At 45.1% G+C, this 131,703-nt stretch overlaps 14 protein-coding genes and 2 long non-coding RNA genes across 26 annotated transcripts in view; 8 read left to right on the forward strand and 8 right to left on the reverse strand.

The window, feature by feature from the left end:
• tk1 (thymidine kinase 1, soluble) overlaps positions 1–1,717 on the reverse strand; it is a 6,286-nt gene extending 4,569 nt beyond the window's left edge. Inside the window, exons 1-4 of the mRNA XM_077023574.1 lie at positions 1,562–1,717; positions 1,359–1,390; positions 1,050–1,163; positions 878–971 (exon numbers count right to left, since the gene is read on the reverse strand). Coding sequence (XP_076879689.1) covers positions 878–971; positions 1,050–1,163; positions 1,359–1,390; positions 1,562–1,627 — 306 coding nt within the window. The 5' untranslated portion in view covers positions 1,628–1,717. The remainder of the gene's footprint in view (positions 1–877; positions 972–1,049; positions 1,164–1,358; positions 1,391–1,561) is intronic.
• A 1,028-nt stretch (positions 1,718–2,745) lies between these two features.
• On the forward strand, positions 2,746–10,922 carry LOC143528068 (eukaryotic translation initiation factor 4 gamma 1-like). 4 transcript variants are annotated; one of them, XM_077023569.1, is made up of 14 exons: positions 2,746–3,559; positions 5,535–5,645; positions 6,201–6,306; positions 6,402–6,441; positions 6,525–6,622; positions 6,717–7,202; positions 7,440–7,554; positions 7,708–7,816; positions 7,995–8,257; positions 9,429–9,550; positions 9,997–10,169; positions 10,479–10,571; positions 10,688–10,708; positions 10,807–10,922. In XM_077023569.1, exons 6-12 carry the CDS (start codon positions 6,813–6,815, stop codon positions 10,564–10,566), a joined length of 1,260 nt encoding a protein of 419 aa, XP_076879684.1. In that variant the 5' UTR covers positions 2,746–3,559; positions 5,535–5,645; positions 6,201–6,306; positions 6,402–6,441; positions 6,525–6,622; positions 6,717–6,812; the 3' UTR covers positions 10,567–10,571; positions 10,688–10,708; positions 10,807–10,922. The 4 variants fall into 4 exon arrangements, with proteins under 4 accessions (XP_076879684.1, XP_076879683.1, XP_076879686.1 ...); XM_077023568.1 differs by lacking the exon at positions 5,535–5,645; XM_077023571.1 differs by lacking the exon at positions 5,535–5,645 and having other exon boundaries at positions 6,525–6,589.
• Positions 10,923–14,689: 3,767 nt separating this feature from the next.
• Positions 14,690–18,645, forward strand: afmid (arylformamidase). Its single transcript, XM_077024154.1, has 11 exons — positions 14,690–14,818; positions 15,059–15,149; positions 15,829–15,933; positions 16,212–16,260; positions 16,597–16,682; positions 16,780–16,852; positions 16,954–17,051; positions 17,282–17,360; positions 17,512–17,647; positions 17,773–17,877; positions 17,968–18,645. Exons 1-11 carry the CDS (start codon positions 14,789–14,791, stop codon positions 17,995–17,997), a joined length of 882 nt encoding a protein of 293 aa, XP_076880269.1. The 5' UTR covers positions 14,690–14,788; the 3' UTR covers positions 17,998–18,645.
• A 281-nt stretch (positions 18,646–18,926) lies between these two features.
• cant1b (calcium activated nucleotidase 1b) lies at positions 18,927–26,399 on the forward strand. 2 transcript variants are annotated; one of them, XM_077023577.1, is made up of 4 exons: positions 18,927–19,274; positions 22,090–22,755; positions 23,064–23,267; positions 23,935–26,399. In XM_077023577.1, exons 2-4 carry the CDS (start codon positions 22,110–22,112, stop codon positions 24,303–24,305), a joined length of 1,221 nt encoding a protein of 406 aa, XP_076879692.1. In that variant the 5' UTR covers positions 18,927–19,274; positions 22,090–22,109; the 3' UTR covers positions 24,306–26,399. The 2 variants fall into 2 exon arrangements, with proteins under 2 accessions (XP_076879692.1, XP_076879691.1); XM_077023576.1 differs by lacking the exon at positions 18,927–19,274 and adding an exon at positions 19,972–20,243.
• On the reverse strand, positions 24,864–32,013 carry ogal (O-GlcNAcase like). The gene is made up of 16 exons (XM_077023575.1): positions 31,649–32,013; positions 31,363–31,414; positions 31,164–31,261; positions 30,689–30,819; positions 30,236–30,407; positions 29,885–29,983; positions 28,861–29,139; positions 28,164–28,262; positions 27,650–27,915; positions 27,231–27,405; positions 27,042–27,127; positions 26,861–26,953; positions 26,441–26,511; positions 26,099–26,219; positions 25,866–25,989; positions 24,864–25,571 (listed from the first exon to the last, which is right to left on the reverse strand). Exons 1-16 carry the CDS (start codon positions 31,701–31,703, stop codon positions 25,435–25,437), a joined length of 2,058 nt encoding a protein of 685 aa, XP_076879690.1. The 5' UTR covers positions 31,704–32,013; the 3' UTR covers positions 24,864–25,434.
• A 286-nt stretch (positions 32,014–32,299) lies between these two features.
• On the reverse strand, positions 32,300–43,301 carry LOC143528074 (uncharacterized). 3 transcript variants are annotated; one of them, XM_077023580.1, is made up of 13 exons: positions 43,161–43,301; positions 42,387–42,450; positions 39,562–39,675; positions 39,059–39,208; positions 38,823–38,909; positions 37,232–38,708; positions 36,986–37,036; positions 35,606–36,233; positions 35,233–35,409; positions 35,032–35,098; positions 34,820–34,941; positions 33,809–33,960; positions 32,300–32,777 (listed from the first exon to the last, which is right to left on the reverse strand). In XM_077023580.1, exons 4-13 carry the CDS (start codon positions 39,107–39,109, stop codon positions 32,677–32,679), a joined length of 2,913 nt encoding a protein of 970 aa, XP_076879695.1. In that variant the 5' UTR covers positions 39,110–39,208; positions 39,562–39,675; positions 42,387–42,450; positions 43,161–43,301; the 3' UTR covers positions 32,300–32,676. The 3 variants fall into 3 exon arrangements, with proteins under 3 accessions (XP_076879695.1, XP_076879694.1, XP_076879693.1); XM_077023579.1 differs by having other exon boundaries at positions 42,324–42,450; XM_077023578.1 differs by lacking the exons at positions 42,387–42,450; positions 43,161–43,301 and adding an exon at positions 41,227–41,380.
• Positions 43,302–43,324: 23 nt separating this feature from the next.
• ldb1b (LIM-domain binding 1b) lies at positions 43,325–64,551 on the forward strand. Of its 4 annotated transcripts, XM_077023581.1 has the most exons (12): positions 43,325–43,463; positions 47,210–47,369; positions 58,977–59,079; positions 59,885–59,929; positions 60,129–60,204; positions 60,573–60,675; positions 60,819–60,991; positions 61,571–61,693; positions 61,834–61,917; positions 62,561–62,684; positions 63,052–63,200; positions 63,289–64,551. In XM_077023581.1, the coding sequence occupies exons 2-12, from the start codon at positions 47,342–47,344 to the stop codon at positions 63,517–63,519; spliced, it is 1,239 nt and encodes a 412-aa protein (XP_076879696.1). In that variant the 5' UTR covers positions 43,325–43,463; positions 47,210–47,341; the 3' UTR covers positions 63,520–64,551. The 4 variants fall into 4 exon arrangements, with proteins under 4 accessions (XP_076879696.1, XP_076879697.1, XP_076879698.1 ...); XM_077023582.1 differs by lacking the exon at positions 43,325–43,463 and having other exon boundaries at positions 46,962–47,369; XM_077023583.1 differs by lacking the exons at positions 43,325–43,463; positions 47,210–47,369 and adding an exon at positions 52,995–53,174.
• A 1,243-nt stretch (positions 64,552–65,794) lies between these two features.
• LOC143528454 (uncharacterized) lies at positions 65,795–66,576 on the reverse strand. The gene is made up of 2 exons (XR_013134457.1): positions 66,074–66,576; positions 65,795–65,931 (listed from the first exon to the last, which is right to left on the reverse strand). It is a non-coding gene; the product is annotated as an uncharacterized LOC143528454 (long non-coding RNA).
• A 2,089-nt stretch (positions 66,577–68,665) lies between these two features.
• Positions 68,666–76,059, forward strand: orc2 (origin recognition complex, subunit 2). Its single transcript, XM_077023586.1, has 17 exons — positions 68,666–68,854; positions 69,030–69,133; positions 69,313–69,462; positions 69,630–69,716; positions 69,944–70,036; positions 70,167–70,198; positions 70,326–70,383; positions 70,484–70,674; positions 70,915–71,013; positions 71,102–71,211; positions 71,438–71,570; positions 72,091–72,187; positions 72,368–72,514; positions 74,621–74,792; positions 75,274–75,335; positions 75,529–75,647; positions 75,921–76,059. Exons 2-17 carry the CDS (start codon positions 69,037–69,039, stop codon positions 76,002–76,004), a joined length of 1,731 nt encoding a protein of 576 aa, XP_076879701.1. The 5' UTR covers positions 68,666–68,854; positions 69,030–69,036; the 3' UTR covers positions 76,005–76,059.
• cfap410 (cilia and flagella associated protein 410) lies at positions 74,987–79,234 on the reverse strand. 2 transcript variants are annotated; one of them, XR_013134353.1, is made up of 8 exons: positions 78,978–79,234; positions 78,557–78,575; positions 78,405–78,451; positions 78,040–78,269; positions 77,543–77,690; positions 77,346–77,433; positions 76,404–77,076; positions 74,987–76,276 (listed from the first exon to the last, which is right to left on the reverse strand). XR_013134353.1 is itself a non-coding variant. In XM_077023587.1 (7 exons), the coding sequence occupies exons 1-7, from the start codon at positions 79,052–79,054 to the stop codon at positions 76,939–76,941; spliced, it is 747 nt and encodes a 248-aa protein (XP_076879702.1). In that variant the 5' UTR covers positions 79,055–79,234; the 3' UTR covers positions 74,987–76,938. The 2 variants fall into 2 exon arrangements, 1 of the variants encoding a protein (XP_076879702.1); XM_077023587.1 differs by having other exon boundaries at positions 74,987–77,076.
• A 2,321-nt stretch (positions 79,235–81,555) lies between these two features.
• Positions 81,556–93,223, forward strand: pfklb (phosphofructokinase, liver b). The gene is made up of 22 exons (XM_077023585.1): positions 81,556–81,798; positions 82,512–82,585; positions 82,707–82,784; positions 83,341–83,530; positions 84,105–84,270; positions 84,400–84,444; positions 84,634–84,742; positions 84,889–84,984; positions 85,120–85,212; positions 85,369–85,494; positions 87,148–87,212; positions 87,290–87,353; positions 87,838–87,984; positions 88,072–88,142; positions 88,339–88,426; positions 88,507–88,659; positions 89,002–89,166; positions 89,359–89,420; positions 89,846–89,957; positions 90,177–90,276; positions 90,638–90,743; positions 92,373–93,223. The coding sequence occupies exons 1-22, from the start codon at positions 81,717–81,719 to the stop codon at positions 92,518–92,520; spliced, it is 2,340 nt and encodes a 779-aa protein (XP_076879700.1). The 5' UTR covers positions 81,556–81,716; the 3' UTR covers positions 92,521–93,223.
• Positions 93,224–94,753: 1,530 nt separating this feature from the next.
• On the forward strand, positions 94,754–96,708 carry rpl37a (ribosomal protein L37a). Its single transcript, XM_077023589.1, has 4 exons — positions 94,754–94,885; positions 95,576–95,704; positions 96,382–96,464; positions 96,563–96,708. The coding sequence occupies exons 1-4, from the start codon at positions 94,883–94,885 to the stop codon at positions 96,624–96,626; spliced, it is 279 nt and encodes a 92-aa protein (XP_076879704.1). The 5' UTR covers positions 94,754–94,882; the 3' UTR covers positions 96,627–96,708.
• Positions 96,709–98,419: 1,711 nt separating this feature from the next.
• eif4a3 (eukaryotic translation initiation factor 4A3) lies at positions 98,420–102,465 on the forward strand. The gene is made up of 12 exons (XM_077023590.1): positions 98,420–98,710; positions 99,100–99,172; positions 99,325–99,391; positions 99,506–99,568; positions 99,698–99,830; positions 99,920–100,000; positions 100,129–100,270; positions 100,402–100,540; positions 100,764–100,879; positions 101,383–101,490; positions 101,838–101,965; positions 102,106–102,465. The coding sequence occupies exons 1-12, from the start codon at positions 98,557–98,559 to the stop codon at positions 102,120–102,122; spliced, it is 1,221 nt and encodes a 406-aa protein (XP_076879705.1). The 5' UTR covers positions 98,420–98,556; the 3' UTR covers positions 102,123–102,465.
• A 3,507-nt stretch (positions 102,466–105,972) lies between these two features.
• Positions 105,973–113,145, reverse strand: LOC143528084 (uncharacterized). Its single transcript, XR_013134354.1, has 4 exons — positions 112,911–113,145; positions 112,569–112,747; positions 106,296–106,488; positions 105,973–106,159 (listed from the first exon to the last, which is right to left on the reverse strand). It is a non-coding gene; the product is annotated as an uncharacterized LOC143528084 (long non-coding RNA).
• A 672-nt stretch (positions 113,146–113,817) lies between these two features.
• On the reverse strand, positions 113,818–121,519 carry LOC143528082 (eukaryotic translation initiation factor 4 gamma 1-like). Its single transcript, XM_077023591.1, has 15 exons — positions 121,443–121,519; positions 120,117–120,290; positions 119,788–119,878; positions 119,374–119,484; positions 118,719–118,821; positions 118,584–118,623; positions 118,403–118,500; positions 117,718–118,308; positions 117,353–117,467; positions 117,091–117,199; positions 116,631–116,908; positions 115,499–115,624; positions 114,880–115,052; positions 113,955–114,045; positions 113,818–113,838 (listed from the first exon to the last, which is right to left on the reverse strand). The coding sequence occupies exons 8-12, from the start codon at positions 118,210–118,212 to the stop codon at positions 115,527–115,529; spliced, it is 1,095 nt and encodes a 364-aa protein (XP_076879706.1). The 5' UTR covers positions 118,213–118,308; positions 118,403–118,500; positions 118,584–118,623; positions 118,719–118,821; positions 119,374–119,484; positions 119,788–119,878; positions 120,117–120,290; positions 121,443–121,519; the 3' UTR covers positions 113,818–113,838; positions 113,955–114,045; positions 114,880–115,052; positions 115,499–115,526.
• Positions 121,520–122,918: 1,399 nt separating this feature from the next.
• Positions 122,919–131,703, reverse strand: part of strn (striatin, calmodulin binding protein) — a 25,650-nt gene continuing 16,865 nt past the window's right edge. Inside the window, exons 9-18 of the mRNA XM_077023592.1 lie at positions 131,415–131,558; positions 130,972–131,108; positions 130,317–130,492; positions 130,154–130,201; positions 128,691–128,812; positions 128,357–128,524; positions 127,838–127,984; positions 127,582–127,683; positions 127,087–127,173; positions 122,919–126,963 (exon numbers count right to left, since the gene is read on the reverse strand). Of these exons, the coding sequence (XP_076879707.1) occupies positions 126,794–126,963; positions 127,087–127,173; positions 127,582–127,683; positions 127,838–127,984; positions 128,357–128,524; positions 128,691–128,812; positions 130,154–130,201; positions 130,317–130,492; positions 130,972–131,108; positions 131,415–131,558 (1,301 nt within the window). The 3' untranslated portion in view covers positions 122,919–126,793. The remainder of the gene's footprint in view (positions 126,964–127,086; positions 127,174–127,581; positions 127,684–127,837; positions 127,985–128,356; positions 128,525–128,690; positions 128,813–130,153; positions 130,202–130,316; positions 130,493–130,971; positions 131,109–131,414; positions 131,559–131,703) is intronic.

Raw genomic sequence — 131,703 nt, forward strand, 5'->3', positions numbered from 1 at the left:
TCACTCAAAACAGAGGAAGGAGGGCTTATGACCCCTTCACTTACTGTAGTGAATGTAGTGTTTTGCTAAAAGTATGACTACATGTATGGCACCAGAGAAATCTTCATCCATGTGACATATCAAACCCCCCCCCCCCCCCCAAAATATTCAAGGACCTCCAAGGACGTCTGTCCTTTTATGCCAGTTTCAAAAACTTTCCAGAGCCTTGAACTTGTTTTTTCAGATTCACAAACTTTCAAGGATTTCAAGGACCCGTGGGAACCCTGTTTAACATTCATGTCAATGCAAACAGATCAACATTTGTATGCACCATAATGGCCATATTTTAGTAATTTGGTATGTAGATGTGATTCTACGCTATGTGCAGAAATGTGCATCTACCAGGAACCAGTTATCCTCCAGTGCCGCCATACTCTAGACCTGCAACCTATCTGGAGGGCCCAGAAGTACGAGTCATTCAGTGATCAGAGACATGGCCAAGGTAAGGGAGGCTGAAACCTGACCACCACTGAACGAGACACGTGTCGACACGCCAAGAAACATCTGGACACAGATTTTTCAGATGGCTGTTTCTGTGGCTGTATCAATAAATGGCACAGAGCTTCACTTCGACGCCAGCAAGGTGGAGGTGGTGTACCTCTATGAGCTAATATTACGGATGAGCTAGTTGGAACTTTTTTGGGTTTAAGATGTACTCAAAAATCTACCCAAATGTGCTTCCAGTTTTAGAAGACAACTTTTTCAAGTAGTACAGGACAAAGTCTGCATCTTTCAGAAGACCACGATATATATGAAGGACCACGCTCCATCTCATGCAACAAAGTGCTACAGTGCATGGCTAGCCTTAAAAGATGTTAGGAAAATAATCCATACTTACAAACTGTCCTTCATCGATGCCAATTACGGATGCATCGAGTGCCACAGGCCGCACATCAATCAGACAATTGGCGGGCACGGCGTCCATTGTATTTCTGAAGCATGAAAAGGCACGACTTGTACATGGCAGAAAAAAATTCGTCCCTTTGAACAGAACATCGGAACCGACTTACCTGTCGTGCGTGGACATCCCCTTATCAGAGTAACGAACGTCTTTGGCATATTTGATCACCAAACAGCAATACTGCGCGATCTGGAATCGGCGCACTCTTCGCATCAATTCAGTGCTGTCAGATGTTCGCAAAAGGATTAACGTTAGTCACTGTAGTCGGCAAACTCATTAGTCGTTATGAATAATCAGTATTCCGCATTTGCTCAGATACTGGCCAAATATCATTTGTAATATTTAATATATGTCTCGATAAGGAACTGTAATTTATAAATGGGCTGGCTAGCTAGCGTGAGTAATAACGAGTTCTTACCTTTTCCCTGAAAACATTGGTCCGAAAATGACCTGTAACAGCAAAACAAGAAATATCGTTTAATAAAGGAGGGGAAATAAAAAGCCATTTAGGCTCATTTGAACTAAAGCGGCTCACCTAACTGAGAGGCTAGTTATCTAGCCAGGACAGCGCAACAAATGGTCTTGTTAAACAGTAATAAAGGTAGCTAGCCAAAGCCATACCTGGATTTGACCTCTTGTCTTTCTTGGAGAATTGGGTAAAATCTTTGGGACGTTTAAACAGTCCATCTTTATATGACTCGTTAAGCTAAAGCCTACAAAGAAATTTAAACGCACCCGCCAAACTGAGATTCCCGGGCTCTAGATGACGTACACACATGCACATTACGCACATGCGCACTAAAATGTTCATGTATTAGGTTTAAAAAATGAAATGAAACGTGCCATATTTGTCAATTGTGATTTTTCACCGCAATCGAAATTTGTCCTCAGCATTTACCCATCTGCAGTGGCGGAGCTAGACCTTTTTTTCAAGGGGTGGCCAAAGGGTGACCAAGTCTTTATCAGAGGGTCCATATACAAATGATGAACGAAAGGAAACACATATTTTCTCTTAAAATTACCATTTCCAGTGGGGTGGCACTAGGGGTTGCAAGAGCTCTGTTGGGCTGGCAATTGCCACCCTTTGGTTCCTCCACTGCCCATCTGTGCAATTAGAACGAACACAAACACACACTAGTGATTACTAGGGGGCTGTGGATCACACATGCCCAGAGCGGTGGGCAGCCCTACCCCGACGTCCGGGGAGCAGTTGGGGTTAGGTGCCTTGCTCAAGGGCACCTCAGTCATGGCCTCAGGCCTGGGAATCGAACCCTCCGGTCACAAGACCAGTTCCCTACCACAGGACCATGACTGCCCGATGACTGTTTATCTTCGTTCAAATGAACGAATCAAGTGAATCGTATCACTTCCTCAGCTGATTCGTTCCTTTTTCAGTTCAGTAGTTGAGCTCAGCAGCGACCGTGCAGGCCGGCAGGGGAACTGCTGTGTGAATTAGTGATGTTGTCGGTCACGAACGAACCGGTTCAAAGAGCTGGCCCTTTTAAGTGAACGACGAGAGCTGGTTCCCCTCTAAGACTGAGACATTTTTTCCTAATGCTTGTCATTCAACAAATCAGAGAACAACAACAAGCAGAGGAAGCCGGAAGCAGAGGAGGGGAGAGGTGGATGAGCTGTGTACGGTGCTAGCACATGGCAAACGGGAGGGGGGGGATTACCGCGATTATGTAATTATCGCCGCGCTGACCCTCGCGCCGCGTCAAGTATAAACCAGACTTAAAACGTGTGCACATGTGTCAATATGGGGGGGGGTGCAAAAATATTCTTATCTACTAAAGGGGGGCACGGCAGAAAAAGTTTGGGAACCACTGCCTTAATCACTACTGTTGAATTCTGCTGTTTTGCACTTTCCAGAGTATTTATTACCTAGAAATGGATAATTATTTAATTTAGTAAGTTATTTTGTAACACCTACCTTTTGGCGCCATAATTCAGAGTTCACAACAGGGGCGGATCTATGGGCGGGCCAGGGTAGGCCAGGCCCACCCTGATTGGCAGCTGGGCCTGCCTAATCACAAGCTCAGAATACAGTTTTCCGTATGAAAATTAATGAAAATAAACTATAATTTATTTTTATGTATTTATTTAAACATTTGTTCAGCTTCACAACAGCTTAACATAATATAACATTTCTGGAAAAGCCATTACGTTGTTGCGTTTCACGTCAATACCTTGTTGCGTTCGAATTCCCTCTCAATCGAGGTCAACATGATGATGACCCTGTGTTGTGTATGAAAACTTGTATAGTGAAGTCGGTCAGGGAAATGGTCCAGATAGGCCTACAAAAGAGTCAAAGGAAGGTCCACCCTGAGAGGAGACGGCTAGTACGGCGGAGACGGCTACAGCTCATGCTAACCTGGCTAGCCTGCATTCGCGCCCTTTGGAGCCCTGTGCACCTGCGGACCCTTATGAGCCATAACATACAGGATGATCTTCTCGAGGCAGCAGAAAGACTTTTCTCCGCAACTAACAGGATCAAGACAAAGCTCAGGTCGTCAATGCTGACTGGACAATTGAACAACCTGACGCTACTGACGTTTGAACGAGAGCTCACAGACTCGCTGGATTAGGACGACGACTCCGCCTATAGGGAGGCTACAGGTAGGCCTATTTCAACCCAGTATCACGCTCTAGCGTGTAATACACACGTTGGTCCACCCGGCGAGCCGTGTCAGTTACACGTTTTTGTATGCCTGAAACGTGAAATGCACACGCTGACCTAAAACGACTGAAAATGGACAAATACCCGTATGATGACGACGGCAGACGCCGTGACGCTATCATTTTTGCTCAGGTAATACATGCTCAAGCTCAACGATTATAGGTTAGTATGTTTTGCTAATCTCTATTAAATCGTATTAATCATTTTTTTAATCATTGATTTCAGTTAATGTAACACAAATAGTGACGTAATTTAGCCGCCCACACTCTACAGCAGGGGTGCCCACAGTTTTCAGCTTGCGAGCTACTTATAAGATGACCAAGTCAGAAAGATCTACCGCGGCGAACGTAATTTGTTGAGCATTTATCTACAGACCATTTACCAATTAATTATAACCTTTGTATAAACTTTTATGGTAAAACTTAGTTTACATGCTACTGTGAAACAGAACCACCGCGTTCCGCCATGTTTGAAAACGCTGGGAGGCTGGTGGGGTGGGCGTGGCTTGGTCCCAGAGGCGGTCTCAGAGCTCTGTGTCAGTCCGGAATCAGTGACCAATGGAGATTGCAGAGGAACGCCTTCATCTAAGACCCTCCCACACGTGAAATGTGTTCCAAAAGTCAGAAGCAAAAAACGAACCAGAAGCAGAGAGATTCCAGAAGCAAAAGACCTTACTGGGAAAATCCAAAAAAACAAAAACAATGGAACCAAAAGCTTGTCAAAATGCAAACGAAAATAAGTTTCAAATAACCAATTATATAAAAAAATATACTTTTGATATATATTTTTCTGTTTTGCATTCATAACATATACTTTCTGCTCTTGGATTTACTTTTGCTTTTGTGGAACTATTGAAACAAAAATCACACCATAAAAATCACACCATATGTATGAACCCAGAAAACGTGACTTTGTTCATTGCGCTGAAGCGCGGCGCGAAGTTACAAAATTCGAGTGGTGCACGACCTCGCGAACCGACAGCGCGCGAGGCACTCGCGCACACGCGGAGCCACAGCGATTACGTCATTTTCGCCGCGCGGACCCTCGCGCCGCTCGCGAAGCGTCAACCAGGCAGGCTTGTTGTTGAGCGGGGGTGGGGGTTGAGCGGGGTGGCAAACGTAACACTCGTGACGGAGTGTTTTTTCAATAGCCCTGAAATAAATGCTCCGGTTTTGTTTTGGTCCGTATCCAGTTAATCAGGAATGAGATTGGGTCCGGACAGGACTGCGTTCGGGTCCGGATCCGGACCGCGGTCCGCCAGTTGAGTACCCCTGCTCTAAGCTATTCCACCCCAAACTACAAGTCAAGTATACTTCTGTATAAGGCAAGAATACTTAATTATACTTTTCTCAAGTATATATTGATCAAAGGTTTAAGTACAAGTAAAGGCCACATATACTTAAACTATTCTGTATACTTGTCAGTATAAGCCAAGTATACTTCACTATACTATTCTAAGACTAACTATGAATGTACTTAGTTTTAGACTTCTGTTTATACTTTTCAGTATAAGCCAAGTATATTTCACTATACTATTCTTAAGTATCTAAAATATAGTTTATAAAAGGTCAACTTCAAGTATACTTCCTCAGTTTTAGTAAAAAAATAAGTATACTCATAGTACACTTGAATAAACTTATTTTTGGTAAGGGCTGGTTTGTGTCCATTTAATTGTCCCTCTTTTTTTTAACTTTTTTTTTTTAAAGGACAAATACCTGTCTCCCTCTTTGTCTCGTCTCTCTTTGCTGATTCTGTAACCCCATTGTGCTTTATAACATTAGCTTCGTGCTGGATCTCGTCATTCACCTACTTCTCTCTCTCTCTCTCTCTCTCTCTCTCTCTCTCTCTCTCTCTCTCTCTCTCTCTCTCTCTCTCTCCTTCTTTGTCCCCCCCCCTCACCCGGGCTGAATTCAGAGGCCTCACTGGCAGCGAGAGAGAGGCGAGGGGGTGGGGGGAGAGGATCAGGCCGGGAGAACGGCCGTCTCTCTCTGCACGCCACCCCTCTCCCCTCTCAGGGCGACCCCGGTGAGTCTGGTAGGCAGGGCTGCCTGTGTTTGCTGCTTTGTCCTCATGCATCGCAACCTTGGTGCCTTTTGTGAAAAAAAGGAGGGGAAAAAAAATATTCTGGAGCATGCACTTGTCATTTGCTGCCATGGGTCTCAATGGCAGCCTTCTACTAATTCCCAGGTCCATGAGGCAATGCAGTTTTGTCAAATACAGCAATAGAGATGGACTTTAATGCAGAGCAGCATGTTGAGTCTGGTCTGTTCGCTTTGCCGTGGGTTTGTTCTGCTTTTGTTTGACCCAGTCAAGCTCCTAATCGTTTAACTTTGCTGCTTGCATGTGGATGAACCCACGGTGTAGGTGGGAGCGTACCTTTACGTTTGGTGGCAACATTTTGAGATTTAAAGACTTTTGAATAAACCCATACTGCAACTGGGCAACCCTGCATTGTGGACTTAAGTTAAATGTTAAATGGCCAGTGGAAATGAAGGAGAAAAAAAACACTTCCTTTCCCCCCTCTCCACATTGGGGCGGAGCCTAAGATGTTATCTGATTGTGCATTGTCTCCTCCTCCAGGTGTGCTGTATTACCCTACATCTGACATGTGGAGCTCTGCCCAGGAGCAGCAGGCCCCCCCCCCCCTCAGCACGCCCCGCCCCAGCACAAGAGAGAGCGCAAGCTGGTGAGGAGCTGAAAAAGTTGCATGTTTGAGAGTGCCTTATATTGGACCAAAATTGTATCAAGCATGATGACAATGTTCCAAAATCCTTCCCTCAGACTGGAGTTGCAGAGGCGGGAGGTCAAGTCCAAACGAATGGTGAGAGCATGCCTCCTACATCTACTGTAGTGATTCGACCAGGTCAATGTTTTGTTTCTTAATTTCATGTGGCTATGCCGTAGAGGGAACTTGCGCCGATGCCACTTCTGCCGAAGCCCCGGGGTCAGCTCCTGTTCCCGAGCCAGAGGTCTTTGTTAATCAGCCCAAAAACGCTAGAGAAGTACCTTCCCTTTGCAATTTTGTTTATCCCAATTGCCCATACCGACAAGGTGGCTGCCATGTTGAATGCGCTCCTCTCTCTCCTGCTATGGTAGAATAACTGGGTCCCGCGCAGGGGTGACCAGGGCCCCAAAACAACCGACCAGATCCATAAGGATGCTGAGTTGGAGGAGCACAGGGACCAGACCGAGATGCAGCAGCAGCTGCTATCGAAGAAGGACTCCAGTCAGGGGCGCGACGGCCAAGATGGGTCCCACCCGTCCGGGGGCCACACCACCCAGCCTCAGGACGAGGGCTCCAACACGGTGCCCATGCTGTCGAAGAAGGACTCCAGTCAGGGGCGCGATGGCCAAGATGGGTCCCACTCGTCCGGGGGCCACACCACCCAGCCTCAGGACGAGGGCTCCAACACGGTGCCCATGCTGTCGAAGAAGGACTCCAGTCAGGGGCGTGACGGCCTAGATGGGTCCCACCCGTCCGGGGGCCGCACCACCCAGCCTCAGGACGAGGGCTCCAACACGGTGCCCATCACAACCAAGACGCAACCCATCGACACCAGTCGCCGCAGCAAGATCAACAGGGTACGGCGGGCTAGAGAATTTGTCCGTTTCTGCTGACTGTGCTGGATTACAGATCCCCCATCCTAAAAACAAAGACGCCCTTCCCTTGGTGTTACTGAGTTGACAGCAGGGTGTTACCATATCACTTTATAGATGTGATTGGTGGATCCCCAAGGACCAACTTGAAATCAAAATTTTAAGGCGTATTTTGTTCAAATGTACATTCTCTTTGCATGATTTGCTGCTCTCATTCCACAGCCCTGGGCTATGGGCTACATCAAGCAGCTGCTCGTCACAGTAGGGAAGGGATCACAGGGCAGCTATGGCAAAAGCAGCAGTGGTGGGTCTGGAGCCAAGCCCAGCGGAGAACAGGGTAAGGGTACTACGCTAGCACCTGCTTGGCCTCCCACTGACCTCTAAGATGATTGCAGCATATTGATCATTGCCAAGCATTGCAGTTGTCAACTAGAAGGTTCTGTACTGGGTGATTTGCCTTGGTTCTCATTTGGTGCTCTCTTCTTTCAAGAATCTGGCCGACCCGCCACCAGCACACTCGACCACTTTCCGGCCCTTCAACAGTCAGGACCTTCGTCCACTTCTTCCTCTCTGGACGCTGACCACAGGGTGTCTCACAGGCAAGTATCAGACCATTTGTTCTCGTTGTAAACCCTCTTGCAGGAACTTCAACTGGCTTTGCGGTTCACAGATGACCTATTCATTGCCGAGTGTCTGAGCCACCGACCGACACTGAGGCACAGGGAGAGATGTTGGAGGACCAAATGGTGCTCAAGTATTTTATAAATTTTTTTACAGAAGCAGCCCCAGCAAGGAGCGTGCTGACCGCGAACGATCTGAGCGTTTCGATCGGCGAGACAGCCGCGAAGACAGAGAGAGGGTCCTGGACAGGAACCGCCCGGCAGTCACCAAGCGCAACTTCAGCAGAGAGAGTGATGATCCTGCCCGAGGAGGCGAAGGACGCGGTGCTGTGGACATTGTGCGTCGTGTCGCCAGCATGACAGAGGACCGGGGCAGCCGAGAGAGGGGCAGCCGTGACCGGGCCATGGGCAAGGAAATGGGTGAGAGGAGGAGCCAGGGGATGTGTGGTGGGAGGGGCCATCAGAGGCGATGGGGTGGTGGGAGGAGCCAGGGGATGTGTACTGAGAGGGGCCATCAGAGGCGATGGGGTGAGAGGAGGAGCTAGGGGATGTGTGGTGGGAGGGGCCATCAGAGGCGATGGGGTGGTGGGTGGAGCTAGGGGATGTGTGGTGGGAGGGGCCATCAAAGGCGATGGGGTGGTGGGAGGAGCCAGGGGATGTGTGGTGAGAGGGGCCATCAGAGGCGATGGGGTGAGAGGAGGAGCTAGGGGATGTGTGGTGGGAGGGGCCATCAGAGGCGATGGGGTGGTGGGTGGAGCTAGGGGATGTGTGGTGGGAGGGGCCATCAAAGGCGATGGGGTGGTGGGATGAGCCAGGGGATGTGTGGTGAGAGGGGCCATCAGAGGCAATGGGGTGAGAGGAGGAGCTAGGGGATGTGTGGTGGGAGGGGCCATCAGAGGCGATGGGGTGGTGGGAGGAGCCTGGGGATGTGTGGTGGGAGGGGCCATCAGAGGTGATGGGGTGGTGGGAGGAGCTTTCCCCTGTGTGTTTGAAGCACTGATGGTGACAGTTTTGTCTGCATCAGTAGCAATCTTTTACTTTCTATAAATAAAATGTAAAACTGTAAATGTGCCATATTTTGTCAATTGTGATTTTTTTTTTTTACACCACAATCGAAATTTGTCCTCCGCTTTTTACCCATCTGTGCAGTTAACACACACACACACACACCAGTGATTACTAGGGGGCTGTGGTGCACACGTGCCCAGAGCGGTGGGCAGCCCGGTGCCCAGGGAGCAGTTGGGGTTAGGTGCCTTGCTCAAGGGCACCTCAGGTCTGGGAATCGAATTCACGACCCTCCGGTCACAAGACCATTTCCCTACCACCAGGCCATGACTGCCCCCAAAGTACTTTATTCTTTTACTGACACTTCTGTGAGGTCTGAAACTTTCAACCTAAAAATGTATACTAGCACTAATTTGAGTATCGTGCGTTATGATCCAAGACATCAGGCAAGAAAGCACCGATTATGGAACAGTGGAGCAGTATATACAAGGTTGAGGTGAAGGTTGTGCAAACTACTCTCGGGGTCCATGACAGATATCCTGGTCTCAGTTGTTTCCATATGTTAATTTGTTGTTCTGTTCCACAGTGAAGCGTGAGACCGCTCCAATACCACCTCCTGCCCCAGCCAAACCAGCTCTGAGTGAAGAGGAGTTAGAAAAGAAGTCCGTAGCCATCATTGAGGAATACCTCCACATCAATGACCTGAAGGTAAATGTCAGCACAGTGTTGTCAGTTTGAACTGATGTGCATGGAGCAGTTTTGTCTCTGGAGTGTTTCAGTAAGTTCTCAATCCTGCAGGATTCCTCTTTCCCATGGGGGCCTCGCAACCTTATTTGTCAGCATAGATGATGTATGGAACAATCTGGTTAAAACTTCAGCAGAAACATTTGAGGAAAAAGTGGGATGAGCTCCAGTGGTGATTTGGCTCTCCAGTTATTCTGTGTAGACGTCCCAACATTCAATCTGAGATTTAAAATATATTGTGAAAGTGTAAATCAGACGCAGAGTTGAGGATTAAACTGAAATTATGTCCCATCGGGCTTATTTTATGCAATTGCATTTGGACAGAATAAATGGTTAGCCGAACTAGTACAACTCTCATGACCACCCCGTGCTGTTCGTGCGTGGCTGACATTTCCTTCCGTGTCCTGCAGGAGGCGGTGCAGTGCGTGCAGGAGCTGAACAGCCAGTCTCTGCTCTTCGTGTTTGTGCGAAACGTGGTGGAGTCCACGCTGGAGCGTAGCACCATCGCCAGGGGGCACATGGACCAGCTGCTGCACAGGCTCGTGAGCAAGAGCATCCTGCCCATAGAGCAATACCACAAAGGGTGAGCGTCGACGCCACACGCTAGGCCACTCCCCCACGAAGGGGAGGGGCTGTCTCCAATTCCGCAGAGCCGCCTGCGTTTATTCTGTTTTGCTTGTTAATTAAGGTTGCATTTGTAATTTAGCTGTAATTAATTAGATGGTTGTGACCAAGATCAAATTGTATTTATATAATGCTTTTTACAACAGTTGTTGTCACAAAGCAGCTTTACAAGTGTCCAAGTACAAGCCCCCAGTGAGCAAGCCAAGGGCGACCGTGGCAACGACCGTGGCAAGGAGAATTTGATGGTGACTAACTTTGTGCTCCACAGGGTTATAATCTCTTCTCCTCTGAGGGCTACACTGCAAAATATGTTCAAAAACTCGACCAAAAAGCTGGTGCCGCTGTCTGATGAATGATGAATGTGAGGAATACCAACTTGACTTGCTGTATATTAAATACTATATTTTTATTTCAACAAATGAATACAGTGCGTGTAATATAAAGTAGCTAATTAATGTTATTTGTATCTTTCAATAGCAAAGTGTGCTTCTGGAGATGGTAGGTGAAGCCTGTTGTACTTTTATGTTTTAAATACTTTGTCATGTGTGAAGTTTGGACCATACCAAACCAATTTATATCCATCGTACTCCCATCAGCCTCAGATGTTTCCACATATTACGCTGTGGCTGTAGTGCACAAAGACTCTGGTCTGACCTGGGAGACACTGAGAGGCAAAAAATCCTGCCACACTGGCCTGGGCCGCATCGCAGGCTGGAACGTTCCCATGGGTGTCATCCACAAGGAAACCAAAGAATGTGACTTCTGTGAGCATTTCTGTCATCTTCTGGTATTACAGTTGCTTGAACTTTCATTTTACGTCAGCTGCAGTGTTTTATGTTTACCTGCTAGTCAAGACCATGGTTAGCAATGCCTCATTTAAATAGACTTCAATCACATTTTTAGGGCAAAAAAACATTGTTGTAATAAATAACAAATCCTGAACAAAAATGACCTGCCATAATCAAGGTCTACCAGACCTCTGTCTACATAAGACACATGCAATGTGTCATACAATGCCCTTTATTTAATTTTTTTTATATTTATTTTTTTATTTCACAGCTAAATTATTTAGTGAGAGAAGTTTTCCTGGTGCAGAACCCACGTCCAGCCAGTGTGCACTGTGTTCAGGCAACAGCAAACATGTCGGCGGAGATGTGAACAAATGCAGAGCCAGCTCAGATGAGCTTTACTACAGCTATGCTGGGGCATTCCTATATGGTTTCCATGAAACCAGTAGCACTTTATGTGCCATTATGTGTAGAAACATTCTGGTCAGGTCCAATTATATGTCTTGTGTAGATTGTGAAATGGTATTATTGTACTTGTGACTGTTCTCTCACAGGTGTCTGTCTGAAGGCACTGGTGATGTGGCCTTTGTTAAACATACTACTGTACAGGAAAATACAGATGGTACGTCTTTAACTGTGTTAATAATAATAGATTATAACAATACCCCTTTGTACTGTAAACATTTTAGTTAACAACCAAGCATATTTTGGGCTCTAATGAGTCACATAACTTCACTGATCTATATTTTCTATATATTAAACATGCCCTTCCACACACTCTGCACTTCCTTTCTAGGGAAAGGGCCACAGTGGGCTTCATCTCTGAAATCAGCAGATTTTAAACTGATCTGTCCTGGTGGCTCTGCTGATATATCCAGCTACAGCACCTGTAACCTTGCAGTAGTGCCAGCCCACACCATCGTGACTCGACCAGAGAAGCGCAATGTAGTGGTGTCTGTGCTCAAGGAGCAGTAGGTAAATGCAGAGATTTCTGCAAAGGAGATGGAATTAGTCACCCAATGATAAGATGGTGGTAGTCAACATCACCTTTTTGTATCAGAATCTCTTTTTCACCAAGTATGTTGCACACAAGTATGACATGTAACAATTACAGACTATTTACAAGTACTTTACTAGGACAATTACACAGACTATTTACAAGTACTTTACTAGAGGAGAAGTAAATAAACAATAAATAGAATAAAATTAGAAAGTTAAAAAGTACTAAGGTAATAAGTGAAGAGCTGAAGTAGTTAACAGATCAACAAAACTATAGTACGCATAATATATACACAATCATTCATATGCGTACACACACACACACACACACACACACACACACACACACACACATATGCATACAGTCATGGCCAAAAGTTGAGAATGACACAAATATTATATTTTCACATGATCTGCTGCCCTCTGGTTTTTGTCAGATGTTTTCATCACATACAGAAATAATTGCAATCATATTATGAGTAACAAAAGCTTTTATTGACAGATTGAGTTAATGTAGCAAGTCAAGGCCTTGCTCAAAGAGTCTCTGCCTCACAGTGCGTGCAGATGCACTCACACCTGCCTGCTGCCATTCCTGAGCAAGCTCTGCACTGCTGGTAGCCCGATCCCACAGCTGAAACCCTTTTAAGAGACGGTCCTGGTGCTTGCTGGTCTTTCTTGGGCACCCTGGAGCTTTTTTGGTAACAATGGAACCTCTCTCCTTGAAGTTCTTGATGATGCGATAGATTGTTGACTGAGGTGCAATCTTTCTAGCTGCGATACTCTTCCCTGTTAGGCCATTTTTGTGCAGTGCAATGATGACTGCACGTGTTTCTTTAGAGATAACCATGGTTAACAGAAGAGAAACAATGATGCCAAGCAACAGCCTTCTTTTAAAGTGTCCAGTGGTGTCATTCTTTCGTAATCATGACAATCCAGCCCTGTCCTCATCAACACCCACACCTGTGTTAATGGAGCAATCACTGAAACGATGTTAGCTGGTCCTTTTAAGGCAGGGCTGCAATGAAGTTGAAATGTGTTTTGGGGGATAAAGTTCATTTTCTAGACAAATATTTACTTTGCAATTAATTGCTGTTAAGCTGATCACTCTTTATAACATTCTGGAGTACAAGCAAATTGCCATTATAAAAACTGAAGCAGTAGACATTGTAAAAATTAATATTTGTATAATTCTCAAAACTTTTGGCCATAATTGTACATCTCTGGAAGACAGACAGCTGTTTGCTGCAGAGCGCTACATTGATTAATGTCTGCATTCAACAGCGAATCACAATGGACATTCCCTGAAGGTCTGGGCCTGTATTCCAGCAGATAATGTCCGCAAATAATGAAATTACCGACATAACCAGCTCGTCGTGTTTACATCTTTTATGAAGATAATTACAACTGTATTGTGGTTATACTGTAATTAAAAGTCTCAAAAAAATCAATTAATGTCTTCTAATCTTCTAACACTCGATAACAAAGAGGGCATGCATTCAAAAAAATGAACTCATGCTGTTGTTGCATTTTTTTCAGTTTACTTTCATTGAAGTGAAAGCTACATGTACTGCACAGCCAGTACTTGCCAGAAATTCTTGCAGCTTCTTCAGTGTTGCTGTCGGCCTCTTGGCAGCCTCCCTGACCAGTTTTCTTCTTGTCTTATCATCAATTTTGGACGGACGTCCTGTTCTAAGTAAAGTCACTGTTGTACCATGTTTTCTCCACTTGATGATGACAGTCTTCACAGTGTTCCATGGTATATTTAATTAATTTGAAATTCTTTTTTTACTTCAACTCCCTGAAAGATTTGTTTGTTTTTCAATTGTATTGTACAGGTTATAGGTCACATTAAAGGTTGAAAAAGTTGTCAAAATATTTGTCTTGCTGTCATTTTTCTTTTACATCTCAAAAACCTGGCATTTGAACAGTGGTGTTTTGGACTTTTTAAATCCACTGTATGTACCAACAGCATATAGTGGGAAGGGCTGATACAGGAGAAATCCTAAAGATATCATAGTACACAGAAGAATCTGTGCTGTTCCAAGGCAGTTCCAAGGTCATGGTAGGATACACCTACGAAGATGGTGGAGAATGACCAAGCTAAGATCCTATACAGAGGTCACTAACAGGCAGACCGCGGTCCGGATCCGGACCCGAACGCAGTCCTGTTCGGACCCAATCTCATTCCTGATTAACTCTGCAAATTTCTATTTCCGTGGTCTGCAACCAACAGACCTTGAATAAATTGTTTAAAATATTTTTAAATTTTATTATATTAAATAAAAGTTAATTTTTAAACCGGAGCATTTATTTCAGGGCTATTGAAAAAAACACCCCCCCCCCCCCCCGGACCACAGGTCAGAGCTATTTGGCCTGCAGAAAAATATGAAGTTGATTAGCACTGTCCTATAAGATCCAGATACATTCTGACAAAATGGTACAAACAGCAGAAGTGAGGTGCTGGGAAAAGTCCTGAGACCCTCAAGCTCCCAGGCCTCTGGTAGTGGACCACCTAGAGGAGGGTGAGAACTTTTTATATTCAAAATCATTAAAGTGAATGTTCTGTCACAAAACTGCATTGGTGTGTGTCCCCGCTCATTCTAAAGTGTGTTGAGAGAAATCTGGAGCTTTCTTATGAGGTGTATGACATATTTCTGCATATCACTTCATCACATATTTTCTCACCAGAGGAAAAAAACTGTCTCTTTCAGTTTTATTGGCTGAGACCTGTTGACTTGTACCCTAGTCTATTCCAAAGGTCTGTCTTTCCTGTAGCGCATTCACAGCGACAATGTCTCACTGGGAAAAAAACAAGAAATATGTAAGTATTTGTTTCGTTGAACCGTTGATCAAGCCTGCTTACGCATTCGATTTAACTTAAAGCGTGTAAATTGAATGGATTGAATTGTAAATTGTATGGAAGTAGTTGATCTAAGCTCTTAGTTCTTATTTGGAAGACCACCGCCAGAGGGCACTCCATGCATCGTTGCCTACCACTACTTCGGTGTGTTGCTCTGGCTTGAATGGCTGACTGATAACAAACAGCGGCGGTGTTTGATAGGAGCTCGAGAAACAGTACTCGCCCAGCCAGTGGTCCCACAGAATGTCCGCCGATGACGTGATTAAAGCCCATGTGGCCGCGCTGAAATCAGGTTAGTTGTTAAGTTGTTTGTTTTAAAACCTAATAGTTCACTGCTTAGTCTCGATCTGTGCAAGTGTTCATGCATTGATTAAGACAGTTGTCACCAACCTTTTAAAGATCACCGTATGAAATCTGAACAAATCAAAGACCTATAGATGTCAGCCTACATATAAACAAACCTGCATAAGTCCCTAAAGCATACACATTACGTCTCTTGATACAGTTGCAAGTGACATGGTTATTCGGATCCCGTCTTTATTTTTATAGTCTGAATTAGGCGTCAGATGCGATCATCGCCGATTTTTTCCTTTCCTTCAGTAAAGCTTTTGTCTGTTTTACCTGTTTTATGAAACTGAGTGAATCCAGAAGACAATGCGCAATATGTTATTTTTTACCACCAGAAAATAGCAGACAATATTTATGATTGTGGCTATATTATTTATTTTCTATAATCAGCAACTCACGTAAAATGAAATATCTATATGCTTTGTTGTCTTCAAATGATTCTATTTATGCACAAAAGAGCAGCTAAATCCAGAGTAGCGCATAATTTACGCATGGACGTCACATGGAGGTGTTTGCATCATACCCCCGTGTGTGCAAATATATCATACTTAATTTAACTACTTTTTTTATAATTTCCCGAACCAAATTTGAAGCATGTCGTTGGTGTGTTATCATGTGTTTAGGCACGGAGAAGGCTCGCTCTCTTGCTCAGACCCTGGTGGATATCCCGTACGGTGAAGGAGATGAGGAGAAACTAGACGTTTACGTTCCCATCAGCTCCTCCCCAGGTGGGGCCCGTCCTGATTCCTAACTACCTGCTCCTTATGAAGTTCTCAAAGATTCAGCATCTCGGAGCGAGATTTTTTTTTATTATTCATTTATATGTGAGCCACTCTAACAGCTAAGACTATGTGACTATTATATTTTCCATGGATATTGGGTTACGTTGCCTTTTCGCACCTGTCTGTGTCCAAGGGGGGCTTGTTTTGTCCCTGAACTCCAGGGCAGGCTGAAGGAACCAATCCAAACCACCACCGGCCTCACTACAGCCTTTGCTCTGTTTCAGATGTACCTCTGGTTATTTACATTCATGGGGGTTACTGGCAGTTTCTGAGGTACGTGGTTGCTGATGTAGGTGGTTACATCACAACACACATGCTAATCACGTCTTTGCATACGCTAATGTTATTTTCAAGTCAAATAACCACCACGGTCTAAGAGCTGTGTAAGGAGCACTGACATACAAAGGAGATCAGCCTTGTCCACCTGGACTTTCCTGTATGGCTCGACAGCAAAGCACGATGCAGCAGGCGCATTTGGCTGCGTCTTATAATTATGGGATGAAATCCTCAGGACACATGACGCAGTGTATTTCACGTCGAGCCGAAAGCAACAGACGTTGTGTCGCACATGCTAACCTCGCATAACAAAAAAACACTCATGTACCGCAGCAAGGAGGAGTCTGGTTTCATGGCTGTCCCGTTGGCACCGAAGGGGGTTGTGGTGGTTGCCGTTGGATACAGCATAGCCCCCAAAGGTAAAGTAGAGTCATGCGTAATGGTTCGTTTTGAGAGAGCATGCGAGTACGAGTGCAAGAGGTCATCAGGTCATTAGGTCTTCTCGTTTCCTCCTAGGTAACATGGACCTGATGGTATCTCAGGTCCGCAGGAGCGTGGCAGCTACTGTTCAGCAGTACTCCCATATCAGGTCTGCATGTGGGTTTCTGGGCCTCCGCACGTCTCTCGGGCAGTCTCCTTCAGATGCTCCTTCCGTTCGCACTCGTAACGAATCTCTCCGTCCCTCCACAGTGGGCTCTACCTGTGTGGTCATTCTGCAGGCGCACACCTGGCAGCCATGGTACTCTCTACTGACTGGTCAGAGTACAGCGTTTCACCTCAAATTAAAGGTGTGTGTGTCTGTGTGTTCTTATTTGGTTTCTTATGTGTGCGCTTGTTTGTGTGTTAGTGTTGGTTTGAGTACTAAAGAATGCTATAAGGAATAGAAAGCATACCTCTATTTTTCAATAGCTATTTATACCTTATAATGTCATTCTTATTCCTTTCTACATCTTTGTTTGCTGTGTGTGTGTGTGTGTGTGTGTGTGTGTGTCTGTCTGTCTGTCTGTCTGTCCTATAGGAGCCTTTCTTGTTAGTGGCATTTATGACCTGCTGCCAATTCTGTCCACTTATGTCAATGATCCATTGAAGATGACAGAGTACGTGCATCAACACTCACTGACAGTGCACATGGCCCTAAATTCATGTAGCTGGTGTGATCAGTTAATGGTTAACTTTCATTCAGTGCATCACAACTGTGGTAATGTAATGTAATGTAAGCAAACGTCTCACCCCTTTTATTGTCTATAGGGAGGTGGCAGTTAGGAACAGCCCAAGTCAGCTTTTGCACCAGCTCAAGGCGTCCTCCTCTGCCTGTGACATCGTCATCGCCGTGGCTCAGAATGACTCCCCTGAGTTCCGGAAGCAGTCGGAATTCTACTTCAGAGTAAGGGCCCGAGTGGAGCTAGCGGACTGTATCCACGAGGATATGGCTGCTACGCCTGTTCGAATGAAACAGAGGAAACTGGTTTCTGTAGGTCAGCTCTTGTAACACATCTGTCCGTATCATAGTCGCTGGAGGCTGCCGGACTAAACGTCACATTTGAGGACGTGCCCAACACAGACCATTTCAACATCATTGAGCAGTTTGTGGATGAAAACTATCACCTCACACAGGTAATAAAGAAAAATAATAATAATAGGGTTGAGCTTCTTCAGTAAGTCCTGTATGGATCATAATTTATTTATTTCCTCATTCTTTCTAAGCTCCTGCTGAAGATGATGGGAAAGATCTGAGATGTCATCACTGGTTCTCTCAACCTGGATCATGGTCTTATTTTAATACAGTGCCCTTATCCCAGCAATGACCTCCTTATCTGTGCTAACCTGATCAATCAGAGACTTGAGCAATGAGCTAATACCCTTTTACAATGGTAAGGGGTTAAATGCTCTTATATTGTTACCCTAGTCTTAGTCTTAGTCTAGTCTTGTTACTTGGTTTTGTGTTCGAGACCTTCAGTAGCCCCTGACTACTCAGTCCAGTGCTACAGCTAAACTCTTTGGGGCGGTAGAGCTTAACAAACAGAGTGCAGCTCTACAGTCTGTACTGAGTAATTTATGTGGTTGATGTTACTGTAAATCTGCACACTTTGTCCATTTTCTCTCTTTTTAAAATATTACATTTCAGCTCTTGTATTTTTCTCCATTATTTCTGTGATTATTCTGTAATGATTATCTTGTGCAGAAGTCAAGCACAGAACTCGACGATGAATGTAGAAAAAACACTTTAAATCTGCATAACATGGTTGCAGTATTCAGGGAATGTCCCATGTTGATATTTAATTGTTAAACTCTTTCAGATTATTAGATGTTTTGGCACTGCTGAGGTCTAATTGCCCAAATTCATTTTACTACAAATGTATCAAATAAAGTGCTCAAAATGTAGCAAGTAAAAGGTGATTTGGACTTGATGTTTCTGAAGCGTGTTAATGTGCAGTCTACAGGTGTAACGTTTATACTGTAAGTATTACTGCAGTATTTAAACATTTGTTCATCCTTATGAATTGCGTTGTTTTCCGCTGTTTATACCACACCAGGGTACAACACAAGGCTTTTTTTGTCATCCTTGTGCGTTATCCTAATCAAAGGATACATTGTCTTCTAAAACAACCAAACCTCTATTCCAGCCCGTTTTAGAACTACAGTGAGACATCTATTCAGTCTGCTTGCTTAGAGGCGATGGGTCCAGCTGTCAAACAATTGTAAACCCATGCCGAGCCAATGAAAACGTAAGCTTCATCGAAACGAACTAAAGGTCGGTGAAGTAGATGGTTGTGTTCAGCTTTACCTATATGCCGTCCTGAAGCTGCCCCCCCCCCCCCCGGTAAGGAATCATATTACGGAGTGTGCGTCACGTCGTGGGAGGGTGTCTCGCGCTAGCCGGTGTGTTGGCAGATGTCCGACTGCTGAAGTTCTGGCTGCCTCGACGCTGTGTAAGCGATGGAGCGGAGGTAGAGTTCGGAATTGCTCCAAGCTGTACGCCGAAAGTCTGCATCAACGGGACGTAGTGTACTGTAAGTACTGTATTTTATCTTTCTATAAAGTCACCCGCTGCTGTCAGCGATAATTATTAGTAGAGTTGGCTACTCTATACGAAATATTTTGCTATCTACCGCAGTTACTGGACCCTACAGCTCACAACAGAACAGAATAAAATAGAATTGAGTAGAATAGACAGGTAAAATTAAACTTTGAGTCAAGCCATTCTATCTATCTTCTAGCCCAATTTTGTTATAGAAACCGTATTACCTAGGTCATGCTCCGACCATGTCAGCTGTGTTTAGATTGTGTAAACGAAATAAGTGGTCAAAAGTACACTCAACATCACCAAAGCTCGTTAACTGTGTCAATTCTTAACCCGTTAAATTTGAGCTATGCTCTCTGAGATGCACGCTCGTTGCCTTTGCTGCAGTCCTTCATCAACAGAGTGATAAGAGGGATACGCGTCCTTGCATGCATACGAGCTCTGTTTGGATAATCAGCAGAAGACCCCTATGGATCTTGAGTGTGTTACTGAGGTGATGATGGTCCAGTGGGTGGACTAGTGTTGCAATGACACTGTCACCTCTGTTGTCGTTCCTTGGGGACACTGCAGGCTGGTGGCAGAGGGAGTGTGCAGCCCTGGACAAGCAAGCGACAATAATTGTGCCTCCGGGCTTTTTCACTGCGTCCTCTCACTTGCCTGATGATTTTGACACTGCGCTCTCTTCGAGTGGGGGCTGGATAAAGAGATGGCTTGTAGGAGTTCTTCAGTTGTTAAGCTAATCAGTAACCTGCGCAGGTAAAAGTTCAATTCCCTTCCCTGTATAGAAAAAGGTCACCACAAAACTGAAAATCTGCCTCAGTCATGGTTGCTAAGCATACCCGTTTCCGACCAGACGAAGTGGAGAAAGGATTAGTCTGTTCCTACAGGCGAGCAGTGACTGCGTCCTGAATGGATAGAAGAAACAAAGAGGAGAGAGGGACGAGGGAAAGAAAACGGGGTAAATATATACACCTGAGGGTCTAGGCAAAGTACTAATCTATTACTCGTTTTTAAAAATGTATTTATTTGTTTAATGTTTATGAGAGAGTAATTTAAGTTACACCGATGGCATTGGTTTTCTCTGAGAGGCAAACTGGCTGATTTGTTTTTAGCTTTATTGATTAGTTATTGGTATTTTATGTCAACATGATAACAGTTGCATACCAATAGACCCCAGGGTGCTCACACACAAAAAGTTTGTCTTCTTGTCAGTAATCAGTGATACGGCTATCATCCTAGAGAGGAGATTGAAGGAACAGCTGAACTTCTTACGAATAAAACAGGACACAAAGTGCCGTAGAGACTTATTTTTTAACTTGGCTTTAAAGAGTAACGATTGTGTGGTAGAGTGAAATGAGCTCAGTATGAACTTGAATTAACATGAACATTTTGACGGCTGTGATTGCCTGCACCATTGATACGTTACTAAATTCCCCCCAGCCCCTTTGCATGGTCACATTGAATACAAGCAAGATGCTGGGTAATTGAGTAAACTGTGTGTGTTTGTGTCTAGGTACAAAGTCACTTGTCTTAGGCGAGTTATGCAACTGCAGCAGATTTGTGATTCGAGGTGTGACGAGGGGACTTGGAGGGATGCCAAAGGAATGTTCACTAACACACGTAACGCAGGGTAGACTCAAACCGAGTTGAGGGATGGGTCCGGGGCTGTAACGTGACAGACGCCCCACCAGGGGCAGCTCCTCCCGGAGCACCCAGTGTAGCCGTAGAGCCCCGGATCCACAATGACGGGCAGGCCCGGCTTACGGGTGCGGCTGCTGGTGGAGTCCCTTTGGGTTTCCTGGCATGACCGTTGGGACACTTGCTTTGCTCCTTGGCGCTGCTGGAGGGTGTGCACTGGCCTCGGGACCTGGACAAGGCACCCAGGGAAAGGCCTCAGGGAATAGGTCAGGTGGCTTCTCCTCCTCACCCATCTCCTCGTCTGAGGAGTAGTAGCTCCCCATGCCGGTGTACTCCAGGGTGCTGGTTGCCGGGCACTCCATGGTACCCTTCTCGGAGGAGGGGTCTCCACTTGAGTTGTCAAGCTCACAAGGTACCGGTAACACCCAGCCAGCCTTTCATCCTCTGCATGCATCTTCAGGTATTCCTGGATAATTTCCCCCTCGCTTTTCACAGCCACTTCAACAACCGCTAGGGGATGCACAGGAGGGAGTGTGCGGTGGCGCGTCCCCCTCTTCCCCCCGTGTTTACTTACTTCCTGGCATCTTCGTTGGCTCGTCTTCCTGTGATGAAGGGGACTTGGTGGGATGCCAAAGCCGAGCCGTCGCTTCAAACAGAGGCGTTTATTTAAAAAGCACGTTAGCTCTTCAACAATAACGAACATTCGCTAACACACGCAACACATGGTAGACTCAAGCACTGAGTGGACTCAGCAAATACGAGCACGGATTACAACATAGACACACTTTAAATAGCTAAACGTAACAAGACCCAAGTGCAACACATTATGATAATGAGACAGGTGCGACAAATAAACACACTCGCACATAACCACACCCAGCGGAAAGGAACATGAACAGACGCTGGCTACACATACACAAGCCAAACGTGAGGGTCTGGGACTGTAACGTGACACAAGGACACTTTGAACCAATTTGAAGTGCTTGGTCATTGATTTTTGCTGCAATCAACATTACATTCATTTAAGGCTTTGCTTTGCAGAATGTCCATGTCAGGAAACTGGATAGTGAAGGCAGAACACCAACAATCCTCCCTTAGGCAAATATAGCGTTGGCACGTGGATATAAAACTCACTCGCTCACTCTCTCACTTCCCTCGCCCCACAGCACCGTCCCCCGATGTCTCCATGACGTCCAGTCGGCCCTCCACTCGAGGTCTGCCCTCCTTGACCTCCATCAGCGGCCCTTCTTCAGACCCACGCTTCCATTTCAAATGGAGAGCGATCACGGCGCTAGCCCTCTTGGGCCTGGGCCTGCTGCTGTACATGCACCAGACTGCAGGCGGCGCTATAAGCGACAGGCAGCGGCGCAGAAGCGACGGCGCACCATTGTGGCACACAAGCCGCGATGCGCTGGAAATCGCGGAGGCGCAGGCATCGGCGGAACGGGCCGAGCCGTGTTACAACACCACCTACCCCCTCAGCCCTCCAGAGCGCACGCCCGACGGCGTCCGCTACCGCATCGCCGTGATCGCGGACCTGGACACAGGCTCGCGTGGGCAGAAGGACAACACGTGGTTCAGCTACCTGAGACGGGGCTACCTGGTGGTGTCACATGGCGGGGACCAGGTGGCCGTGGAGTGGGACCCTGACACGGCCGTGCTGGAGAGCCACCTGGCGGAGAAGGGGCGTGGCATGGAGCTCTCCGACCTGGTGGCATTCAACGGGCAGCTCTACAGCGTGGACGACCGCACGGGTGTGGTGTACCGCATCGAGGGCGACCGGGTGGTGCCATGGGTCATCCTGGCAGACGGCGACGGCACCATTTCCAAAGGTAAGGACACAGCAGCCCCTTCTTCTCACCTCCCCTGTCTTCCACCATCACTGGCTCTGCTCAGTTTTAACACTTGCCTGCATCTTATTTTGGTTTTCGGGCCCTTTACTTCCAACGGTGGTCACGTGCCATAAAGAGCAGATAGCTCTTTTGTCATTTCTTCCTGTTGAAGGGAAAAATTCAATCAACATTTCAGCGACAACTGAAAGTCTATTCATAGCGACAGGCGTACTGACATGCGGCAGTAAAGCGAGCATGTGGAAGTCGGTCTCGTTGTTGATGTGATGACCCCCGGCCCTGTGTGGCAGGCTTCAAGGCCGAGTGGCTGGCAGTGAAGGGGGAGCACCTGTACGTGGGCGGCCTCGGCAAGGAGTGGACCACCACCACGGGCGATTTCGTCAGCAACGACCCGCTGTGGGTGAAGGTCATCGGGTTTCGCGGAGACGTGCATCATGAGAACTGGGCATCACAGTACAGCGCTCTCCGGAGTGCAGCGGGCATCGTGCCACCAGGTAAACATGTTCAGAAAAGCGAAATGCGTTTCACATGCCCTCTGGGGAGAAAGAGCTAAACGTGGTTACCCTGCTCTTCAGCTAGCTATGACACCTTTCATGAACTGATGATGTAACTGTGTAGGAATGTGGATGCTACCGTGCTAATACATACACCACTGTGACCACGTATTAAGAGGACACAGATTAACATGGAGGGAATGTGACCAGAAAATAGTGAAAACGTACTTGACCTTTATGTGAGTGGGATTGCCTGAAAAGCACTTTCAATATTTTCTGGTTCAAATATGAGGGAGAGAGAAAGTACAGACACAAAAGCTAAAAAGAGAAAGTTTCCAGAGAAACAGGACATTTCGCACAGAGATCCTACATCAGCTGAGCAAGCAAAGTGAAGCAAGCAAAGTATATATGCATGCCAATTTTTACCAATTATAGTATTTTACAGGTGGTCTTATCCAGAGTTCCAGAGTTACTTACATATTGTCGGTTTATTTAACATATAACGTTTATTTAACATTTAAACCTTTATGCTAATGATGACATTTCTGGATGACAAATGATGCCATATTTTAATGACGCCATTATACCAGTAACATTAACCAAAAAAAATCAACATAGGTAGATATATTGAAAAACATATTTCTGCCTCCTTCCCCACCCTCACCAGGGTATCTGATCCATGAGTCGGCGGTGTGGAGCGAGCTGCGTGGCCGCTGGTTCTTCCTCCCGCGCCGGGCCAGCTCCGAGCGCTACGACGAGGCGGCGGATGAACGCCGCGCCACCAACCTGGTGCTCAGCTGCCCGGCTGACTTCAGTGGCGTGGAGGCGTGGCGCGCCGGCCCACCACACCCCGCACGTGGCTTCTCCGCCTTCCGCTTCATCCCGGACACCGGCGACAAGACGGTGCTGGCGCTGAAGTCCGAGGAGGACGCGGGCCACGTCGCCACCTACGTCACGGCCTTCACGTTGGATGGCCGCGTCCTCCTGCCTGAGACCAAGATCGGCGATGTCAAGTTTGAAGGTCTGGAGTTCATCTAAACACTCTGAGCCCGGTCTTCGCTCAGCATCACAGGGGAAAGCAGACCACTCAGAACTGAGTTTTTCTGGATATGTGACTGGACACAGTTGGGGCAATACCGTAGTCATGCAAAGAAATGTCACTAAGAGACGTCTCTCTTCGTGGCATTTCTATATGAGCATTAGGTGGTGACGGTGTACCCTTCTGCAAGCACAGAGCTGTCTAGGAGTCACCATAGCGACACATCACAGTGAGCACCCGACACCTATGTTGCCATGGTGAGCGAGATGGATGAGGTCACACAAAAGGGAAGCAGCTTCTGCATGTCAGGTTACGGTGCGCTGTGAACCGCCTGCACACCTGCTGTGTTCTCTTAATTTTACTCTTAAGTGTGTTACTATTAAGTGTGTTAAATGTGGACTGATGTCTTCAGCTCCATTGCATAGCGTCATGAAAAACGGTGTTACTCAGGGTTTGTTTGTTAAAATGCACTATACAGCCTCATCAAGCCGAAGAACGCGAAAGACAAGTTCACTTTTTCGCAGTTAACGTGCATCTATGCAAGACGGAGACAAAAATGTTTTAATTAGGCTTTATTTAAATAATTTTTCATTTTAATTTAAACAGTACAAGCTTTATAAAAATGCAATATCACTTCAACGAGTGTTTTATTCTTGTTATATTCTTCTGCTTTAGAGCCGCTGAGCTGCACGTTCAATCACTGCATGTGTCTCATTTGAAGATGCGATTGGAACACTACACTTGAGAAATTCTTTTCAGAAAGGTCTTTCAGTGTACTTTGCACATCACTGGCACTTTGCACAACATAGCACAGGAGTGTTTGCATATCGTGAGCTTACAAGTAGATTTGTCAACGATGGAAGCATGGCGTTGAATTATACAATTTAATACTGCCCTTTTCATTCAAAGACAGACATAATTATTATTATATTATTATAATTAAGGAACCACAGCAGGGAAAAAATCATACCCCCTGACACATAAATCTGTCAACGCTATTTGCATAAAACATTTATGCCCAAATTAGTTCAAATGTGTAATTCTGTTATTTACTGTTTTCTATGGCAAATCCTAGCAGGCTTAGATCAAGTGTGTAGGCTCAGATAGCGTAGCTGCTCTCTGTAGAAGTCACAGCTTTGTTCCCATGACGACCAGGCCCGCTTGCAGTCCGTCCACTTTGAGCACGTGGAGCATGCCCAGTGTCTTCAGGAAGTCCAGCATTCGCTTGTCGTCTGATCGGATCTCACAAAACACCCCACCGGAGCCTGAAGGAGCATGCACAAACGGACCCGTGTCAACAGCAGCAGAGGCCAAAGGTCACGGGCCCCCTGGGGTGTCCAGACAAGACCCAATTTTACAAGTCGAGCGGTTGTTGGTTAATAAGGAGTTGCTGTCCAGCAGACACTCTTTGCAACGCTCATTCTAAAGCAATGACATAGTCCAGCGTATCCCATGATGATGTCTGGGAATCAAGGCTACAGATATGCGCTAAGAGCCGCGGCACACCTGAAGAGGTGTACGTCCATACCACACTGGCTGCTGCGTGCGGTTAAACTCACCGAGGTCCCGCAGCGAAGAGAACACGTTGGCAATCAGGCGCTTGGCAGCGTTGGGGTCGGGGACTCTCGGGTGCGTTTGAACGGTCATGAGAGAGGGAAAATCTCTCAGCATCATCTCCGGATACTAGAGCAAGGACACACAGCCAGGCACAAAAAGGGACACACACCAGATTGAGCCTTTTATAGAGGAGGGGGCTTTTATAGGGGGCGGAGTCATCCTCTCTGCCACTCACCTGGGCTTTGTTCATAGCAGTCTTGGCGTCAGCAAGGGCGAACGCGTAGCCGCAGAGGCCCTGGTCATCCTCCAGCACCAGGTCGCAGTGTTTGGATGGAGCGAGCTGGCCCTCCACCAGCCTGAGAGCAACGACACAGGGCACTGATCACAGTACAGTTAACAACCTTGCGTCCTGACCAACACTTCCCGTGAGGACGGCACCTCCCTAGTGGATTCACAGATGCTGTGCGCAGATCAGTTTACAGCTTCATTTTCTTTCTCCTTTAACTCTGAGAAAGGTGTTTTATATTAAGCAAAGACGCTGCAGCAAAAATGTGCATTTGAACCATTCTGTTCTCACCTGTCTCCAATGAATGCAGTCTGCTGTAGTGCCTCACTCTGCATCTCCTTGGACAACCTCAGTATGTCAAGCTGCAGGAGACACACACGCACACACACACATGCAAAAACAGATTCAATTGAAATGTACTTGTGTAGAACTTTTAACAAGATTCATTTGCTGCACAAAGCAGCTTCATAAAAAGCAGGCAAAATATAGACAATCCAGGTCTAGACTCCTAATGAGCAAACCAAGGAGACGATGGAAAGGAAAAATGCCTTGAGAGCAACAGGAAGGAACCTTGAGTGGAATTGAAGTTCAAGATGGTTCCCCCACCCTCCTCTGGTCCACACCACATGACTATAAAAGACTCATTTCCAGTGGATACAATCTCTCCACAGGTGTTGCATACTCGTAAAGCAGGTGGATGGAGGCAGCTACCTTGTCTTTGGGAGTGCAGGGTCGAATGGTGTACACTCGAGAGGCAGGAGGGCTACGAAACAGGTCTCGGTTCCCATGGCATGGCAGCATTCTCTAGATGACAGAGCCAAACCGGAAAGGCGAGTTACCATTCACCAAATAAACTTTTTCTAAACATTTCCACCTCATTTTGTTGTAGTACCTGAAACTCTCCGGAAAGTCCTCCTCTGAAGCCCCAGGGCTCTGGGTCATCGGTTATAACCTGAGAGGGGGGAGGGTTACGACCCCCTGGACCAAGAAAGCAGAAAGCCAAGAATAACGTGTAGTTAAATTTGGCCTAATGAATGTTCCCAACATATATACATTTCAAATGGTGAGCTTTAGCACCTACCCAAGCTGTTTACAAACGCTCTGGCTAGGGATACACCACTCTTTATGTCACAGATGTAGTTGTAGAGGTCGTAGAGAATGGTTCGGTTGGGTGCGTTGGACAGCCGATTAAACATCCGGACGACAGCAGAACACATGTCATCAAAGTGCTGCGCTCTCTCCCGCCATTCTTTGGCCTGTGGAGGAGGTTCAGAATAGATCATCAATCACAGTGAAGACACTTTATCAGATAACCATTAAAAATCTTTATTTTGTTAAAAACAAACAAACAAAAAACCCAACAAAGCCAAGTCCTGCTGCTGTTGTGAATGAACCACAATGGCATACGCATGTTTATGACACTTTTATTATAGAGCAATGGTTTAGGGGAGGAGCAGTCAGGTTTCCATGGCCCCACCCCTCTGGACCCCGCCCACTGACCTTGCCACCATCGACAGCCGACGCGCCAAACGAGGCCGCGTCGCCGTTGGCGTGAAGCCAGTGGAGCTCGCGCAGCATGGCTAGGGCAGTCGGGCCGTGCTCGTAGGGCAGGTAGAAGAGCTCGGCCAGCAGCGTTAGGTCGTTCAGGGTGAGCGGCTCGGCCGTGTACAGGGGGTTCTCCCGCGGCCCCGGAACGTACTCGTCCGTCTGCATGGGCTCCTCCTCTGAGGGCTCTCTCTTCGGGCGTCCCGAGCCCGAGCGGGACACTGCCCATGCAGGGGTGGGGTCAGGGGAAGTGGTCATATATTGGCATAAGGGGAGTTTTTGACATGAGTTAAACATTAATTCCAACAGCTTTACTCCAGTATAAATGTAGGGGATTTTTTGGGAAGGAAAAAGGTACCAAAATGTTTTTGTCCAGACTAATACAGGATTTGGTGTTTTTAAAAACTGCAGATTTAATTTAACTTCCAAGTCATTTGTGATGTAGAGTAAGTGAACAAGGACATCTTACCATCTGGTTGATCAGCCACCCCAAACTCAACCAACCAATCTGTGAGAGCAAGCTGCAAAGCCTCCTGGGGATTGTAGTCTGAGCCCTGATCCTCTCCATCTGTAGATCAATCACATTATCATTAGGATATTAACTGAGTGAAAAGTCCTGCCCACTGAACATTTACTGTTTTTTCTATGCCTTGTTTCGAAATGTTTTGATCTACAATTTCTTAATTACCAGATCAGTCTGTTCACATGAGGCATACGCATTTTTTATGGCCCTCAATGAAAAACTAATCTGATTTCCACATCCCTTGAAATAGCCATTTATCACTGTCAACTCTGCACCCTTTGTCTGTAGTCATGGTTAAACACTATTCATAAAATGTATTTGCAGTGGATCAAAGGCTCTTTTAGTTGGATGAACGTCATTAATACCATGTGGTGCAATTCATTTTACATTTAAGCTAACACTGCCCCCACTGGTTGAATGGAGGAATTGGGATGTACAGCCCTGCATTTGAGAGGGCCGCCTGCATCACACACTCTACGAGAGCCACCGCGGTCCAATTAAGATCTGTTTGGACACCTCTCTAAGTCATTTCAAGTACACTGAAGCTACAATACTTAGACTCTGGTACCTGTTGACTTTTAGAACTATCAAGTATGTTACGCCAAACAGAATTAAGCTAAAGTTGTTAACAGTGCGAGTTTACCCATAGCAACATCTTTCTGGCTTGAGCTGGACTTGCACCACGTGGCTAGTGTATGAATAGCCACAAAGTTGGGCTCAAATTCACAGTTGGGGTTGGTGAGCACTCCACTAAGCTTGGGTATGAGCTCTGTGGGACGGTTCTTGAAGGGTCCCAAAAACAGTCTTTGGGGATCATAGTCATTGGCGTGAATGTTGTCCCAAATCACTGGTGGCCTTTGCAGAACACGAGTCACCTCCTCTATGGACTCCACAGAGATCTCTTTAGACACCACTTTGGGACCTAGAAGGAATGAAATACGGAGTGTTTAAGGAAAGATAATGCTTATACCAAGTTAAAATATTATTTTCTCTGGAGTATCTGTTGTAGTTCCTATAAGTAGTAATGTACACATTTTTTAGTATATTTTAAAATATATGTATAAAGCTAATGGCTCCCATGTGACTGTGGTTCCTAAATCCCACAATATGTTTTATTCCAAATAGTCAATAATCCAGCAATGTAGTTATTAATTCCCAATAAAATAAAGGATACAGGCTCCAGTATCAACTGAAGACAGCAGCAAGTTCCAGTATTTCTTTTTAGATTATTATCTATTTAGATTCTAGTTGAGGCATGCTGGACAGAATGTCTGAAGGGCTCCGGAACATTCAATTTTTATACACTTTTCCAAGGTCACTTACACACTCTTCCACTTTTTTGCATATTAACATTAGATTTCTACACCATTATGCCCAAATCATGCATATTTATTATGTTAGTTTTTATTCCATTATATACAAATGAGAAGGTTTTATTTATTTATTTATTTTAAAGATGACCTCTTTCTCCTACCCAGCCAGAACTTTACCAAATATGACCCCTTTCTGCTGTTATCTAGTGCGTGAACCCAAACATTGCAACTAAAACACAAAGCCCTCTGTGGCTTTGTTGGTACCCACCCTGGTATGACCCTGGATATACTGGGTTTTTTCCCACTCTTCACTTTTTTCCTTTACTGCTACTTTATTTCTCGAGATGATCTTACCGGTCCAGAGAACATCAATCCCAGGCAGCAGTGTCTCCCCAACAGTGTGTAAATATGAAGACTGGCTCACACTGGGATTACAGAATGCAGCACAGTAGTCTACAGGAGAAAAACACACAACACTTTTAATGCTGCTTGGTGCTCATCTGCTGACGGAAATAACCTTCCATTGTACTTGAACTCTACTGAACTATGAAATACAACGATCACAATAGTAGCTCGTCTGAAACTGATTACAAGCAGTTTGCTTTTAAGCATGGAGGTACAACCAAGCTATACCATGAAACTGTTGCCCACAGTCATGCACACTTTCAGGCCGAGCAGGCCGTAATGTCGGGTGTGTGCCGCTACCTGTCGGGCAGAAGAGGAAGGTGTGTGGGGCCTGCAGGTGCTGGAACACCTGGTTGGTGACAGACACCTGCGCATGAGCGAAGGAGCTGAAGGTCTCTTTATCAGCAGCACACATCTCCGTCTCGATGTCATCAAACAGCAGGGCAAAGGACCTGCAACCAAACTCACACACCTGCACCGGTGTGTGGAAGGAGACGCATGCACATTCACCTGAATCAGATCTGGTCCAGAGATAAATACGTGATAAGCAATCATATAACCGATGGATTTAGATAAATCTTTAATCATTGTTGCCAACACCCATATACCTTAGACAGTGGTCTAGTTCATGGCTGTATCCTAGTAACAGTTCACAAATACAATCGTTATGTTTTGTTATCCCCTTTATACTAATCATGATCTGCGGAGCCTTAGAAACAGCTAAGAGGCAGAGGGGAACTAAAGTAACAGTACCTGACTCAGCTTCTTCTTAAGAGCTGCCACCTCTTTGGGGTTTGAGAATGTTATGTCCAACCCAGGAGAGATGGCGTACACAAACTCGACATTGTGCTCTTTTGCCGCAGAGATGAGGGTAATCAGTAGGTCTTCAAAGGCACAAAAGAGTATGGTGAGATTCAGACTGTACTTCACATGCTGACGGTTCTGATCGTTCCTTTCTGGGCTGAGAACTGAGGGTTAAGCCTAAAACTCGGAGCTCGGAGGCTTCTGAAAGAGTTAATGTTTCTGTTCAGTGACACTGATGCAAAGTAACCCTTGTTCAGAGATCCATTACATCAAACCTTTAAGGTCACACAGAATATATATTATTGCATTCCATTAGCTAAATATATGTACCACACATCCTATTATAGAGGTATTTATTCAAACATTATTCAAATGAATATCCATTTCATACGCTGGTTTTAATTAGGAGGGTTTTGAATCTAACCTTCCTCCTCCCGCGTGTAGAGCTCTCTCCAGTACATCCTGTGTTTGTAGTCGTCTTTGGGGGCGTACAGGTACGTGTTCAACCCCCATTTCTGCTCCCTGGATCATTAATAAATACACACACGGAGCGTATGCGTTGAAATACAGACAGGTTTAGCGATGTGATGATCACAGTTGTTAAAGCAACACGAATGTACTACCTTTTAAACAGCAACTTCCTTTGCTCCATAGTCCACGGTCGTCCATAAAACCCTAAACGATAAAGGTCAGTGAACTACCGTTTGCCTAAAGATAAATTAGAAGAATTGAGCTCGAAATAATTTTATGCTAACCAACCCATTATTTGTTCCCCATTAAGAACCACTTATAATGGAATAATAACACTGAATATTGTCCTTCTTTGTTAAGAAAACCACGAGCATAACACATTAAGCTCTGTATATATTTCTTGAACATAATGCAGAATTTGTTCCAGATGTCACTCACCTTCTACAACGCCGCTCAGAAACATTTTTGAGCTATTTGTATTAGTCTTGGACATCGTGCCTGGTATGGGGCGTTTCTGGAGCAGAATAAACAGCACCTAGCCAGCAGACAAGGTCTCCAACCTGAAGTTGACTCCTCCAAGCACTTGCAACAGAATGGCAGCACCGCGCACCTGACTACACGCCGCACGTCTTTCTTTCGCTTCAAACGCAGCTGTCCGTTCGGTTCGACTCAAGATACATTAACAAAACGAAACGTCATGAAAATGATGTGCGTACGATGAGATATTCATTAGAGTTATCACGCATTCTGTCCTTGTCCTGCAGGTTTAATATCCCCATTTCCTTGTTGCACTTTGTTTACACCTACTGCGCAAGCGCTGGAGATGTCACACAAGACTCCGCCCCTCCATACACGGCGGCGCTTCTCCTTTAATCCCACCGCCGTGCACCTTTACGACCGATTAAAATTAATATTTTTTGGTCTTCCAACATGTCGCGGGATCCGACAAACGTTCACAATAATGAGATTTATTATTGCAGGATGACCTAACGTCACGATGAAAGTCTGAATTTCAGATTTAGTTTTCAGAATTCTCGATTCCGTCGGAAAACACAAATTGCATGCTCAAAAAAGATAACTCAAAAGCGGTCACCTTTAAACATTATTTAATCTGACATAGAAGATCCATAGCAGAATAGAAAAAAAGTAATGCATCCAAATGGTTACAAGCAAACATCTGTATACATTTCAAGCAAATACAGAAAAAATGAAATACAACAAATGAAAACTTTTTATTCTCCCTTAATGCTTTTCAGTTTTTAAATGCTATTAACATTTTTCTTCTTTCTTAAGTTTCACTTCAATAGAAGGTTAATTACCTTAAAAAAAGAGCTACATGAAGTTTTATTTAGTGCTAGAAAAGTGCAAGTTCTTTGGGAGTTCTGAGGTAATACTTGGTCTCCACCACACTCCACATTTAATCCTGTTTGCCTGTGGGCAGCCCTCCTCCTAAAGGCCTTTCTCTGCTACCTCTTCACCCCACGCTGAGCCTGCTTCAGCAGCGTGTCAAAGTCAAGATCGCCACACCTGCTTTTTAATGGAGCTGGGTCAACTTCCCGGTTGGAGTCTGGAGGACAGAAATAAAACAAGGCGATTCAGAAGCCCCCACACAGAAAACAGAGCAGAATAAAAACAAATAAATATCCAAACCATCCAAAACAGTTAAAGGAATATGCATTTGTTCTATGTTGAAATTATTTCCAATTTTGTTTTATATTACATTTATACTTCCATAATTACTTAACTTCCATACATAACTTCTGAATGTTTGACTCTTCTGTGACCGCCTGTGAGGCCGGCATCAAGGTCAGGAGGTGATAACTCCCGGGCCCCATCTATCCCCACCACCTCCCCATCTATCCCCACCACCTCCCCCCATCCATCCCCACCACCTCCCCCCATCCATCCCCACCACCTCCCCATCCATCCCCACCTCCCCCCATCCATCCCCACCACCTCCCCATCCATCCCCACCACCTCCCCATCCATCCCCACCACCTCCCCATCCATCCCCACCACCTCCCCCCATCCATCCCCACCACCTCCCCCCATCCATCCCCACCACCTCCCCCCATCCATCCCCACCACCTCCCCCCATCCATCCCCACCACCTCCCCCCATCCATCCCCACCACCTCCCCCCATCCATCCCCACCACCTCCCCATCCATCCCCACCACCTCCCCATCCATCCCCACCACCTCCCCATCCATCCCCACCACCTCCCCATCCATCCCCACCTCCCCCCATCCATCCCCACCTCCCCCCATCCATCCCCACCTCCCCCCATCCATCCCCACCTCCCCCCATCTATCCCCACCTCCTCCCCATCTATCCCCACCTCCCCCCATCTATCCCCACCACCTCCCCATCTATCCCCACCTCCCCCCATCCATCCCCACCTCCCCCCATCTATCCCCACCACCTCCCCATCTATCCCCACCTCCCCCCATCCATCCCCACCTCCCCCCATCTATCCCCACCACCTCCCCATCCATCCCCACCTCCCCAGTGTCCTCCCGTCTCTATTGTGGAAATGACCTGGGTGTTCGTGCCCTTCATCCTGATCCAATGTTTTTCTCATAGGAAGACACACAAACCTAAATCGGCGTAGCTCGACTGGCAGAACTGCCGCCTCCCACCAAAGCAGATATCAAAGGGGAGCTCGTCCGGTTGCCGGAGCCCGGCTCCGTTCTCGATGGCGGCAAAGGCGTCGCCTGTGTTGTAATAGGTGATGAACCCATAGTGGTCTCTGAAAGGGGCCGGACACCAACAGGCATGTGTGAAGAAACACAAAACAGGAAGATGTGGTCAGATATGAATATTTAAATATTTGCCAAAAAAATAACAGGCCACAGGGGGAGTTCATGAGCAAGGCCCTTAACCCCAGCTGCACCCTGGGTGACGGGTTTAGGGCTGCCCACCCGTCTGGATACATGCGTACCACAGTCCATGTGTGTGTGTTCTCACTGCACAGATGGGTAAATGCGGACTAATTCCGATTAGAGTGTAAATTACAAGTGGCAATTTTAAATGTCTAACAGATTCACCAAGTCATACCTATTTTTTAAAATAAACAATCAACAGAATTTCAACAAGAATAAATCATATGACTTCAAAATATTTCATGTGATTTTGGAAGAAGGACTCAGTGCCCACATTTGACCTATGGTTGGGGGAACTAGCAAACACACTGCACCCGGAAAGACAGAGATATTATAATGACGACAGGATAAATGTGTTTGAGAAGATTTGGGACCCTGTGTTAAAATTTCTCCTGCAAAAGACTGTTACCAACGGACATACCACTGCCTAATGTTTTGTGTAAACATCTTCTCTGATATGGATGGGTAATCTGTGAACCTTTATGTGATGTATTCATTTTTCCTGTTGCCGTGACTGTGTAATTGTTTTATGATGCTTAATCATAAATTGTTTTATAATTGTTTTAATGACGTTTTGTTGTAGGGGTTGGGTTGAAATTTTATATGATATGTTATATGTGAAAACGTGAATAAAAATGTGTACGGTGGATAATGTGATTGATTGATTGATTGATACTGTGAAGTGTCCAGGCCTTTTAACAGTGGACATGGACACGTGAACCTCACCCATGGTTCCTGAAGTGGACCGTGCAGTCCTCGATCTTCCCGAAAAGCGCAAAGCGATCTCGGAGCTCAGCCTGGGTCATAGTCCCGCGGATTCGTCCCACGTACACAACCCTGCGCTCCTCCTGTGGGCGAGCGGAGGAGAGAGAGCGGAAACTTCACACGTCGTCACAACCAGCGTACGGCTTCTTCTGAAAAGTTGGGCAGGTACTCACGATGGCCTTCTGCTTGCGCATCCTGCGTTCCTCCTCCCATCTGCTCTGAGGAACGTGTTCTCTATGCCTGCAAGTTCACCATAATACAGACCAGAGAAGCATGGTTAACGTGTATTAATACAGTATGTGTATTAATTACGTTCTCCACAAAAATAACAAATAACTTTTGGAAACAAATTACTCTCCAATGCAGACACTAACCTCCTTTGCCTGATCCACTTCTGGTTCCGGTCCGGCTGAGGTGAGCGGTGGGGGCTGACTGAGCCGGACGGTGAGCGGCGGCGGACGCGGAACGACCCTGAAGGGGACATGGAGCGGGACATGGAGGAGGAACTGGAGCAGGACGAGGAACTGGAGCTGCTCCTGGAGGGTCTCAGCCTGAATACAGAAAAGCGGACGCCTTGCTCAAAAAGGGAGGGACACCTCACGTCAACTCACGTCAACTCACGTCAACTCACGTCAACTATAGTTCCGGAGAGAATTCAAATCCTCCCCACAGCCGGACATGAACAATACTCCACTAGTAACTAGTAACCACTGTGTGACTGAGAAATGAGGGAAAGGTGCCTTTTACCTCTTCCTTGGTGGTGAACGTGATGAAGAGGAGGCTGAGGAAGAAGAGGAGGAGGGGGACCGGGAGGACGACACTGAACTCGAGTCAGAATGATGATACTTCCTCCGGTAAACCCTCCTCCTCGTCCTCCCCCTGGCAAGGGAGCTTGGAGAGCAGGAGGAATGGCGTGAAGGCTTCCCCGTCAGCACCTCCGCGTCTTCAGGTCTGCCTGCACCGCGGTCCTCCAGCCTGCAGGGGGAGCTCTCTGGAGACAGCAGCACTGAGCCAGAGAGATGCTCTGCCTCACGCAACATCCTGTGATCCTGGGACCTATGGCTCAAACGATTCCTTGGCTGGTTAGGAGGTTTCTCGTGCACGTAGATGCCAGGACATGTCCTCTTGTTACCGAGAGTCAACTCCCGGCTCCCACAGTAGTCATGGTCCAAAAATGCTAGAGACAGGCTTGCGGCAGGGATGGAGGAAGTTGGCTGGGGCTTGAAGTGAACCTTGCTAGGGGGCATCGGGCGGGGCTCAATGATCTGGATGGCTTTGCAGGGAGACGGTTTACAAGCTTTGTGTGGCTTTGCCCGCTGACCAGGCCCTAATGGATTCCAAATGTGATGAGGGGGAGTTGCAGGGGGAGTGAAGCCTGTGGGGAAGAAATTAGAAAATCACTCAAACCCTATGAACAAAAAGTAGATTCAAATCCTATACCATTGAGCTGGCTCTGTGGTCAAAGCTCCTGTTTACCTCCTTTCGGACCTGGGATCAAGTAGGGTGCCTGTTTCTTTTTTTTTCTTTACTGCTGCTCCAGTTAATTAATTCAAGTGGCAGAGCAGTGATTTACAAACATTGCCACCATTCAAGGCCAATCACATGCACAGATAACTTCGAGGTTGTTTCAGTCTACCTGTATGCAAACAGCTGAACTGCCATGAGAAGGCACCGACAAGGATGATAAGTTTAGGCAATTTTAGTTCTCATGCCAACTTCCTGTGTTAACTCTGCATGCTCTCCTTGGGATTGCAAATGTTAAACTGTACCAGGACTCCCATAGCAACTTCTTATCTTGCTTGCATGAAAACAGAAAGCAATTTGCAGCAGTTATGAGCTCTGGACTCTCGGGGCCATTAAGTGATTAAAGAGGCATTGTGGGTCACATTATGACAGTATAAGGGTGGATATTCACACAACCATCATAACAGTGAAATGAGGCTTTAATGACTGGTTTTATGACAACAGACGAACCACACCAGAGCCAGAGATAAGTCTGTAAGTCTGTTTTGACTAAACAAGGCATCTTGGACTAAATTAAGTCCTCATGGACACTAGGAGATATTCCACCCTGGGTCAAATTCAAATTATAACTTAATATTAAAGAATATTAAAGCAAATCTCTACCTTGTGTCTCAAACTGCTCTAAGAGACTGGTTACATCTGTAGCTTGTATTCCTGTGAGGTAGAAAAAAAAACACAGTGAGAACTCAATCAGATTCTGTTTTGTGGGCTGTTAAAAACAGCCTCAGATGCCACATTTGATATGTACAGTGCTTGGGCTCAGGGGAATTTTAGAAAGGCTCTTAATCAAGAAACAACCAAGTTCATCTGCCTTATTTCAGCCTCACATCTCTCATTCACTCTCATTACCCATTTCGTTTGAAGATTCCTTTCTCGGTTCTTCTTCACGCTGACGGTCCCCAGCAGCCGTGGGTATCTGCACCGGAGGAGGTCTTCTCTGAGACACCACCGCCGGCATGGCCCTCGCGGGTGGAGACGGAGCAGCGATGTTAGCTTTCCCGACAGCAGTGATGGTGGGGGAGCACTCTTCCGCTATAGCCTCAGCATCGAGGGGAGCTTCACGAGGAGCCTCCGACTGAGGCTCTTGGACGAGCTGGTCCGGACTGCCGAGGCGTTCTGGTCGAGGGCTCACACATCTGGACTGGGTTCTGTGGCACATACTCATGCCAGTATGCTGAGGCAAAACATGTTTTTCAGACAGAGGTGAGCTGTCGGAGCGCACGGGTGGTGTGGACAGAAGGGGCACTGTGACGGGGTTCGGGGGGTCAACAGCATGCATGAACGTCAGGCCCGAAGTCTTCTGCTTCGAGGGTAACTTCAGGCGGAGAGGAGTCGTTCTGTTGGGCCTCAACGAATAGCCTGGATCCGAGAGCTTGGCCTTGGCAGGAGAGGATTTTACGTGCACTACAGGTGGGTTGTAACCTGGTATAGAAGGAATAGGCGGGAGCTCTCCAGGGATCTCGGGCACGGAGGGCCACTTGGTTCTGTGGTCCCACTTCCTCTCTTCCTCTGGGAGCGCCTTCCGTTTGAGGAGACGGTACTCCTGCAGACTGATGGATCTGGGTTTTTTGTTGCCATGCTGTGAAGGCACCGTTTCAGATCTGTCGATTAAGCTCTCGCTCGAGCCTGTAGGTCCCGAACTTGACACGGTAACATCACCTTCGTGAAGTTCTGACAACACGCCGTCTGTCGGGGCACATTCACACGCCTCGTCATCAGGCTGGTACTCGTGAACCGATGATATATCAGGAGCAAACCACACCTTTTTCTTTACTCCTCCAGTATTGCTCTTCTTAGCTAAAATGCTTCGATGAAGTTTCTTAGCGTCATCGCAGTCACCTTTATTGTGTTCACCGCCCACAGAAAACCACATCTTCTGGGTCTTCTCCTGCGGTTTCTGCACCGAAGACTCCACATCCAGACCCATCTCAGGGGCTACGAGGGGGATGAGTCCAGGCACACCCAGAAGGCCCTCCACGACCTCATCATCACCCTCCACATCCACGAACACGTCCTCCTCCTGGAGCTCACGGCCACTCTTGTCCTTCATCTTCTTCTTCTCCTCCTCCTCCTCCAGGTCCACGCGGAGGCTGTACGGATGCATGTGGCGGACCAGGTCGGCCAGCGACACGGACACAATCTCGTCCTGCTGCTCGTCATCGCTACACAGCGCCGGGTCCGACTCGATACGGAAAGTTCTCACGAAGGGTCTCCTGATCTCACTCAGCTCCTCCTCCTCCTCGCCATCACTTCTCTGCACGGTGGTGGTCTGGGGCCGCCGACAGGGTCTCGGCCGCAGCTGCCTGTCTGAAAGCAGGGTCTCCGCCTACACAAGACCAAAACCACAGCCCTACATCAAGCGTCCACATGCAGCAGTGCATCCGGGCCTCCCCGTTTTATAATGCAATTAGACATAAGATTACAAGATGCATGTTCTTACCTTTGAGCTGAAGAGTGATGACCGCGGGGACCTGAATGCCCGAGGAGCCAGCGCTCGGTCCGAGGACGGGACAGACGACTTTTTCAACTGAGATGAAGACGAAAGATTATAACAAATTACACACACATACATGTCTCATCAGAGAATAATATAAATACTCCTAATATATTTGGATCATCCTAAATCATTGACTTGCTATACTTTCTTAGCTGAATATTGTTCTGTGAAAATTGTACCTTGGAGTCTTGACCTCTTTGACCCCTAAGGAGGTCAGAGTCAGGGAGCATGTCAAAAGGAGACAGCGTTTCTTCGATGACACTGTCCAAGATCTCAGAGAGAGCAGACAGCAGCGTAGCTTCGCTTTCTTCGTCTATATGACTCCTCGCCTGAAAAGCACAGCCAGTCACCAACACATCACCTACAGTCCAAGAACCGGGGATTACAAGTTTTGCTGTTTTACAAGCTCAAATATTTTGGTTTCTAAGTAAAGGCCAGCTATTCCGCATGACGCAAAAGTCACGGTGAGGGGAATCAATTCGGTCATGTTAGTATGATGATCAAAAATATAAGCTACAAAATTAAACCTTTTAAAAATTACACTTCATAATCGACATATAGTATTTAGTTTATATAAACTTTGAACGTATCCGTTTCGGCGGTTGCGTTCATGTCGGACTAGAAGCCCTTTTAAGAGCCACACAAACGAGTCACTACACAGGAGCCTTCACACTTTCCTCACCTCTTCAGCGCTAGAGGTGTCCTCGATGAGGGACAAAATGGACGGGTCCAGGTTGCCATGGAGGCTGTCTGAGGTACTGGCAGCATCGTGCCCAGGGTCATGGCTTTGTTCACCCTGCAAATGAAAGGGCAAGAAGATTAGCACAAAGCAAATGCCTTCTGTCAGACGGGTACAAATAGGAAAATTATAGCCAAGTTACTTCTCTTTTCAGACTGATGAGCAGTTTCAGCTGGGTCTATAGCCCAGTTACAACCTTGGACCTCTTCATCAGAACCGATCTAAAGATCCTATAAGCAAGCGTCACATTAACTAGTCTGTAATTCCGGGTGCTGTTGTGGTAAATCACATCAGTCCACAGCTTCACTGGTATTCATCACACCAGTACGTGGGAGTTCAGTAGTGAAAGGCAACACCAGGTATTTACAGAGTTCTACTGAACGGCTCTGCTGCGAGTCTGAAGCCATTCTGGACAGTTTGCCATAAAGTGCAGGGTGACATCCTGCATTCCTGCACACACCCTATGCAACAGCTTCAGCTGGCTTAACGGCCAGGCGGCTGGGACTGAAATACAGATGAACAGAAAATCCTTCCTGTGAGGCACTTCTACCATTTCAGGTATTAAGCTAGATACGAGGTTTATGGGGAAATACACTGCTGAGATGTACGCCCGGGTAACCCAACGGGACCAGGTTTGTTGATTACCAGACCACATATTTCTCCCGGAACATAAGACCACTTCAACAGGTTTTATTCTGCGTTATGGCCCACACAGCAGCTGAAGTTACCGTGAACGGCTCAGGAAGGGGACACGGCACCTGTTGTCTCAGTTACGAAAAGGAAAACGTCTCTTGAAACGTCCAGTGCTTTTCAGCCAGCTATGAAACAACTGAAGACTAAAAGACACATTATCAGTAGTTATGTCACAACTGCCCGAGTCACCTCGACCAACATTCACAAGGAAAGCAGGTTACTCAAAATAGATTTCGTGGGGTTTGCCCAAATATTATCTAGACCTACCCACATTTAACACACGCAAATGATGATTTTTCACGCAAATGATGATTCAAGTTTTATATAGAAATTGTACAGTTAATATTGTATTATTCGGCCGCTATAACTAGTCAAGTTCACTCGGGTTCGTTACGGAACCGACGAGGCGCGGTTCGACCAGATAGAGACTACAGACCCCACAAGGCCGTTCGGCGCCGGCGGCATTCAAGAAAACTGCGCGTTTGTAGCAACTTAAAACGCCAAATTAGCGAATGTGCGAAGTGTTAACGCGTACAAAAGCGTGCGTATACGTTCCCGCAAAGCTCGGAAGAGAAGTGGCCAGTTAGCGGATCCTTTCCGGTCAGACAGGACTACCCCTGCCATAAATGAGACGGCAAGCCCACAGCCATGTGAAGCAGCCGACGTTTACACGCGTCCTTCAGTACCTCCAACGATACGTCTGTAGGCCCACCGACCGTTTCGTATGTTAATTACATACCGAAATTGTCGGTATACGCGACGACCACCGACTTTACTACCGAACTAGGTGGCTCGCTATATGTCGCAACTTGAACGTCCACGTGTCCCATGCGGACGAGTGCTTTTAAATCTACATTGACACCTTTAACCATGGTGGTGTGCGGAGTATGTCGGTCGGACTCAAATATAACGAACCTGAGTGTCTTGAAACGTCGCCGATCTCGTGAATTCCGTGAAACCGGCGTTTAAATTGCTCAGCCTTTCGCCATGCGGCGCGGCCATCTTGAAACTACACGAGGCGCTCGGGGCGCCGTGAAGACACGTGTATTAGATTTCCCGGGAAACTATGAAACGGAGAGACTACTACTAATAATGATATGATAATCATAAACAGAACGCTACATATAGCACACAACGGTAAATTGTATATATATGGATTATATAAATCAGGAACATCCACATTAATACATGAATTATTTGCTGTGACAGATTTGGAATTAATTTTTGCCATTGTAGTGGCTTAAAGGTTTATGGTGACCTCTAGTGGCCAATACAACTTGAAGTCAAGAAAACGAAGGAGCTAACTAAAATAATGTCAGTCCATAATAACAGTAATATCAATATTTTGGTTCCAAGCTTTCGTTTTTGACAGATTACACCACACAGACCTCAATCTTTTGCAGGTATCAATTAGACATGACATAAATAATTTTTGTAAGAAGAAATTTATTGAAGTGGTATAACTAGCTCTTGATACTGCCTAATTAATCCTAGTAGTTCTATTTAATCAGTGGTCACTAAATTACCCTATATTTGCCCACACAGGTAAATATCCAATGGTTTCAGCTAATCCAGTTCATTCAGAAAATATCAAGACTCTCTTCCCTGCACTGCTTACATCTTTCTCTTTGTAATAAGTGTTTCTCGGGTCCTGCAGTTGTAACCCTTGTCCTCTGTCTAGAGATGTGTGCAGATGGAACGTGTGTGAGGCATTCAGGTTAATAAGGCAGAGCGGATCGCCTAGAGGAACACGGTGAGAGGGCTCTAATGGCCGCCCTGTGCAGTAGCCAGAAACACACTGTCAAGAATGATGGAGCGTGATGACAATTGTGCTGACGCTCACATTCCTCACTTCACTCTGTTGATGTAGGAAGATGATGTGTGCATATGCTATCAAATGTTCCCTTTACTTCCATGTGTTACTTATCTTGGTCTCTCTCCGTATCTGACACACACACACACACACACACACACACACACACACACCCTTGGCTTCACATCTTGAAACTCACACTATTTGAAACCAGGCCAGAGCATGTTCAGAGACAGGAGGGAGCCTTGTGAAAGTGGGTCACCTTCTCGCTCTATCCGGACTCCCTGCCATTCTGCTGCTGGTCTCTCCTGAGAGGTCTCCATTATCTACACACACACACACACACACACACACACACACACACACACACACACACACACATGTGTAGTAGTATACAGTATATCAGCTTAGTTTAAATATCAGATGCATTCAAGCTCCCTCTATCTCTCTTTCTCTCTCTCCCTCTCTCTCTCCCCCTCTCTCTCCCTCTCAGTACCCCTCTTGGCATTCTCTGCACCCTTTTCCCAGTCTATCACCAGAAGCCTCTTAGAATTTGGCAGGAAACTCAGAGAACCCCTCAAAAGGAACAGCGAGGGGAAAAAAAAAATCCACGTACATTCACACACTCAGTTACACACTCGCACGGAGGAACGATGGGACGGAGTCATAGAGCCATACATAACTCCATCCTTTCAACATTCTCCCCTTTCAGCAGACAAAAGTTAGCATTTTTATACAAATTATATAGCACAGCTTTCACGTCACAAGTGTTATAAGTGGTGTATGTGTGTGTGTGTGTGTGTGTGTGTGTGTGTTTTACATACAGATCCGGCACGTCTTTCTCCTTACACCTCTCACCAGGCACATGAGCATCATATAAACGGCAGAGGAACCTTGACCTTTAACCTGATACCCCTGCCATTTCCCACAGGGTGCCAAATGTCTCAGCATACACCATCTCTAGACCAGCCCTGGCATCAGTGCTGCGGCCTTTCTCATAAAGGCCTGTATCAGGTTATTAGATAGGACAGCTGACCTGGGAGCAGCCTGTAAGACGCTGACACGAACGTTGTGGAACCAGCAGATCACAGGGGGAAGGAGGGGCCGGGTTCCCTATACGTTTTCCCTTTGCTGAAGTTGTTTTTTTTTCCCCTCCTCTGTTTCCTGTTCTCGAGGAGGAGGAGGAGGAATGCCCTCCTGCATGGAGGCAGAAACATCTGTTAGTGAGGCGCGGAGGAGCGCACAACGCCGTCCGGCGAGAGCGAGAGAGACGCGGACAGACGACTCGCTTTGACAGGCAAACACGACACACACACCAGAGTCCAAAAGCCCCAGGGAGGTAAGGAACAAGCTACTTGCATGCACACACACTCACACACCCCGAGTCAGGCTGATGTAGGGAACTCTAGAGCGCGGTTTTCAGAGAAGAACACATCCACTGGCTCGTGCGTAGACACTAAAGCTTACACAGCGATAACCTCAAAGAGTTGTGCAATCCTCACACACACAGCAACAGTTTGTAAGCACCGTGTTGTACGCAGATGTAATATTAGTGTTATGACAGTCCAGCAGCCGTGTGTGTGTGTGTATGTTTGTGTTGGGGGGGTTGAAGCGAGTCCTCTGGCTGCAGGAGAACAGGATTCTGGGGAAGCACATAGTTTAGTCCTTATGTAACCTGGACCTCTGCTTAGTAGGTACAGAACTTCTGGAAAACTCTACATTTTGGTCACTACTGTGGCAAATATCACCCGCTGTGACTGTGTTCATGTCTCACAGGGATAATGTGTTCCAAGTTACTAGTGGTTTAGTCTGAGTGCTACTGAAAACAGACGCGGCTCAAAGCATCTCGTCAGCATAATCGCACAATACTTACAGACTCTTGAGTCCTTTTTACGTTTTGTCTTTAAAGTAACTCCAGTATGAGAGTTGAAGGGTGTGTGTGGGTGTGCTCCATAATATGTGTCTTTTTTTCTGTCTAGGTAAGCATTTGTAGGCAAGCTTGAAAGTGTGTGTGTGTGTGTGTGTGTGTGTGTGTGCGTGCGTGTGTGTGTGTGGGAGTATGGGTGTGTGTGTTTACACTACTGTGTGTGTGCATGTGTGCACACTTTTGCCCTGCGTGCGCTGATCACGGCTCTGCCACATTGCCATGGCGACGGTGCCCTGTATGGGTAAAGTGGGAAGGCTCGGCGGCTAATCCCCCGCCTCCTCTCGCCACGCTTCTTTCTCTCTCTCTCTCTCTCTCTCTTTCTTTTCCCTCTCATCCCTCCTTCCCTCTCCTCCACTCCGGTTTCCCGTCCCTCCTTCCCTGTCGCCGTCCTCTTCTAATTAGCTCTGCCGCTCGCTCACGTCTGTCTCACTCTGTCTCAGTCTCTGTCTTTTTCTGTCTTCCTCTCTCCCTCTCTCTCTCTCTCTCTCTCTCTCTCTCTATCCATCCCCCCCCCAGAGTACTAAGTAGTAACTTACTAATGAAGGAGGAGGTTGTGTATATGGGGGGTGAGTGGTGAATAGACAGAAATGCAAAAAAGGTGAAGGTAAATGACAGAGATAGAGTTCAGGGGTCAACAAGGAGGTTGCATGGGGAGGGTTTGATCTTGAAGGAGGGGGCCAGCGAAGTGGGGGGGGGGGGGTTAATGGAGAAGGGGAACAGAAACCTTAATGGATTCCAGTAGATGGTAGGCAAGTTCTGTAGGAGCGCTCCACATCACAGTATGGGAGAAAGGCAAACAAGACAGAGAACGGTGTGTGTGTGTGTGTGTGTGTGTCTGTGTGTGTGTCTGTCTTTGTTGTGTACCGGTGTATCTCTGTGTGTGTGTACGTATGTGTGTGTACCTGCGTGTGAGACAGATAGACAGGGCGAGAGAGCGACACACAGCACACAGAGAGACAGCAGGAAAGACAGAGACGGCCTTTATTCCGCTAATGTGGCACAATAGCCAAACGGAGAGAGAGGGCAAATGAGGCAGAGAGCGAAGTGCTCGCATATGATAAAGAGATCAAGAATGTGCCAGAGTGCTCAAGTGTGTGTGTGCGCGTGCGTGTGTGTATTTGTGTGTGTACGCACGAGGCGAGATGATCTGATTGTGCAGTGAATGTGAAGCACACTACAAGAGATAGACGCTCACAGACAGAGTGATCAGCTCATCCTCTGCTCCTTCTCTCCCTCTTTTGCTTCTGTCTCACTCTCTGTCTGTCTGCCTCTCTCTCTCTCTCTCTCTCTCTCTCTCCCTCCCTCCCTCCCTCTCCCTCTTTGCCTCAGGGAAATGTTTATGCCACTTCAGCCGCTGTCACGCAAGCACACACACTGCTGTAAACGCGCCTGCCATCTCTCGTCTGTCGGCAGTACTCGCAGCTCACACACACTCTCATCTCCCGCCATACTCGTAGGTCTTTGTTTCAGTAACAAACTAACCCATGTGCAGTGCTGTGTTATCCCATTAGATTCTTATACAGGCAACTTTCTAATATGGTTCAGATCTGGGTCGTGTTTGCACCGAAACCGTCCCCATCTGTACAAGTGCAACGTTTAGCTGATCCTTGATCCTAAGCCGATGCAGAGTCATGAACTTAACCGCAGGTCAGAGGTCGGCAGGTCAGCCAGCGGTTGAACAGACACACACACACACACACACAGACTCATGCACACACACTGTTCATTCCATGGTTCAATGCCAAAGAGGGGTCAAAGCCACGAAGGGACCAGAGAGAGATGAAAACGGCAATGCCGATGGACCCCTGTGGAGTGGCCGCCAGCCCCCCTGCTGTGGGGGTTTACGGGGGAGCGGGTCCGCTTCCAGGGGTTCCTTTAGAGGAAGTGGGCAGGTCCGGGCTAAGTCGGTACTGGGCGGGTGGCGACCTCCGTGTGCTTCTGTGCAGAAGGCTCAGGGAGGGGATGGTCTCTCTGCTCCGTGTGCTAGCAGCTTTGCTCCAGGTGACCACACGCCTCCACCACTCCACACTGCATCTCCTCCCAGCACACAGAGCTGTTGTGTAAGTCTGGTGGGCTGGACGAATGACAGGATGAGGGAGAGAGAGAGAGAGAGAAATGGAGCAAAAAAGAACGATCTAGAAACTAACAAATGGAGGAAGTGTAGGCAGCGAGCCAGTAGTGCCAAAGACAGAGAGAGAGAGAGAGAGAGAGAGATACACAGATAGAGAGACAGACACATAGACATCGAGAGAAACAAAGAGTGACACAGAGAGATACAGGGGAAGAGATAGACAGACAGAGAGAGAGAGAGAGAGGGATAGAATAAGCAGAAAGATGTCAGATGACCACATGTACCCTCCCACGCCCGTTTGCAGCAGGCAGTTGTCGGTGGTAACAAGCCACTCAGACAGCCCCCACCCTACCCCAAACCCACCCCTGCCCAGGCTGCCTCACGTCCAGACCTAGCTGCCCCCCCCCCCCCCCCAACAGCACAGCCCATGTGAGAAGAGCTGAGCAGAGTGGCGGGTGTGCGTGCAGCAGCTTAACAGTCTGTACATCTTTAAAAGGGAAAAAAAACAGAGAGAGAGAGAGAGAGAGAGAGCGAGCGTCACATCACATGGTTGTTATTCTCTGAAATCTGCTGCTCGGGTCACTTTGACAGCTCTCTGTTTCTCCCTCCCTCCTGCCTTCTCTCTCTCTCTCTCTCTCACACATACACACATAATCAGTCTTTCTCTCCGTCTGCCTCTCTCTCTCCTCCCACCTGCATTGCTATCAGCACGCTAATAAGTGTGAGGGTATAGTCAAGGCGGCAGGACTGCTATTCCCTACTCCTCTCTCTCTCTCTCTCTCTCTCCCTCTCTCTCCCTCTCTCTCTCTCTCTCTCTCCCCCTCTCTCTCTCTCTCTCTCCTCTCTCTCTCTCTCTCTCCCTCTCTCTCTCTCTCTCTCCCTCTCTCTGAGCTCTCATTCCTTTGTGCGCTCGTTCTTTTTTTAACCTTTCCCTCCCCTCCTCACGTTCTCACACGCTCTCCCTCTCCCTCTCTCTTTCTTCCTCTCTCTCTCCCCCCTCCCCCTCCCTCCCTCCCTCCCTCCCTCCCTCACTCTCTCCCTCTCTCCTCCGTGTGCATACGTGCGTATGTGGACCTTTGGAAAACAGACGCCCATGTGAGCGGCGAGGCGGGCCAGCGGCAGCCGAGCGGAGCGTCAGCGCGGAGGAGAGACCAGCGGTCCGACCCGGAGCCAGACCCTTCGCTCGGAGCAGCAGCACCGCGGACGGGGATGCAAGAAGATGTCCGTGGGAGGCTGTGCGTGTCCGGGTAAGCGCCCCCGCGCCGTCACCGCGACTACTGCCGGTTGCCGAGGGAGACGGAGCATGGCGTCAAGCGAGAGAGGGCAAGAGGAGGCGGCCCCGGGGCTTTGTTGCAATGGCGTGTGGGAAAAAACGCAGAAGGTATAAACACGCTGGTGGTGGGGGGGAGAGGGGGGGGGGGGGGTGCAAGGCCGCCCCCTGTTGTAGTCTCTGCGTGCCCCCTGTTGTAGTCTCTGCGTGCCCCCTGTTGTAGTCTCTGCCTGCCCCCTGTTGTAGTCTCTGCCTGCCCTGGTGTTTTGCGGAGACTGGCATCTTGGGGCAGAGTGTGGAGGGAGGACGGGAGAGTTTTGGGAGTGTGTGTTTTCTTTTCCGCTCGGTCCCCCAGTGCACAGCTGGTTTGCATCGGGGAACATGACGGCGGAGAGCTGCACGTCCTGCCCCGGGTCGTCCTGCCCCGGGTCGTCCTGCCCCGGGTCGTCCTGCCCCGGGTCGTCCTGCCCCGGGTCGTCCTGCCCGGGTCGTCCTGCCCCGGGTCGTCCTGCTGCTGCTCCTGTTGTTGTTGATCGTTTTGTGGCCTTAATTCCAAACAGGCCGAGCAGGGAAATGAGGATTTTGATCTGGGTTGCCAGTTTTATGGTGTAAAGCAGATGTGCAGATCCCCTTGGTAGAGAGGATTTTTAGGAGGGGGGAAACCATTATCTGAATGTCTGTGGAGTTTGCTAAAGTGGATTGGTGTGAGGCCAAAGGTCGTAATAGGTAAACTTGGCAACGCCTGTTGATAATTGCACACATGAACTCTTTTGCAACTTTGAACAAAAGTGTTTGTTATTGCACACTGTATATATGTGAACATATGAGCACTTAAGTATTTCTCTCTTCTATATGTGTGTGTGTGAGTGTGTGTGTGTGAGAGAGAGCGAGAGGGAAACAGTGTGTGTATGTAGCTGGGCATTTGATGTTGCCTGTCAGAGACAGGGCAGCGAGACCACGCGTGTCTCTATGTTTAGCCGTTCTGGGCTGTATTCTGTGTGCCTACACGCTGGCATCAGCGAGATTATTATGAGATTTCTGTCTACACCCCATCAACAAGTCTCCGTGTAGGCAGTATCACAGCAACGCTTCTACATCCCTACACACTCACTTCGACTTTTGGTTCCACGTTTGAAAGGGCAGTCCGGTTTTTTAATTATGTCTGCTGTCTATGAGAAAATATTGGTGAGGATGTAATAGAGTAATAGAGTGGTAACAGTAATAGATCTTGTTCTGTCTGGATCAACTCCAGTCTCTCATGATCTCTGTGGATCAGCTCCAGTCTCTCATGATCTCTGTGGATCAGCTCCAGTCTCTCCTGTTCTCTCTGGATCAGCTCCAGTCTCTCTTGTTCTCTGTGGATCAGCTCCAGTCTCTCTTGTTCTCTGTGGATCAGCTCCAGTCTTTCCTGTTCTCTCTGGATCAGCTCCAGTCTCTCTTGTTCTCTCTGGATCAGCTCCAGTCTCTCTTGTTCTCTGTGGATCAGCTCCAGTCTCTCCTGTTCTCTCTGGATCAGCTCCAGTCTCTCCTGTTCTCTGTGGATCAGCTCCAGTCTTTCCTGTTCTCTCTGGATCAGCTCCAGTCTCTCTTGTTCTCTCTGGATCAGCTCCAGTCTCTGTTGTTCTCTCTGGATCAGCTCCAGTCTCTCTTGTTCTCTCTGGATCAGCTCCAGTCTCTCCTGTTCTCTGTGGATCAGCTCCAGTCTCTCTTGTTCTCTCTGGATCAGCTCCAGTCTCTCTTGTTCTCGCTAGTCTCAGTCTTGCACCCTGTCAGACTTGCACCTCTATGGGTGCTTTCTCATCACATTCTCATTTGCTTGCTGTTGGGAGATTTCCTGTCTCCTGGGGTCTGGCATACTGGAGACAGAAGCTCCAGTCCTGGCTAAACTGAGGTGGGATGGTCCAGTGAAATATCAGTTTGTCCTTCCTTACTAATGAAAAGCTATGAGAGACCATACTGTGTTGCCCACACCCTCTGGGGACCTATTCCAAGGACTGGACACTCTGAAAAGACATAAAGTTGCAGGTGATCTTTAAAGGCAAGGATCCCACAGGGTTTGGAGCATGTTTTGGAACACATACTACATCTCCAGCAGGGGGCATCATTGAAAATATACTTCAAGTCTCTGTCTCTGTCCCTACCCATAATCCTCCCACCCTCCCCTCTCCCCACCTAACCCCACCACCCCACCCCCAACACCAGGTTGATGTAATTTCACAGTCTTGTGCAGTTGATATCTCCACTCCAATGCTCAGTCTCACTGGACTGAGTGACTGTCGCCCCAGCGACAGACCTCCAAACGCTTCAGCACACTCTCCTCTCATCCTTTACCAAGTGCAAGCAAGAGAGGAAGAGAGAGATAGACAGAGTGAGAGAGGTGAGGGGAATGGGAGGAGGGGGAGAGAGTCGTAGTGGAGAAACGAGAGGGAGAGAGAGTTTCAGTGTCATAAACAAAGGGGCTTTGTCGACTTGGAGGAGAGAGAAAGAGCGGCCGAGATTGGGATTAAGACTCTGGGCCAAAATCGGAGGGGAGCAGGTAGACCTTCATCAGAGCCATGACACCACACAAGCTCCATGCTTGGTTTCTTGGTGTGGTCGGGTTCACCCAGGCGGCACACGCAGGGGCCTGCACCTGACCCTCAGGCCCCCCAATGGAGAGCTGATAACATTTGGTCCTCGGGAGAGCTCACGTTCACCTCCACGGCCTCCCGCTCCTGTCCCAGTGCTCGTCTTTCATCCTTCTCCGTCTTTATTTGAACACAGAGCTCAAGCTCAAGTGTTGATTAAAAAAAGGCTCGCAAAGCCACAATTTAGTTCTCACCAGAGGGTTTCGCTTTCTCTTTGGTTTTGTTTCGTTTTATGACTGTGGCCCCAGCAGGTTTACAAGATGGCCTCCTCCTCACACCTCCTCACCTCCTCGTAAAGTGGAGGTCTCTGTTGGCGAGCTGCTTCTTCTCAAGTGAACCTGCTCACTCACTCTGTTGCAATATCATGTCAATAAAGTTTTATGAACCATCAAATAGGTTCATATGATTCATTTGTTCAGTGCTGGTGTACAACAGCAACAGCGAGTGTTTGGATCGTTTAGAACAAGATGTCACATTGACTGTCACTCAAAGAGCCATCTGGGCTTGCAAGTTGCAGTGAATATACATTTTCCTGAACTTACATAATAGTAAACCGGTAAATCAGTCTTAATTAGTGTGCTTTGAATAGGTGATGTTTTGCACCCTCATGGTACTGGAGTGTGTGTGTGTGCGTGTGTGTGCGTGTGTGTCCGCGTGTGCGCGCGCGTGTGTGTGTGTGTGTGTGTGTGTGTGTGTGTGTGTGTGTGAAGAGTATGGTGCAGCCAGGGGCCTGCGGTTCCAGGCCTGTTTTGTCATTTGTGATTTGAGGTGACTTGTTCGGCAAGCGTCTGTTGCTTTTGTTGCTCTGGGTGTAAGTTCAGGCTTTGTGCAGGGAAAAGAGAGTGAGAGAGTGACTCATAAGAGACACGGACAGACAGAGGGAGTGAGAGAGAGAGGGAGACACTTAGCATGCTCTGTGTACACCCATTTTGTTTACATTCTTCGATGATGTTGAGTGGGTTGAACCTCCCCTTCTTGTGTGGTCTGGGTTCCAAGTGTGTGTGTGTGTGTGTGTGTATGTGTGTGTGTGTGTGTGTGTGTGTGTGTGTGTGTGTGTGTGTGTGTGTGTGTGTGTGTGTGTGTGTGTTATGTGTGTGTGTGAGTTTGTATGTTCTTGTATATTCAGGACTGCGATATCTTGAAATATGGATTCGGATGTGTTTCCTGATTTAGAATATTAGTACTTTTATTTCAGTACTGCAAACGTAGGTTCTTTTGTCTACCCAGCAGTACAGTACTGTCACCTTCAGCGTCCACAGGTCACAAGCTCCTCCTTACCTTTCTTCTCCTTCCTCTGCCTCCCTCTCTTTGCTTACCCCCTCCCGTCCACACACACACAACTACACACACCCTCTGTGGCAGTGTGAGCAGAGGTTGGTGTGCGCTCATGCAGGGAGTCACATGGTCTGCTTGATTAGAGGAAAATCACCCATAGCACAGCAGTGCTAAAATGGCAACCGCAAGCACGCGGTGCCAAAACCCCCCCACCCCCCACCCCCCCTCACCATTGCACCCACGCGGGCTGAAGGGGAGACGCGTTTCAGAGATGGAGGGAGTGCAGAGGACCAAGGAGAGCAGCATGAAGGGGTTTGTGTCAGAGAAAGGGAGAAGGAGTGGAAGAGAGAGAAAGAGAAAGGGCAAGAGAGTGAGGGAGTGAGGGAGGGAGGGAGAGGGAGCGAGAGAGCGCTCACTTAGCTGGCGGGTGCCTGCGTGTTTGGCTGGCAGACTGATCTGTCATTGGCCAGGCTGTCTCTACACATCAGAGCTGTCTCCCAGCAGCTACAGATCTGGAACAAAATGGCTTCCTGTGCCGAGAACGCAGCAGCATCAGGGCAGTGTCACTTACCCATCAGCCCCCAGGCAGCAGAGGGAAAAGAGAGAAAAAACTGAAAAAAAAGACAGAGAAATGTATAAATGCCTTCTCAATCACAGAGATAGAAAAGCATTATTGCATGTATATTAAGATGTAGATTTTAAAATAGCTATATGTTTAAAATATACTTTAGCACTATAATCAGCACACTGTCTACAGTTTTTTTCATGAAAACATGTTTTATTTGATACTAATGCACTGACATGATATCCAAGATGAGTCTTATACTTTTTGACATTCTATACCCATAATATCTGGTCAATCTTTGACCACAAGATGGCGCCTGTTTGACAGCATTTTTTGTAACGCGTTTAGACAATATTCGAGTATCAGATCACAATGTCTGGTGTTTTCATTGACGATGGTATCTGAGAGTAGTTCAATCCTTCTGTAGCCTCGCGGGCTTGGCAGATCCTAATCCAGACGCTATGATCAGCACTTCAAACCCGCATTGATCTGAGACTAAGCGCTGCAGAAATACACCAGCCCCATGGGAGGCCTGTCAATCACTCAGATAACACACCCGCTCTTTGTGTCATTCACGAGCGGTGGGAGAGGCTTAGGGATGGGTTGTGACGTCACTGTCCGTATTTGCATAATCTGCTGGCAGCATTTATATTTTCCTATAAATGCTGAAACAAGTATGTACTGTTGCCACCTACCTCACACATCCAGGAGGACTAGGTTACTACAATAGGAACAGGAGTTCCAGCAGTCGTCTCATATTTATTCCGAGGAGCTGTTGCATCAGATGTAATGAAACTGATTCACTAAAACACTAAAAACTAAAACAGTGATTTTTTTTTTATTATTATTTTATTTATTTTGCTGGCCAGGTATGTTAATTTAGCATATCTCCAGGCTGGGACTAAGTACATGAGAGACAGCCAGAAGTGAGTGAGTGAGTGAGTGAGTGAGTGAGTGTGTGTGTGTGTGTGTGTGTGTGTGTGTGTGTGTGTGTGTGTGTGTGGGGTGAGGGGGGGTGACTAGAGGTGGAGGGCAATATGAACCGTTATCAGTCCTATGGCAGATGTGTGCCTCAAGACTTCCTGTTGACTAGTGAACAGAAGGTGGGTAAGAGAGTCCTCAACTCCCCCATCACTTAACTACACCCCTTCAGCCAACAGCCTGGACACCAGAGATATCCACCCGAGAGAGACAGAGAGAAAGAGGAAGACAGAAAGTGTAAGCATGTGATCCTGCCACCTCATGCACTTGTAGTGTAGGGATCTGGGATCTTCAGTGAGACTTTTCATCATGACTGACCAACTGGAACCAGCCGGTAAGAAGGAACCCTTTCATTCTGCTCTGTTCTCCTGTCTACTCCTGGGCTCCTGGATTCTGACCAGGGCTCCATGGCCGACGCACCGTGCGTGTTTCCGCTGGATCTGGTTCTGTCTTGTTCAGGCGCTCTCTTGCATGCATTTGATGGCTAGCTGGCTGCACCGACTTGGTCCAGATAACCAGGGTTACTTACTTCAAAGTACAGCCTCTGATGCCTGTCTCACTTACAGCAGCGTTTACAGCTAAACTACAGCAGCACCTACAGCTAAACCTTTGTCAGGTGGCCTTTAACCCCTTCTCACCTAATGTGTTTTCAGTGATGCCTTTTGGTAAGCTCGATTCGTTGCATTTCAGTTATCGGCTTTGTAACTGCATTGTATGATCAGTAAATGAACAGTAGCATCCATCAAGGCTAAAAAAGAGTCTATACTCTATAAGACCGTGTCAAGAGCATTGCGCGGAGTGTAAATATAATATAAACAAGGCCTTCTGCCGGTGCCACACCGTGACAGATGACAACCAAAGCAATAGTCGCCCCCCTCCCTCTATAAGGGGATTAACTTTCGAGATTCATTATACTGGACAATCACAGCGTTTTACCAACAAGGACACCACTTCAGTGTGGTGGGGGCATGGGCTCAGACATGCACAAGATGTCGCGTTGCGGATTTAACCCCAGGTACACGCAGAAGGCAAGCGTCTCTCAGGGGCACGGTGGTTGCAGGCTGTGTTGCTATGTGAAGAGCATATAGTAAACGTGCTGAACATGGCTCAAAAAGAATCACACACTCACAGACATTTCACACTTAGTCTATGCAGAAAACAACAGTAGGATGAAGAAATTGTTTGCATTCAACTGAACATGTCAAATCAAAGGGAATCAGTGGATTTAGGAAATCAGTTTTTCTAAAATGCTTTGACAGCATCATAGTATTCTATAATGATTTTTTCCAAAAAACAAAACAAGTAAACAACCAAAATGATTGTAACATCCTGCTTGTGCCAGAAGCCTCTATTCTCTACAAGCATTTAAAAGAAATTGTATTTAATATTAAATGCATCCTAACCTAATTTAAACAGTGGATATACAAACTGGAAATAAAAGCTGACTGTGATATGGCATAGTTTGTATCGGTTTCTGAAAGTTGTTTATAAGTTATTATACGTGGATATGTCGGTTAATATCCGCTCCCCTATTTTTTAATCAGAGTATTTCTATCTTTTAATATATGTTTATCACACCCACTTGTATATATTGTGGCATTAAGAGGTTTTCTGTACCTTCAAATAAATAACATATTTTTAATTAGACGTTAATATTCGAGTGAGGCTTAATTTTATGTCAGGACTCCATTGATGCAGATATCTAAGGTATTTTTACATGTAACAATGTACCACTGTACACACTGAACGTCGTGAAACCACGTTTATTGATTTTTCGCCGTGACATTAAGTGGCTCGCTATCGACTTTAGTCGGAATTGATCATTTAAAATTCCCAGCTGCATTGTTTTTTATCAGACACGTGGCTGTCAAAGAACGTAAAGCTATGAAGTGGGCTAATGCAGTTGAGATGTTTAAATGTGTAACTGAATTATTGATTTGTTTAGACAAGTTGATGACCATAATCTCTTTGGGATATGCATAGGGTTACATTTAGCAGGACCTGCAGCATCAGTAATTATTTTTGATTAAGCTGTGTATTTAGATAAAATGTATTTTAAATTGATGTGGATTCCTTGCAGAGCTTAAATATAGTTGCGAACCCTTTCATTTTAATTTAGCCTAAACTAATTCTGAAACAAGGCACATCTTATAAATAGGTTATTACAGGACCATTAGGCAGTGCTCATAAAGCAACTCAATTGACCCCTTTATTCTTACACGCTCAAGTGTTTGAATTTGCCTGCATGTGTCACTTTCACATGTCATCAAACGACAAGTAGAAATGTAAAAAATCTGCTCACAGCGGACAACCTTACACCGTGGTGGGGTGGGATGGGGGGTGAGAGAGGGCGGTGGGCTGTGGGCTGTGGTGTCCCGCTCTCCCGGGCTCCATTCTGGGAGGAAGAGGAGATGCGGAGGCAGCTAGTGGGGGAGCGGGGACGCAGGCACAAGGAGGAGGGCCTACCGCTATTGTTCATGCCCGCCCTCGAACAAAGACTTTAACGGGCTCCATTCGCAACACCACAGCAGGCTTCTTCTTTTTTTAATGGAAAAAGGCACCGCGTTGAAACCAAGAGACGGTCCCCTCTCTTTCTCTCTCTCTCGTTTCTCGGTGTATTTTCTCCTGTTCTTAGAGTAGGAGAGTTTATTTTGCGTCGGCCGTGCCGGTGGTGCCGTACGGGCGCTGTTGCCGCCAGCCAGCCACCGTACTCGGGCGAGCTACGTAACGGCGTGCTGCCCCGTCCGTGTTCGCTGGGATCTGTAAACATTTAATTCCCTGAAAACACTTCTTGCAGGTAAACTGTTGTTGTTGTTTTTTACAGTATCTGTTTCGTTTATGGTGAAATGTGTCTTTATAACCGCACCGGAAGCACACTTAGTCGTCGTATGATCCGTTAGTGTTTATGTGTTTATTGTGGCCGTTTTGCGCTGTTCGTCTACGGGCTAGCCTGTTAGCTTCGGTGGCTAGCTAGCTCAGAGAGCAGACGAGATAAAATGATTTTTTATTAAAGTGTCCCGCGTTCGGTGAATCCTAAATACTTTATTTAGGTGTGGGTGCTTTATTGCTCCGTTTAACCGTACCCTGTGTTACCTCTTTAGATGCGCTTTAGTTGAAGAAATCACGCCAGTAAGGCAGCACTAGCTATCGAGCTGACTTTACTGCCCTGTTCCCATGGCCAGCACAAACTGGTCTTGTGACCGCTGAAATCTCGCACCTTGCATGAAACTTTTCTTGTTTATTGTGAAAACTATCCATATAGTTACTATAGTTATTTCATGTAACCACCATCTGGTTTTCTACAATGTGTAAATTGCTTAAATTCGTTTGACCTATACTTGAGTATGTAACATTTATTTCCTTCTTTTGCAATTTCACCTATGAATGTTTTTTGGAGTCATTCTTCAATTAAGAAAACAATGTAATGCCGGCACACAGAAGTTTACGACTGTACTTCAGCATTAATTGTGCAAATTTGACATTTAGGTTCCAGATCACAACACTATCAATACGTTTATCTTGGGTGTTAATATGTTGTCTCTCTGCCCAGCTGGAGGTTTCCAGATCTGCAAAAACCCTGACTCAGTTATCACTTTTTATGAAGCATTAATTGTGTTACATCCATTATGGGATGGCATAGGCAGCTTCCCCTTGACATTAATGAACCATGTTATGGAAGAGAAATGTCCTATACTGCAGCTGGGGCAATCTGCAAGTCCTTTAGTGCATTTTTGCTTCCTCTCTGTCTTGTCAGCACAACTTAAAATGTGGCATATTTTGAAGTAAATTAGATTATCAGCACATTTTAGCCTTTAGTGGTTTGTGTGTGTGTATGTGTGTACATGTGTGCATGTAAGAGAGGAAGAGAGTACGTTATGTGTTCATCAGAGGGAGGGGGAAGTGTTGTTTTGAAGAAAGCAATTTAGTGCACAGGAAGTTAGTGTTTGTAGCTTGATTTGATTTAGACAGTCGGTCATTAACCACCAAATGAGCAATCTCTGTTAATGGTATGCTCTTAAGACCTAATGCTGTTCCTATTTATTAATTTATTTATTTATCACTCTTAATGGCCATACAGAAGTCACATCTAACTCTTCCTGGAAAAAAATTACACCTCTTAATGGATAATTAGATGGTCTGATTCAGGCCTTTGTTTAGATAGTCTCTCAAAGCTAACCACCACCAGTTTACAGTACATGTTTGTCCAAGCACCCAGTCCGAGTTGGCAGCAGACCACGAATTGTCAAAACTGCAGGTTCATGTATGCACAAGCCACATCGGGTTCAGCAAGCTTAGTATGAGCAGAGAGTCTGAACTGAGCGTCGCGCTCTGCTTGCAACCCCGGCCATAGTGACTGACTCTGGAACGCGTTATTGGTCACCATTGACCTGTGGGCGAGGATAACGTGTGACCACAGCGGGTAAATGCACTGCTGTGAGGCACCATGGGACATGACAAGCCTTGTAGCCAGTGTCATCCTCACTTAATTTTTAATGTCTTAAAGCCTAAATAAATGTTTCATGACTACAGTAAACTGATGCAGGAAGCGCTTCTGTGTGCATGTGCACATGCACGCGACTGATTGGATGTTCAGATAGATAGATGTATATGTTCACTCTCCTCATTGGACAGCATCGCGCTGGCACATGTGTATAAGAAGTAGGAATGATTTGGAGGTCAAATTAACGGAGGACAAGAAGACATGGACAAAAGCCCTGTTGTGACTGGGGGCGGGGACCGTTCTGATGGAGCACCCTGGACACACCGGGCCTTGATTAATTTGCTGGAGACCATATTAACCCCTTGTCCCCTGCTATTCTACTTAAGGCTGTCTAAGAGCATATGTGGAGTGGGGGCAAAAAGCTTTGGTGGTAGTTTATCACACCCCTACCATTGGGGGGGGGGGGGCAGTCAATTTAATCAAACGTGCATGAGTTTAGATGGTTCATTTGAACCATAACCGTAACCAGTATCGTATAGGGATGGACAGTTTGGGACACATATCGTTCAATCTGTATTAAGAGTAAATTTTTTGTTGTGCTTATGATTAACCATACAGTCTGGTTAACAGTGTATGGAGAAACATGGCCACAGTATTAGGCTAATACACTGCTCGCAAAAAGACCCTTAATGACTTCAGTAGTTGGGTTTCTTATTGCATCACAGTCTAAACATTTCTAGGTACTATTTGCAATACATGTCCAGCTTGTGTGCTGGGAAAATAGCCGCAGTGTGATTCTAATTCTAAAGGTGAATGTAATGTGAACTCTCATGTCTCACGGTATTTGCATGTAACGTGGAAACCAAACTGAAATTGTCAGACGTAAAGATGAAGCCGATGTATTTTGTTTTACGGGGGTTCTCAAACCTTGGAAAACCCCCGTGTGTTGCTTTACCATGGCCAAGTGACGTTGACATCTCACTGATTTATTCGACAGACGCGTCAGCCGGTCATTATTAGGCGGAGCTGTTCCCGTGACGGCAGGGGTCATGACCCCATTGTGGTTGACTGCGCCTTGCTGTAGATCCCTTTAATGGGTGGGATGGATGGGGTGAGGGGCGTGTCTGCACGCACAAGCCCCTCCCGCTCTCTTGTTTATAGTGGGCGGTGGATGTGTGTGCGTGCGTGTAAAAGCCCCAGACCTGACCTGTCGAGTGGGTTGAAACGAGAGCAGACTGTTGCCCCCTATAGCTCATACCTGTGTACTCGTCTGCCGATGCTGTCACAGCCCTCTGACCCCTGACCCCTGCTCTCATGGACACATATCCCCAAAGCCTTTTGATACCGGGTGTAAATCACTGGGTAAAATGGTAATGCAGTTATAACCCTTATGACTGCTATTCATTTTGATAGGAGACATGGACACTGAGTGCATTGTAACCCCAATATTAGACTTGTGAAATGTATTGTTCTGTACAAATTCCTGGTTCACTGCAGTTAATTGCTGCAAGTACAGTGCTGTTCAAACTGGCCACAGTGATCATTTTTGCGCTGACAGGCCAGCCCTTAACATCAGTATATGGAACATTCCAGATAAACGCCCCTCCACAAATCCCAGGGAGGCTGCACCAGAGTCCCAGGCATCTAACATCCAGCCTGCTGATGTTTGTTTGTTTTCCGTTCCGTCTGTTTCAGGCTGTTCCTCCAAGTCGTTCAAGCTGTACTCCCCGAAGGAGCCCCCCAACGGCAGTGCCTTCCCCCCCTTTCACCCCGGCACCATGCTGGACAGAGACCTGGGGTAAGTGGTGTCCCTCACCGCCCTGTACTGGGCCCTGTTGGGCGTGGCTGGTTTTGGCTTTGCTTTTGGTGTCCTTCTTGGGCGAGATGTTTTGGCCACTGGGTTCCTCCTCCTTGGGTGAGATGTTTTCTTCACTGGGTTCCTCCGCCGCAGTGAATGATCGGGATTCGTGTTTGACCCTGAACTCTGAATAATTCAGAATTTGTAATCGACATTTGTGTTGTTGCGTTGCGTTTCGCTACATTTAGGTTAGTGTTTGTGCACGCGCATATATATGTGTGTGTGTGTGTGTTGCTTTTGCTGAGTCAGCCAACAGTGGTTTGGCTGAAGTGAGATAGTGGCTTAAGGAAGAGCATGAAACCATGAGCCGTGTCAATGGTGGACTGAGCTGTCAGTCAACAGCCTCTGCTCCTATTGGACATGTGGGAGGGAGGGGTTGCTAAAAGTGTCGGTGGTGCCACATCTATCTGCCTTCACTGCTCTGTAGAGATAAGGGGGAGAAAATGTCTGGGGAGGAAACGATCCCCTTCCTGTCTGAAATTTCGCCCACAGGGGGATCAATGAGGAGACTTAATCCGCCATCGTCAGCCGCGCAGCAGCCGGCCGTGGCGTGCACACCGCGTTAATACGTGTGCATCGCTGATATACGGCCTCACGGCGTACATGTCGGTGGAGACACCGCAGCAATGGGAGAGCAGGCCATTTTTTAAGCCTACCGGCAGAGGCCGTTGAAGGCTTTGCTGTGGTTCGAGCTCTTGTGATCTTTGGTTCCCTGTTTGATATCGTCCTTTGTCTTGCTTTGCAGCCCAACGCCCATGTATCCGCCCACGTACCTAGAGCCTGGGATAGGGTGAGTGTGAGTGCAGGGACCCAACCCTTGTGTCTACGCCAAGCTTTCACAGAAATGACATTTATTTCCCAAAAACTTCAAAACCTTTCTCATTTCTGTTTAGGTAGACCTTAACTCCTGTGAAAAGATCTTGTGAGGGAAGTCTAACCTGTCTCCCATTTTTCTCCTTGTCCGTTCCCTGCTTCGTGTCGTCTGTCAGGAGGCACACGCCGTATGGGAACCAGACAGACTACAGGATATTTGAACTCAACAAACGGCTCCAGAACTGGACAGAGGTGAGGATCAACGCATGACACCTGAACATCACCTCTTCAATTTCGACAGAGTTTCAACCCTTTTTCAATGGGCCACATGTTACGTGAGGTTCATCGTAGCCATCCTCACTAGTTTAACTGGTTTTGGAATACTGGTTGTTTTTTGCCATACAAACGATCCAACTCCAAAGTCTGGTTTTGATCATGGAATGGTACATGCATGTTCTCTGTAGGTAGACCATTCCTGTCCCAAACACCACTGTCCCAGCTGAGCTGCGGGATACAGAATTTTGAAATTTTGATTTTCATTTTGTTGTTGTCCACCATTTTTTCTTATCTTTTTCTCTCTCTTTCTCCCTCTCTCTCCTTCCCTCGTCTCCTCCGTTCAGGAGTGTGATAACCTGTGGTGGGATGCATTCACCACAGAGTTTTTTGAAGACGATGCCATGCTGACAATCACCTTCTGTCTAGAGGACGGCCCCAAGCGTTATAGTAAGCAGCTCCGGCGAAATGAGATGATATGTCAAACAAGAGTATGTCAAAACAAGAATATGCTTTGCATATTCAGGATATTTATTGTGTGCTGTATTGGAACATTGTGATGTGCTAATGTAAGTTTTATTTGCCCTCCTCAGCGATTGGCCGGACCCTGATCCCACGGTACTTCCGGAGTATATTTGAAGGGGGCGCCACTGAGCTCTACTACGTGCTGAAGCACCCTAAGGAGTCCTTTCACAATAACTTTGTGTCTTTAGACTGTGATCAGTGTACAATGGTCACTCAGAACGGCAAGCCTATGTTCACACAGGTATGTCTTGCAACAGAAAGTGTGTGTTTCTTGCAACAGAAAGTGTGTAGGATAGGATCTAAGGGTTTTTTATATTTAGTAATATTGTGTTTGCAGTTCCAATTACAGTTTAACTATGCTGTTATAACACTAATACAGTTACTATTATGATAATAAATAAAATTTCATAATAAACAATTTTTGTAAAAAAAAAAAAAAATGTGTGTAGGTTATGTGTAGGTTAAATGTGTACCCTAGTGTACAGATTAGATATGTACCCTAATTGATGGGTTAGATATGTACCATAATGGACATGTTAGATGTGTACTATAATGGACGAGTTAGATGTGTCTTGTAATGGACATGTTAGATGTGTACTATAACTGACGGGTTATATGTGTACTATATATGATGAGTTAGATGTGTACTATAACTGACGGGTTAGATGTGTACTATATATGACGGGTTAGATGTGTACTATGACTGACTGGTTAGATGTGTACTATGACTGACGGGTTAGATGTGTACTATAACTGACGGGTTAGATGTGTACTATAACTGACTGGTTAGATGTGTACTATAACAGCCATGTTCTCACAGGTGTGCGTGGAGGGCCGCCTATACCTGGAGTTCATGTTTGATGACATGATGAGGATAAAGACGTGGCATTTCAGCATACGGCAGCACCGAGAACTCATTCCCCGCAGCATCCTGGCTATGCATGTATGTCTCCACCCCCGGCCCTGCCTCCACCCCCGGCCCCGCCTCCACACCACCCAACTCTAGCCTCACACGTCATTTCTAATGGGACAAACTTATCAAAGCAACATTTTAAGTCTCATTTCCCCTGTATGCTCTTCCAGGCCCAAGACCCACAGATGGTGGACCAGCTGTCTAAGAACATCACGAGATGTGGCCTCTCTAACTCCACTCTCAACTACCTCCGGGTGAGGGCTCCTCACAGCCTCTACATCAGCCAGTTTCAGAGTGATGCAGTCATTCTTAGAAACCATGTCAGAGTGCAAAATCACACATAACTTTCCTACACATGTTCTGAGGCTGTGCATGTTTGAGCTTGTTTTTTTATGCCTACAAAGTTTTTTTTAATGATTACTTTATAGTTGTCCAGATAAAATCATCCCAAGAGGATTTCAAATCTATGCTGGAAATTATAATGAAACAGTTGCACATTCACCACTGAACAAGATGTTTTGTAGGTTAAGATTTGTTAGATCTGAATTTTGTAGACACAATATAATTTTATTGTGTTGCTGAGATGAGTGAAAAGTGACATCGGTGTCATCTGAACAGAATCTGGAAAATATAGTTTGCTCACCTCAGCACAGCGGGCTACATGGCAAATGTGGGAGCATTGGATGAAATGCGTTGAGGAACTGGAAGTGCCTGGTTGATGTTTAATCATGTTATCTGAGGAGAGAAGAAACCTACACTGTACTGTTCTTTTATACTCTGCTATATCCATCGATGTTAGATAGCCTACTTGTGTTATAGTCCCTAAAGTGCTTTCTCTCTCTCCCTCCCCCCTCTCTCTTTCTCTCTATCTCTCTATCTCCCTCTCCCTCTCTCCAGCTGTGTGTGATTCTGGAGCCCATGCAGGAGCTCATGTCCAGGCACAAGACGTACAGCCTCAGCCCCAGAGACTGCCTCAAGACCTGCCTGTTCCAGAAGTGGCAGAGGATGGTAGCTCCCCCAGGTAGGCTCACCGCCGCTGCTGTCCGACTGGGCTGCTCCTGCTGTTTTAACACCTGCTCTCAGTAGAAACATCTCATTTAGTTCTGTCTAGGGAAATTGGCAAGCTGTTTGTTGTAAATTTTAGTTATCATCTCAACTAAACCCTTATGTAGAAGAGAGCAAGTGGAGTATTGATGATGGTTTTACATTTTTAGACACCGTTTAAAACGTTTTCTGTTGTTAAGTAATGACTTGCTGACTGAGTCTTGTGAAGGCAGCCCGGAAGCAGCTGCCTGGGTCTTCTGGGGGTGAGCAGCGAGGACCGGCCGGCTCGTGCTTCCTTTCCTCGTTGCTCATCCTCGAGCTCTGATTGGTCTGTCGTTGTCCAGCGGAACCCGCGCGGCAAGCCCCCAGCAAGCGGCGGAAGCGCAAGATTTCGGGCGGCAGCACCATGAGCGCGGGTGGAGGCAACACCACCACCACCAACAGCAAGAAGAAGAGTCCAGCTGGCAGCTTCCCCCTCTCCAGCCAAGTACCTGTGAGCATGCTTTACAGATGATCATGCACAAAAAAACGGTCATACGCTCCCCTCCAGTGTATTCTAATGGTTTCTCCCCCCAATGCAGGATGTGATGGTGGTGGGTGAGCCAACTCTGATGGGAGGGGAGTTTGGCGACGAAGACGAGCGCCTGATCACTCGGCTGGAGAACACGCAGTTTGATGCAGCCAATGGCATCGACGACGAGGACAGCTTCAACAACTCTCCCGCGCTGGGCGCCAACAGCCCCTGGAACAACAAGGCCCCCTCCAGCCAAGAAAGCAAGAGTGACAACCCCACCTCCCAAGCCTCCCAGTGAGACTCAGGCCGGGAGGGGAGGGGCCGGGGTGTGAAGGGGAGGGGCTTATGGAGGAAGTAGGCGTCAGGAGGTGGCCACCAGGTTGCAGACGGCTGACTCGCTCATTTACCTGCAGATCCATATACAAAACGACAGCCGTTGATTCTGATGCTCTCTTGGCGTGACAGAAGACTGAACCGGTACATTCGGAACAAGAGAAATGGAAGACTAGCGTCAGGGTGGGACAGCGCGCTAGCCGTGGACTGGATTCACCGGCTTTTTGTGGCACGAATGCCCCTCCGAAGAAATTTGTGGATAGTTTGTACGTTTAAGTTGGCCATTTCGTCCTCAGAGGAGAACGCGTATATAACGCCAGCAGAGTGCACACACTGACACACAAATTCATGCCACAATAACACACACACACACACACATCACAGACCTGGCAAAAGGTGAAGGCTAATGTCAGGTCTGTGCTACTTCTGCTGAGGCCCAGGCTGTCTTTGAAGAGCAGGCAAACTTCATTAACATTTGTTCATCGTTAGTGGCAGGTTTGGATTGATGTCCTGAAACATAAATCCCAGTGTACCACCACAAAGCTGTAGAACAGTCTGGAATTGTCATTTGAAATGATGAGATGGATGAGATGGAGACCGTTTAAACAAAGCAGTTCGGGGATAAAAATTATCTGCATTTTATACCAGCCTCTATTACCCTAGAATGTTTATTGTTTGATTTTTTTTTTTTTACCGACATTGAAAGCTACAGACCAAGGAGCTGAGGACTTTCAAGGTCCTTAAAATCTCAACCTTCAAATTATATTGGTTTGTATTATTTTTAAAATGAGAGTAATTTAGTGTGGGCTTTTACTTCAGTTTGTGTACTTGTGCTTGTATATTTAAGGTAGTAGCAAAGTTCTGTATAACTGTATGAAAATGTATTCTTCCTTAGCATTACCTAAAGCCATTCTGATCTAATGTGTTTAAAAAAAAAAGAAAAAATCCCATGATTCTGTCCCCCCCCCTCCTTCTAATTTTATGAACTTGTGTAAAATCAGTTGATTCCAGTTGCGGTATATCCTCGCTCTGCAGGAATGCAGTTACTAAAGGCCAAGCAAAGCAGTGAAGCCCATCATGCCAGTCATTGTTAAAGTGGAGATTTATAAGCCCATACAAGCAAATTAGATAGCATCACTCCTCCAAGTACATTAGCCAATGTGATTCATTGATCCACTGTCTCCGTGTTCGGGTCGTCCTGTCAGAACCCTGCACATACAGGTTATTTGTGAAGTGCATGTCAGCTGCCTAGAGCCTTGGTGCGTGTCCTTGTGTGAACCATAATTAATTTACTGTATGGAGACAAGAATTTAACTTCTTGCCTTTGAATCCTCTGATAATTTTGTAATCTTTTTTCAACTGATGCCCAATTCAATTAATCTACATTAAAATTGTGAGATTTCTCCAAGCCCCGCACTTGTTATTGAAACTTAATGGTGATCTGTCTCTCTTCTGATCCTGTAGACACCCCCTCTTTGATATATCTATTTTTTGTTTTTTTCTTAGTTTCTGCCCTTGACTAAATTAATGTATGTACCAATAAAATATGAATTTTCACTTTAAAATAGAATTATCAGCTTGCTTTTTTATGTTAGATAACCAAGTGAGTGAACAGCAAAGGTTGTTCACCAAAGTAATGTGTATGTCTTGGAGGTTTGTCTGAAAATGGTAGACGGAGCCTCCATTTATAGCCACTCAAGTCCAGTACCTGCTTTTCTGAACGTGAACTACAGCATGTCCGCGTGACCTTCTCACGGCACGCGCACACTGCTCTGCTGACCCCTACTGGAATAACAGATCGACTGCTTTATATCAGTTAGAAAACAGTTGGTGGGTAATTTATAAATAGCTTTTTTATCGCAATTGGCCTCTTTTCTCTGTATACACATATTAATTTATTACTGAATATGTGGTATTCCCAATGCTGTAATAAAGGGAAAAAAACACAAGTTAAAAGAAAAAGTTATTTTATCTGTTTTATCTGATGTCAGATTTTATTATACATAGTTTATTTAGTTTATTATACAAGACATTTCTTCCTTTCTGTATACTATATATATATATATATATATATATATATATAGGCTATATATCGTTCTAGCAGTGGTGTGCAGCTTGCTGACGACTGTGTGTGCTGGAAAGGTTCCAGACAGAGGCTGTTTCTCAATTCAGGGGCTGCAGCCTACGTAGACCGCGTAGACCGCAGCCCACGGTGGCCACACACTTCGAAGGCAGGGTAGGCTGCATCTCACGGCTGTTAAATGAGACAGTCTAGTCTTCGCAAGACGTATGTTTGCGTGACCACGCTCTGCCCCGTTTCATACGTTACATACGTGTTAGCGAGCTGTCCGACAAATATCACATCACCCACAAATGCCTAAAAGAAAATGCGTTGAACATGTATTCACGTTTGACGGGAAGTATAACTTCATAACAAAATTCAATGTATTTTTATAAACGTTACTTTTACGTTAATTTTACGTATAAACGTTTAGTAAATACTCAAAGCACATGTTTACCTGCAATATCATTAATAACTGGCATGTTATTTAGCATCTCATTGCAGTATAAATGTCCATATTTAAAAAATACCGACATTTAAAAACGAATTCTTCGGCCCGTACACTAGACTCCGCCTGTTTATTGTTCATAGAGCAATGAATCCTGGGATATGGTGGGACGCGAAGGATACTCAGATGCATCCTTCGTTTTCGGGGTTTTGAAGGCTACATTCGTCGGCCGCATAAGAAGGAGTCCACGAATTGGGACAGCCTCGTCGCGGCGCAGTGACGTAACCGGCCTACAAATGCGCACTTCGTGGGCTGCAGCCCCTGAATTGAGAAACAGCCAGAGTTTGAAAGCCCCATTTGCTCTCAGCTGGTATGTAACCGGACCCTGTTGGAACACAGATGAGTGCTTGCAGGTCCTGGGGAGTGCCTGGGGCTAGCAGCGTGGGCTCGAGCGGAGGGTCACGGGTTCAGCACTCGCTGGAGCGCTTACAGCTATCGTGCTGTAAACATGAAGCGTGGGCTTCAAAGGAGCTACAGTGGTGTTTTCTGTTTAATGAGCCTTTGCTTAATTATGAACAAACCATGGTGCTACCATTGTATTTATTATTGTCTTCACAACAGCTAAATATCCGCAACTAAATGGTATACCTGCTAGATAAAATATGCAATTGTTTAACACGTAAGGGCAGACGGCTGTACGTGAATATGTTTTACATCTACCCTTTCCTGCACAATAACTCAGAGCATTTTTATTTGTTTCTTGCCTTATTTATTTATTTTTTATTTTCATTCGTCTGATTCTTTTCGACAATTAAAAGAACTTCCATTATTGCTTATTCATTCGAGAAAATGTTTGCTGTCTGAATGTTGGCGGGTAACATCAGGTCGTGTGATGAGTCTTTCCAGAATCAGTATCTTTCATTGACACACAGTTACAGTCCTCAGCTCGTTCTGGTCTCTTGCATGTTACATTATTGTCTCCCAGGCCCCCACACCACGGTTAGACTCACTCCTGTGTCCATACTTTTTTGTCGCTGCTTTCCTTTCATGTGATTCATGCCTGATTTAAGCCTTACAGTCACATACTACATATACAGCCCCGTCGACAGGGGGGGACAACCGGGTCTGTTGTCCCGGGCCCTAGGGCCAGGGGGGCCCATCAAAGAGCCCAGCAATTTATTTTTTATTTAAAGTCTATAATTTTTAAATAATCTTGAAATCTTTCATTAATATAAAATTATGTACTCATAATAAGCTCAATGCCTCAAATATATATGTTTTTTACCTATCTGCATATTTTCCATTAAGTGCATACACCCCCGCCTCCCACTGGAAAATGGTTTGATCCAGCACCGACTGTAGCCGGCAGGTATCGGCCCAACAGCGGGAAATACAGTGGTGGATAGTTAAAGTAAATACAGAAATCTGGAGCGCAGAAAAGAAAGGAAAAACATTTACCTGACGAATTTTAAAGTTGCATTGTGTTCCAGGTTTGAAAAGTGCTGGAATTTAGGGTAAAGTACTTGAAAATGCTTGAAATTGTAACTACTTCGTTTCACAACAAATAGCTGTCTGACTGAACAGTTCTCGTGAAGACGTTAAGATTGGGCGTTTTGAAAATAAACAACCATTAAATAATGTGATAAAAAGCGAATTATTTCGAATCATTTCGAGTATATGTATAAATATTTAACTTAATTAAGTTTAACGTGCTGGAAAATATTGAAATGGACCTTTAGAGTGACGTACACGTGCTTTAATTCCACCTTATGAAGGTGTATGAACCCTGCAAACATGACTTTGTTCATTGCGCTGAAGCGCGGCGCGCGCGAAGTTACAAAATTCGAGAGGCCCTCGCGCACGGGCGGAGTCACTGCGATTACGTCATTTTCGCGCGAACCCTCGCGCGGGGGGGTCGCGCGATGGGGGGGGTACATGAATCTTTCTTGTCCCGGGCCCCAGCAAGACTGTCAACGGGCCTGTACATATATATATTTTTACTGTATTTTTTCTTTACAAAAACATCAAAGAGCCAGATTACACTCGTATATAAACGTTCATTTCTTTCAAGCAGTCAAACCAGCGCTATTTTCCGTCAAATGTATTATTTATTCTGAAAGACTGAATTCGATCTTTTCGATATAGTCAATGACATTTTGAGGCGACACCCCGTTTGACTGAAAATGTGCTGCCCATTATCTCCTGACATTTTGGAGGATCGGTATTGCCCTGGACCGAGTGACACCTGGCATCTGGACAGCGCCGATAAGCTTCAGCGCAGTGACTAAATTACAGTAACATTTAATCCGCTATCTAACAGACTAACTTCCCTGACACACGTTTGGACACATATTCAAAGCCATAGTGTGACTTATCATGCAGCGTGTCCTTATATAAAGGTATTTAAAGAGTATTGTTTTCATTCATCGTTTCACAGCAATGGCGCGTTCGAGAAAGTAACTACAATCTACAGTTACATTATACTTATACTTCGCCCAGTAATCATTAATTAACGTTAAACTGCTAGAAAGACTTAAGGGTGGGCTTGTGGGAAATTGAGTCTTCCTTGTTCGCGAACTACAGAAATGACACCACTTCCTGTCACGTGGTTCGTATTTTTCTAGTGGCGGGGAAGTGGAGTTATGCTTCAGTCGTAGAGATCTGTCACTATTACGCCAAAGCGTGGCATAATTTTGATATGAAGTTTATTTAATAAAAAACGCTGTATAGACTTTAGCGGATAAATTACCGCAAACCCGCTACCTTTGATTGAAGTTATCACTTTTCGTGGTAAGTTCGGCCTTTAAAGCCAAAGATATAGCGACCTAGCGGGCTCGCCGGTGGGAGTTTTTCATGTGCTTCCTTTGTATAAGGGCTGCTGTCGTTGTGTGGACGACGTACACAGAGTTTATATGGCGAGGTCGTTGCAGCATTAACTGTGAAACGTATACTTTAAAACTTTCAGGTCTAATATGAGTCCAAGGAAGCGCGCTGTTGATTCTGGAGGTTTGGAAGTTCGATTCGTGGGAGATTCCGATGTGCTGGAACACATTGTTGAGAAACATGAAGGTATTGAAATGATAGTAGATATTTTTCATTGCCATTTGAATTACTATAATGTTATATATATATATATATATATATATATATATATATAATAAACGATGTCTGTGAGATGTACAAAATAGAGATAAATGGCAAGTTTGACACTTCATGAATTTGAATCTTTTCCTATAATTGTGGTTTAGGCTCAAAATCTGGGCAGGGCTCTGTTCAGACACTAGTGAGTCTGAAGATTTCCCAGAATGCATCAGCACGTTGTGCCGATGTGCAAGAGGAGGACGATGTGGTGCTCAGTGAACAGCACTACATCGAGGTACTTGGTGCTAGTGCACATGGTGAGATGATGTTCGCCTTAAAGATGCATTTAAAAGAAATAAACTTTGCTGACATTATGCATGGTGTTTCAAGTGTGTTACAGCCTTTGATGGTCTCCCAGCTGTTTTTGTTTATTGTGGACTTTTATTCTGTGATTGGCTTGTTTGTTTTTGTTGTTTTTGTGTAGATGGAGAGGAGAACACTTCAGCTATCGCAGGGGCCTCAGTCTTCACCTTCCATACTGCGAAACGCTCCAATAAAATGGCTCAGATGGGTGAGTGGAGAGAAGTGTGTGTGAGGACATGTTGGTTTTCAGAATCGTCAGGAACTCCAAAGGATTTAATGTACTCCCATTCTCTCATATCTGTGGGTCATGCAGTGAAAGAAGGCTTATAAGATAAACCTTTATTGATCCCACGAATGGCAAGAGATTGTAATCCTTGCTTACTAATCACCATATAGCCCCCCAACACACACTCTCAACACTCTCTATCCCTGTAGCATCAGAGTGGGCCCGCACACCTGGGAAAAGTGTCAGCTTTAGCACTCCGGACGGCCCAGAGGAGCCACCCAGCCCTGCCCCTGCAGCAAAGAGTCAGTGCCTTCACTTCATATTTTCACTGTCCTCTCTTCTAGTCTAAATCGTAATAATGGGGACACTTTTGTTCTTTCCTGCACATATTATGCATTATAACTCTCTTTTTCTGCTCTTTACTCACTGTAGATTTGGCCAGTCAAAGCAAAACTCCACAGAAGGTAAAACCGAGAACTCTTTGACTTTCCCAATAGGGAGCAACACCACCCTCATCTGTGTTTATTTACTATCAGTGAACATCTTCATATTTGTAATTTCTTTGACGTTTGATTAATGTCATATTCCTAGGGGAAGAAAGTACAGTTTATTTCCACAACCCCCCATAGACTGAGAAAGAGAATTTCAGGTAAGTTAAATAATTTCAAATGCTTTTGGTGCAGATTGTATAAGCTCCTAACATTTTCTATAAATACGTTGTGTTTGTTCTCGTTGTCGTTTTTGTTCAGCTCCTAACCTGAGGTCAGACAGCGACAGTGATTTCTCCCCCTCAAACTCGGAGGAGGAAGAGGGTGATGAAGACGATGGTGTGGAAAAGAAGAAGAGTAGTGAAGCTCAGCAGAAGCCCCCCGGCATGACGGCGGCAACCACTGCTGCTGTCTGTAAGACCCCTTCCAAGAAGAGCAAGACAGCACCTGAGGTGTGATGGCTTCCCCAAAAGGACGAACGTACCTCTGAGTTAGCCTCTGTCTTTGGTGGTTCATGGAGCCAAAATAAAAATCACGGCATCGGGTTTCGATATAAAATAAGAATAAAAGCCAAAAGTAGCTCTTCGGAAACTGAACATGCATGTGGTCTTTATTTAATTTAGCTTGAGTCAGCAGGACCCTGTAAGATGTCTTTGGTGAGGTTGGTGGATGGTGATGTCTGTCTCTTCTAGCCTAACCTGGTGGAGGAGTATTTTGAAGCTCACAGCAGCTCTAAGGTCCACACATCGGACAGGACACTCCAAAAGCTACAGACCCCCAAACTGGATCAGGTTAGTGTTGGTCAACAGTCACAGTTCGTTGTCATTCAAGATGTATATATGTATAACTGATGGGCGGGGGGGTGTTTGCTCTTCTAAGGAGACCCTGTTCAGGTTGCTGGACGGAAAGCACTCTGGTTATGTGGACGAGATCAGTCTTCTCAATAAGAAACATGAGAAGAATTTCAGCAAATGGATGCTGCAGTTACAGTTAGGTTTTGTGCGTGCTTGTGTGTGTGTGGGCATGTGGTAGCTGAATCTGTTTTAAAGTAGTTCTTAAGATTGTGCATTTTGAGTACCATATGAATGTCTTATTTCATGGTTTAACTGATGTTCATGCCACTATAAATACATCATGATTGTTGAGTGAGATTTTTAATAGCAGCAGTTCAGATGCCACTCGCCCTCCATGACACCTTCTGCTTCACGTCCGTAGAATGGGCTTCAACATCCTCCTGTATGGCCTGGGCTCCAAGAAGCAGCTCCTGGAGACGTTTCGGACCACCATGCTGTCCGACTGCGTCCACCTGGTGGTCAATGGCTTCTTTCCCAGCATCACCCTGAAGTCGGTCAGTTCCAACCCTACTTAGATGCCGCTCTGCTTACAGAAACAAATCAGAAATTGGGAGTGCATCAGTTTTGTATTTCTTATGGTGTTTTTGGCTAATTTGTAAAATGATGGTGCTCTTTGAAATGTCCTCACAAAAGCTTTGGTCCCATTTTCCTACAACCCTTTCAATTGTGGCTCTTTGTCATTTAACATGAAGTACATCTTTATATTGTAGTAGTATAAAGTACATAGGGCTTTAGGTTAAAGGTTTAGGTTTGAAAGCTATGGGCAGTGTTGTCAGGATATTGTGCGGATATTTTTGAGTGAATCTTTGAAAGGCAACTCTCTCTGATCATTGTATAGCTTATATTGCTGGTATTAGTATGTATAAATTGTACTACTGTTATGAAGGTGTATGGCTTGGTCTATTTTGGTGCTATTTGTTTTTAATGTTATTTATGAGTATTTTATCCTGGATCAGATTAGTAAGTGTTCCCTGCTCACTGTTCAGGCGGCTGTGTGTCTTGCCTCTTGGACAGATCTTAAATGGCATCACTAGCGAAGTCCTGGAGCATGATGGGAGTTTTCGTACCCCTATGGACCAAATCGACTTCATTGTGAAAACCCTGAAGAATGGTACCGTTGATCTTCACCGCTGTGAAACACACCGTATACCTTTCAAAGGAAGACCATAATACTCCATCACTGACATTATCCATCACGTCTCCAGTGTGACAGTCCATGAGATGCGGTGTAATGTGAAGATGTTTGCCAAGACTTGATGCAGGATTGATGTTGGTAACTTCTCCTGTGCAGACCCAGACAACCACGTATACCTGATCGTCCACAACATTGATGGACCCATGTTGCGTGGTGATAAGACCCAGCAGGCCTTGGGGCAGCTGGCCTCAATTCCCAACATGCACCTGCTCGCCTCCATAGATCACATCAATGCCCCCCTCGGTTTGTTTTAATTTTTCTCACACTATTTATACAGTTTGAATGTATGTGTGTTTTCTACAGGGTCCCCACTGGTCATAGAAACTGGTCATTTCCAAGCGTGGGAGGGGCAGGGGATTTTTATTTTTATGGATTATGTCATGGAAGACCAGGGAAAAAATTTTGTAGCATCTATAAATTTTAGTTAAGATTTCCACATTTCCCTTGTTGTGTCAGTGGTTATGGCCATTTAACAAAGGCCCGTTTTTCTGTTCATGGCTGGTGTTGGAAATAATTTTAGTCGGAGTTGGGGAACGGGACATTTGACTTAAAGTGGGAACTGATTGTCACACAAAAAAGATTCCATTGAGTCACAATTTTACCATTCTTCACTGTCTTAAGTTTAATGTTTCGCTTTAAGCAGTTGCAATTAAGGTAGATCTCTTCCAGTCCGGCATGGTGGAGTATTTTGAAGCTCACGGCTGTTCATGTCAACTTGATCCTACTCCAACTCCACTTCTGAAGCAGTATCTCCCTGCTATCACTATCCCCATTTCTCATCTCATTAATCTCTCACTCACTTCTGGTTATATTCCCTGCTCTCTAAAAATAGCAGCTTATTACCCCTGTTCTTAAGAAGCCTGGCCTTGACTGTACAGACCTACAAAACTACAGACCTATCTCCAATCTGCCTTTTTTATCTAAAGTTCTTGAGAGGGCTGTTGCCATACAGCTACTGGCTTTTCTGTCCACCAATCATCTTTTTGAGACATTTCAGTCAGGTTTCCGCTTCCTTCAGAGCACTGAGACAGCTCTCCTCAGCGTACTTAATAATTTGTTCCTTTTCTCTGACTCTGGCCGTACATCTGTCCTTCTGCTCCTTGGTCTAACTGCCGCTTTCGACACTGTTAACCATAAAATACTCCTCTCACGTCTTTCCAGTATTGGTCTCTCTGGCACTGTGCTTTCCTGGTTTACATCTTATCTTACTGACAGGTCGGACAGTGTGTTAGTATTGGGAGGCACAAATTCACTTCTGCTCCAGTCACTCAGGGTGTGCTACAAGGTTCTGTTCTCGGTCCCCTGTTATTTATCTTATACATACTTCCTCTTGGCAATATTATCCGTTCCTTTAGTCTTAATTTTCACTTCTATGCTGATGACACTCAGATCTACCTCGATTTCAATTAGACAGATTCCTTCCCTCCTTCCATATTGCTGTCCTGCATCTGGGAGATAACACACTGGCTAAGCTGCAACTTCCTTAAACTCAGTCCGTCAAGAACAGAATTCATGGTTATCGGCACCAAGTCAGCCATCTCTGCCTTTTCTGAATGCAGTCTACTTGTTGACGACACCTCTGTTAGCCAGTCGCCGACTGTGCATAATCTAGGTGTTCTGTTTGACTCCTGTCTCATGTTTGTACCACACATCATGGTCATGGTCTCCATCTCTGGAACATTGCTCCTTATGTCAGCAAAACAAATTGAACATATCACTCCAATCCTCCATAAACTACACTGGCTCCCAGTCTCAGAACATATCCGCTACAAAATCCTCTTAATGACTTCTAAAGCCCTGTATGGCCTCGCACCTGTTTACCTCTCCAACCTGTTGCACCCTCACGTTCCATCGCGTCAGCTCAGGTCCTCTAACTCGGGTCTATTAACCATCCCAAGGTACAGACTCTCCACCATGGGTGGCAGATCTTTCAGTGTTGCTGCCTCCACTCTCTAGAACTCTTTACCTTCCTCTGTTTGCTTTTCTGCCTCTCTTTTTATTTTTAAAGCTCAGCTAAAGACCTTTCTATTTTCTCATTATTTCCACTCCCGCTGATACTCCCTAACTTTCCTAGAACTCTTTACCTTCCTCTGTTTGCTTTTCTGCCTCTCTTTTTATTTTTAAAGCTCAGCTAAAGACCTTTCTATTTTCTCATTATTTCCACTCCCGCTGATACTCCCTAACTTTACCCTCATGTAAAGCAACCTTGAGTTTGTGAAAGGTGCTATATAAAATAAATGTATTATTATTATTATTATTATTATTATTATTATTATTATTATTATTATTATTATTATTATTCTGGTGAAGTCCTGAGAGTTCTGTCATTTGCATGTTTGTGTTGATTAGTGTGGGACCATTCTAAGATGAGCACGTTTAACTGGCTGTGGTACGAGACAACCACGTTCATGCCGTACTCTGAGGAGACGTCGTATGAGAACTCTCTCCTGGTGCAGCAGACAGGGACATTGGCACTCAGTTCCCTCACACATGTCCTGCGGAGTCTCACGCCAAACGCCAGGTATAGGGACACATACACACATACATCCAACCATATGCCTTACAGACCACCCATGCACACACTGTTAAAGTACACTGTACACAGTGTACACTGGCCTTTAAAGTGTGGGGGGTAAATACAACGAAATAAAATGATACAACTGGCATAAAAACAAATATAAAGAGCATAAAAATAAAACTCACCATACACAGCGACAGATGTAATTGGGAAGAAAAACCCAATTTTTTATTTTTTTTTTCAAAATAAAACATCACTCCGACTCTGATCATTGATAAAAAAAATTTTTTAAATCTGTGTGGCCTGTTAGCAAATGACCCACGGACCGGTATCGGTCCGCAGCCCAGTGGTTGGTGACTGCTGCTAAAAGGAACACAGTGGGCTCGGTGTGTATGTGGCCTTTAGCTCTGGCCACAGGTGCTCTTAAACACTTCTGTTGCATGTCAGTGGGTTCTGAATGGTATCTTGTGTGGTCTTTCCACAGAGGAATCTTCCGACTGTTGGCCGAGTTTCAGCTGGAGAACAAAGACAACCCTTCATACATGGGTACAACAAAGCAAAAGAAGACTGAAGACTAAGAATTCGGTCTTCAATGTGTTCTCTTTGCTGACAATACGCTCCTGGCTGAACGTCTAAACAGACATCTTAAAGCAGTCCTTATCTCAAAGCGAGCCATGAAGGCTGATTTGATCTTGTATTTGGTCTTTTGTCTTACGTCTGTTTTGCGCTTTGTGTTCAGGTCTGTCTTTCCAAGACTTTTATCAGCGGTGTCGTGAAGGGTTCCTTGTGAACAGTGACATCACACTGAGGACTCAGCTCACGGAGTTCAGAGATCACAAGCTCATCCGCACCAAGAAGGTGAATTCCCCCTCAGCATCGGGGGGGTTGCTCAGAGTGTACTGAGAGGCTTCGGACACGGCACAGGAATCACGATTGGTCCGTTTGTGCTGTTGTGACCGTGATGGAGCTGACACCCTTATACGTCAGGCTTGTAACGGCGGCTGTTTTGGTTGCAATTATTTGGTTATAATTGTTTTTATTACACCACTATTGAATTAGAAGTAAACAGTAAAAGCCTTATATTTTTAATAATCATTAGTAGTATTGAAGTTTATTTATGAATCTTTGCAGGGACCCGATGGAGTGGAGTATCTCATCATCCCCGTGGATGCAGGAACTCTGACAGATTTCCTGGACAAAGAGGATGTCGAGTGAGCGAGGTTTCCTCGGACACGAGCACCAGCAGTGTTCGCTCTCTGGAGCGCCCCTCTCACATCACCATTCACCGCACGAAGCCACAGGACAGCCCGCGGTTAGCTGGACTGCTTGCTGCAGGCTCCTGTCTGGACGAGGTTCATCAGGACATGCTGCTAAACAGGGTAGAAGGATCCCGGATGCATCCGCCGAAGACGACAGGAAGTGCCTAGTGCAAACGTTTCTCTGTTCCAGTGCCGAAATCGGACAACTCTTCTGTTGCCTCAGCGATTCTGAAACATGGTTGTAATCTTTTGTAAACAAGAGTCTTTGTATTGCCGTGTATAGAAGTATAATAAATATGGTGCATTTCAATTTATTTATATATAAAAATAGACGAGTTAGTAAATGGACACTTACATTAAGAGGATGTTTTCATCAAAGCAAATGATAATTTAACAAACAAAAAATACAACATTTGAATACATGTAGATCACTTCAGCTGAGTTACTCAAGCAAGACTTGGCTGTTTATACAGCGCACCTATTTTCCATAATTGACTTGGCACAGAAACACAGCCAAAGCCATAATTTACGTTTAAACATTGGTCCTTTAGTCATGAATTACTTGTCATTAAGGACAGGAAAAGGCAGAGAAGGCAGCAGAGCGGTGAGGCTCGCCGCTGACCTTCCAAAGCAGATTGTTGCTTATTCTGTGAAGTTATTTCTACATCTGTAAAGTAACTGCACCTCCTCATTGATCCTCTGCACCTGTACACACATTCTTGACTCAGCAAGGCGGTTGGTACACTGGCAACAAGGTCTAAAGTTTTTAACAGCTCAAAAAAGGATTTTTGTATAGATCCCGTCTCCTCGGCCCTAGCCATTACGGCGTGTTGCTGATGGACGCTCGTGTGTACAGTGGTGGTTCTTTAATCTGGCGTTGCTGTGTACGATCAGTGCTGGGAAATGGCGACTTTCTCCCTCTGCCTACAGCGAGCTCGGAGCTTGGTCACGGTGGCGCTCTGAACGATTTCCAGTTCGTCCGTGTCGAGATCCTTCAGCAGCAGCAACACGGCTTCCAAAGCGTGGCTCTACACACACGACGGGGAGCAGGTCATCGGGTCACACACACCACTCTGACCATGACCATTCTACATGCATCTCTATGCTGTTCTAGAAAGAGTAAAAGCAGAAGCTACCACAGAGTGAAATGTCGTTAATGACTACACTGAGCAAGTGCTAAAGTAAATATTGGCTGTGAATCAGCACTAGTGCTGTAGTAGGAACAGATTAGCAACATGTGCTTTGCTTTAGAGAAGGTGACACAGTAGTAAAAGCTGAGAGTTCAGTGTGGCCTGACCTTTTTCCTATGGGTGGCTCCTGCTTCTCGTGGAGATGAGAATTTATCTCTAGGCAGCGGCTTCATCCCCAGCTGCGCACGGATTTTACTGAGGGACCGGAAAAAATAAATATATGCCTTTGAGATGCTCCGGTTTGCTTAGTAGACCACACTTGTGTGGGTTGATTCAACAGACAGAAAAATAGTTATCGACTCACTTGGTCTCCTCCATGCTGTAATTAAGGGGGTCGGTCTCAGAGTCTGCTTCTGTATGGCCATTGGTGGAGCAGGCTGAGCCAGGACCTGGTGGGGTGAGAATCTCCTCCCCTTTCTCCAAAGCGAGCGCTAGCTCTTCCTCTGTCACAACTACCCACACCAGAGAGGTACCACAGAGAGGTACCACAGCCATAATCTTATTTCTGAGCCAGCACAACGTTGCTGTGTGCTAGTTAAGCATATCGACACAATAATCTGTTTCTCGTTAACCTTCTTTGGAGTCAAGCAGCAGATAGCAGTGCTGTGGAGAATGTTTAACTTTGAGCTTAATCATTCGGTACATTTTGGCAGCAATGCAACTACTGTCACGCTAGGCTAATATTCAAACAGTGAATCTGATTAGCTTCCATGAACGAGGACAGTAGAGGCAAGACAAGAAGTGCCTGGGGGAGGATCTTGGGTGGTTTTAGTGGATTCTGTAATTCTCACTCTTACTCACCCTGGTTGTCCAGTTTGTGCAGGCCAGGCAGAGATCGGAGAACGGTGAGACGGTACTTTACTGGGTCTCTCTCACAGCAAGGATTCTCTGCCAGCCAGAGAACCTTGAGGCAGGCCAGGCTCTTAAGGTGGCTCAGCTCGGAGAGATTGTGGATATCATTCCGCCTTAAGTATAGCTCTGTCAGATTCTGACAGTTGGAGATGTGTTCCAGAGATGATATTTTATTGGCACTGATAAAGAAAATCAATTAAATTATTCATTTAAACAATAATACACTTTACATACTTGAATGTGGCTTAATAACAATTAATGACAATGCAGGCAATCATTCCCTACTGCATTAAAGACCATCACTGCCAACATACCTTAATGTTAACACCTCGATATTGGGCATTTCTGAGAAGATTGAGATCTGAGGATGTACATAACAACAAAAGGTCGCACCCTAAAACGTCCTGGTAAATAATAATGCAGAAGATTAATATTAACCGACAATGGGAAAATAAACAGTACTTACATCTGTGAGATTGCAGCCCCTGCAACACGTAAATAAGTTAATTTGAGTTGATTGGCAGGCTAAGCATTTGTTTAGTAAATGATGAAACATCATTTTTTACAATCTTTACGTGTGCAAACCTACACAGATACAGAAACAGATAGTAGACTACTTAGTATGTAAGCCAGCTAGCTAGTGCATGGTACCTGAGGACATCCACAATACTTTACTCGTATTATAAATTAGCTGGTGATGACGAGGATAGTGTCAGCTAAGCTAGAAACATTCACTAAGAAAGCTTGAAGTAAATACTGCCAAGGATCACTTGGTGCTAGGTAGCAAGCTAGCTAGCTAGCTTAGCCATCCTAGCTAATGTAGTTAGCTACCCAGCAAGGTAGTCAACGTCTGCTCCCTGGTCAACAAAGATGAGCGCAACACATACCAGCAATTCAACTTCTTCACACTTTCAAGGTCAGATGCTTTTGCCCGCGCAAGAACGAGTTTCCTGGTTAGTTTCATGTTATAGTTTGATGGTTAATATGTCTATGAAGTCCTGTCAGCCATCGCGTCACTTCACACTGCTGTCAAGGTACCGCTTCTGGTCATTTTTAGCCATCGCTGCAAGTGCGCATGCGTGTCTTGTCTCAGCGCCGTTGCTGACAACAGTGGCCAGCCTAGCACCTTAATAGTACAACCGCTAGATGGAGCCATGAGTACCTACTTTATGTAACTTGAAGGTCCGTCGTCTCCACGTTTTTTATGAATGGTTTCAGGAGCGACATCACCAGAAAGATGTACACGCATTATGAGTCACCTTTTTTCATATCGATCCACAGTGGAGATGAATGAATGAAAGTTAGATTTATAAAAGCGACTTTTAAGATACCCAAATGTCTCTGGCACAGGCACAAGCTTTTACAACATTTCACACAAAACAGCGTTCTCTCCACCAGAAACTTCAGCTGAATCAGGTGCAGGAAGGGGAGAGAAGACACACAGTCACACTGAGAGAAGTTTGTATTTACCTACCTATTTAGTTTATGTTTTTGTGGGAGGAAACACCAGAGGAGCCATGGAAACTCCACTCACATAAGGAATTAAACCCAAGAGCTGAGAGGCAAACATGCCAATTACCAAGCTATCATGTTGTTCATTAACAATACTGATATGTATCAAAGCATCATTACAGTTTTACTAAATGTACACGCAGGCATTTAGATCAATAAGGTCCTATTTCATATTTTCCTATTTTACTTGCAGTAATGAGCAATCTCACCCTACCAACAGGAGAAATTCTCCCAGAATAGTAAAGTGGGTGGATGATTTGTCAAAATCACCACCACTTCAGTGGTCAGATATCTTTACTTAGACTGATAAACCTAGCATTACAAAAAAATGTGCCTACACATCATGCCTACACAATTGCACGCTCTGTGGTCACATACAAAGTTTCAAGACATAACATCCAGAATCTTCTACGCAGTCAACAACACGACCACAGTGAATGAGGATTGTGTGATCAGACTGTTCACTGTCGAACTGACTGATGCTGGCCAGCCTAAATGAGGTTAATGTACATTCTGAGTACAAACACATTCATGAAAGGTGCCAGTTTAAGAGAATCATGTGTGGTTCTAAAAGCAAACAAACTCACACTAGTACACATCAAAGCACATAAACTCAAAGCTGAACAGCTAAATACCAATAAGTAATACTGTTTATTAATATGCAGACACTTGAACGCATTGAATATGCTATCCAGGGGAGAAAATACGCTATACAAGGTTTACTCAAACATTAAGAACTGCTTTAAAACCCCTAACTGCCACAGTTAGGCCAGTGAGGTCACTGATCCAGACTCCTGACCTCTCCATACACCCCCACTCAGGAGAAAATCTCAACCCAATTACACAGACGCTGAAGGAGCCTCCCTGTATCTCCAGGACCGTGTTGAATAGGTCTAATTGGAACATTTCTGAGGACCAAGACTTGGAGGAGTACATATCAACTGCTGCCTGCTGCATACAGAACTGTGTTGAAAAATGTCACTGTTAACAAACACATCTAGGTACACCCCAACCAGAAACCCTGGTCATAAGCAGGCCAGAACTCTCCTTAGGCTCCATAAATCCACCTTCAGGTCCAACAACAGAGCTTTATGCAGTGTTGCCAGAGACAACCTTAAGAGAGATGTAGATTAAGGACAACAACAGAGTGTGTAGCAGGGTATCCAACACATCATCAACTTTAAACCAGCAACCACATACCTGTCAAGAGAGATGCCTTGCTGGATGTAGAGCTGAGCTGACCTGTACACTCATGCTTACCATTATCAGGTGCTTGTACTACTCTTAGGTGCACGCACACAAAACCAGAAGGTTGAAGGGGGCTCAGAGGTAGCAAAGGAGTACTAATCACACCTGGTTTAAAGCTTGCTAGCTAGCAACCAAATAAGCTGTTCACTAATGTCCATGATCAATAAATTAGATTGACTGAGTTCAATTTGAGGAATTGCAGATTAAGAGCCTTGTTCAGGGGCCCAACAGAGGCAGTTTGGCTTGATCTGGCAACCTTTTGAGTATTAGTCAAGCAACACTGACGCACAGAGTTTGAAAGGGTCCAGTCACATTTGACTCAATGTTGAGTATAGTACGTATCAGTCCGCAAATGAAAGAGTTATAAAGCTTAATTATTAATTATCCAAATAAAACGTCACAGATGTTAATAAAGCTGATAAAGAATAAAAGAAATAAAGAAGTGAGCGAGCTTCATGTCGTGAGCTCAAGAGTGCGTCTTGATTGAAACAAACTTACCAAGATCCAAGAATTCGTATGATTGAAAAAAACCAACACATAGAAGTTTAGTAAACGGAGTGCTTCTAAACATCTAAATCTGTAATGGATTGGCAATATATTTTAACACGTTTATCAGTGTATTTGATAGATGTTTCGATCCAATAAGGCGGGGTTATGATGACCTACGAGGCGCGTTTTGAGAACATGCAGAGGAAACGAGGCGGAGCAGAGGAGGCGCGCCTCACACTCCAGCTCAGTCTTCTGGACCGCACACACACCACACACCAGCGAGTGTGCCAGACCCACGTCGCAGGGCATTTTCATTCCTCTACATCTTGGAAATCAGCAAGTAGCAGTGGGGCTGTAGAGATCCGTAAACTGCAGCCATGTTGGTGGATTTCGAAAAGCTGCGGCTGAAGGGCGCAGGGAGAGCTATGGCTGTTCTCACCAGCGGTGGAGATGCACAAGGTAACGTGATTCAGTTCACTGGACCTTTCGCTGGAAGAGCAATCAAGTACACGAAACGACACGCATTTTACACCAGCTAGCTGGCTAGCGGAGATAGCGGAACATTTCCAGTCCAGTTCTGCCCACTCTTTTGTCTCCAACCTGTTGTTCAGAGCAACTGGTTCTTGGTCTCGACTACAAATTTGGCGGATCGGCATCGCGAGCTCAATTTTAAGCGCTTTTAGATTCGATTCAGCGCAGTGTTTCTGAACACAAAGCGAAGTATTTGTCAGTTTAATCAACACCGATTAAATCAGATTTCGCGTAGCGATCGTATTCGCTGGACGTGGTTTAGTTTAAAGACTTTTGTCGGTCTGTTTCAAATAAGCTGACTGGAGCTGGTCCTTTGAAAACTTGGGAGACTTGCTGAGTGCGCGTGAAGTCGGTGTGAAGCGTAATGTCGGTCACGTAGGCGGCAGGTGTGTCTCGAAGGCCGTGTGTGAAAGTGTGAAAACGTCAAAAAGCGTGCACGCGTTAAAATGTCGGTGTGTGCACTTCTAGAAGCAGCTAGACGTCTGTTAAAACGTTAAAGTGGAAAAACATCGCGCGTGCCAAGGAAGTTCACACTTCCTCCTGAAAGACTCGCTATTCGTGATTTTGGAACAACGGCGTAATGGCAGCATGTTTGATGACATGCAATGTGTGTGTGCATGTGTGTGTTATACATTAAACAGGAATGAATGCTGCCGTACGTGCTGTAACACGCATGGGCATTTATGTTGGTGCCAAGGTCTACTTGATCTATGAGGTATGTTGATATTTTCAATATAAAGTACAAAATAGCATGATGGTTACAATTGCATGACTAATTTTAGTAACGACCGCAACACTAATTAGTAATGAATTAGCAACCTGTCTTTTTTTCCAAGGGCTACCAAGGACTTGTGGATGGAGGTGACAACATCAAACTTGCCAACTGGCAAAGTGTGACCAACATCATTCAGCTGGTATGGGGTCTGGATTTTTTCAGATAGTTGTAGTTTCAACAGGGACCTGCAAGTGAATGTGTAGTTCAAACCAGGGCCAGGGCCTGCTGTAGGGTTCAGGGGATGGAACTAAGAAGGCAGGATTGAGATTAAGGGAAATTGCAGAGTGGGGAAATGAAATCTGTGAGATTACCATTGTAATCCACAGCACAGTTCAGTTCCTTGGCCTAGGAAATGTAATCAGACACGGGAGAGTCTTGAAGGGTTAATCAGAATGGTGATATCACCTTGAAGGGTTAGGTGTGTTACTGTGGATTTGGACTGCTTGATTGACACTGGTCACCTTGACAGGGAAATAACCTGTGTTTGTGTTTGTGTGTGTGTGTGTGTGTGTGCGTGTGTGTGTGCGCGCATGTTGAATGATCTCAGATCACCTGCGATTCCTCACATTATACACAGTATAGATACTGCTCATGGTTTCAATTCTCTCCCTAAAGTAGTGATCTTTACGCACGGGCACTGTATTTGTACGTTTCTATGATCTCCTCCGAATGAACACCAGTTTTGTTTTTGTCAGGGTGGCACAGTGATTGGCAGCGCCCGCTGTAAGGCGTTCACCACGCGCGAGGGCCGCCTGGCAGCTGCCTTCCACCTGGTCCAGCGGGGCATCACCAACCTGTGTGTGTGCGGCGGGGACGGCAGCCTCACTGGTGCCAACATCTTCCGCAGCGAATGGAGCGACCTGTTGACCCAGCTGGTAGAGGAAGGTAAAAACCCCCAGACAATGGAGGTCTCGGCAGGATCCCTGTGAAGATGATGACAATGAAGACTACTTCAGAATATCTAAGGATATTAGCTATAGCTATATAAGGAATGTGAAATACCTAAACTGCTGTGTTTCAGACAGCGATTTCTGAAACTGCGTGGCAAAAAAGGTTGCAGTGGCTGAAATTACATCTGTACAAGATGGCCACTCATTAACAAGATGGCTGTCTGGCTATTGTGTAGATGTAGATTTCCGCTCCACTTGAGTGAATCAATAGCTGCCTTGTCTGTTTCACCTAAGGTGGACAGAGCTGAACACGGCCATTTGTGTCCCTACGGCTGAAAGAAGCTAGATTTCATACACCCAGCAATCACATGAAATATCATGTACACTGAAAAGCTGTATCTAATTTGTACAGAAAAAAATGATCACAGGCAGGGGGCCGTTTAGAAACCCAAAGTGTGATAACAGCGCACTAAATGAATAATCAGTTGTCTAAGAAAGGTTTAAAATGACCAGATGGGTTGTTTTGCTGTTTTGGAAGTACTGTAAGTTGCGTGTGTGTGTGTTTTAAGGAAAAATCACTGACTCTCTGGCTCAACAATACACTCATCTAAACATTGTGGGCCTTGTGGGTTCCATCGATAACGACTTCTGTGGAACAGACATGACCATTGGAGCCGACTCTGCCCTTCATCGCATCATGGAGGTCATCGATGCCATCAGCACCACTGCACAGAGGTGAGAGGTCATACAGCCACACACTAATGAGTGAAGCATGACCCCAGGGCAGATTGAGGTTGGTCATGGTCATTCCTCTCGTCAATTTCTTTTCAGTACCACATTACCGCTCTATTTACTGTCTTTCAGCCACCAAAGGACATTTGTGCTGGAAGTAATGGGCAGGCATTGTGGGTAAGCTTTCTGTTTATTAGCTGCTTTAGCTTTGTGGATGCTGAATTTTGTTTGTGTTTAAGATATTTTTATAATGTCAGGATATAAAAGAGATTAGGTCATATAAGGTATTGTGTATTTTGCTGTATACAGGTCAGTGTTGGTTGATGAATGTCTGGTGGTGCGTGCTGGTGTGCTCTAACTGGGCAGGTACCTGGCTGTGGTGTCTGCTCTGGCATCCGGTGCTGACTGGGTCTTTATCCCGGAGGCTCCTCCAGAGGAGGGGTGGGAGGATCACATGTGTGCCCGCCTTGGGGAGGTGAGTGTGGGGCACAGAGGGCTGTGTGCATGGATGTACACGTTGGGTGTACTTTGTGGTGCATTGGTCATTTTGCTTTATCACTCAGATGTGTGTGTGTGTGTGTGTGTGTGTGTGTGTGTGTGTGTGTGTGTGTGCTTCTGCAGAGTCGCAGCAAGGGCTCTCGCCTCAACATTGTGATCATTGCAGAAGGTGCCATCGATAAACACGGCCAGCTGATAACCTCCAACTACGTAAAGGATGTAAGAATACGTTGAAGTTTTTATTTTCTTACTGATCACACTGATCTTACTGATCACGCCATGCAGAAGGCCGTTATTTCCTTCGGAACAGCTTCGTCTGTGTTTTGATTGTCCTCTCTGCATATTTTATCTCAGTTGGTGGTACAGAGGCTGGGCTTTGACACTCGGGTCACCGTACTGGGGCACGTGCAAAGGGGAGGAACACCCTCTGCCTTCGACAGAGTGCTGGTAAGTTGTCTGGTCGTTGGGTGAAAGGTCAAAGGTCAGCCAAGGTTGGTAGTGCTGCATACCTGGAACAACCACAGAGACAGAAAGGTAAACATAAGCATTTCTGATGCTGTCGGGTTTAAGTAATCCTGTTATCTTGTGTGTTTTTGTCTATAGAGCAGTAAACTGGGGGTGGAGGCCGTTGTAGCCCTGTTGGAGGCCACACCCGAGACTCCAGCCTGTGTGATCGGGCTGTCTGGTAACCATGCCATGCGTCTCCCTCTTATGGAATGCGTCAATATGGTGAGTCACACATATAATCCCTTTATAACCTGTCCTATATTCATAATCCCAAATCTCTTCATAACCAGTCTGCATAATCCCATTTTATCCTACTACTGTGTATCCATAGGATTCCTTATTTTGTCCTTTAACTTACAAAAAATGTACTTAGCTCATTGATGCTTTACTACATATTTACTAATTACTAGGGGTGACCTGCAATAGTCGCTGATTCGACTATAGTCGACTATACCCCCTAGTCGACTATGAACGTCATAGTCGAATGTACCATTCTAACTGCATGGAGGTGCCCAAGGATGCAGCTAAGCATTAGTTGTTGCATGAAATGTCTTTGTTTTCGTTATATATAACCTTTTGTCAAATAAAATAATCCTAATTTCTGTTAATAAATATTTTAAAATGATGTTTGCGCATTAACAATAGGCATCTTCCTTACTACACATTAATAAATCACACCCTGCTGTTGCACAATCTAAACGAGCGGAGCTGAACACGCTACAGAATACGCGCAGCATCTGCCGAGATTATAATGGCTACTAAAAAACTTAAAGTATTTTGAAAAACAAAGATGAATCAAACAAAGTAAAGTGCAAGTTATGTCATCAACGGCTTTCATTTCACACGACAACAACCAACATTGCGTACCATTTAAAACACGTAAGGCGAAAAAAAACGTTTGTAGTTTCAGTCGTGTCGTCTCGTCGCGGTGCGTCTCGGTAAGTAGGCCTATAAACATTTTTTGTTGTTGTTTGCTTTTAAACCCCGTTACTTGAACCTTTCCTTGTATTTTTTTGCTGTTGTGTGGCAATTGTTTAATATTTTCAGGCAGGCATATTTTATTTAAAATATTTTTGACATTTTGCACAGTGCCTGTCTGACAGTTCGATATGCGCAATGCGCACTAACGGTTAATGTTCTCTAAGGTTTCATTAAAAAATAAATAAGTAAATAAATAAAAGCTGAATAAAGCCAACCTACCATGTTTAGCCTATTCATTTATCTGACTGTTTTAGGTTTTTATTTTGAAGAGGTAAAATGTCCTGAATGAGAACATGATCCCGTTTAAGGTGCTCTAAATAAAAAAAAATAATAAACCCGATTCGACTATTAGTCGACTAAAGGGAAAAGCTGACGAATCAGATTCGACTATGAAAATCCTTAGTTGAATACACCCCTACTAATTACATATTACAAATATAGGTATTGTTGATTTAAGGAAAATAACATCAATCTCTGTTCATAGTACATTTCTCTGCAGATCAATAATTACTTTTTGAAATAATTACATTATAATAAACATGCAAACATGTTTTTATCATGTTTTATGATAATGAATGTAAGAGTAATTTGCAGAGGCATACAAACATTTACAACCTAGAATAAAATAAAACATTTTCAAGATTTTATTAACTTGATAAGAAAAAGAATCACAAGAATCCAATAAATGCTATAAAAACAAACCAAATTGCTTGATTCAGGTTATCTGTGAATCACTTACAAGGATAAATCTTTCCAGAATCTTAGAGCTTAGAGCATTTACAAATGATCATGCTAAGAGCACAGGGACACTAGTGGGAGTACTGACCACTTCTGACACTGACTTTTTTGAGTTTGACTGTTGTGCATTTCAGTCATACTCTCTTCTCTGTTTAGACTAAAGAGGTGCAGAAAGCCATGAACGAGAGACGATTTGACGAAACTATTCAGCTGCGTGGAAAGTGAGTCTCGTGATATAGACACATCTGTCTGTTTGTGTGTCCTCGACGTGTCTCATCAAACATTTTCTTTGTTGCAGGAGCTTCGAGAACAACTGGAACACTTATAAGCTGTTAGCCCACCAAAAACCTGCCCAGTCAAAGGTATGAATAACGTGTTCATTTAGGGCAGATTTGCGCGTTTTCCTTTATTGTGCTGTGTAACACGCATTATGTTGTTCTTGTTGTCTGCTTGAGCTTGTTTGTTTGAGCTTCTTTTCGCCACTTCTTTTTGTATTGGAGTAAGTGCTTCAGTGCTGGTTTAAAACCTAGTTATCAACATTGTAATACAATCTTTTTTTTTTCTTTTAAAGATATCCAAAATTCAGTTTTAGTGTGTACATGATGGAAACATGTCAGAATTTAGTGGGCTGAAAGTTTTTTAAATTTTTTTATGACTGGTAAGAGCACAGATATTGCTGGAATATAAATCATTGGGGGCTTAAATGGGAGTAGAGACGGTGTGGGATTATGAAATCTCCTGCGCTTCTGCTGTTTGCAAAGAAGACCATCGTTTGCAGTAATCAAATGTGCTCCGTTTCTTTCATAGTGAAATGCCTGAGAAATTGTCTTCTCCGACTGTTTCCAGAGCAACCACTCCGTGGCGATCATGAACGTGGGCGCCCCGGCAGCGGGCATGAATGCGGCCGTGAGGTCGGCTGTCCGAGTGGGGCTGGCCCAGGGTCTCCGCGTCTACACCATCCACGATGGCTTCGAGGGCTTAGCCAAAGGCGCGGTGAGCTCCCAGCACCTGTTGGGCATGGCCTGGCTTTGCTGACACTGACGGTGGATTAGAGGGGGATGGTTTGGGTTTTGTCTGCAGGTGACGGAGATGCACTGGCATGATGTAGCTGGGTGGACTGGACAAGGAGGATCACTGCTCGGAACGAAACGGTGGGCTGACGTGTGTGTGTGTGTGTGTGTGTGTGTGTGTGTGTGTGTGTGTGTGTGTGTGTGTGTGTGTGTGTGTGTGTGTGTGTGTGTGTGTGTGTGTGTGTGTGTGTGTGTGTGTGTGTGTGTGTGTGTGTGTGTGTGATCTTATTTTTTCTGTTTAGAAGGAGAGTTAAGGTTATGTTGCTCTACATTGCAGAACCCTCCCCAACTCCTGTATGGAAAGTATTGTGGAGAATATTGCCAAGTTTGGAATCCAGTCTCTTCTGGTTGTCGGTGGATTTGAGGTAACACAAATAATTCAGCGACTCGCTGCGTAGGTGTGTTGTGTGGGTAAATCACATCTATTTATCTCACACTTCCACAGGCGTATGAGGGAATTCTACAGCTGGTGGAGGCTCGAGGACATTATGATGAACTCTGCATTGTCATGTGTGTGATTCCAGCCACCATAAGCAACAATGTTCCAGGCACAGATTTCAGTATTGGAGCAGATACAGCCGTCAACGCTGCCATGGAGGTCTGACTCCCCCTAGGACTACTGCACCACTGTTGTTTATTTGTATTGTGTTGTATTGTGCCAGTGGTCTCAACTGTGCAGTTAGAATTCATTGCAGGGAATCTACTGTATTTATGTGGTGTCACCCATATTTGCTTTGACATGAATTAATGTGCTCACTGAAGTGGTAAATTCAATATTGGTCTTGGCTCTGTTTAAGCACAATTACAGCAGGGGTTCTCTTGAATAATCCATTTATTTTGCCACAATGACTAAACATATGTGTTTCCACTGTTGTTTCTAATGGCTTGGTAAATAATTGAGAGACATAGGATAGAGTTAAGAGAGTGTGTGTTCTTATAGAGCTGTGACAAAATCAAGCAGTCTGCATCTGGTACCAAGAGGCGTGTCTTCATTGTCGAGACTATGGGTGGATATTGTGGCTATCTGGCAACCACCACGGGGATTGCAGTTGGAGCAGATGCTGCCTACATCTTTGAAGAGCCCTTCAGCATCCATGACCTGGAGGTAGATTCCACACCCCCAATTCCAATATAGCTTGTTTTGTGCCTCAAATATTCTAGTAGCTCTGCCGGTTAGAGTCGATTTCTCTAGTGCGGTTTAAAATTGAGGTGAATTTAGTCCACTCACATACCACATCAAGTATGGTTTTTATACCTAGCAAACTAAACTAATTGCAATGTTTTCTTTCGATGTCAGATGAACGTGGAGCATTTGGCAGAGAAGATGAAGAACGACATTCAGAGAGGCCTGGTTCTCAGGTGAACGCTCCCTTTGAAACTGCACACTGCATTTTAACGGTTCACATTAAAGCCTGTGCCACTTTTAAGATGATATGCCTTCAAAAGCCAGATACGATTAAATGAAGTGTTCCAGACGTAAATGGAACATGCTTACCAAAACCTAAGATGAAGTCTTGGATGAAAGATTAGTTTGAAATGGATAAATCAAAGTTTATCCATTTCAAACTTTGTAATCTGCTCTATTACAGCAGATTATAACATGAGAAAAATATCACATGTCCAAATGTCCATATTTATTTTAAAAGACTGATGTTTTCCCAAACTATTGCACATTTCAAACTGATTTTGGAGTGAATGTTACGGAACATCTTGTAACCGCCATAGCTGGTAGTATTATGAAGCATTAGTGGCTGGAGGTCAAAGGTCACCTGTCTTCTGTGCAGAAATGAGAAGTGCCACCAACACTACACAACCGACTTCATTTACAACCTGTACTCTGCTGAGGGCAAAGGTGTCTTCGACTGCAGGGTTAATGTACTGGGGCACCTGCAGCAGGTAAGGAAGGACTTGATGGTTTATGCAGCTTCTCTAAACACTGCCAGCACACTGGACTCTGGCCACATCTTTGCCTAATTACTCTTATTAGTGGCACATGAGGCATCTTAAAATAAAATAAAGTATTTCTGTCATGTCCTGAACTGATAGGTTAGTGTGTGTGTGTGTGTGTGTACTTGTAATGGATTAAATAATAATATATATATATATATTTTTAAGGGTGGAGTACCTACACCCTTTGACAGGAACTTTGGGACCAAAATGGGAGTGAAGGCGATCCAGTGGGTTGCTGAGAAAATGAAACAGACGTACAGACAAGGTAAGGGGGGGGGGGCGCTTTAAACACGACAGATCTGGGCGTTTTTTTCCCACAGAAATTATTACTACAGGCGTAAGGAGTCTGGTAAATCTGCTCTCTGAGAACAAGGGGCACAAATTAGTGAAAATCAACATATTTTTCAGTTACACAACAGCACAAATAGTCTGTGGCTAGCTCGAGACATGACCGCGAGGTTGCTGGAGGAGAGTCCTCTCAGTTACCTCATAGTTGGTTTAGCCATTTCCTTATGCTGTGAGAATTCTAGGAATAGTGGGTAGGAGCATTCCTCAGTCTGAGGAAAGTCTTGGCGTTGGTTGGGAAATTTGAGAAGATCACCATTTTTCGTGTTGTGCTGTCCCAGGTCGCGTGTTTGCCAACTCCCCAGACACAGCCTGCGTTATCGGCATGAACAGGAAAGTGATGTCGTTCAGCCCGGTGACTGAGCTCAAGGAACACACAGACTTTGAGTGAGTGACACTGTCCTACTAAAACAAAGTGTTCACATGGCATGACTCATTACATGGGAGGCAACAGTTTTAGGCAGGTGCGTAAAACTTACTTTGCTGCTTTAGTCTTAGTAAGTAGTAGTTAGTAATAGTTTATTTTTTGTCAATTAACATGTAAAGTGAATCAACCAAAGAGAAATCTAAATCTCTCAAATCAATATTTGGTGTGACCTACATTCGATTGGCAGGGAGATTGTTCCAAATATCTTGCAGAACTAACCACAGACCTGCGGAGGTGGGATTGTTCAATCCCTTTCCTTCTCTTAATGTAATCACAGCCAGATTCAAAGAGGTTGATCACAGCTCTGTGGGGGCCATATCAGCACTCCCAGGACTCCTTGTTCTTCTTTATACTTAAGATAGTCCTCAGTTACCTTGACTGCATGTTCGTTGTCCTGCTGCAGAATAAATTTGGAGCCAACCAGGTACCTCCATGACTATTATAGGATAGATAAGTATCTGCCTGTATTTCCCAGCAGTGACGATTGATTAATTAATCCTGACCAAATCCCCAACTCCATTTGCTAAAACATATCCCCAAACGTGCAAGCATCCTCCACCATGCTTCACTGTTGAACCACCCCAATGCTTCACTGTTGAACCTCGACCATGCTTCACGTTTGCCCGCAGACACTGATTCAAATACCGACTCCTCCCTGTAGAGTACCAGCTGCCATTTTATTCTGCACACCTTGTCCTTGTGCTTCATCCTTGATGCTGTTTTGAAGGCAGTGGGTGGTCACACTTTTATGCATAATCTCAAAAATATTAAGGGGGGCACTTATGGGATTGAATTCACACATTGGATACTGATAAATGAAAGAGACTGAAGTTGAAAATCTATAATTTGTGTACTTCATTGAGAACAAAATGATGCAAAGTCAAAATCATCAATCTAGTGAGGGCAGGATTCACACCAAAAAAAAAAAAAAAAACAAAAAGATCACAGGCTAATCCAATTAGCACAACCTCTGTAGTGTGCGTGGCCCCCTGGTCTGGGCGTGCTCCTGATGAGAGGGTGGATGGTGTTCTGGGGGAACTCCTCCCGAACCTGAAGCAGGGCATGCGTGAGCTCCAGTCTGTAGCAGACCTTGGCAATGTCGGGATGCACTGATGCATAACGTTCCATAGGTTATCCATTGGGTTCAGATATTGGGAATGTCAGGGCCAGTTAGTGGTGTCAAGGCCTTTGTCACCAATAAAGTGCCTATGCACTCTTGCCACATGACGCCAGGCATTGTCCTGCATCAGGAGGAACCCACATAGGACCCACAGTGTAAAGGAACTAAGGCTATCAGTTGGTTTGCGTGATCCTCCAAGATTATACCTCTCCAGATCACAGGGGATATTGGACTTTCATGCCCACCACCTTGGAGTCTGTTTCAGAAACATGCACACCACTGGAGGTCATGTTATAGGGCTGTAGCAATGCTCCTCCTGATCCTCCTCACACAAAGGAGATTTAACATCACTGAAGATTCATTAATGGTGGTCCCTTAATTTATTTTTTTTCTGAGGCAAAATTGCAGTATATAAGGTGTAGGGAGAAAGAGGAAGGAACTAATTCAAATGGGATGTGTGGTTGTGCAGACACCGGATGCAGAAGGAGCAGTGGTGGTTGAACCTGCGTGCCCTGCTGAAGATGCTGGCCAAGTACCACACCAACTTCGAGGAATACGTTACCGGGGAGATCGAGCACGTGACCCGCAGGTCCCTCAGCATAGAGACAGGATTCTGATGAGATGAACGTGCACTCTGTCCACAAGAGGTTACCAGTACCAACAACCATGTCATCCCAGTACTAACTACAGTTGATTCCAAACCCCCTCCCCAGTGCATGAATCCTGTATATTCTGTACTTACAAAAATTTACCTTACCTTTTGTAATAATTTTTACCTAATGAGATTGCTCCCTACTTGTCGGCCTAAACCTCTTTTCAGGTCAGGTTTTCAATAACAAGGGGTTTTGCCTGATTTGTTTACAGGCTTCATAATGGCATGAGAGTGATTGTGTGAATGATTAACGTTTTAGTCCATCTGTGCCTTTGTTAAACATTTAGCGTAAAATCTCATTGCAAACAGTATTTCCTGAACCCTCTTTATTGGAGTACATTCTAGTATTGCTTTCTGTTTATATGAAATTAATATGTGCTGTTGTACACATTTTAGTGTGACGCACCAAGTCTCATTTCTAATGGCACTGGTCAGTGTTCTGAAGAGCAGCATGAAGACCTGCTGTATCAGGCTGTATTTACATATAGTTCTGGCTCAGCTTACAACCCACCTCGTTTCTCTTCTGTAACACTCAACACTAAAGCTGGTGTACATTCCCATTACCCTTACCTTCTATGGCTGCTCTGTTAATCATTTTGGCAAATGTTCTGACAGTATTAAGAAAAAAATAACTTGTGTGGTTATGTAATAAATTAGTGTAAGATGCAGTCTGAATACTTTCTCTTGATACACTCAAATTCAGTAAATGATAAATGTATGCTGCCGTTACCTTATTTTTGCATGTTAGATATTTTTATCAAACTAAATCATCTGTACAGCTGTATATGTGTTTATCGGTGATATTACGCTAAATTGGCCAGTACTTTCCATCTTAAACTTAAGGCCTAAATTATTTAAGAATTTCGAAAGCATAATTTGCAGGATTAGCTGTGCATATGAAATATGAGCACATTGGAATATCACCTAATTAAAATGCACTATTAACAAGTGCTTTTAAAATTAATTGCACCGAAGGGCCACTTTATTAAGACACCTATCTAGTAGTGAGGTGGACCTCTGGCCTTCAGGACTATTCAGCTTGGCACAAATTCCACAAGGTGTGAATATTGTTCTGCAGGAATCTGGGGCCCATGCAGACAGGATAGCTTATCACAGTTGCTGCAAATTAGATTGAGGTACTGGCATGCTCTGAATAGCCATCATCGTTCCGGTGATGCTCTAGGATTAAGATCTGGACACTGACAAATCCAGGGAAGCATGGGAAACTCTCTGTCATGAAACGGTCCCGGACTATAGCCCTTGTGCTACAGTGCATTGGCCTGCTGAAAATGTCCTGCTACAGCGTAAACGGCTGCCACAAAGCGATGAACACTTGGCCAACATGCTTAGGTAAGCCCTATTGTACAATTCTCCACCCACAAATATCAGAGGACCTAGTGTGCCAAGAACACATTCCCCACACCTATTCTCCACCAGCCTGAACTGTTGACACCTGACAAAGACTCCCCGATTCATGATACTTGTACAAGATCTTGACCCTCTCAGCAGCAGAGTGCAAAAGAAATCAGGATTAATATGATCAGGCGATGGTTTTTCCACTGCACTTTTGCCCACTGGATTCTTACTTTTGTTTCCCTTAGATGGTAATGGTAATGCTGTTACAGCCCATCCGTGCTCAGGAACGACGAGTTGTGCGTTCAGACGCATCAGCTGAAGCACCAATGTTGCATTCGGCTGCAAGTTACTCATCTGACCCTTTCATCAACGAGTCCACAAGTCTGATCGTTTTGTCCACGGGATCCCATTTCACTGGATGTTTTTCCTCGTTCACATTCTCGGTATACTCTACACCGCTGTACGAGAAAATCGCGCATGGTTGACAGTTTCTGATATGGTAACACTGCCAAGTCTAGCATCAATTACTATTCAGCGATGGAAATCGGACAGATAGTTCGGACAGATAGAAAATTGATCACCTGTATTTTACCATAGACATAATATGTATTTTACGCTGCAATCCGGGAACATGTGTCTAATTGTGAAGCGCCAATCGTTAAAGCGCAAGTATCCAATAAAGTGGCCATTCAGTTTAAGCAGTGTACATGCATAATAAAAGTGCAACATTTAACGTTTATTAAATATGAGGTGGTCACATGTGAAATAATTATATAACAGTGATTATATAATAAATTAATAATGTATAAACAAGTATTTATGTGTATGTAATTAAGCTGTTAATGTTGAATTTTACCAGTTGCTAGTGGAGTTGGTCCTCCAATATCCCAGAGTGCCAGGCGTGCGTTAGTGGTAAATCGCGCGTGCGCACTTCATCATCCCTCTTTTGGCTTCGCAGCCCTTCTGCTAAAATGGTGAGTGATTTTACCCCCGACGAAATATCCACCCAAATCTGGTCAATCGTACTGAAAATACATAATGCGCATATATTATCCTCCCCTGCAAAGTCTGTAGAATGTTTTAATCCAGGTAGTGGCTAATAAAGATGATGATTACTTCGATTAATGTTGTTTCCAAATATGTTATGGCTTCTAGCTCGTCTCCTATGGAAGTTCACCCAAATGAGGTTGATGTCGTGACGTCCACAGGCAACAGCTGATCTCTAGCCCGTAATCTCTAGCACGTTGTCAAAATTACCTGCGTTTTAATAAATGTTTATATAGTACAGCGGGTCAAACATTTTGCTAGTTTCATAAGCAGCGCTAGCTAGCAGTTAACTGGTTATTCGCCATAGATAGGGACAGGTCGCTAGTAACAGACGGGTACGTGTGTCCTAACTCCTGTACGTGTGTCTCACTATTGACTAAACTAGGACGTGCTGTAATTCGAGTTTGACGTCTTAACATTTTACCCATTGCGGTCATCTTGGACATATTTGCAATAGGAGCTCTGGTAGAATTACGTAGTTGAGACAACACCTAGGACACTACACACTTCCCTACTCGTGAGGCTTGAGTCTTGGTTACAAATGGGTCTTTGTTTTCCAGTGAAGGTCCGTTTCACAACGTAAACGCTGGTGAATTGTTGACCCCTTCATTCTGCAGGCCAAGCGCACCAAGAAGGTGGGGATCGTGGGGAAGTACGGCACCCGATATGGCGCCTCCCTCAGGAAGATGGTGAAGAAAATAGAAATCACCCAGCACGCGAAGTACACCTGCTCCTTCTGTGGCAAGGTGAGTTTCATGTAGGGTGGATTACTGAGAAGCACAGTGGGGCTAAAATGGATGTAGTTGGTAGAGAGTGCAGCAGGGGGAAAAGGGGACAGGTTTACATCCTGCTGGACACACATACGCTTGCATTTCAGTGTTTGTGTCATTATTTTTAGCATATAATTATGCACTTTTGTGTTGTATATTGAATTGGTCAAGCCAGTGCATACAGTATAATTGGATTGTAATGCATGTTTGAGTTTGGTTAACTGAATTCACTTTAACTCTAATCTTATCCTTAACTGGGTATAGTTTGTGGTGGGAGACTTGAGTCCTATGTTCAGTACAGTTGTCCAGGCTTAACTGAATTGCTTGTGTTGCTGCTGTTGACGGGTAGTGAGGATTCATTCTTGGAATTGACCAATCATGTGGGTTTGCTAATTTCAATAACACACTCTCCGCCTGCACACAGATGGATTTCAGAATGCAGTATTGAACTAGACTGATGCACACTTGTTTTTCAGAATGCAGTATTGAACTAGACTGATGCAAACTTGTTTTTCAGTGCACCAAAAGGGGGTTTCATTGGTCCAGCATTTATTACTGACTGCAGTTTATAAACGACAGCCATTGAATTGTTGAGATGCGGTTGCTTTTGAGTGTCACGGTTACATCTGTAACAGTGTTGCTGATTCTTTCAGACTAAGATGAAAAGGAGGGCTGTTGGCATTTGGCACTGTGGGTCCTGCATGAAGACTGTAGCAGGGGGTGCTTGGACATACAAGTAAGTTTCGGCTGCACTTACAAAGGAAATGAGTCACGGGTCTGGTCCGTGTGTGTACCAACATTTGTACATAACTATATAATTTCTCTCGTTCACAGCACAACATCTGCTGTAACAGTCAAGTCTGCCATCAAAAGACTGAAGGAGATGAAAGACCAGTAGACTGGGACTTTGTTTTTGTACAGGTTAAAACTTTCCATGTCTCAGACTCTGTTTAAACAATAAACCTAAGTCTTGAGTGGGATTCTGCTGTTTTGGGTTTTTATTATTATTATTTATTTTTTGCTGGGATCAGACTTCTTATGACTGTAGTCTTGTCCATGTAGTGATAAAGCAAATTTGGAGCAGTTTAATTTGCACACTATTACACTACATTTTTAAATGCTAAAATACAGGACACAACGGGTTGTTTTGTACAGTTTGTGTGTGATGGTCCATACCTACAAGAAAGTGGCTGGGTAGTTTTGACATCGTTGCTGACGTGAAAACCAACAGGCTTTCTTGCCCACTTTAAAGCCTTTTTGTTTGAACACCTGTTCAATTAGAAGTAACAGTTTCAAGATGGCACAGTCTAAAACGTACAGAATGCTATAACTCAATTTGTGTTGCAAAAAAACATCCAAAAAATCAATTAACAATGGCCAATTTTCACTTTATTCTGCCAAGCACTGTGTGTGTATGCACACAGAGGGAATTTGTCTTGGTGAGTATACAGATGTATGACATGTAACACATTAAAACCAACTAATGGCACATACTAAATTTTAATATAAAAATTATAATACCATGCACAAGTATGGACAGACTTTTACATAATGGCCAAAATTAATGTGGAATAATGTTTTCTTAAAGGGAGCATACCATTTGCACTGGTAGCTACACCAGCCACCACAGGATTTGGGGCTTTTGTGTATTTTATACATGCAAACATAAAAATGGTATAATCTAAAAAGCATGTGATGTGTAAAAGGAAACCAAATATTCCTATTTAGCCATTTTTCTGTGACACAACACAATCGTTTTTTGCTGATCGCGCAAAAACTGATGTTTCCATCCATCTTAATAGGTTTGTGTACTCATTGTATTTGGTTTGTAAGACTAAAACCTGCCAACTCCCACACTGTCCTTAGACAAACCCAGACATGTGGGTTGGCTTTAGTGCTGCGCGACCGTCCACAGCGGGGAGGATGCAAGCCAGCTTATTGCATCTAGCCAGTAAAATACCTCCCAGAACCATGGGCCGAACCAAACATTTTAAATACCCGGGTCTTAGGTCTGATCCAAACGTCCAGAACCATAGTCACCTCTGAGGTTTTCTTGCCCAGTTTTGGAGGGGTTTTTGGCAATCCCCCGGGGCTTAAATCTCATAAGTCAACTAACTTTAAACTAAATCAGAGCTGCTGTTCAATCTTCAATTGGCGGAAAATAAAAGACAGTGATGACGCCGTCATCATCTATAAATCGTGACTGCAAACCGTCATTCTAATAGCTGTAGATGGCCATAGACATAATAATTATGTATATTGCGGCTTAAAAGAAACAATATTTTAACTTGATTACTGTTGTGTCATTTTGTCAGGTCAAAGTAAAGGGGTCTCAGTTACATAAATACATAACATAGCCTAACGCACAGACGTTTGAATAATAAAACCAACAGAAAATGTGTTACTAACTTCACAATACGTAAATTTTCACTCACCGTGGAGTTATTTTCGGATGATGTATTTTTTATTATTGTTAACATTACAAGATGTTTAAGGTATGTTAAAAGTTTTGTGTTTCTCTTTTGTATGTGTATACAAATATACAGGTCAATAGTATGTATATATAGTATGTATATTGTCTGACAAGTATTTTAAAAAACCTAATTATCTTTGTATTACCACCAGTATGCTTGTATATTGTAAACAGGACCGTGTGTTTGTGCACAGCAGCTGCCGCCAAACACGTCACACTCGACGCCGTCGCGCGCTTTGTGCGTCACCTCGGCGACACGCGGCGCTCATTTTCCCCTCACAGGCGGCTCGGTGTCGAGAACGGACGACGTTTCTGTCTTTAAACCTCTACACGGTTCGGTTAATCCTCGACAGCCATGACCGCGGCTCCCGTAACCACGAGAAAGCGACTCCTGAAGGAGGAGGACATGACCAAAATCGAGTTCGAGACTAGCGAGGAGGTGGATGTTACGCCGACCTTCGATACGATGGGCCTGCGGGAGGACCTGCTCCGCGGGATCTACGCGTACGGTACAGTCCGCCCAGTTCTGCGGTCCAGGCCCGTCGGTCCAGAAAGACGATTAAATCAAATTAACTACTACCAAAATACATTAATAATAAAAACATAGTAGTAATAGAACTGGTTATGCTATTAAATTGCACCAAGGAAGTATCTCTGCGGCCTAAAACGTTTATGTTGTATGCTAACGTGCTAGCTTAGCTAGTTAGCACACACCTAGCTAGCTAATGTAACTGCGCAGCCACAGTTATGAGATAGTTGTCGTGTTTGTGGTCGTCGCCATCACCTCTGCCATGTGTCCTTATAGTTGAGGTTTTACTGGATGTGCCATTAGGATCGCATACTTGGGGCTTCATCTGTGCTCTGATAATTTGAGTAATATCATCTGCTCTTCGTTTAGGTTTCGAGAAGCCATCAGCGATCCAACAAAGAGCCATCAAACAAATAATAAAGGGGAGAGATGTAATTGCTCAGTAAGTTTCTCAGCTACTTTTGACCTTTTGTCTTTCTGCCATGTCTTTCTTATAAGTGATCTTATTTTCAAAACGCTGCGATACGTGTTCATATTACCGCCGAGAGTGGCTTCCCTGTTTAAGCTGAAATATCTACCCGTTCCACTCTCCAGGTCGCAGTCCGGTACTGGTAAAACGGCGACGTTTTGCGTGTCGGTGCTGCAGTGTCTGGACATTCAGGTATTGAAAGGTTTTTTTCTGAGTTGCTAACTTTTAATGTAAATGTACTGTAAACAAGTGGCTCTTCAATGCTTTTCATTTGTTCACTTCATCCTCTTATCCGTGCCCCAATAGGTTCGTGAGACACAGGCACTAATTTTGGCTCCAACTAGAGAATTGGCTGGACAGATTCAAAAGGTTAATATTTAAAGTACATTTGTTTTAAATACATTGGGTGTATTTATTGATGTCAGTCAACCCACCTTCCACCAAACGACTTGCACAAGTGTCTCATTGTAGTGTCTCTTGTACTGATCTGCATTATAGGTTCTTCTCGCTCTGGGCGACTACATGAATGTCCAGTGCCATGCCTGTATTGGTGGTACAAATGTGGGTGAAGACATCCGGAAGCTGGACTACGGGCAGCACGTTGTAGCGGGAACACCTGGCAGAGTGTTTGGTGAGTTCGTTTTTGGGATCTTAATTTGGATGTGCTTCATGTCACCACTAAGGTGATGAGTATGAACTTCATTACCCTTCCTCTCTTAGATATGATCCGCAGGAGAAGTCTGAGGACCCGTGCTATTAAAATGCTGGTTCTCGATGAAGCTGATGAAATGCTCAACAAAGGTATGGACTCTAGCTTTAAAAAAAAAAAAAAAGAAAAGATGGGCTGTTGGGCTCATGACTGGAGAGTCTTATTGAATGAAACGAACTCTGGGTGCTGATTTGCATTTGTCTATTCCCTCTCTGTTTAGGTTTTAAAGAGCAGATCTATGATGTGTACCGGTACCTGCCTCCTGCCACTCAGGTGTGTCTGATCAGTGCTACCCTGCCACACGAGATCCTGGAAATGACAAACAAGTTCATGACAGACCCCATCCGCATTCTGGTCAAGCGGTAAGAATAAAATGTCTGCTTGCGCTGTACCTAATTCAAGAGCACTAATAGGTTTGTGTATGTGTGTCACATTTTTAAATTTAAATTCAGCTCGATGAGCATTAATGTTAAATTCTCTGCACTGTTTGCAGTGATGAGTTGACGCTGGAGGGTATTAAGCAGTTCTTTGTAGCTGTGGAGAGGGAAGAGTGGAAGTTTGACACACTGTGTGACCTGTATGATACTCTTACCATCACGCAAGCGGTCATCTTTTGCAACACCAAACGGAAGGTAAGTATCACACGCTCTCCCACTCGAACACTAAGGGACTCTGTACAAGCCAAACAAATGGGAAAGGGTGATTGGGTGTGGGGCAGAGATTGATCTGCTTTAAACTCCACCATTTCTGTTCTGTGCCTGGAGTCAGTACAAGACTCGAATGTTCTACCTCTCTTTGGTTACCCCTGATTTACTAAAAAAAAAATTTAACAATTAACTGTTTTAATTTTTTGAGGTGGACTGGCTGACTGAAAAGATGAGAGAGGCAAACTTCACGGTGTCCTCTATGCACGGAGACATGCCCCAGAAAGAGAGGGAATCCATTATGAAAGAGTTCCGATCTGGTGCCAGGTAACACAGAGTTGAGCTTCTATTGTCCTGTGGGCTTAAAATTTGGATAAAGTCAGATGTCTCCATTTACACATTGTGTAGATTTGGTTGAATGTTTTGATATGACTATCTTTAAAGGCTACATTTTTCTTAGGTTTTGAACTACATAGATTTCACTATGTAGCTTTATATTTTGTACATGGTGTCTTAAAAGTAAACAAACACCCATATAAGATGAAGTGAATGTTAAGAATGGCATTTTCTCCCATTCCTGATAAACTTTTACCAAATATCTGACTGAATGATAGCACAAGCAGCTACGGTTTTGTCTTCAAGACAAGCAACATTTCATATCATTATATATGGGAACATCCATATTCATTTCATGTAGATGTTTCCTTTTGCAACACCTTGTATTTAATAGTTCTAAAACGTGGCTTTTCACATCTCATACGTGTTGTTCTATCAACCCAAATGTTTGCATGCATGTACATTTTGATAAATGTGTGCTTGTGTCATCGTAGCCGAGTGCTGATCTCTACAGATGTGTGGGCCAGAGGACTAGATGTGCCTCAGGTTTCCCTCATCATCAACTACGACCTGCCCAACAACAGAGAGCTGTACATCCACAGGTGTGTGAACACATCAGCACCAAACCAACATTTCCAAGGGCAGAACCGTGATGTTCAATCAGTTATAAAGACTCGTTTGAGAGAACCTCAAAAAGTACAAAAAGATTTGATTACATTTTTCTGATATGGTCTGAACAAAATGAGGTACGTTTATGTACATGCTCAAAGCACATTGCTGCTTGACGCCCAGATAATGATGCACTTTAAGACTTGATGTTTACGACATCAACACACCAATAAATGAGTTTTGGAAGCACTGTGAAACGGGACTAGTGTTTTGCCTTTAAAGTTTACACAGTGACAGACCACGGATGGTGAGTGACGACGACTCTGTGCTCTCTCTGCAGAATTGGCCGGTCGGGGCGTTATGGCCGCAAGGGTGTGGCCATCAACTTTGTGAAAAATGATGACATCCGCATCCTTCGTGACATTGAGCAGTACTACTCTACACAGATCGATGAAATGCCCATGAACGGTACGATACTCTAAAGACGTCTCCAAAACGTCTGCCCTTTGCTATATCCATGCATGCTAGGAAATATTAGTGTTTCCATTGTAAAGGCACCTGTATTGTGATGTCTGTCAAACCTTTAACATTTTCCTTTTCTTTTTCAGTGGCTGACCTAATCTGACGGGGTACTAGGAGAGAAAATGAGGAGCGTTTTCGTTTCATCCGAACCCTTTTGTTTTTTGGGGGGGAGGGGGGGGGTGTTATTTACTCGTCTTTTTATGTAGATGGAGATAGCTTGTATGTTATGGTGCATAATTTGCATTTAATCTGAGCTTTCAGCTGTGATGTTTTGTAAATAAAAAGTTTGTTGGAATCTTTCACCTGTTTAATTTTTTGTTGAATCTTGATGAAAATGACCATCTCTTAGGAACATTGTTGAATACCTAAACTTGCTTTTGTTTTGAATGGATTTGAACTACTCCAATACTTTTTTTACAACAAATATTAAAAATATGTTAACATGATTATTGAATCGTTATTATTCTTCACATCCTTGCCCCCCAACATCTGTAAAAGAGGTGTCAGACACATCATTGGCAAAGAAGCAATTTTGTCGCTATATTTAGCAAGTATTCATACCTCTCTCGCTATTCTTGTTGGGGAATTGTGCCAATTACTGACCCCCCTCCTTCAACAGATCCCCCACCAGTTCAGGTGATCTAGAACCTCCACTGTACAACACCTTGCTACAAAAAAAGCCTAAATGTTTTATTCTTTGAGAGTCTTGCAAGGGAGGGTAGTTGGATGATTGTGATTGATGTCACCGTCTCACTCAAGAAACAACGCATCGATATACTGTTCTCAGTTAGATCAGGCATGAAAATCTGTCACCTTTCGGCGAAATTTGCCGTTTTAAGTTGAAATGGGTGACCTATGCAAATCGTTTAGATCCGAGGACTTTTTTTGTGGTGCGGGGGTTCGGGAGATTTACATCTATGTATATATATTAATTATCATATTTGCTTAATAGGCAAACAGCATTTCCGAAATTGGCTATTTCAATGGCACAGTTGGCCACCCAATATCAGAAACAGATAGATTTGTCCCACCCAAAAATTAAACCACAGAAAAAGCGGAAACTATTTAAAAACTTTTTTTTCTAAAAGCGCGGTTTGGCAGCGTTCGTAATTCACGCGCTGTGTTTGTTGTTATAGCAACTTGTCAGGTGCTCTCTGGGTCTTTCGCTTTCATCCTCTGAGGCAGAGAGAAGTTTTTTGGTTATATCTGAATATAATCCATACATCATGCATAATTTATTTAAAGTTTGTGGACAACAGTATCATGTTGTATTTTGTTTATTATTTGCAATTTACCGTAATTCCACAAATGTTCTATGTCACTATACATACAGTGATTAACTACCTTACCTACAGTGGAGTCAGTTTATATAAATATTTTAGAGGATAGGGTGGGCTTTGATTTGATAGCAAATGTGTCGTCCCACCCCATGTCAAACCCGCTCCTAACGCACTTGCGTAATAGTAATCGCCGTATCCCCATGCCATCACCTGTCATAATCCCCCCCCCTCCCCACCGGTCTTCTCACCTTTTTAACCCCTGACCCATTTTCATGCCTGTAGATTGACGAGCGTCTGAGCAAGCATCTAAACCAAACCAAATGACCCCTAAAGGTCAAAGGTCAGCTTTTTCTGTTAAACAGACTACCGGTAGATAAAATCTAACTAATGCAGGGTCCTTCAAGACATCCGTTATTGTCTCCGTGCCAAAAAAACCCCAGCCAACCTGCCTCAATGACTATCGCCCTGTAGCTCTGACACCTGTAGTGATGAAGGGCTTTGAGAAACTGATCAGAGACTTCATCACCTCTTCACTGCCAGACTCCATGGATCCTCTGCAGTTTGCATACCGTCATAACCACTCTGCAGAGGATGCCATCTCACACCTGCTGCACACATCACTCTCACACCTGGACACTGAAAGGGGGAATTATGTTAGAATGCTGTTTGTTGACTACAGCTCAACATTTAATACAATTATCCTCTCCAAACTCACAGTGAAGTTGGAGGATCTGGGACTTCACCCATCTCTGTGCCACTGGATCTCCAACTTCCTCACAGACAGACCACAAACAGTACGGGTGGGAAAACATGTCTCACCCTCACTCACCCTCAACACTGGAGCCCCCCAGGGCTGTGTTCTGAGCCCCCTGCTGTACTCATTGTACACACATGACTGTGTGGCCACTACCAGCTCCAACACCATCATCAAATTTGCTGACGACACCGTCGTGATGGGTTTGATCACCGGTGACGATGAGACGACCTACCTGGAGGAAGTTAAACTCCTGGAGGACTGGTGCCAGGCAAATAACCTCCTCCTCAACGTCAGCAAAACAAAGGAGCTGATAGTGGACTACAGGAAGAAGCAGGCGAGGAACTGCCATCCTGTGGCCATCAATGGGACCATGGTGGAAAGAGTGGTCAGTTTCAAGTACCTTGGAGTTCACATCTCGCAGGACTTGTCATGCCAACGTCACGGCAAAGAAAGCTCGTTGATGTCTCTTCCACCTGAGACGCTTAAGGGACTTCAGACTGCCCTCCAAGGTACTGAAAAACTTTTACACTAGACCATAGAAAGCATCCTGACTGGGAACATCACAGCCTGGCTTGGTAACAGCACCCAGCAGGACAGATGAACTCTACAGAGGGTGGTACGTTCAGCTGAACGCATCATCCCAGCAGAGCTGCCTGACCTGCAGAACATTTACACCAACCGATGCTGGACCAAGGCCAGGAAGATTGTGACACCACCCCACCCCACACCACCCCAACAATGGACTCTTCTCTCTGTTGCCGTCAGGAAGACGCTATTGCGCTCTGAGGACAAACACAGAGAGAATGAGGAGTCATCCATGCTCTGAACTAGACATTAATACACACTCTCACTAATGAACAATTGTTTAATTGCACATTATATTTTACACTGTATACTTTGTATATTTTGTACTATTTATATTCTATTTTGTTGATAATGCTACTACTGCCATCTACATGCCCTTTGATATGTCAGCATGGTAACACACATCTCTCTGCACCTACTGAATAGGAAACAGAGGATCTTTTTTCCAGCTTTGCTTTCACTCCATGTTCCTCAAACCTACAAGACTCAGTCCTCAGCTAGAATGCCAATAATGAGTTTCATTGGGCCAAGCCCTGTGGCTGCCAATGCCAGAGCTTGTCATTAACAGTAATTAATGTGTTGGACTATCAATGCAACCCTCTTCATACATTGACAGCAACAGCACAGAAGAAATGCTAGCACAGGTTTCCAGTATCTGTAGTGTTGGAAGACAAAAATTCATGATATGGTGTGGTATATGGGGTACAAAGATAGTGGGGCTATACTACATCAATGGAAACCTCAAGGCCACTGGATATGTGAAATTGATACATGATAATGTGTTTCCTTCTTTATGCACTGAAGCCGGCACATGGGGCAGTGAGAGAGAATCGCACGCATTCCCAGCCATGAGGAGGCAGGAACCTTTTGGAGGGAGGTGTTTGCTGTTCTCAGACAGGGAGCTCAAGTTCCTTACGGTGTTCTCGGGCTGGGGTTACGAGGAGGGTACGTAGGGCCGTGCCGCAGCCGAGAGTCGCCACACCAGTCCCTCGGCCTCCATCCTGGAGTTGTGCCACAGATCACTGTTGCACATCCGAACTTGTCCGTACCCAGGGTAGGAGCTCATCTCGGAGCCACCAGGCTCTGTCGTACTGTGAGATTAGGGCACCTTTGGTGGGAGGTACAGTACTGCCCCGCAACCTTGGTACGGTCCATTTTGTACATTTGTTGTGTCATAGTGCCACATTCCTTGCCTTGTGTTTCACCTGTCTTTTGTTTTCCCTTATTCATATGTGTATTTAAATAATATTATTAGTTGTAATAACTATGAATTTCAATAGTATTTCACTCAACAAATGAAAAATGCCATTATTTAATATTTTTTTCTGACATAAAAGCACAGATAGCTTCTAAACAATCTAAACATCAGTATGATGACTTTGCAAAAAAGAAAGAAACAACTAGCTTCCTTTGTCAATAACATCAAAATAAAATTGGAATATGTAGAAGAAAAAACAGAAATCAGTTCAAGCGAGGGGTGATTCCAGCCTTCATTGAAGGTACAATCCATCTCCAACTCTGTGCAAACCAAAAGCAAACAAAACTGACTGACCCTTTGTACTAGGAACATAAATGCTACAAACATCATTGAATTGTGAATATTGTGAATTTGTAAGCCTTTTTAACTGTACTTTTTTTTTTTTTTTTTTTTTACCTGGGACATCAGCAGAACAAACGTGAAGAGAGTCCATGGTTTCTATGTAGGTTGAGCCCAAAAAGACCTAATAGGACATTGTTGAGAAAACTTCTTGGAGACCCTTAGTGAAATCTTTGAAGAGTATGTTTGGACCATAATCTAACTGGAACATCTTGAAGGGGGCTTCTGAGAAGGTAGCACCAAACTTGACCTGAAATGAAGTTAATGAAAGCACAAAGTCACTCATCTTCAGAGAGCAGAAAATGAAGGTGTCATGATATGTATTGTTTTTCTAAAATCTAATGAGCCCCTGAAAAATCAAGTGGTAATACTGTGGGGACTGTGAACTACACAAACAAAGCAACAAAATAATCAAGTTATATGGATATATATTATATGGAAGTTATATGTGCCGATAGGGCTGCGAATCTTTGGGAATCCCACGATTCGATTCAGAATCGATTCTTGGGGTCACGATTAGATTTTTTCCCGATTCTTTCAGATCCCAACGATTCGATTCAAAAACGATTATTTTCCGATTCAAAAACAATTCTCTATTCAAAATGAGCTACTCCGGTCTGCTGGCATGAAAGCAGAGTACCTTTATAAAGATATTATAATTGTAAAGGTTTTATCAACATATTGCAATAATGTAAACACACAAAGGTAAATCCAAGACAACATGTCTGTTTGAGGCCGACACTCAGAACACTACATTAAACTAATAAAACTGTAGTAAAACAAATAAAATTGGTAGGCTTAGGCTAGCTGCCAGAACTGGCCACTACTCAAACATTTTATTATACAAAAATACTGCTCTTTCTGTAAAAACAACAAATTGCTTCGTACAAGAATTAGGCTTAGGCTAGCTGCCTATTTCTGAGAACATGCCACTTCCAGAAATAAAATTACACCTTTTTCCTTAACAAATCACAAAAATAAAAAGTATATGAAAGTGCTTCCAAAAATAAAAGTGCTGTAACATTAATAAAATGGGTAGGCTTACGTTAGCTTCCAGAACTTCCACTTCACAGATAAAAAAAAAATATATATAATATATATATATATTTTTTTTATCTATCTGTTTTTTATCTATATCTATATCTATATCTATATCTATATCTATATCTATATATATATCTATATATATATATATATATATATATATATATATATACCGTATTTTCTAAAAGCCGCATATATCTACTGAACTGTTTCTGAACGGTGCCTGTAGCATTTCATGTGCGACAGATTTGGATTTCAGCCGGTGTTGTGGCGAATTCCGTCTAGCCTCGTTTATTCGCATAAAGACGCTACAGATGATATTGTCGATTTACGCTTCTATGCATAAATAAGACTTTAATTATCCATCACAGCAAACGGCACGGGATTATCTATGTCCAAAGACACACTGGCTCAAGGGGGTTAATTATTTTAAATAAAATACACACTGGCTATAATGAAGTTCAGCTCTGACCACGACTTTGCAGTATTACAGCAGTATTATGTCTTAATATCTAGTTAGAACAAAACTAGAGTGCTCAATGAACTAAGCTATTTTTATTTTAACTTTATTTTACCAGGAGTTATAATCACTGTAACTCCCGAATATCATCTGTAGCGTCTTTATGCGTGTGCAAACGATCAAGCCCATTCTTACCGGGGCCGGATTGACGGTAAAATCTAAAGTGTTTTCAAATGGTTGCTTTCAAAGACCGCGGAGCCGTTTGGACTTCATACTTTAGCGGCACAACAACAAATACCGTACACTACACAACCCGCAGTAGCTTTACTAGCATGCCTGCACATAGTCAAAGCTGTTTCCTTGTTTTGCCTAGCACTACGGTGGCTGAGAAGGCACACACACACCCGGAAAAAAAAATCGATTTTTTGAAAATGAGAATCGATTCTGAATCGTTCAATGTTAAAAACGCGATTCGAGCTCGAATCGATTTTTTCCTGCACCCCTATGTGCCGAGGTATATATGATGGTGCCGAGGATGGCAGCCATGGTGACAAGCTCCTCCGTATGGTGTCTGTTTTTTTTTATGTTGTCGATTGTACATCAAAATCAGTTAGCTGGAACAGAGAACAGTTGCTGACCTTCACAGACAACATTGCTCTTAGAATTATACCATTCAAGATCCATCAGAATATGTGGAGATCTTCACAACGGCCGTGCTGACCCTGCTGACCCCACTGGAAGTCAACAATCTATCGCATCATCAAAACCTTCAAGGAGAGAGGTTCCATTGTTGCCAAAAAAGCTCCAGGGCGCTCAAGAAAGACCAGCAAGCACTCTTGGAGCAAGGCCTGGTCTCAAGGAGGGCGGCAAAGAAGCCACTTCTCTCCAGAAAAAACATCAGGGACAGACTGATATTCTGCAAAAGGTACAGGGAGTGGACTGCTGAGGACTGGGGTAAAGTCATTTTCTCTGATGAATCCCCTTTCCAATTGTTTGGGACATCTGGAAAACAGCTTGTTCGGAGAAGACGAGGTTAGCGCTACCACCAGTCTTGTCTCATGCCAACTGTAAAGCATCCTGAAACCATTCATGTGTGGGGTTGCTTCTCAGCCAAGGGAATTGGCTCTCTCACAGTCTTGCCTAAAAACACAGCCATGAATAAAGAATGGTACCAGAATGTCCTCAGAGAGCAACTTCTCCCAACCATCCAAGAGCAGTTTGGTGATCAACAATGCTTTTTCCAGCATGATGGAGCACCTTGCCATAAAGCAAAGGTGATAACTAAATGGCTCAGGGAACAAAACAGAGATTTTGTGTCCATGGCCTGGAAACTCCCCAGATCTTAATCCCATTGAGAACTTGTGGTCAATCATCAAGAGACGGGTGGACAAACAAAAACCTACACATTCTGACAAAATGCAAGCATTGATTGTGCAAGAATGGACTGCTATCAGTCAGGATTTGGTCCAGAAGTTGATTGAGAGCGTGCCACGGAGAATTGCAGAGGTTCTGAAGAAGAAGGGTCAACACTGCAAATATTGACTTGCTGCATTAACTCATTCTAACTGTCAATAAACGCTTTTGTTACTCATAATATGATTGCAATTATATTTCTGTATGTGATAAAAACATCTGACAACACACACATAAAAACCAGAGGGCAGCAGATCATGTGAAAATATAATATTTGTGTCATTCTCAAAACTTTTGCGCATGACTGTGTGTGTATATATATATATATATATATATATACAGTGGGTTGCAAAAGTATTCATACCCCTTGAACTTTTCCATATTTTGTCACATTACAACCACAAATATAAATATATTTCACTGGAATTTAATGTGAAAGACCAACACAAAAGTGGTATACAATTGTGAAGTGGAAGGAAAATTATACATGAATCAAAAAATTTTTTACAAATAAAAAACTAATAAGTGTGACGTGCAAAAGTATTCAGCCCCATTTTCCCTGAGTGCAACCAATTGCATTCAGAAGTTGCCTGATGACTGCTAATGACTCAAAAGGGTCCACCTGAGTGTAATCTAATCTCAGTACAAATACAGCTGCTCCGTGACGGCCTCAGATGTTGGTTAAGAGAATATTGGGGAGCAAACAGCATCATGAAGTCCAAAGAACACACCAGACAGGTTAGGAATATGGTTTTGGTGAAGTTTAAAGCAGGCTTAGGTTATAAAAAGATTTCCCAAGCTTTGAACATCTCACGGAGCACTGTTCAATCCATCATCCGGAAATGGAAAGAGTATGGCACCACAGTAAACCTGCCAAGACAAGGCCGTCCACCTAAACTTACAGGCCGAACAAGGAGATCACTGATCAGAGAGGCAGCCAAGAGGCCCATGGTGACTCTGGATGAAATGCAGAGAGCCACAGCTCAGGTGAGGGAAACTGTCCACAGGACAACAATTAGTCGTGCACTACACAAATGTGGTCTTTATGGAAGAGTGGCAAGGAGAAAGCCATTGTTAAAAGAAAACCATAAGAAGTCCCGTTTGCAGTTTGCCAGAAGCCATGTTGAGGACACAGCAAACATGTGGAAGAAGGTGCTTTGGTCAGACGAGACCAAAATTGAACTTTTTGGCCACAATGCAAAACGCTATGTGTGGCGGAGAAATAACACTGCACATCACTCTGAAAACACCATCCCCACTGTCAAATATGGTGGTGGCAGCATCATGCTCTGGGGGTGCTTCTCTTCAGCAGGGACCGGGAAGTTGGTCAAAGTTGATGGGAAGATGGATGGAGCCAAATACAGGGCAATCTTGGAAGAAAACCTGTTGGAGTCAGCAAAAGATTTGAGACTGGGGCGGAGGTTCACCTTCCAGCAGGACAACGACCCTAAACATAAAGCCTGAGCTACAATGGAGTGGTTTTATAAAAAGAATATTCATGTGTTAGAATGGCCCAGTCAAAGTCCAGACCTAAACCCAATTGAGAATTTGTGGCAAGATCTCAAAACTGCTGTTCACAAACGCTCTCCATCCAATCTGACTGAGCTTGAGCTGTTTTGCAAGGAGGAATGGGCAAGGATTTCAGTCACTAGATGTGCAAAGCTGGTGGAGACATACCCTAAAAGACTTGCAGCTGTAATTGCAGCAAAAGGTGGCTCCATAAAGTATTGACTCAGGGGGGCTGAATAATTTTGCACATCGCACTTTTCAGTTTTTTATTTGTAAAAAAAAATGTTGATTCATGTATAATTTTCCTTCCACTTCACAATTGTATAACACTTTGTGTTGGTCTTTCACATTAAATTCCAGTGAAATATATTTGTTTGTGGTTGTAATGTGACAAAATATGATGGAAAAGTTCAAGGAGTATGAATACTTTTGCAACCCACTGTGTGTGTGTGTGTGTGTGTGTGTGTGTGTGTGTGTGTGTGTGTGTGTATATATATATATATATATTAGGGGTGTATTCAACTAAGGATTTTCATAGTCGAATCTGATTCGTCAGCTTTTCCCTTTAGTCGACTAATAGTCGAATCGGGTTTATTATTATTTTTTTATTTAGAGCACCTTAAACGGGATCCTGTTCTCATTCAGGACATTTTACCTCTTCAAAGTAAAAACCTAAAACAGTCAGATAAATGAATAGGCTAAACATGGTAGGTTGGCTTTATTCAGCTTTTATTTATTTACTTATTTATTTTTTAATGAAACGTTAGAGAACATTAACCGTTAGTGCGCATTGCGCATATCGAACTGTCAGACAGGCACTGTGCAAAATGTCAAAAATATTTTAAATAAAATATGCCTGCCTGAAAATATTAAACAATTGCCACACAACAGCAAAAAAATACAAGGAAAGGTTCAAGTAACGGGGTTTAAAAGCAAACAACAACAAAAAATGTTTATAGGCCTACTTACCGAGACGCACCGCGACGAGACGACATGACTGAAACTACAAACGTTTTTTTTCGCCTTACGTGTTTTAAATGGTACGCCATGTTGGTTGTTGTCGTGCGAAATGAAAGACGTTGATGACATAACTTGCACTTTACTTTGTTTGATTCATCTTTGTTTTTCAAAATACTTTAAGTTTTTTAGTAGCCATTATAATCTCGGCAGATGCTGCGCGTATTCTGTAGCGTGTTCAGCTCCGCTCGTTTGGATTGTGCAACAGCAGGGTGTGATTTATTAATGTGTAGTAAGGAAGATGCCTATTGTTAATGCGCAAACATCATTTTAAAATATTTATTAACAGAAATTAGGATTATTTTATTTGACAAAAGGTTATATATAACGAAAACAAAGACATTTCATGCAACAACTAATGCTTAGCTGCATCCTTGGGCACCTCCATGCAGTTAGAATGGTACATTCGACTATGACGTTCATAGTCGACTAGGGGGTATAGTCGACTATTCGAATCAGCGACTATTGCAGGTCACCCCTAATATATATATATATACACACACACACACACACACACACACACACAAACACACAATCATTCATATGCGTACTGTAGTTTTGTTGATCTTTTAACTACTTCAGCTCTTCATCACTTATTACCTTTTTAACTTTATAGTTTTATTCTATTTATTGTTTATTTACTTCTCCCCTAGTAAAGTACTTGTAAATAGTCTGTGTAATTGTCCTAGTAAAGTACTTGTAAATAGTCTGTGTAATTGTTACATGTCATACTTGTGTTGCTCTCACCAAGCCAAATTCCTTGTATGTGCAACATACTTGGTGAAATAAAGAGATTCTGATTGTGATATGAAAAGGTGATGTTGACTACCACCATCTTATCATTGGGTGACTAATTCCATCTCCTTTGCAGAAATCTCTGCATTTACCTGCTGCTCCTTGAGCACAGACACCACTTCATTGCGCTTCTCTGGTCGAGTCACGATGGTGTGGGCTGGCACTACTGCAAGGTTACAGGTGCTGTAGCTGGAGATATCAGCAGAGCCACCAGGACAGATCAGTTTAAAATCTGCTGATTTCAGAGATGAAGCCCACTGTGGACCTTTACCTAGAAAGGAAGTGCAGAGTGTGTAAAAATCTGAAAATACTGATGATTGAATTTGTGACTCATTAGAGCTCAAATATGAAGGAGTCTTAACTAAAATGAATTAATTAATACAAAGGCCTATTGTTATAATCTACTATTATTATTAACACAGTTACAGACGTACCATCTGTATTTTCCTGTACAGTAGTATGTTTAACAAAGGCCACATCACCAGTGCCTTCAGACAGACACCTGTGAGAGAACAGTCACAAGTACAATAATACCATTTCACAATCTACACAAGACATATAATTGGACCTGACCAGAATGTTTCTACACATAATGGCACATAAAGTGCTACTGGTTTCATGGAAACCATATAGGAATGCCCCAGCATAGCCGTAGTAAAGCTCATCTGAGCTGGCTCTGCATTTGTTCACATCTCCGCCGACATGTTTGCTGCTGCCTGAACACAGTGCACACAGGCTGGATGTGGGTTCTGCACCAGGAACACAGCTCTAACTGAAGAACTTAGCTGTAGAATTAAAAAATATATATAAAAAAAACAAAATAAAGGGCATTGTATGACACATTGCATGTGTCTTATGTAGACCTTGATTATGGCAGGTCATTTTTGTTCAGGAGTTGTTATTTATTACAACAATGTTTTTTTCTGTTTTTTTGCCCTAAAAATGTGATTGAAGTCTATTCAAGTGACACATTGCTAACCATGGTCTTGACTAGCAGGTAAACATAAAACACTGCAGCTGATTTAAAATGAAAGTTCAAGCAACTGTAATACCAGAAGATGACAGAAATGCTCACAGAAGTCACATTCTCTGGTTTCCTTGTGGATGACACCCATGGGAACGTTCCAGCCTGCGATGCGGCCCAGGCCAGTGTGGCAGGATTTTTTGCCTCTCAGTGTCTCCCAGGTCAGACCAGAGTCTTTGCGCACTACAGCCACAGCGTAATATGTGGAAGCATCTGAGGCTGATGGGAGTACGATGGATATAAATTGGTTTGGTATGGTCCAAACTTTACACATGACAAAGTATTTAAAACATAAAATTACAACAGGCTTCACCTACCATCTCCAGAAGCACACTTTGCTATTGAAAGATACAAATAATATTAATTAGCTACTTTATATTACACACACTGTATTCATTTGCTGAAATAAAAATATAGTATTTAATAGACAGCAAGTCAAGTTGGTATTCCTCACATTCATCATATTGTTCCACCATGGCTGGACCACACTTGCCAGCGGTATAAACCTGCCCTCCATCAAAAGCTACTGCATCAACTTTGTTACGCTGCAAAGACAAAGTGTGAAGAGGAGAGATGACTGTGCTTGTTTCAGTTAAACTTATGGTGGGAAACCATGTCCCACACATATGAGCCCACAGTACCAGGATCTTGCGTAAGCACTCGTCAGCATTTTGGGCATTTGTGCACACGATCTTGGCATTGCCTTGATCATCCACTGTGTTGATCGACCACGCATCACACTTGACTGTTTCGGCATGGCCCACAGTACACCACTTAATGGCACCCAGACTACTGTCTGTGCTGATCTCTGAAGAAGAAAGCAAAACAGCTATAACCCCACCATTCACTGTATCATAAATGAGGGTATAGAATAGAAAACACTAAGTTGTCGTTTATTTATTTGTATGATAGGCCTCAACTTTCTTTAGAGACCTGATTGTGGACATGTACTCTGCTCCGAGATATGAAAAAGAGTCAGTGGTCTCAGACAGCGGCACCAGCTTTTTGGTCGAGTCTTTGAACATAAGGTATTTTGCAATGTAGCCCTCAGAGGAGAAGAGATTATAACCCTGTGGAGCACAAAGTTAGTCACCATCAAATTCTCCTTGCCACGGTCGTTGCCACGGTCGCCCTTGGCTTGCTCACTGGGGGCTTGTACTTGGACACTTGTAAAGCTGCTTTGTGACAACAACTGTTGTAAAAAGCATTATATAAATACAATTTGATCTTGGTCACAACCATCTAATTAATTACAGCTAAATTACAAATGCAACCTTAATTAACAAGCAAAACAGAATAAACGCAGGCGGCTCTGCAGAATTGGAGACAGCCCCTCCCCTTCGTGGGGGAGTGGCCTAGCGTGTGGCGTAGACGCTCACCCTTTGTGGTATTGCTCCGTGGGCAGGATGCTCTTGCTCACGAGCCTGTGCAGCAGCTGGTCCATGTGCCCCCTGGCGATGGTGCTACGCTCCAGCGTGGACTCCACCACGTTTCGCACAAACACGAAGAGCAGAGACTGGCTGTTCAGCTCCTGCACGCACTGCACCGCCTCCTGCAGGACACGGAAGGAAATGTCAGCCACGCACGAACAGCACGGGGTGGTCATAAGAGTTGTACTAGTTCGGCTAACCATTTATTCTGTCCAAATGCAATTGCATAAAATAAGCCCGATGGGACATAATTTCAGTTTAATCCTCAACTCTGCATCTGATTTACACTTTCACAATATATTTTTAATCTCAGATTGAATGTTGGGACGTCTACACAGAATAACTGGAGAGCCAAATCACCACTGGAGCTCATCCCACTTTTTCCTCAAATGTTTCTGCTGAAGTTTTAACCAGATTGTTCCATACATCATCTATGCTGACAAATAAGGTTGCGAGGCCCCCATGGGAAAGAGGAATCCTGCAGGATTGAGAACTTACTGAAACACTCCAGAGACAAAACTGCTCCATGCACATCAGTTCAAACTGACAACACTGTGCTGACATTTACCTTCAGGTCATTGATGTGGAGGTATTCCTCAATGATGGCTACGGACTTCTTTTCTATCTAACTCCTCTTCACTCAGAGTTGGTTTGGCTGGGGCAGGAGGTGGTATTGGAGCGGTCTCACGCTTCACTGTGGAACAGAACAACAAATTAACATATGGAAACAACTGAGACCAGGATATCTGTCATGGACCCCGAGAGTAGTTTGCACAACCTTCACCTCAACCTTGTATATACTGCTCCACTGTTCCATAATCGGTGCTTTCTTGCCTGATGTCTTGGATCATAACGCACGATACTCAAATTAGTGCTAGTATACATTTTTAGGTTGAATGTTTCAGACCTCACAGAAGTGTCAGTAAAAGAATAAAGTACTTTGGGGGCAGTCATGGCCTGGTGGTAGGGAAATGGTCTTGTGACCGGAGGGTCGTGAATTCGATTCCCAGACCTGAGGTGCCCTTGAGCAAGGCACCTAACCCCAACTGCTCCCTGGGCACCGGGCTGCCCACCGCTCTGGGCACGTGTGCACCACAGCCCCCTAGTAATCACTGGTGTGTGTGTGTGTGTTAACTGCACAGATGGGTAAAAAGCGGAGGACAAATTTCGATTGTGGTGTAAAAAAAAAAATCACAATTGACAAAATATGGCACATTTACAGTTTTACATTTTATTTATAGAAAGTAAAAGATTGCTACTGATGCAGACAAAACTGTCACCATCAGTGCTTCAAACACACAGGGGAAAGCTCCTCCCACCACCCCATCGCCTCTGATGGCCCCTCCCACCACACATCCCCTAGCTCCTCCTCTCACCCGATCGCCTCTGATGGCCCCTCCCACCTCACATCCCCTAGCTCCTCCTCTCACCCCATCGCCTCTGATGGCCCCTCTCACCACACATCCCCTGGCTCCTCCCACCAGCCCATCGCCTTTGATGGCCCCTCCCACTACACATCCCCTAGCTCCACCCACCACCCCATTGCCTCTGATGGCCCCTCCCACCACACATCCCCTAGCTCCACCCACCACCCCATCGCCTCTGATGGCCCCTCCCACCACACATCCCCTAACTCCTCCTCTCACCCCATCGCTTCTGATGGCCCCTCCCACCACACATCCCCTGTCTCCTCCCCTCACCCATTTCCTTGCCCATGGCCTGGTCACGGCTGCCCCTCTCTCGGCTGCCCCAGTGACGGCTGCCCCGGTCCTCTGTCATGCTGGCAACACGACGCACGTTGTCCACAGCACCGCGTCCTTCGCCTCCTCGGGCAGGATCATCACTCTCTCTGCTGAAGTTGCGCTTGGTGACTGCCGAGCGGTTCCTGTCCAGGACCTTCTCTCTGTCTTCACGGCTGTCTCGCCGATCGAAACGCTCAGATTGTTCGCGGTCAGCACGCTCCTTGCTGGGGCTGCTTCTGTAAAAAAATTAATAAAATACTTGAGCACCATTTGGTCCTCCAACATCTCTCCCTGTGCCTCAGTGTCGGTCGGTGGCTCAGACACTCTGCAATGAATAGGTCATCTGTGAACCGCAAAGCCAGTTGAAGTTCCTGCAAGAGGGTTTACAACGAGAACAAATGGTTTTCCTGATACTTGCCTGTGAGACACCCTGCGGTCAGCGTCCAGAGAGGAAGAAGTGGACAAAGGTCCTGACTGTTGAAGGGCCGGAAAGTGGTCGAGTGTGCTGGTGGCGGGTCGGCCAGATTCTTGAAAGAAGAGAGCACCAAATGAGAACCAAGGCAAATCACCCAGTACAGGACCTTCTAGTTGACAACTGCAATGCTTGGCAATGATCAATATGCTGCAATCATCTTAGAGGTCAGTGGGAGGCCAAGCAGGTGCTAGCGTAGTACCCTTACCCTGTTCTCCGCTGGGCTTGGCTCCAGACCCACCACTGCTGCTTTTGCCATAGCTGCCCCGTGATCCCTTCCCTACTGTGACGAGCAGCTGCTTGATGTAGCCCATAGCCCAGGGCTGTGGAATGAGAGCAGCAAATCATGCAAAGAGAATGTACATTTGAACAAAATACGCCTTAAAATTATGATTTCAAGTTGGTCCTTTGGGATCCACCAATCACATCTATAAAGTGATATGGTAACACCCTGCTGTCAACTCAGTAACTCAGTGATGCCTCACCAAGGGAAGGGCGTCTTTGTTTTTAGGATGGGGGATCTGTAATCCAGCACAGTCAGCAGAAACGGACAAATTCTCTAGCCCGCCGTACCCTGTTGATCTTGCTGCGGCGACTGGTGTCGATGGGTTGCGTCTTGGTTGTGATGGGCACCGTGTTGGAGCCCTCGTCCTGAGGCTGGGTGGTGTGGCACCCGGACAGGTGGGACCCATCTTGGCCGTCGCGCCCCTGACTGGAGTCCTTCTTCGACAGCATGGGCACCGTGTTGGAGCCCTCGTCCTGAGGCTGGGTGGTGCGGCCCCCGGACAGGTGGGACCCATCTTGGCCGTCGCGCCCCTGACTGGAGTCCTTCTTCGACAGCATGGGCACCGTGTTGGAGCCCTCGTCCTGAGGCTGGGTGGTGTGGCCCCCGGACAGGTGGGACCCATCTTGGCCGTCGCGCCCCTGACTGGAGTCCTTCTTCGACAGCATGGGCACCGTGTTGGAGCCCTCGTCCTGAGGCTGGGTGGTGCGGCCCCCGGACAGGTGGGACCCATCTTGGCCGTCGCGCCCCTGACTGGAGTCCTTCGACAGCAGCTGCTGCTGCATCTCGATCTGGTCCCTGTGCTCCTCCAACTCAGCATCCTTATGGATCTGGTCGGTTGTTTTGGGGCCCTGGTCACCCCTGCGCGGGACCCAGTTATTCTACCATAGCAGGAGAGAGAGGAGCGCATTCAACATGGCAGCCACCTTGTCGGTATGGGCAATTGGGAAAAACAAAATTGCAAAGGGAAGGTACTTCTCTAGCGTTTTTGGGCTGATTAACGAAGACCTCTGGCTCGGGAACAGGAGCTGACCCCGGGGCTTCGGCAGAAGTGGCATCGGCGCAAGTTCCCTCTACGGCATAGCCACATGAAATTAAGAAACAAAACATTTACCTGGTCGAATCACTACAGTAGATGTAGGAGGCATGCTCTCACCATTCGTTTGGACTTGACCTCCCGCCTCTGCAACTCCAGTCTGAGGGAAGGATTTTGGAACATTGTCATCATGCTTGATACAATTTTGGTCCAATATAAGGCATTCTCAAACATGCAACTTTTTCAGCTCCTCACCAGCTTGCGCTCTCTCTTGTGCTGGGGCGGGGCGTGCTGAGGGGGGGGGCCTGCTGCTCCTGGGCAGAGCTCCACATGTCAGATGTAGGGTAATACAGCACACCTGGAGGAGGAGACAATGCACAATCAGATAACATCTTAGGCTCCGCCCCAATGTGGAGAGGGAAAGGAAGTGTTTTTTTTCTCCTTCATTTCCACTGGCCATTTAACATTTAACTTAAGTCCACAATGCAGGGTTGCCCAGTTGCAGTATGGGTTTATTCAAAAGTCTTTAAATCTCAAAATGTTGCCACCAAACGTAAAGGTACGCTCCCACCTACACCGTGGGTTCATCCACATGCAAGCAGCAAAGTTAAACGATTAGGAGCTTGACTGGGTCAAACTAAAGCAGAACAAACCCACGGCAAAGCGAACAGACCAGACTCAACATGCTGCTCTGCATTAAAGTCCATCTCTATTGCTGTATTTGACAAAACTGCATTGCCTCATGGACCTGGGAATTAGTAGAAGGCTGCCATTGAGACCCATGGCAGCAAATGACAAGTGCATGCTCCAGAATATTTTTTTTCCCCTCCTTTTTTTCACAAAAGGCACCAAGGTTGCGATGCATGAGGACAAAGCAGCAAACACAGGCAGCCCTGCCTACCAGACTCACCGGGGTCGCCCTGAGAGGGGAGAGGGGTGGCGTGCAGAGAGAGACGGCCGTTCTCCCGGCCTGATCCTCTCCCCCCACCCCCTCGCCTCTCTCTCGCTGCCAGTGAGGCCTCTGAATTCAGTCCGGGTGAGGGGGGGGGGACAAAGAAGGAGAGAGAGAGAGAGAGAGAGAGAGAGAGAGAGAGAGAAGTAGGTGAATGACGAGATCCAGCACGAAGCTAATGTTATAAAGCACAATGGGGTTACAAAATCAGCAAAGAGAGAAGAGACAAAGAGGGAGACAGGTATTTGTCCTTTTAAAAAAAAAGTTAGAAAAAGAGGGACAATTAAATGGACACAAACCAGACGTGGAGGACAATCACTGGGGTGAAAAAACAGGGAGAGTGAGTGTGGTGTTTAAAGAGCCTCTCCTCACCGTACGCAGAGCTGCTGTCATCATATGTGACGTAGTAAGGTTCGCTGGCCACAGGAAACTCCTGGGCTGATGGCACATATGGAGGGCAGTACTACAACACACGCACACAGAGCAAAGGACAAACAGTTGGTCATCAGTTTCAGAAACAGCAAGCCATCATTTCAGCTCGGAGACACCAGAGGTCACATTAAAATTCCCAATAACTTCAGACTAAAAACCTCATGGCCCTCCTACACATCAAACATACTACAAAAACAATGTTGTGCGTTTATTCACGTGGATACCATCACTGTGTCCCAAGCAGAACCTCAACGGCACTGGAGCATTACCTGTCCAGGTGGGAGAAAGTAGGCCAGAGAGTTATAGACGTCCAGGTGTTGCTGAGGGATCATCACCACCTGGGAGTTCTGAAAGACATCAGTGGGCTGAATGGTGTAGGCCATACTGCTGGATGGCACCCGCAGGGCACCGCTGGGCAGACTGGACCGGTTGGGGTAGAACGGCTGCAGGAGGAAAAGAATAGGGAGTTTCAGGATGTGGCGACATGCACAAGGCCGAACTTTAGCCCCAAGGTGGAAAACTTCCTTCCTTGCATGGCCATAGTCATATCCACCACCACCCCACCCACCACAAAGGAACCAATTCTGCCATGTGTCAACAATGTGGGAAGAAGTCATGTTTCAACAACAGTGAGATGCAGTGCAACTGACAAATTTGCCACATTTAAATCAGCAGTTCTTCCTAGACACTCGAAACAAGCTCCACTTTAAGCCACGCCCCACACCTAATGTCATTAGTTTTGTCATCATAATCTACATGTACTTTGAAGTTTGTCATTAAGCAGGGGGAAAAAAGAGCAAAAACCAACAAAGGGTGTTTTGCACAGCACTGCCTCCTCATCTGCACCTCAGCACACTACAAGCAGCAATTGGTTTAACCTTCAAGCTCTGGTCACAAATTGGTTTGACCTGGCTGACAATAAATGAGACACTCAGTATATGAAAAACACAAGAACGCTAAAATATTGAGACATCTGGTTGCTATAAGGTTTCCACTGTATAAAACTTACATAGCCTTTTAATTCACACAAGTGCAATAATGTTAATTCTACTCAGAAATATACTTTCAGCAAGACCCTGGGTTCGTTGCACCAAAGTAACACACATTATTTCAGCAATTCCTGTGCAAAAACAATTTTGTTTCGTCATCATGGCATACTGTCAGAACCTAAGGCCTGTATCATTAGCCATTTCAACTGCAGAACAAAAAGTCCTTGATTACACGACAACTGTGTGGCAGTTACGCCAGAGAGCTGTAGAGCATCAGGGAATGCAGAGAAGACGCAGAACAGCTGTACGGAGCATCACACTGGTTTGACACTGCAGAAATAAGAAGAGTTGGAGGGAGGGAGAGAGAGGCAGTTACCTGCAGTGACCTGAATCCACCCTTCAGGCGCACCACACACAGCAGAGAGGGAGCAGAGAGAGGAGAGACAACACACCAGAGAGAGCGGGAGCGGGTCGGAGAGACAGAAGGACATGAAGCAGCAGTTAATCAGTTAGCAATCAGGCACAAACAAAGCAGACATCTGCATGCATCTGGACTGGGGGCTACTCAGGTTCATAATCAATATACTTATATATTTCATACTTAACTGTTCACAGTCCAGGGTTTCTTCTACCTTGTAAGATCTTCAATTACCCCCGTCAGTTATCAAATATTTCTGAATGCTATTTCAAAGATAGAAAAACGAGTTTACAAACCACCGTTATTCTAAGTTTAAAAAACTAACTAAAAACAGAGGCAGCATGATCAAAGATGATAGAAATATACATGATTTTTTAAAAACTATTGAAATGTTTTAAATTTAAAAGCTTTGCACTTAAAGCAATGAACTGTGAACGCTCAAATAAGAACGACTGCACGTGAATATGAACATTTGGCACTAATCCGCAATATCGAACAAATGTACAGCAGCAATAGCTTTAAATTGATTTCTTTAAGTTCATGCATTAAGAATCAAAGTAAAGATATCGAGTCGCAGGGTTGCCAACTCTCACGCATTGAGCGTGAGACACACGCATTTGACCGTCTTCACACGCTCACACGCCACACATCCAATATCTCACGCCGAAAAAAAAATCTACGTTATTTACCTCTGATCTGGCGCCAACCACTGGCGATCGATCGATCGCGATATAAAACTTAATTTGTGTCCATTTTACACCCCGCCCGGTTACACCCCCCCCCCATTTACGTTCGCCACTCCCTCCAGGTTCAAATCTCAAAATTGAAATGTTGGCAGTTCTAAACCGCCATCATAGAATCTGTTGTCACCATGTTCATTACAATGTGGGGCAGCTATGTCACCAAGCATGACATGGCATAGTCTTATTTCCCATTGACTAATGCAATCCACAAAAATCCAGTCAGGAACAGGAAAATGGTGACCATTGTAATGATTTAAAGAGAATCTGCAGACAAACGTATGATCAATTATTTATGTTCTTATTATGTAATGTACTTTGAATCTCCTCTGGGTATGTTGTACAAATAAATGACTTCAGTCAATCAGTGTAGTGTAGATGCAAACAGAGCTCTAACAGTACTAGAGTACTATATAAGCTTGGTTTCGGTTACTCCCTGTCGCATGGGGACATAACTTTTACAACCATTATGTTTTTGTTTCTTATGGTCGTGATGATTTACACGCAGAAATTTCAGCCCAGGCTCGTTTAATTCATAAAATGAGACAGCAACCGTAACGTGCCCCCTGGTGGCAGAAATACCGCATTGCAGCTCCAGCCACTTTCATTAGGCCAGAAGTTGTCGTGTACGTATATGTTGGTTTGTGGGCTTTTGCGCGTATGTCAAAGCATGAGAAATCTGATTTGGCAGTTGACTTAACGGGAGCTTTGTTTAGAGATCAAACAGCATCGCAGTTCCCGGAAACATTTCCAAATCACTGAAAGAGAACTATGAACGGACGTTGTGTAGTCATTTTAAATACTCAAATCACTTGTTGTAAATTAAAATACTCGAATAATTTTGCTGAATGATTCATGGTACCTGATATTCAAATATAACAAACAGAACAATACGTATGTGTACTGTTTAAGTCTACACCACTGTGAAATACAACATTGTCTTTTATTATTGTATTATATTGATAAATGTCTTCTGATAAAAACCCAAAACAAAAAAAGGAACCAAACAAAGCAAAATACAATGAACGAAAATTAATGTCAATAAAAAAAAGTATATACAAAAGAATGAACATATTTATCCAATCTGTATGGTCTTCAGTACTCTACACATCCGAATTAGACGGATATCACATATGCAGCACTTGCGTTACATTTCTGTTCAGCAGTTCACTTCCGAGGACATTACGGTGACGGAGCAAAGCACTCCTGGTCAAGGCGTTTGAAGGCTGTCTAACTCAGTTCCCTAAACACAATACCCTGGAAATAATGGCATAGGGCCTATATATATTTTCTATCTGAACACTGGGCTGAATAATAGTCACGGCTACAGTACAGTGACCTAAGGCAGGAGCTCCACGCCGTCGTCCAGTTTGACAAAACATCGATGTTTACAGACAACAGTGTGCCGAACATCACGAGGCTCTTTGTTAGGAGGCCTCAAAAATGTCCAACGCAAAGAACTCATCACGGGGAGATCTTTAGAAACCACATTCCATGGACACGTGTCATCTTTCAAAGTGAACTGATAATTAGGCATATGTATTTTAATCCTAACGAAAACACCGGGACTTCAACCCTTCATAGGCCAGCTAACTAGTTCCTTTCTCTGACCAGCAGGGGGCACTACACTGTTAATCAATACTGCAACTCGGATAGCTGAGAAATAAAAGCTGGACGTGTAATAAATACATCAAACTCGCAGTCTCTTCCCAACCAATATTAATGGCATACAAGAGATCTGGGGAGTAAAGGGGAATATTGTTGCTCAGAACAGCACGAACCTGCAGCTATACTGTATAAATATAATGTAACCACATGAAATGTGCCAATGGAAATATTGCTGAGGCACCTTCCTTTGTTTTTTAAGCGGTTCCCAATCTAAAACCTGTACATAAAATTCGAGTTTTTAGCCCTGTACTATTATAGCTACACCATTCTGAGCATTTTTATTGACCGGTGCACGGTTAAGAAAGTTTATGTCGGTAATGTCTGTGAAATTGCATCACGTTAAATGAATGAAACCGCAGTGCACGTGGTGAAATGTTAGTGTTGTCCCGTTTACCATTAATTAAAAGCACACGTCACTGGGTGAGATTGGTTAGCCATCTGCAGTTTAATATACACTGTGTTGTAAATCGCTTGTTGGTAAATACTCAAAGATTATACCGATTCCCTCCTTTCTAAAGTAAAAATGCAACAGGAAAAATAAAAAAGGAGCATATTTATCAGCAGGGGGGGGGGGGCGCACACACACACACACACACACCTCTTTTCCTATACTTTCCAGTAAATTCTACATTTTTTGTGTTAAATGAAAATCAATCTAATACTCTTCTCATTTGGATAAAATAGCAAAGGTTCCCCTTAATTTCCATTATGTCATGATTTAATGAACTGGAAATAAACGAGCGCACGCACACTTTCCTTTGCTTTGTAATGCCCGCACAATCACTTAAAAAGGCATGTAATTCCTGATGAAACTGGCATATGTTCAACCCTTCAGCAGAGGCACCCCAGACACAAACTTTCAAATTTCAAGTAATCACAGAATAAACAAAACAAGCCAACACACCTGTTTAAAGTATCAACCTGCAGCACAGCTTGGTTACATTTAATTTGCAACCCGTCACCAAACGTAAGTAAACAGAAATACTCGCATTTGTTCTGGAAGGTCATATGATCAAAGCAGGAGTGAAGCGGTACGTGTAAGATGCTAAGATAGTTACAGGGGAGCCGTTTCATGAACTCTGACCTCTGACGCTCCAGTAAAACAGTCAAGCACACACCTCATGTCCTTCACACTGTCCTGTACACACTGCGTGTCTGTCCTAAAAATCACTAACAATCAGAAAACACTTGGCCAAAAAGAAAGAACCCAACCCAAGCAAATCCATAAATTAACAGAAAGAAATATTTTTAAATACTAGAAATCAAGCTGTAAAATCCTCCCTTAAACCCCCGTAAAAGGGGACGTCGAATCGCTGCAGTTTGTGTACAGTTTGTCCGATGCTGGGTCAAGTGCACTCAGAGACGCTCAGTCGAATTTCCCGCCTTGCTTGTGCACCTTCTGTGGTCGAATCCAAAACACGACACGCATCATTCATCTGTATAATTGATCTAGAGCTAGGCAGTTTAATCACATGACGACAGATTTCATTGGACTTCACCACTTTTTTTTGTCCTAAATTTCTTGGAACATTACATTGTTGGCATTACACAACAGTGAAAGTGTCTGATCTACTCCATGTACAAAATTCAATAACAAAGAAGAAAAAAAAATAAGAAAAAAGAAAATAGAAAATTATTATACTGCACAAAATATACAACTATACTGGATCAGTGACCTGCTCTCTTTAGGAAAGAGAACTGTACACCTTTAGAACTGAGAACTACTTTTCTAAAACAAGCTTAGATATCAAGATCTAAAGCTTCCAGGAAACACTAGGTCAAAACTATGCAACAGTTAGGATGGACAGTTTTGGGGGTGCACTAGCTTGTTAAAGGTGCTTATGAAATTAAAGATTAAAGGCAGTACAATACAAAGTCACTTGTAATTAGGAGTAAAGCCACAGAGAATTTTGGTAATGGTTCCACCAATAAATAATTTACTTTAATACCATTCTATGTACAAGTCTAATCCCGGTTGTTCTATAACAGAACCATGGATAACGTCTATTTAAGATGTATTAAAAAATATATATCAAACTCTATTCCAGAGAACCCATTTAAATATGCCTTACGAGGAGAGAGCCGAGTGGATGTGGAGGGGGAGGAATATATTTGAACATGTGACAGAATCCTTGGATTTAAAATATTTCACCGATTCACAAATTTTTCTGAGCTTTAAAGTTTGGGTGCTCTGAGCAACTTTCACACAAGCAAAGTGAACGTGAATCCACCATAGATGCTCCCAACACACGGTGGGCTGTACAGATTTTGGGAATGAGCCATCGAACCCCCACACTGTCTAATAAAACTGAGAGCAGGGGGAATGTTACCTGCTGCTTGAGCAGAGGAGGTTGGCTTAATCTAGTCTGAACCCAACTGAAATCTGCAAAGGGAACTGGGAGCAGAAGGCACGCCGTCATTGACCAGTTTAAAGTGAGAGGAGGTGAGACAGGCTGTGGAGAGACAGGTAGAGGAGGATGAGGGGAGACAGGTAGTGGAGGATGAGGTGGGAATCGCAAGCTTGCCTCAAGCTTGTTGGCACTCTCATTTCCAGAAACAAAAAGACAGACAAAGGGGGAGTGGGTGTACCCCCCTTCTGGGAGAGGGGAGTGATGTTTGGTGTTTGTGATGCAGGTGTGCACGTGAGCGAGCACACACACACACACACACACACACACACACACACACACACACACACACACACACACACACACACACACCTCTGTGTCCTCCAGCACAGAGAAGAGTATGGCGGGTGGGTGGTGGGGGGGGGGGGGGGGGGTCTGCGTGATGATCCTTAGAGCCCCCTAGTGGCTCTCTCAGCAAATTACAGCTAATGCATTGGCCTTCTTCTGCCAGAAGGCCGCATCCACTGCACACACCCAGGCCTGCCCGGATGAGGGCTTACGGATTTCAGATAGAGGTTCACAGGGTTGCTTGAACACGGTTCGCTGAGAGAGGCTTCTCGTATCTACCATGACTCAAACACACCAACATAGCTAGTCCCTAACAGCCCTGCCTCACAAATCACTGATGCAGGTGCCGGTCCGATCTAAAAGGAGTCTCCAACCCATCGCGTTCAGGTCCGGGCCTTAAGGCCAGAGGTCCACGGGAGGAGAAGAGGTCGGGGGTCATACGAAGACTTTAGCGAGGGCGTCGGCACCGGCGCTGCCGATGTAGCACTTGGTGGGGTGGAACGCCACGTCATGGATGGACTCCTCCAGCTTCTTGCGGTGGGCCGTGAACTCCTGGACGCACGTCTTGCTCTCCATGTTCCACAGGCGGATGGAGCAGTCGTGACCTTCGAGAGACGGGGGGAGATGAGGAGATCGTTCACGTACCATCGCGATGGGGGGGGGGGGGGGGGGGGGGGGGCGCGGACAGCCGAGCGCACCACAGAGACAGGAAGCCGGTGTGTACTTACTGCCAGACATCAGATACAGGCCGTTCGGGTCCACCGCTAAGCTGGTCACGGCGTCCAGGTGTGCCACCATGGAGTGAACCAGTTTGCCTTGAGACAAGCACAACAGAAACCACTGACATGAGTGTCTTAGGAAGGAAAGGTCTTCGTAACGACAGGCATGTGCTCGAAAAGTCCCAGCCAGTCAGACTCCTGGTCTACTGCATTTATAATTCTGCTCTATAAAATGTATCAGATGGAGTTGCAGCCAGTAGAGTTTTAACAAATGAGAAAAAACTTTTGTCTTTATCTAAGAGAATCTCCTGCTCTAATATTGAGCTAGACTTCACGCATACATCTCTCACACATGACTCACGAGGCGGAGAGACTGCCTACACGTTGAATCATTTCTTGTAGCTCATAATAGCTCACAGAGACACACCGTCGCATCCTCAGAACCATTCTGTGTTGCTGATGGGGTCACAACGCAACTGCAAAAACCAACCAGCAGGGTGGTACCTGTGTTGTTGTCGTAGAAACGGATGTGCCGGTCCTCCTGGGCTGTGATGGTGATGGGCAGCGTCGGGTGACTCAGTACTTTGTTGATGTGACGAGGAGCATCTGCACGCGCGCGCGCGCACACACACACACACACACACACACACACAGAGTCAGATACCACACACCGACCTCCATGGCAAAGGTGTGAGGTTTATTGGCGGCTGGGGTGAGGTCGTGTGAGGTCAGGGCAAGGTCGTGTGAGGTCAGGGCGTACCCAGCTCTCCAGCATTCTCCGACTCCAGCTCTAGCACCTGCTGCTGGGTCTCCATGTTGTAGACGGCTGACCTGCCGTTACAGAAGGCCGCCACCATGTGAGCAGGATCACTGCACACCAGGTCCACGGAGGAGGGAACACCCAGCTCTAACACACACACACACACACACACACACACACACACACACACACACACACACACACACACACACACACACACACACACATACACACACACACACGAACGGTGGGCTAAATGCAGACAAACTGAGACCAAGCCAAGAAATATGAACAGTTCATTCCTGTCATCACTAAAACAGCCAATCAATCGAGCTGAATTCCTTCTGATTTTATACGATCATGTAGCAAACACTAATGAATACGGTGCAACTATCCACATTCGATCATATAGCAAACACTAATGAATACGGTGCAACTATCCACATTCGGTCCTTGAAAAGAATCAGACGGACGCCCCGTTACACATGGGAGGAGCTTAGGGCTTGTGTGCCGTGTTACCTTTATTCTGGTTGAAGACGGCCAGGGCGGGGGAGGTGTCCGCTGCACTCCACAGCCGTACGGTCCCGTCCGCTGAGCATGACAGCAGTCGGTGGTGGGTGGAGCTATAGACCACGCCCCACACAGCATCGGTGTGACCACACAGCGCCCCCCTCAGCACAGAGGGCTCTATTACAGGGGAGGGTTTAAAAATACTGATTCTCTAAAACAACTCAGCAAAGGTTTTGATAAGTCCTAGAAGAACACAACGGTACTCCGACCCAGACATCGGAGAGGATTAACCCCATGATTAACACATTAATAATAAGAGAAGACTGAGGGAGTTAGAACGTACCATAGGAGTCATAGGGGTCAATGTTGGGATTAGGAGTGTTCCAGCTCTGAATGGTTCCATCCACCCCACCACTGAAGCACTGTTCTCCAGTGCTGCTCATGACCACACACAGAACAGCCCCCCTACAGACCAGAGGGGAGGGTTAACCTCAGCAACCAATCAGAAGTAGAGTCCTGCACCGGGTCGGGTACCCGCGGGTACCCACGGGTACGGGCAAATAGATGCTGAAACGGGTGGGTTTTACACATACCGAAATTTTACGGGTGGGTATGCGGGCGGGTAAGTTAAAATACGGGTGGGTATGCGGGCGGGCAAGTTAAATAAGTGGTCATTTTTAGTAGGCTTTTATTTGCTACGTAATGAACATAGTGTTACATTTTGCCTGATTAGCGCCTCCCGATGGTGGTGGCGAAGCTCAGGGGAGCTTACTTATACGGTAGCTCCGTTGGCCAGAGCGGGCTGAACTTTACTCTTCACCCGTTCTGGGGTAATACCCAAACTTCGGTTCTTTTCCAGCGGAAACATGAGCAGAGGCTGGTTATAACGCAGTACCGGGCATTTATTGTAGCTTGCTTGGTGGTTACAAAGCAAATGGGTGGCCGTGCTAGAACAAGGATAAATGACGAGAGAGAAGGATTTGTGATCCAAGAGCGCAGAACGCAGCTCAAACCTGGGACTGTGGACGATATACTGTTCCTGCACAGTAACCTAGGATAGATTTGTGAACCTATGCGATTTTATTAGGTGTTATACTGGCATTTGTTCCCTCTCGTTTTGCAGTTGCTAATTTTAGATAGGAATAGCCATACTGTTCCTGCACAGCAACCTTATATTTTATTTTGTGTTGTACTGACGTTTTTTCAGAGGCGCATTGATAAATAAAGTGCTCTATAGGAATACTTTCGATTTGTGTGATTTTTCACGGGCACGGGTGGGTAACGGGTAGAATATTAACGGGTCCGGGCGGGTACGGATTTAACTTTGAAATAGCCACGGGTTCGCGGGTGAGTGGGTGCTGTACTCTGCGGATATGGGTGGGTACGGGTCTCAAAAATCGGACCCGTGCAGGACTCTAATCAGAAGCAGAAAACAGTCATGCCACCGTTGATTGACAACTGGAGCCCTAAGCGGTCACCCCTGAATGGCCTCGTAGTTAAAATGCTCCCACTGTGCCATGTGGCTGGACAGATTCAGCTCTTTGAGTGCCACCTGGGATGTGACCCTGAGATGTGACCCCGAGATTCCACACTGTGGCACGGAGACCCTAGCCACTGCTCCTGTGCCCGGCTGGGTACGGGTCATGACACTGTAAGCATTCTGAGTGTCGGCCATGCTAGGTCTCCTATAGCTGTAGTAATACTAGTAACAGTAACAGTAGTAATCTAATGTCTGATGACATCAAGCTAAGAGTAGGTGCAGTCATAGCAACAGGCGTGTGCAGGGTGGAGTTGGTTCACGCTCACCTGTGGCCTCTGAAGGTGTAGATCGGCTCCACGTCCAGGGCCGTGCACCTGTGGGGCAGGAGGGAGGGGCAAACAGGGCATTAGTAATTCATCTGGAAACACACACGGCCACTTCAACAGGCGGAATGGGTGGAGGACCGGGGTGGCTCAGGCAAGCTCGTACTTCTTGGCGGGGGCCGTCTTCTGCAGGTTCCACATCTTCAGTGTGTGGTCTTCAGAGGCCGTGACCAGCACCGGCTCTACCGGGTGGAAGGCCAAACCGCGGATGGAGTCAAAATGGCTCCTGAGAGTAAACTTGGGGTTCCAGGTCTTCCTCAAGACATCTTTGTTATTGGTGATCTGGAACAGGAATAAAGAACAAATGACTCCTCAAGAGAACAGGTGGGTTTAAACCTGGTTTCTGTTTACACTACATTAGACATCACAGGCCTAGTTAAACCCTGATTATGTGTGTATGCGCGTGTGCGTGTAGGTGGAATGCAAACAGGGTTAAAGGCCATGTCGATTAATAGCCCGTTTATTGATGTTTCTAAACAACGCTGAAGTCAGCATGGTATCGAATTGCCTGTCCGATCACTTTATGACCAACGTACTAGCAGCACTGAATACTGCATTTCTGAACCATTTCATCATTTATATGGCATTAGCGCATGCAAAAACAATCGATTCTAGGATGATTTAGGAGAAGAATCATGAGGTTTGGCATGGAGGACCGTGTTAAGCCCCTAAGGCACTGTGTGCAGGTGTGGGAGGGGCAGTATTAGATGGTGTTAAGCCCCTAAGGCGCTGTGTGCAGGTGTGGGCGGGGCAGTATTCACATCATAGGCCAGACTCTCCGCCTCATTGGCCACGGTGAGCCCTGCCAGCTCCCCCAGGCCCAGCTCTGTCTCCAGCGCCTCGTCCGCACCCATTATGAACGACTTGCCCGAGGATGGCGGGAATGTGAGGGCTTCCACTGCAATGTAACACACACACATACACACACACACACACACACGGTTGCTCATTTGCATTTACATGCTTATGATCAGATGAATTTGTAAATACTGGATGAATATATATATATATATATATATATATATATATATATATATATATATATATATATATATATATATATATATATATATGACCAGGTCATAGTTTGATATAAAATCTATTGCAGCTACATTGTTGTGTGTGTGTGTGTGTGTGTGTGCGTGCGTGCGCGTGTGAGAAGCACAGACGCAGGTATGAAGGAGGTGCTCCAGGTGGACTATACCTTCGTCAGCCCGGGCGAGGTCGTGCTCGTTGAGTCGTGGCAGGCTGGGTCTGGCAGGGGGCGCCACTGAGGCCTGTATGGAGGGCAGATCCTCCGCATCGCGCAGGTTAGCCAGCATGTCCTGGAGCTTGGACCGGTTTGGCCCTGTGGAGGGAGGGAGGGAGGGAGGGAGAGGGAGAGAGAGAGAGGGACACAGAGAGAAGGTCAGGAGGAGAGAGACTTTTTAAATTGACTTAAGTCTTTCAGGCAGAAAATCTCTTCTATCAGAGATTTCTGAACAAATGAAATG

This window comes from Brachyhypopomus gauderio, chromosome 12 (assembly GCF_052324685.1).
Source record: "Brachyhypopomus gauderio isolate BG-103 chromosome 12, BGAUD_0.2, whole genome shotgun sequence".
NCBI lineage: Eukaryota > Metazoa > Chordata > Actinopteri > Gymnotiformes > Hypopomidae > Brachyhypopomus > Brachyhypopomus gauderio.

Coding starts and splice junctions, on each gene's coding strand:
- LOC143528068 (XM_077023569.1), top strand. CDS start 6,813: ATGCAGCAGCAGCTGCTATCGAAGAAGGACTCCAGTCAGGGGCGCGAC. Junction 7,817..7,994: donor GACCACAGGGTGTCTCACAG/GCAAGTATCAGA, acceptor ATTTTTTTACAG/AAGCAGCCCCAGCAAGGAGC. Junction 8,258..9,428: donor GGCCATGGGCAAGGAAATGG/GTGAGAGGAGGA, acceptor TCTGTTCCACAG/TGAAGCGTGAGACCGCTCCA.
- afmid (XM_077024154.1), top strand. CDS start 14,789: ATGTCTCACTGGGAAAAAAACAAGAAATAT. Junction 14,819..15,058: donor GGGAAAAAAACAAGAAATAT/GTAAGTATTTGT, acceptor GGTGTTTGATAG/GAGCTCGAGAAACAGTACTC. Junction 17,648..17,772: donor AGTCGGAATTCTACTTCAGA/GTAAGGGCCCGA, acceptor TCCGTATCATAG/TCGCTGGAGGCTGCCGGACT.
- cant1b (XM_077023576.1), top strand. CDS start 20,195: ATGGATAGAAGAAACAAAGAGGAGAGAGGGACGAGGGAAAGAAAACGG. Junction 20,244..22,089: donor GACGAGGGAAAGAAAACGGG/GTAAATATATAC, acceptor CTCGCCCCACAG/CACCGTCCCCCGATGTCTCC. Junction 22,756..23,063: donor CGACGGCACCATTTCCAAAG/GTAAGGACACAG, acceptor CCTGTGTGGCAG/GCTTCAAGGCCGAGTGGCTG.
- ogal (XM_077023575.1), bottom strand. CDS start 31,703: ATGTCCAAGACTAATACAAATAGCTCAAAAATGTTTCTGAGCGGCGTT. Junction 31,415..31,648: donor TCTGAGCGGCGTTGTAGAAG/GTGAGTGACATC, acceptor TTTATCGTTTAG/GGTTTTATGGACGACCGTGG. Junction 26,954..27,041: donor GACTTTCCGGAGAGTTTCAG/GTACTACAACAA, acceptor TCTGTCATCTAG/AGAATGCTGCCATGCCATGG.
- LOC143528074 (XM_077023578.1), bottom strand. CDS start 41,313: ATGGCCGCGCCGCATGGCGAAAGGCTGAGCAATTTAAACGCCGGTTTC. Junction 36,234..36,985: donor AGAGCAGTTTGAGACACAAG/GTAGAGATTTGC, acceptor TCTTCCCCACAG/GCTTCACTCCCCCTGCAACT. Junction 34,942..35,031: donor TGCGCAAGCAGAAGGCCATC/GTGAGTACCTGC, acceptor GCTCGCCCACAG/GAGGAGCGCAGGGTTGTGTA.
- ldb1b (XM_077023581.1), top strand. CDS start 47,342: ATGTCCGTGGGAGGCTGTGCGTGTCCGG. Junction 60,676..60,818: donor GGACGGCCCCAAGCGTTATA/GTAAGCAGCTCC, acceptor TGCCCTCCTCAG/CGATTGGCCGGACCCTGATC. Junction 61,694..61,833: donor GCAGCATCCTGGCTATGCAT/GTATGTCTCCAC, acceptor ATGCTCTTCCAG/GCCCAAGACCCACAGATGGT.
- orc2 (XM_077023586.1), top strand. CDS start 69,037: ATGAGTCCAAGGAAGCGCGCTGTTGATTCTGGAGGTTTGGAAGTTCGA. Junction 70,675..70,914: donor AGAGCAAGACAGCACCTGAG/GTGTGATGGCTT, acceptor TGTCTCTTCTAG/CCTAACCTGGTGGAGGAGTA. Junction 74,793..75,273: donor AGTCTCACGCCAAACGCCAG/GTATAGGGACAC, acceptor GTCTTTCCACAG/AGGAATCTTCCGACTGTTGG.
- cfap410 (XM_077023587.1), bottom strand. CDS start 79,054: ATGAAACTAACCAGGAAACTCGTTCTTGCGCGGGCAAAAGCATCTGAC. Junction 77,434..77,542: donor TACAGCATGGAGGAGACCAA/GTGAGTCGATAA, acceptor CCGGTCCCTCAG/TAAAATCCGTGCGCAGCTGG. Junction 77,077..77,345: donor GAGCCACCCATAGGAAAAAG/GTCAGGCCACAC, acceptor TCGTGTGTGTAG/AGCCACGCTTTGGAAGCCGT.
- pfklb (XM_077023585.1), top strand. CDS start 81,717: ATGTTGGTGGATTTCGAAAAGCTGCGGCTGAAGGGCGCAGGGAGAGCT. Junction 81,799..82,511: donor CAGCGGTGGAGATGCACAAG/GTAACGTGATTC, acceptor TACATTAAACAG/GAATGAATGCTGCCGTACGT. Junction 90,744..92,372: donor AAGGAACACACAGACTTTGA/GTGAGTGACACT, acceptor GTGGTTGTGCAG/ACACCGGATGCAGAAGGAGC.
- rpl37a (XM_077023589.1), top strand. Junction 95,705..96,381: donor CCTGCTCCTTCTGTGGCAAG/GTGAGTTTCATG, acceptor TGATTCTTTCAG/ACTAAGATGAAAAGGAGGGC. Junction 96,465..96,562: donor GGGGGTGCTTGGACATACAA/GTAAGTTTCGGC, acceptor TCTCGTTCACAG/CACAACATCTGCTGTAACAG.
- eif4a3 (XM_077023590.1), top strand. CDS start 98,557: ATGACCGCGGCTCCCGTAACCACGAGAAAGCGACTCCTGAAGGAGGAG. Junction 100,001..100,128: donor TGATGAAATGCTCAACAAAG/GTATGGACTCTA, acceptor CTCTCTGTTTAG/GTTTTAAAGAGCAGATCTAT. Junction 100,541..100,763: donor TTTGCAACACCAAACGGAAG/GTAAGTATCACA, acceptor TAATTTTTTGAG/GTGGACTGGCTGACTGAAAA.
- LOC143528082 (XM_077023591.1), bottom strand. CDS start 118,212: ATGCAGCAGCAGCTGCTGTCGAAGGACTCCAGTCAGGGGCGCGACGGC. Junction 117,200..117,352: donor CAAGCCCAGCGGAGAACAGG/GTAAGGGTACTA, acceptor TCTTCTTTCAAG/AATCTGGCCGACCCGCCACC. Junction 115,625..116,630: donor GGCCATGGGCAAGGAAATGG/GTGAGGGGAGGA, acceptor TCTGTTCCACAG/TGAAGCGTGAGACCGCTCCA.